Source organism: Periophthalmus magnuspinnatus, chromosome 18, assembly GCF_009829125.3.
Source record: "Periophthalmus magnuspinnatus isolate fPerMag1 chromosome 18, fPerMag1.2.pri, whole genome shotgun sequence".
NCBI classification, from domain to species: Eukaryota; Metazoa; Chordata; class Actinopteri; order Gobiiformes; family Gobiidae; genus Periophthalmus; species Periophthalmus magnuspinnatus.
In genome coordinates this window covers 11,129,662-11,273,840 of record NC_047143.1, presented here as the reverse complement: position 1 = coordinate 11,273,840, position 144,179 = coordinate 11,129,662, and the positions used below count along the sequence as shown (strand labels likewise).

At 38.7% G+C, this 144,179-nt stretch overlaps 2 protein-coding genes across 2 annotated transcripts; both read right to left on the bottom strand.

Moving 5' to 3' along the window:
* Window positions 1-23,034: 23,034 nt before the first annotated feature.
* Window positions 23,035-109,000, bottom strand: efnb3b (ephrin-B3b). The gene is made up of 5 exons (XM_033984008.2): window positions 108,124-109,000; window positions 70,128-70,417; window positions 32,606-32,698; window positions 29,841-29,903; window positions 23,035-27,150 (listed from the first exon to the last, which is right to left on the bottom strand). Exons 1-5 carry the CDS (start codon window positions 108,270-108,272, stop codon window positions 26,732-26,734), a joined length of 1,014 nt encoding a protein of 337 aa, XP_033839899.1. The 5' UTR covers window positions 108,273-109,000; the 3' UTR covers window positions 23,035-26,731.
* Window positions 109,001-122,291: 13,291 nt separating this feature from the next.
* On the bottom strand, window positions 122,292-143,036 carry wrap53 (WD repeat containing, antisense to TP53). Its single transcript, XM_033983943.2, has 11 exons — window positions 142,846-143,036; window positions 142,130-142,484; window positions 139,658-139,817; window positions 138,523-138,618; window positions 138,229-138,337; window positions 136,187-136,275; window positions 131,374-131,597; window positions 130,858-131,069; window positions 129,452-129,555; window positions 127,685-127,828; window positions 122,292-123,327 (listed from the first exon to the last, which is right to left on the bottom strand). Exons 2-11 carry the CDS (start codon window positions 142,347-142,349, stop codon window positions 123,120-123,122), a joined length of 1,566 nt encoding a protein of 521 aa, XP_033839834.1. The 5' UTR covers window positions 142,350-142,484; window positions 142,846-143,036; the 3' UTR covers window positions 122,292-123,119.
* Between the last annotated feature and the right edge of the window lie 1,143 nt (window positions 143,037-144,179).

Genomic DNA, 144,179 nt, shown 5'->3' with positions numbered 1-144,179 from the left:
GAACATTCTACCATGTAGATACATGTAGAACACCCCTACTGCAAAGTATAAATTCAAATTTAGTATTTTATTTTAGTATTTATAGTCCTTTTATACTAGATCTCCTACTCATTCCTGCTTATCTTTTCTCAGCCTATACTTGTCACAGTTATATTTTTTTTTTCATTAGGTCTGCTTACAGTTGTCATGTTGATTAATGTAATGTGTGTTTTACATTAAGGCTCTACCACTAATTGCAATTTTTCTGTTAAATATTGTAAATATTTCGATCATATTTGAAATAAATGTTTAAAAATTAGGATCCTGTTCAGAACACACACTGTGGACAACTCCATGAACATTAAAGGGTGTATACTCATCTGCGTCTGATTCTAAACCGTTTTACTCTACGCAAAACAAGGAGTGTGTCGTTGGCATGCTAATGTTTGCTTTGCTATGACACCAAAACTATGGTCTCTGAAAGTTGTGAAAAACACTTATAAACTCATTGTGGTGAATAATTTTGCTGCAAAGTGAGGATTAACTTTGGACCACTACAAACAGTTTAAAATGAAGTAATTCTGTTATGTTTTAAAGACCAGTGCAGATATATTGTATAAGCAGCTCTCAAGGTCAAATATGCCCATTGTATAATATCTGTATCTAATTATAAAACGTGTTGTTGTCGGAGACTTAGGAAGTGCAAATTAGCATGCTAGTTGTTTTGAGTTTCACTGCAAAAAGTCTGGTCAGATCTCTGAAAGTTGGGAGAAGCACTTATAAACTCATCGAAGTGAATACTTAGGATGCTTGGAATGCGTAAGGTAAGTGAAGAATAACTTTTGACCACTGCAACAGTTTAAAATGAACTAGTTCTGCTTTTCACTTTTTCAGACAGTAAAAATCAGGTACAACACCTTGAAACTTGGATTCTAGCACATGGCGCAAACACTAATCCAAGCTTTCCCTGTGTAAGGAGCCCACATATTTCCATACACAAACCATAATTCAAGTTATAAATGTCAAATCCCATAGCAAATGTCTCTCAAACTATTTAAAACCCCCAATAACACAGAGCCACAGGGAGGGGAGGGGGCTGGTTGACATGCATAGCCCTATGTGTTCGGTCTCCTCTGGCAACGGAAGTGAAGCACCCAAACGGACTGGTGGACAAAACAAACATCCTCAGCTCCCATTAGTCCAACCAGGGCCTGAAATGTGAGCCGCTTTCCCACATCTCAACATGCCTGTGCAGAGATGCTATTACACCCAGGTATATGAGCTTCAATGTAAGAACTGTTAAGACAAAGTAATGGTGAAAAATTGGCACTAGGGCTGCAGGATTTGAGAAAAATATCTATTTGCAATTTTTTCTGACCATCTTCAGAATAATATTACTCATTGAAGCACAAAGTAATAGTCCAAGAAATTAGTCATGTAAGAGTAAAAAAAAACTATTTGGGGAGATTACTACTCAAACAAGTGTATCTTAATGAGTACCTGTCAGGATGTAACATCTGATTTATAATTTGAAGTTAATGTAATTTGAAGGACAAAACATTAAATAATGCACAAAATCTGGCATTTTCAAAGGACAGGCACAAAAATTAGACAAACTCAGCCATATCTGAAGGAGTGGTGCAAGAAATACAAATGTTCAAATAATTTCATATTGTCAACATAAAGTTTTTGTCACTTGTAGACTTACATAAAGTGGGAAGAGTAACCAAAAGTTAGGAAGAGTACTGTTTCTTGAGTAGGAGTAAGCGTATGCCACTAAGAAAACAAGGAAAAGTTTCTTTCAAAAGTTACTCAAGTAAAAGTAAATGTAACTGAGTACTACCCACCTCTGGTTTTAATTATAGGATCCTGTCCTAAATACACATTTTAAGCACGTCCAGAAGAGTTGACAAAAAGACTGAAATCTGACCTGACAAATTAATACAAGAATAACATTTCAGAGCATGTTTGTATAGATCTAAATTACAGGGTTAGCTGTACTAATGCAGAATAAGACAGGAGATGTGGTTGTTTCTGGTACTTCAAAAATGGCAGCCTTTGTGCTTTGCTAATTGTGATTTCATTATGATTCATCTTGCAGTCCTAAACTGTAATGCTCCGTTTTTATTGAGTTTAGTGCTTTGCTCATTGATTCCACAGAAATCTCAGATGTTTTTCAATCCCCTGTGTTCCTTCTTTTTCCCTTATAAGCAGCCACATTTGTTTTGATACGGATGCACCGTGTGTGTAACTAATCCACCTGTCAATCACGGTCATCTGAAAACAGGAGATTCACTGGTGAGCAGACTCACATCTTCATAAAGTATTGAAGAACTGTGTATTCTGGATCACAGACAACTTTTCTGCTGCAACATCACCAATTTTCCCATTGTGAAATTCTTACATTTGACCTCCTATATAAAGTGTTACAGTCTGTAGCCTTATTGTTTTTCAAAAAACAATCCCAACTGAACCTGGGTTGCCAGTGTCTTAACCTGACGATAGAGGACACATAAAAGTTTTTCAGTTCTTAGTATATGGACAGACCATGCCTCATGTGAAAGCTCAGAACATCCAGAATTCACTCACTGAGCTGCAGAGGCTGCACTGATTAATGATTGGCTGCAGGTACTGGGGTTTAAACCAACTGGATTCTCAGAAAGCTCATGCTGTTTGTAATGAAATAATTGTCTTGAGAACCAAAATCCCAACATTCCGAAACTACGTCTTACTTTATTTACAAAGTCTATACCCTACAACCCATGCCCCATCTGCTCCCTTCACCCCCACTGTACAACCTCTATCAGTGGCACCTGTGCACATTCTACCTCCTATTATCGACGTGAGCACAACTTTTACCCTGAATGCACAATTCTCCACGGCCTTTGTCCCGCTGACAGTTTTTGTGTGGGGGACAGAGGACCTAACCCCTGCCCCCCACCGGGCCTCAAAGCACCCCAAAGCACCCACACCCCACTGCCACCCCCTTCCACACATTTAAAAGGCATGAGCCGCCAGTCGCACACCCGAATTCCACAGGGGTCAGGGCGGACGGAGAAGGAGAGAGAATACTGGTCGGAGAGGGGGAGGGTACAGGGCTTCATTCACTTTCACAGCATCCATTCAGCAGAAGGGGAGAGGGGGGGTGTATGGAGGTATTTGGGGAGTGGGGGTCCATGTTGGGTAGCAGAGGCAGAGGTTGTACTGTGCTGGCTGGACTCGTGCTAATCTGCTTGGCTCGGGGCATAAGTTAGTTCAGGATTGACTGAAAGGCGGCCAACTTGGCAATTCTGAGAAATTCTTTGCTAAGCGGTTTTCTTTCTCATTTAGTTGAGTCAAAAATAAGCAGGACAACACAAGAGCTAAATAAGGTCTAACCCAGGACTAAACCAGGTCTAAATCTGTAAACTAGGACAATGCAAACATTGTACATCAATTGGAAGTAATAAAATAAACTCAAAGAAAAAGTAATCTGAATAAAGTACTCTGATTGAGCCACGTCACGGAATGCGTTACAACAGGGGTTCTCAAGCTTTCTGAGTCCCGGGACCCAGGATCAGTATGAAAATATCACAAAGAGTCCCCTATTTAGACTCCAGGATGGCATCACAATAACATTCAGAACCAGTGCCGGCTGATGATGCAAACATTGGGGGGGCTTTCACATGTGTTCCATTATTAGGAAACATAACACTGAGATGACAGTGAAAGGAATTTGTGTCCTCTTTGGACCGACAGAACAAGGTAAAATGTGCCTGTTATCAGTTTGTTTACTTTGGGATTAAGACTCATTAAATGGAGCACTACATTTGAACATAATATCTTCTTTGTTTTGTAGAAAAAAATAACACTTTCTAACAATGTATAGCACAGCAGTATTTGCCAGTAAAAATAGCATGGTAATTTAGGTGCTGATTTTTTCCCTGGATTGTTCATCTGGAGTTTTGGAGGTCTTATAATTGAAGCGTAAGCTTCATGCTTTTGTCTAAACACATTTGTTTTCTTGTAATTCTTATTTCCTGTCCCAGATCATCTTAAAGCCAGGGGAATCAAATAAGTTAGTAAGCAACGGTACAACAGCAATGCTAAACTCGGCTAGCTTCTGCTTCTAACAGTAAAGGTTCATAAAAGGTCTTGTACCCAATCAGATCTCTTCATATACTCATGGACTGTATAAAGAAGTGGACTAAGGGAGTGTGATGTCACAAATAGTGTTTGGCTCCAGCCAAATGACACTCATCAAGGCTAGCAGTCACAGGGGTGAATTTAGAGCGGAGTTCCATATGTGGAATTCCGTCTGCGAGTATAATAGCAACCAAAGAGCCAATCCAGAGCGAGGCTGATGAAGGTAACGCCCCTTCCCACCTGCAACGCTGGTTTAGCACATAGCGGGGGCTTAACAATGCTGTCAGTCAAACCTGTTGCTAATGCCTGATTCATTTGTTATTAATGTTCATATCTTGATTTACTGACAGAATAACAAAATAAAAATACCAGGATCATGTAGAGCGGGTTAATGCAAACATTTTAAAACCAGAATAACAAGGCTCACTTCAGCAGTTACAGCAGAAGCGTGCCCATGATCACTTCCATTTTGGAATGCGGCGACTAGCAGGTTAGCTTGATTCCATTTATATATATAGTCTATGGGCTGTCCCTGTGTCCTATGGAATTTGTGCTTTGTCATGTGACTCTGGAGCTGAGCGCGGGTGTTTACAGTTGGAGCAAGGCTACAGGGTTCGGTGTTGCCCTGTGTTGCAGTAACACATTCACTATGGGTTGTTGATTTGATCACCTCAACTCTAAACTCACATATGCCACTGAAAAGCATTGGATGCACAGATGGGAGGATCTGGCTATGTTTTCTTGTAAGTTATGTTGTTTATAATTGACATGTAATCTATCTCAGATTTTAATGTTATTTTTTTTTTATTTTATTTCCATGATTCACAGGGCGAGCGTCACCCCACCGCCCATTATGGACCAGCCGCTGCTGTTCAGAAGTTTAAACTATAATTATGACAAACGTGGATCGAAGAACACTTTCTCACGGGTGTTGTAATATTTAAGTAATGATCAGTACAATCACAATTTTAAGGGACCCCCAAGACGTGGCTCCAATGAGTGCCATTTCCCAGTGCATTTGACCCCGAAGAATATTGACAGATACAGGACAAGATAGCTTCCTGTGAGTTTGCGACCTCACACCTATGCTAAGTTAAGATGCACAAGTTAAGTCGAGTCTAGAACTGAATCAGAATGAAGCCAGACCTTGTACCACGAGCTCTTCTCCTTCTGTTTGGGGAGGTCTGAGAAGGACCCTCTTGTTTGGAGGAGGTAGAAAGCCTTTAACTCTCTGTCTAAAGCCTTGAAAAGAGCCGTGCATAGCCATGAGGAGGTAGAGATGACAGAGACACAGAGAGAGGGAGCACAGTCCATGCAGAAGAACTCCTATTGGCCTGAAGGAAAAATAAAACCAAAGAAGTAGTTTTTTAAAGGCCCATTAGAAATTATGACTAATGAAGAGGTTGGGATATCTGATCATTTTAAAGGTCCTTGAATGCATTATTCAGCTGTGGTATTTGGGTTTTTCACAATACATCTTTTAAACACCTCCAACTTGGTATTTCACGTTTATGTTGTTTTAAATTATTGTATTTGGAAAACAGGTTCTAAATGTCATCTCTGCTGGTACAATCCTAGCTGTAGGCAATGCAAACTGTTGTTGTGCCTGTAGGCAAAACACTTCAACCACCTTGCCTGTGTGTGAAATGGTGACTGAAGGTGGTCAGAAATGCTTTAGGCACAGATTGGCAGCCACATCTGTAAGCTACGAAGCAATGGTGGCAATACATAGAGGGTGAATGAGTTAGGGAACATAAAGTGTCTTTCATAAGAAATGTATGTAGTCTGTACACAGGTACTACAATCATAACTGAAGCTGGGTTGCCAGTTCCTTAACCTGCAGATAGAGGGCGCATACAGGTTTTTCTCATTCTCAGTATATGGACAGGTCATGCCTCATTTGAAAGCTCAGAACCTCCAGAATTCTCCGAGCTGCAGAGGCTGCACTGGCACTGATTAATGATTGACTGCAGGTGCTGGGGTTTAGGTTGTGACCATTCAGATCAGAAAGAGGCATTTTAGGTTTAAACTAACTGGATTTCAACACTGAAAATGACAACCTAAATGAGAGACTTGATTATGAGAAATCAGCTTTACAGTTGTAAAAGCTATATTTGATGTGAGCATGTTTACCTCATATCTGGGCACACAGATAGGTCATGTTCATAAAATTTAAAATTCAAATCTTGCCTTCCTTTAAAGGTGCATGTAATGCTTCTGTTAGAAGGTCCTCCAACTGCATGTTTTTACGGAAAAGTTATAGCTTTGCCTGAAATGTTCCACAGTATGGCATTACACATATCTATTTATTCAACATTACATGTTTGTACTGCGTCCTTATTTTACCTTCTTGTTTCTATGGAGATTGATAAGTTTGTCTGTGGGACATTCCAGCCAAAGCAATAACATCACCATGGAAACAAGCAGGTGGCAAACTCAAACAGAAAATAAGGAACCTTTAAAGGGCCTATATAATCCTATTTTTAAAAAATCTATATTATAATGTTGTTCCATTCACACATATTCAACACACAAATCCTGCATGTTTAAGCTGAGTTCTTTTCTCAAACGGAAAACACTCTGGTAATTCAGGAAGTGCTCCACTGTGTTTTTAAACTCCATACACCTAGAATCATATCTCCATACATATGGAATCATCTGGGTCATCATCTGGGTCATCATCTGAATCATCTGAACCTATCTCAACTTTGCTCAAAGGTAAAAGGTAACCTTTAACTTGAAAACTCACAAGGTGGAACACAGAATTTTGAGACAGACAGACTAATAATGCAGGATTACTCAAACATGTGTGAATGAAACAAAACACATGTTTTGGGGTATGTTTCTGATAAGGTTGCAGCATTATAACATGACTTAAAGCTCACAAGAATCTATTTTGTGTAATATAGAACTTTTAACCCTTGTGCCTTTTTGAAAATATATATATACTGGAAGACTCATACTGTTCGTGTTTCATGCTTTTGCATAAAGTCAGTTTGTTGCATTGCACTCCATAGACTCCAATTATAAAATGCCTATTTTGACAAGTCCCTTTTATCTAAACCCTAAAAAAGTTGTTGCCTTTTATTTCATGTTTTCTGTTGCGAAGTACATACAATTATGTAAAATTTAAGATTTTTAAGATGTTTTCACTAAATTACAATATTTTCTATTTGCCCTTAAATCCATAGTTATTTTATTGTTATATTGCCATATATTGGCATATATTGTAACTCCATAAAATGAAAAGAAATCCATATCCTTGTTACTGGCTTACCGTTATGAACAATCAGTGGAAAGATTGAGTTTATTGCATTTTTTTAATTTATGTTTTCATTTTTTTAATTATTTTTTTTTATTTTTGGTAGATTGTCAATTTCACGAAAAGGTTTTTGCCTATACTGATTTATCCCATAGACTTCCATTATAAATGCACAGTTTATCTCCATTATAATTTATGGAGAGAAAAACTTTTTTGTTTTTCTTTTAATGCACACTTTCTTATATAGTCTCAAATGAGAGACATGAGCGTTTAGGGACACTCTAAATCTGACCCTAAATGCATGTTTTTTTATGAGCAGCCCATTTTCACATACATTTCCTGTGCCCAATGCATATCTCCACACACCCCCAAACCATGTTATTTGGACTGAACATGCAGGCCACAGGCCAAGCTGTGCATTTGATCACAATTTTAACCTTGTTTCTTAAACTTCGTGTCACGGTGGCCTGAAATCTTATTTTTTTAGAGAATTATGAAAGATCAAATTTGTTCTAATCTTTTTCACAAGGCATGTTTGCTTAGTTCTATTACACAGTGGTGTGTGGTCAGGGCAATCAAGGCAAACAGTGCTTGTCAAATAAAATCTAAAATCATCACGTGTCAAAAGTATGATGAAATAGTTTTGAAGTACATCTGTTTTCCCTTTGCCTCTGCCTGTTTGGTAACTCCTTTAGTACACTCTACTGGTCACTCTACTGGTCACTCTACTGGTCACTCTACTGGTCACTGAGCAGATTGCATCAACCATGGTTCCCAAACACACGTCATTAATTTGTGTTGTTTTGCTCTGCTACTGTGGTCATGCCGCGCCATACGCTCAACATGTGCTTTTACAACCGGAGATGCCAGCAGGTTGTTTTAGAGGCTTGCGCATGCGTACTGAGGACCACAGTAGGCTCAAACCATGGCTCAAACAATGCTGAATAAACCCCATGGAGAAATCTGGAGGAATAGGACATCAGAAGAGATTTCCAGTGACTGCGGATGTTCAGCAGGAGATGATAACCGCAGTGTCAACTTTCAATACAAGAGACTAAAAATAACTTGCTTTCAGCAACAAGTCATTGTTTGTAGCTTCGCATTTGTAATGATTAGATGTTAGAAATACAGGCAGTTATTTAACTAAACATGAGCTAGTTTCAGGGCTAGTTTTTGTGAAATAGAGGATCCGGACGTAGCAGTGGAGGGGGCAGCTAAGAGCAAAAGTGCTAAAGGAATAAAGGGACTATTACACATGTGAGGAGGAAAATGTGGCTGTTCTGGACCTACTCCACTTCAGGGAAATGCAGGACGTTTCTTCAGAAAAGATACATCTGTGAAGTGAGTTTGAGCACGCTGTTCCAACGCGAGTTGTGTTTAAGGGGACATATGTGACACATGAGACTGTATTATACTTGTCTGACCAGTGCACTCTCGCCGTTAGTATCTTCATGAATGCGTATTTTGTGTAGTAAGCGCATTACACATCTGTAGAGCTGTTATATGTCACTCATATGGTTTCTTGATGCCCAATGATTACTATATAGATACCAATAGTACTGAAGCCTCAGCTGCATAAATGAGGTGTAGGATGTCTGTGCCAAGCGCAGTGCATTTTCTTACCGGTAACAGAAGAAAGTGTCTCACAGTCAAAGTGTTGTGCTTAATAATATCCACATTTAGTCACAGTCTGCAGCGTCCATGCGTAAAGTTGAAACCAAACACATAATATGAACCAAACACCGCCAAAAACTCCTCCTCAGTCTTCGTAAAAGTGTAATTCCCAAGTATATGTGGCGTAGTAAATATATCCATGCGGAGTGCGTGTGCGTAAAAATGCAGCCAAATGAGTGCACGTAAAGTGCCATAATCATCCTCCTTCACTCAGAAAACCGCAGAGTGACATCTTAAAGTTATCAAATCAAAAAGCACGTGCTCCGTAGCGCTGTCTTTTTGTTATTAATCGCCATAAGATGAAAAAACAAAAGTGAAACTTAAGCGCGTATATGCCCACATGAGGCTCAGCTGTGCCGGCTCTCGTTCATTTTCGCGTTAGTTTTGAGTTATAACTGAACAGACATCACATAGTCTACGTATTTTTAATTAGGTCATTAGGAATTATAGTCATAACGTCATTAAAAACTTGAATAATATTTTTGCTTAATATTTGCCATTCATTTACTTAAAATATGTTGGAGTAAAAATGAGATGTAGTGCTTCTATTTAATCTTTAAATGGTTCTTTTTAACAATACTTACTTTTATATGTTATTGTGAATGTTAAACGTTGTTCAACGTTTTCAAATTTTAATTATGGGGGGCCTCCATAGTCTCCTCTATTAATGGGACATACTTTAAAACATTTAACACTTTGATATTTGAGGGTTTTTTTTTTTGTCTAAATCTAAAGAAAAAATAAAAATAAAAATAATAGAAAGTCTTACATGGAGTTTTTAGAATGTGTTGAATTTGTTTCCATATTTCCACATTGCTCAACAGTATTTTGTACAGTTGCACACATTGTAAATTGTTTATGTGTAAATAAAGTAAACTGTTTACCGAATACCTTTTCATTGTTCAAATGGCAAATATCCGCTACTAGGCTAATAATAGCCTCATCATAATTACATAGTTATTGAATTTATGATTAAGTATCGTTACAACAACCTCGAAGGATAGTTCAAATTTTCGTTGATTTATTGTCCCAACAAGCCAACAAGGCCCAAGGTTTAAGTATACTATAAACTATATGTAAATCAAATGTATAACCACCATTTTTAATACAAGGAACAAATCTGGACAAAAACAAGGGATGCACAGATACCGATGCTGGTATCAGATATTGGCACTGATCCTCGAAAATTAGATGGATCAGATAACGTTTACAAAATATTGATTCTGTTGATATCTTTGTTGGGCCTATAAATTGATGTATTAAGGCTATTTACTGGTCATAGTTGGTCTAATAATGTTTGAACTGCTATTTATACAAGTTGTTCTATAGTTACTTGAGAGATAAATAAGAGCTGAATAACATGTTTTGTCATGCAACATTTTTTTGTTTTTAGGAAAATAAAGTCTATTTTTAGTCCCTGAACTGATATTGGTTGATATCGGGTATCAGCAGATACTTTGAGCTTTAAGCCATGTTATAATGCTGTCACCTCATCAAAACATACCTGCAGTTATGTTTACTTTGTACTTGTTCAGTAGAGATTGGCAATTCCAGGACTGAAATTATACAAATGATTCTAGTGAAAGTGTATGGAGTTTAAAAACACAGTGGAATACTTCTTGTATTACCACATGACATCACAAGGTGGAACAGAGTGTTTTCTGTTTGAGAGAAGAACTTGTTGAAGGATCCCGGAGGGGTTGCCAAAGGGTGCGTGAACGTGACGTCACACTGTTTAATAGCGCCTAGCTGAGCACGTAAATTTAATTGTTAAATGTATATTCATGTTTGTCATTTTAATGATGTTACTTGCTTTTGATGTTTGACTTGCTTTTGATGATTGTAATGGTGTAGTAGTTGAGTTACATTCAAAAGTAGTCGCTATACATAATTGATTAACAGAATTGATTCTCTGAATATGACTAATAAGTTAATTAACCTGATAAGAATACTTAGCTAATTGTCATATTGTACTTTTAATAATCATATATGCTTATTGTATTATTTTACTATTTTAAGGAATTTGTACTTTTAATTTTACACTTACAGCTTATCTTTGATTAAATGATGCCTTTAGAAATTAACTAAGTAGAGAGGTAGTTGCTAAAGATTTAACTGCATAATATCATTTAAGCATGTTTGCCTTTTTTAACGATTTTGATGGTTTTATATTTTTTCATGTATTAATCCTTTATGTTTGTACTTGTAATGACAAGGAAAGGATTGCAAAACCATTTGATAATTCAGTTAATCTAAGTGGGCTAGCTATATTTCAAATTGAGATTAAGGGTTTACATTGGTTTAAGTTGAATCTTAAAATTGATGTCAGCAGAATTTAAAAGCAAGATCAGCAGAAGTCCAAAGCAAGTTCAACAAAAGTTTGAAGCAAGTTCAGCAGAGTTTAAAGGTCTTCACTGCGGTTTTCATTTCCGTGTTTCAGTCCCTCACATGCAACTGAGGGAGGTACTTGGTGGGCAGGCCACAAAGGATTTGATTGGTTAGGCTAAATTTGCGTAGGTCTTAGGGGAGTCTCTTGTCATGTCTTTATAAAATGATTCTGTAAACTGAGGGTGGTGGCTTTTTTATCTTGATCTCTCCATCATTAACTTTTTGTGAAAGAGAATAATAAATACCCAGAGAGACATTTTTACTGCCTGCATCTCATTTTTGTTCCAGTACTTGTTTTTCTTTACTTAAACTAGGTTCAAAGTTAGTCGTTGATCCGCATTCCAGGCGCCCGGATAGGACCTCACTCTTTCTTACACTTTTCTCGTCTGGTAAAGTGTCCAACCTTGGGAGGTAAAAGGGTTTTGATAAGTTATCAATATGGGTCTACAGGTGTCTCTCCCTCAGGACAGGTCATAAAATTTGCTCTATCACTGCGGGGATTTGACAGAACTCAGCCTAAATAAGCAGGATTTGTGTATTAAACATGAATGAAATAAACAAAAACATAACTACAAGTATGTTTTTGACAAGGAAACAAAATTATAACAGAGATAAGAAAATAGCGTAATATAGGCTTTTTAAATCCATAGTATCGGAATCAGTATTAAAACTGAAAAGGCTGAATTGGTGCATACCTAACCAACCAGACTTAACCAGCATTGAAAATAATCCAGAGCTAACCCAGGACCAAAGCTGATCTAAACCAGGTCTCTCCTCTCAGCTGTCAGAAGCCCAGTGCGTCCCTGCTGTCACCGTCTAGCATAGTTCCTCATCCCAAACTTTTGAAAGGCGAGTTTTACTGAGTGACATTTGAGCTGGTCTCTGGAGCTCGCACAAACTTTTCCTCTTTGGTTATATGAGCCTTTCCTCTCCATCTTTTGATTTCCATGTGACAGCACTCCTATGGGGACCCAACGTGAGCACCTTTCAAAATGGCACCTTAACCTTTCGTCCGTGCCACCCCACTGTGATGGATAAGTTTAATATCGCACGCATGCAGGGACTGGCCTGGGCAAATGTATAGGGCTGTGAATGGTGGTTGATATTGGTCTAAACAAAAAAGTAGGACTGGACAAGGCTGAAACCAAGACAAAACTAGGGCTAGACCATAGCTGATGCAGAACTAAACAAGGACTAAACTGGACTAAAGCAGGACTAAATCAGGAATAAAGTGGACTAAACCAGGACTAAACCAGGACTAAAACAGGGCTAAATTGGACTAGACTGGACCAGGACTAAAAAAAGCCTAAACCAGGGTCAAAGTACAATTGTGCAAGGCTAAAACTACAGGAAAGTATTCAGCTATACTGGCACTGACCAAACGCCAAAACAGGACTGTACAAGGCTGAAACCTGGACCAAACAAGGATTTTATCAGTATGGCAACAGGGCAAAACAACGGACTAAACTGGGACTAAACTGGGACTAAATTGGATATTGAAACTAAATTAAAGCTGAAACCTAGACTAAACTAGGAATTAAAAAATAAATAAAAAAAAATAGGCTAAAAAGGAACTGTGCCACATCCAGAGCAGGACTAAAGCAGGACTGAGGGTGTGTTCACACTTCACCACATCAAAACTGGGACTAAACTAAGACTAAACCTGGAACTTCACCAAGACTAGACCAAGATTAAAACAGAACCAAAGCAAATCTACATCTGGAGTAACTGATACCAAACCAGAATCAAACCTTAAAATATGGCTAAAGCAGGACAGGACAAGGCCAAGAACAGGACAAGAACTTCCTTCAACTAAACCAGGACTACATAATAATAATAATAATAATAATAATAATAATAATAATAATAATAATAATAATAATAATAATAATAATGCCTTACACGTGTAATGCACTTTACAGGCTTGTCAAAGCCTCTCAAAGTACTACACTATAGTCATTATTCATTCAATTCCACACTTGGTAAACTATTATTTTAGCCACAGCTGCCCTGGGGCAGACTGACGGAATCGAGGCTGCCAATCTGCACCATCAGAACTTGGCAGGTCTCGATCCTCCGACCTTCACTTTGGGGGACCAAAGCTCTAATCACTGAGCCACTGTCGCCCAAAAAGTTGTAATTAAACTTGTTGTAAAAGTTCACCATTAATCAAGAATAAACTAAACCAGTGATAAACTATGAGTAAACTAGACTAGAGAAGCAAAAAGCTAGGTCTAAACAACTCTATATAAGAGCATGGACCAAGGACTAACATCACATTGAAATTGGGACTAAACAGAGGTCTAAATTGGAACTAAATCATGACTAAATCTAAACTAAACCAGGACCAAACCAGGACAAGTAAATGGCAGTTAAAATCACTGTATTTCAAAATTCTGGACAGTTGGAAAATTTCCGATAGAATATTTTTGGGACTCATTTTTGAGCAGAGCTAGGGCTGAAGGAGCGGAGCAGCAAACGGGCCGTGAAATCCGCGCTGATGGACTGAAGAGCGACTTAAAGGATCCAAGGGTTCTCCTGGTGGACGGGCTCTCTCACATCCACAGCCGGAGCTCTTTGAACTGGCTGAGCGCTGATTACCGGACCGTCAGCGTGCACAGTGAACAGGTGCAATCCCCCATCACATAAAACAGTTTTGAGTTTAGATTCTGGTGCTCCTCTTTAACCAGAGCAGCAGGCTGACGACATCTGTAGACCCAAAGACAGGCCTCAATCCCAGCTCACTCCACCACCTCACCACTCCCAGCACCACTATAGACTCCTGTAGAGGAACACTGTTTTAAACTGCATACAATACCAGTCAAAAGATTGGACACACCCTCTCAATCAATGTTTTTCTTTACTACTTTCTACATTTTAGAGACATGCGGAAGACATCATATATATATATATATATATATATATATATATATATCACAATCCTTCTTACTTTTTGGGTTTTAAACAGGAGGTGTCCTGGATGACTTACCACAGGGATAACTGGCTTGTTGCTGGGCTTGTTGCTGCCAAGCGTTCATAGCAACATCGCTTTTTGATCCTTCGATGTCGGCTCTTCCTATGATTGTGAATCAGAATTCACCAAGCGTTGGATTGTTCACCCACTAATAGAGAACGTGAGCTGGGCTTAGACCGCCGTGAGACAGGTTAGTTTTACCCTACTGATGATGTGTTGTTGCAATAGTTATCCTGCTCATTACGAGAGGAACTGCAGATTCAGTCATTTACTGCATGTGCTTGCCTGAGGAGCCAATGGGGCGACGCTACCATCTTTGGGATTATGACTGAACGCCTAAGTCAGAATCCCCCCTAAATGTGATGATACTGTACTGTGGATATTTGAGTGGTCAAGGATAGCCGGCCCTGCGCATCACAGGAGACTTCACCATGAAGTTCTTCTCTCAACTGAACTTCATGATGAAGTCTCCTGTAATGATTTTCGTTTCACAGCTGTGCCCTGTCAAGGTCAAGTAGTGCAAAGCAGTGATCAAAGCAAATAAATATTTTTTTTCTAAAACAAGTTTTGGAGTTTTTTGAGTCGATATGCGTCATTCATAGTTTTGATGCCTTCGGTGAGAACCTAGAATTAGCCCTCGGGATAATTCTGGCATATTTACATGCAAATATTTATTAATGTGCATTGTCCCTGAAATAAATAATCATGGGGGAAAAAAAAAAAAAAAACACATCAAAAAGTCCAAAGTTGTAGTGTATGACACCACATTTTACTAGTTAATTTAGTTACTTTTAAGTTTTAAGTAAGTCTTGTAGTGGTCTCAGAGATGTTGATGCTTTTCCTTGAATGTTACCTAGGCCTGCTTCTCTCCATGGAGCTGGATAAGTTTAATTTTGGAACATTCTAGACAAAGCCATAACATCAATCTTCACAAAGACAAGAACATCGAGGATGATCCACCAGGAAAGATACTGTACCTTTAACAATTATATGTCGTAACCAGTAAGATGGAGGGACCAAAATTGCACGACTCACGAAGGTTTAACAGAATTTTATTCACAAAAATGTTCAGAGTTCGAGTTCATAAAGCCACGAGACCGGGAAGCAAAGATAGTTCAAGGGTTAGTGCACTGGTTAACATAGTCCGTGAATCCAAGGGTGCTGGGGAGCGTGGGTGCGGGTCCGTGACCAGGAAGGGTCACGAGTGCAGGGTGAGGATAACTGGAGACCATACCAGGGATGACGAGAAGGTACAGGAGCAGGGTATCCGGAGCTGGTACTCGGGCGGAGATCTGGGGAAAGCGAAAAAATCCCAATGAGGCAAGAAGTTCCCAAAAACCAAGATACAAAGCCAGGCAGTAGTATTCACGTGTGACACGCAGACATTCCGGTGCCGAGTGTCTGGTCCTCGCTCCTCTTATCCACCGCAGGTGGTGTCGATTGCGTTGATGGACTGCAGGTGTGCGCAGGAGGAGCAGGACTCCGCCCAGCTCCGGAGACAGGCAGGTGAGGGAGGGGGGAAAACACAGCACGGGAGGACAGCAAACCGAGATCACGACATTATATTTGCGATTTGGGTGTAAGTCTAGTTTGTCCTAGTTGGGCAGTTGTAGTCCTTAGTTGGACATGGGCATCATCTATTTTACACAATAATTCTGATTTGACAAATTGGTCTTTATTTTCTAAAATAAATGTTTAATGTGTCAGAAAGTCTATCTATGGTCATCTGGACACAGTGCTTGCAATCAAGACATTTCAGCACCCATCCAGAAGCCCTTTTCAGTTTGATGGTACTGGCACTGGGATTCATACTACTTTGAGTTGAAGGAATCCTGTCCCATGTGATTTACTACTTCTGGATAAATGAGGGATTACGCCATCTAAAATCTGTCAGAAAAAAATGTTCCTTGCATTTCAGATGGAAATGTGTCTTGAAGACATGTAGAAGGATTCCTACCTTTTTTCACAAACTGCCACTTGACTGATGTATATGAAAAATATTTACCAGAGGTTCTATCTTTCCAAGTTATGTTTAGAAAAAAAACCCTAAAACTGTTACCACCAAGGTGTTGTGAACAAAGACTCATTTTATAGTAAGTTGAATGGGCTTTTACATTAGAAAGGTTTTTAAATCTCATTTCAAGGATTATCTCTCTATTGATTTCCCTTCTTTTCTCTCTGTTCTTCGCAGGAGAGGTGTCTTTGCATCCCTACGCGTGGCATTAAAATTCAGCTGGTGCATTGAGCTGAGCAGATTAGCAGCAGTAATGATCAGCATGTAATGATAAAGCAGTTCCCCAAACGTCTAAACAGGCTCCAAACCCGACTGGTTAGAAGAGAGCAAACTCATTAGGATTTAGCCACCATTAGATTAGCATGAGTTCTTCTTTGAAGGCAGTGCAGCGTTAGCGTAGCACGGATTAGCGGGCGGAGGAGTCTTCAGGGAGATAATGTGTTGGTAATGGAGGAGATCTCCCTGTGCTGCCATTACACCCAGGTTTGTGCTAAGGCTAAGCTAACAGGTGATATAAGCTTTTCAGTACTGCACAAACTGCTATTACTAAATTAGGCTATTGCTAAACTAGACTAAACCAGGACTAATAAGAATAAATCAGAAGGGCAAATGGCTTTTACTCCACATAGTACATTGTAAAAGCAGTTATTTATGGGGAAAATGAGAATAAATAATAGTATCGGTGTTTTAAAGGCCCTGTATAATGAAGCGCGGGTTGTCCTAGAACCTGCCCCGACCTGCAGTCAATACAGTTTTAGACACATCATAAATACAAAAATTAAGTAAGTTAAGGATCATTGACTACAACTTCAAAGAGCTAGTTCCTCACCTGGATGGTGTTCAAGCTGTTACCATGGGTCTTGTTGCTTTAGTCTCAAACTCTTCTTAAAACTTGTTTCCTGTGAGAGCGTTAGCCATTTCTTTATAGTTGAGAAAAACAGCTGACACTTGCAGCACAAGCGAAGTATCTGATTTTTACTGACTTTACTATCCACAGAAAATAAACAAAGGTCCGGTTTATCTTTAAACAAAATGAACAAAAGCAAGATTACAGAGGACAAGGCAGAATGTCATATTTGTTTTTTATAATGCACAGATTATGTGCTCCACGCATGAAGAAATAAACTAACTCCTTTGGATCATAGGAGAATAACACAGTCACAGACACAACGAGGTGATCATGTCCATCTCAGTCTCTTCCTCTTCCCCAAATGGTAATCCTCATCATCATCATTTTTCCTGTTTAAAATATTAAATAAATGATCTAACACTTTATTTAGCAATACTCTTAATTAGTGTTTATTAACAACAAGTTTTTCTGCTTACACCTTATTAAGCAATAATAACCGTTTTAGGAATAGTAACTGATAGCTAAATAACCACCGACTTTATTGATTGCACTTTAATGCCTTAAATATCCCGAAGAGGCCAATATTTTGTGTGGGCTCACCAGCTGCCTAAAAATATGTGTAAAGCTTCATTTGAGCACTTCAGCGTGAGGCTAATACAAAAATGTGACTACCCTGCTCTCATATCCAGTTTGTCGTAAAACAGGGTTGTGGATGAGTTTGTAGTAGTAGTAAATTAAATGATTTGTGGAAGATCTGTCCTACATTTCCACCCAAAAATATCTCCAGAGGTAATTGGCCATCGATTTCTCAGGATTTTAATGTCATTAAAGCAAAACTATTATGAAAAACTGACTTTTTCAGAGCTTTTAACCACGTTATAGTTGTTTCCCCTTCTCATTTACCCTGTCAAAGTTATGTTTGGAGTGATTTCTGCATATTTGAGCAATCTATAAATGGTTATTTTCAAGACACTATATTGTTGATCAAGTCCCGTTTTCACCGTCCCCAACATACACCTATTTCTCGGTACTTACTGTGTTCTCCAATTTTATTTTATTAATTGGTGATTGACATAGACCAGTGTCGCGTAATCATTTTGGTACAAACAAGGAAAAAAATCTGCTGCTTGCTAGTGTCATGTGCAGTTATCCATCAGAGGTGCCAATTCTTTGTTGTGATGGTGTTTATGGGGTTTTTTTACGCAGAGGTCAGCAGACTTCAATCAATATTGCAATTTAAAATGTATAAATTATAACAAAACGATCTGCGGGTGTCATAGATTCTAACTATTTAGCAGACACAAGCAGTATTTTCCAAATTAATCCAAGCAAGTCAAAAACACTCCAATTTAGATTTATATACACCCAACTTCATGTACGTATTTGATATTATCACATGATTGAAAGGTTAAAAAGGTACATTTTGCATAATACAGACCTATCAAATCAAGTGCCCATCCACAACCACCTTGGCGACAATTGTGCATTCTGTGGGGAAGTGTCTCCAGCCCAGAAGGATGCTGGGTGTTGCTATGGTAACAGGGCACAGAGAGTGGGGAAAAGAGGGGATTCAGGCCTGTCAATATGTTACCAGGCAACAGGCTGCGACGCTGCACTCTCCTCACCTGTGGAAGCTCCGGAGGGAGAAGAACTGGCACATTTTCAGCACAAAGAAACCAAACAGGAGCAGGTTCATTTTAAAGGTGCTGTACCTGATTTTTACTGTCTTAAAAAACGAGAGAAACAGAACTAGCTCATCTTAAACGGCTTGCAATGGTCCAAAGTTATTCTTCACTTACCTTATGCATTCTGAGCATCCTAATTATTCATGGCGATGAGTTTGTAAATCACTTTTCACATGACTCACATGTAGCTACTGTTTGCAGCCTGTCGGTGCTCTTTCATTGGTTGGCTTAGCTTTGACACCCAAGCACCCAGCGGTAAAAAATGTAGATAGATAAAAGCCAAGTTAAAAGCTGTTGCAGTCTTTACTGTCTCCCTCTAAAAGATGTCCTTTGGGAGTCGGTCTGACCAGCAAAAGATAGATGTCGACGCATGTGCAGCAGCTATCTTCGTCAATCATCTATCTAAAGGCTATTTGTATTGTTTTTTGTCAAAGTAACATTTTTGTGGATGAAAACCTAATAAAAACCAAAAAAGTATATTCTGTTACTATGGATTTTTTTTTAGCTGTTAACTGTTTTTATTCCTTTTCAAAAACATATTTGTATCATAATAAACCATATCCTCCAGATCTTAAAGGTGCACTATGTAACTTTTCTTGTTGTCATCTGCTTCCACCAGTTGCGTAAAGTGATCAACTGGTTGATTTCAAATTCTATCTCTCCATCAGATGGGAGCTTACCTGAGATCCTAAATTCATACTCTACAATATTTTACAAAGATGTGAGTTTGGTCACTTACTCTGAATCTCTCTGTTCAGATGGGCATGACTGACAGGTGGAGTAGCCAATCAGTGACACCTATGGTCTGTCTGTATTAAAATAAATATGTCTGCTTATGAGGAAAAGCACAGGGAAGTGAAAAACATTGCATCAATGAGCAAAGCACTAAACTCACTAAATCTGAGGTGAGAGAAATGACATTTTATTGAATACGATGGGTGACCAATGAGCCCCTTCATTTCACATACATCACTGTCATAAACAAATTTGATTGGGCAGGAATATTTGAGACATGATGGAGGAAGTGGCCAGCCAATGTTTTCCCTGAAAACAAAGTATATGATTGATTTTAATATGTGTAATGAAGACAAATATTATAAATAAAATGTATGTATGTTTTAGTTTTGTCATGTATTGTGTCTTGCATTGCCTCATCTCATTTTTTATGTCTCACGCATCATCATTCATATTAATGTTCTTAGTGTTATGTGTAACTGCTAATGCATAACACATAACATGTTTAGAAAGGTAACATGGTGATGTTACCTATTATTGTTTCAAAATGCTATATTTGCCAAAGGCAACATGTTCGTAACATGTTTTACAAGTTTCACTTTTATTTTTGACGCTCTGACTCTCCCCTCCCTTTGCCCTGTACCTTCAGAATAATATCACAACACAATCAGCGTGCACCCCGCTAATGACACTATTGCACATCCTATCAGGTTTGTCAAGTTGCTGTGTACAGATTTGTATCATGTTTTTTGTATATTTATGGAAAATTGTCATATGGGAGCATAGATGATGTAGGCTTGTGGGATGAGCATTGCACAGAATCTTACTGCTAACTGTAAAGAGGGTTTGAATAGGTCATGGGGGAGATTGTTAAATTACTGAAACATGAATGATATCTAAAACTTCTTCAGGCATGTTTTTATGGTGGAAAGCTCAAAAAATAGATTTAGCATAAGACCCTTTCTTTAAGGTCATACGGAGACAGTTGGAGTAGGCTTTTCCTATCTCAGTCACATTACTGGGTCATGTAAAAAGCACATTGAGATAACATGCAAATGCTCTTTTCTTTTTTCATTACAAGCTAGCCATTATCAGAAGTAGACTAGCTTTTTCTGTCCATATGAGGCTTTGTTTCACAATCTACTCTAATCATATAGATATATTCAAATTAGCCTACAACTGAAACTGTTACTAGTTATGGGACTTTTAGCTCTTTTATGGGATCTGGATCTTTTGCCCATTCATTTCAAAGAGCCGTTCAAAAGACTGGCTCTTTTACTATTTATTTATATGACAGAAGCCAATGTGTGAACTCATTTTAACAAGAAACTAGTCACAAAATGGTTCAAACTGAGAGTGGGAGTGTGTTTACCCTTTGAAATTATTCACAATATTAATAAAATGTTGCACTACAATAATAACAATTAAAAAACTAACTATTATTATGATGTTAAATATGTTTTTTGTGGACGAAGCTCCCACTCGTGTCACCTGCTCTGCTTCTGTGCGGATTCTTGTGTTGGTTCAGCATTAATCAGGATGAAAATGCGTAAAAATCAGAAAGAAAAAGATTCAACTTTTTTTTTTAAATTGATTTGAATCCAACTGTTCACGTGAAGGAACCGTTCAAAAGAGCTGACTCGATCACGACCGTCATGTCACTAGCTGTAACAAAAACAAGCTATAGCCCTTATTGCTTGAATACTTTAATGTACTGAAAACACAAAGTCTTCTGTAACGTTGGCAGTGGCATAACATGTAGCATTATAGGTTCTCATAACTCAAAATAAAACGTTTTACTCCTCTTTATATGCCTTTTAAGTATGGTCTAAGCATCTTTTTTTATTTATTTGTCTTAAAGCGATTAGTTTTTGCCAGTCATGTGAAATAACAGCTTAGTACTATATAGTTGTACTGAAACCAAGTTGCTAATGTACACAAATGTCAAACTCCAAAGAATACATTAAACTACTGAACTATCTAACTAACTAACTAACTTAGTACTACTACTATTACCCCAACTTTATCACACTTTAATGTCAAGTGGCTTTTCAGAGATCTACAAAAACATACACATAATTTCATGACAATGGCTTTATTACAGCAAATTATTTTAAAAGCTAGGCTAAATAATGATTAGCATTTTGTATTAATTTGTATTTTGTCTGTAACTTTCCATGTGAAGGTGTGAATAGTGACAGCACACTAAATATTAATTGCAGACTTGTCATAATAACACAAATTCAAACTTGATACTAGCCAAACAAAAAGGCTTTATGCCACAATGATAGACCTAATTAAAAACGCATATTTTAGACAATAGATCATTCAGCATTCAGCAGACCTTATTTGTACGAGCTCATTCTAGGAGTTTAAAGGGCGCTGGACAGTACCTGATTTGTCTCATGAAAAACAGAAGCTCATTTTAAACTGTTTGAATTTGCCAAAGCAATCTAATTATACACCATGATGAGTGTATAAGTGCTTTTCACAACTTTCAGAGATGAGAGCTAACAACAACTAGCATGCTGATTTGCACTTCCTGAATAAGAGGTTGTTAAGTGTGGTGTCACGTTTAAGGCACATCATCTGAGTGAAAACAATGGACATTTTAACAATATCCTTTTTATTTGTCATGGTAAAAAGGAATCACTAACAGGGTTTTCAAGTGTGACAGAAAGTGTACGAGGTTGAGGTAAATACTAAGCTAGCATTAGCACTGTGTGGTAGTTAGTGATATACTTCATTTCATTTTTTTCATGTATTTGTTTCGACCAGATTAATAAACAAATTTATCCAGTACAGTTAATGCACATTTCACTGATTTTTTTCATATATAAGCTCAAAAAGGAGAGGGAAGAATAAAACTTAAATCCCCTATACACTCCGGTAATCCTATGTTATGCTTGATTATTACTACATTAGTTACATATTTTGATACAATTTGTGCTTTTTGACAGGTAATTGTCCTTTTTGATGAAAAACAAAGCTAGATATTAGCTATGAAGTTGCTGGTTGGAACTGGAAGTGACATCATCACTGAACAATTTCATTCAACGATAAAACACCCATTTCTAATTCTAATTTGATGCAAACAGCACGCAGCAGACTTATTTTGACCCTAAGAAGTGCTTTTACAAAATGTCTGTACTGGGGCAAGACACATTTTACTCAAATACATGAGAAAAAATCGGGTACAGGCCCATTAATAAGATCATCTACTGCTATACTGAACTCTTGGGTTGTAAGAATGTCCCCCCCCATCCCACCCTCACCACCCCCACCAACACCCACCTACCTAACCATACCCTCTCCCCAATGAATGAACCACACATACCAGACAGCGGTGCTTAAACATTTTCTCTTTTTTATTCAATCTTTTCTGCTCCAAACCAGGAATGTACCAGTTTGTCCCTCTCTTTTGAGGTGTGTGATGGGACAGGATGGGTGGGGGTTAGGAAAGGGAAGGGGGGATGGGTCACGGGGGAGATTGAGGGGTGAGGGAGGGGGACATGGGGGGTAGAAGAGAGAGAAGACTCACACGAGCCTGTCCCGTATACAAAGTCCGAACAAATCACGCCGCAGCCATCTGGATACACTGCAAAAACCACAAAATCTACACAACTTACATTACTATTTAGAAAATACGTAGGAATTTGAGTAGTTTTTACTAGTTTCATTATATTTGCTTGGACTTAAATAATTTGAGATGATTCATAATTTTATTATTATTATTCAAAAATGATATTTAAATATTCTGGAAATGGTATGGGGCAGCAGTGGTGTGGTGGTTTAAACTTTCACCAAGGTACCAGTTTGTATCCAGCTATTATGTTTCAATACAGGTAAACCACTGTCCACTCAGGAAGGGCATCTGACATAAAAAAAAAAAAGTACGTTTTACTGTAGCAACCACTGACAAAAAAAGAGAACAGCGTAATGACAAAAATCTTATTGCACTCGAAATACAAAATAAACATCAAAAACATATGTGTACTATTGGCAATAAAAATTATGTTAAAACAACTCAATATACAAGGAAACTAGTCAAACTGAGATGAATATTTAGATTTAAGATCTCGTCACTAAGATTTTCATTTTGTGCTTTTTACAGTGCAGGGGCTAGCTGGCTGTTGGCACAAAGAGACACTCACATCGACACGCACGCGCTTCCACCAACCCCCCACTCCAATTCTTTCACTTTTCCAAAAAGACAAAGCAGTTTGAAAAATACAAAAATGTCACAAAAAGGGACAGAGAGAGAGAGAGAGAGAGAGCTACAGACGCCATGAAACCAAAACAAGTCCAAAAGTAGAGGAACATGTTGGAATATCTACAAGAGGTCAAATGACTTGGATTCTTAATTGATCTAGATTTGAGAGCAGTTTTTAGATTTGTTTTTCCACAATGTGGGTTTTGCTTTTTATTTTGTATTACTTTAAAATATTGTAAAGGGTTTCTCATTATGCATTCTTATCTCGTTTAGTTCACCACAGTGGCACACATTTTTAGCAGTTTTTAGATTTTTTTTTAAAAGAGGGTATATTTTACTTCTATGGGGTAGTAACTCCATAGTTAGATGACCATGTTACAAATATTCTTTTGAAAAAGCAAAATTACCTGAATCATCATAATAACAAGTTTTTGTTTCGTTTTTGTTGCGCTGAGTCTGGCTAATGGAACTACTGCATATCGCAGTGAAGTTGTATGAAAAGTTGGAGCATGGATGATGTTGGCTTGTGGGCTGAGCCTTGTACAGGCTTGTCCTGCTAACCATAAGGAGGATTCGAATACTGGTCAGAGAGATCACTAGAAAACTCAAACATACATGGATGACATTTAAAACTTCTTCAGACACGTTTTTGATGAGGGAACATTATAACATGGTAAAAAGCTCCAAAAACTCGAATTTGCATAACACTCCCAAAGTTCTTATTATGAATTCTTACCCTGTTTTGTTAATCTTTTGTCGAGTTTTGTTGAGCAGTTGCCTTATAACTATAATGTTGGTGGTCTGCATTTTGCCATGATATATTTGTGTGATGAGACACTTGATTCATACACAGTTCATCTCGGAGCGGCTCTGCCTACATAAATTGATTACAATCACCATATCTATAGCTCTTTGAGAAGCTTATGGTATTGGTAAAGTGTGTCATAATTTTAAGTAGTCAAGTACAATTTTCTCAATAGGGCTGAATGATTTGGAAAAAAATATCTAATTGCATTTTTTCAGACAGGCAATGCGATTAGATTTGCTTTTTGTTTTATTAATAGGATTCTGTTCAAAGTTCCCATTTTAAACATCCAGAAGAACTCACAAAAAACTGAAATCTGACTAATACAACAATCACATGTTTGTACAGATCTAAAGTACAGTTTTTATGCAGAATAACACAGGATATTTTGTTTGTGGAAGGAATTATGGTACTTAAAAACTGCAGGCTTTACTATTTGCTAGCTGTGTTGATTCAAATTGCGATTTTAGTTAATCTCGCAGCCCTAATTCTCAAAACTGCTAAAATCAAGATTCATATTCTGAATTCAAGCCATTTCTATCCCATGTAGATACTCATGTTTTGTGTTTGTGAGGTGGAGGCAGTGACAAATCATTTGGCTTGGGCCAGGTTAAGTACTTTGAGCAATGTTTAAATAGACAGACTTAACAGCACACAGAAAAATTACAACATGGCCGCCTTACTAAACATCGGTGTCTAAATACAACTCATCTTTCCATGGTACAAAACAGAACATCTTCATGTGTTAAACAGACAAAACAGGTCAAAATGCATTAAGGTAAGATAAGGTCCAGGTGTACACAGACGCACTCACTTAGGCAATTTGGGTAGAAAGACCACTACACGAAAGCAATGTGGAGCCAACACGAACATCGGGGCTGGACCTCTGCAGCAGCGGCCCATCGCCACTCCACGGAACTGACCGGTCTCCAGCTTCTGTGAGTCTGTGAACGGGCGGGCGACCACTCCAAAAGTCTTAGTATATAGGCGCAATCCTTAGTCCTTTTGTGCAATTCCATCACTAGGAACGTATTCGCCTTTTTCAATTTTTTTGCTCACCCGCCAACCATCCAAACACCGTCGACGCTGCTGCGCTTTCTGTTTTGAAAAAAGAAGTTTGCGCACAAATCTTTCGTAGATGAGTTCTACCTCAACACTTTTTCACAAGATCTAAACATCCAAAACTATGGCATAGAACGAGAAGCTATAAAAATATACACAGGGCCAACAGACCCCGGGCTGAGGAGAGCCTTTGTCGGAATGGAACTCAAGTGATGGTCCAACTAATGTACGGAAACACGATTGCTCTATGAAATACACAAAATGGAACAAAACAGGGTAAAAAATGCAACAATAACAAAAATAAAATAAAAAGTTGATATTCATATATATAATCTAAGTGTCAATAGTGATAGAAAATCTCACTCTTCTCATTTATGCTTGCTATTTAGTGTTTTGGTTTTTTTAAGACAATCTAAAGAACACAAGCACTCGCAGCACGCCCACTCGCCCGCAGGTCAGGGGCACCCACAGATCATGACCATTAGACCATAGGCACCCATCAGACCATGGGCACCCAACAACTTCACACACACCCACTTTGCTCACACACTGTAACATGTACATGTCCGCTGGTTGACCAGTCTGTGCCTGTGTCTGCTCAGAGAAACCAAACAGAACAAAATAGAATCCTACGGATGAGTTATTGGTGAGGGCTGGGGTTTGATTGGTCCAGAAGAGCTCCTGGGGGTGGTGCTAGGCAGGTCCTGGTGTAGCCCTGGTGCTCTTCATAAACCAGTGCCAGGGAGAGTCTGTATAAAAGACTGGCCTGGGACTTATCTGGAGGGGGATTTGGGGCAAAGGGGCTGCCCCCTAAAACAGGGCTGCCCTCCAGTCCGCTGCCCGCTGAGTGGAAACCATAGGATCAGGTGTGCAAGAGTCCAGAGGACTCCGGGGAAAGGCAAGTGATGCTTCCATTCTAAATGTGGTAGGTCCACAGGGACCAGCCAGTCCACACAGGGCTGTCCTCATACTTTGTAGTAAATGTTGGCAGGACTCTGAGGAGGCATCTCCTGCACTATGTACACGGGGTGGCCGTAATCCCCGCTCACTTTCTCGTAGTGCGGGCAGTAGGCCGAGTCCGACGTCCGCAGAGGGATGATGATGTCACTGGGCTCGGAGCCGTTGTTGTTGGAGCTGGAGAGGGCGCCGGCTCCACCCCGTTTGGGGCTGGTCAGAGAGGACAGGGACAGAGGTGGGTGGTGTGTGTCCGAGTGCTTAGCATGTCGTCGTCGGTAACACACCACACAGATGACTGCAGTGACCAGCAGGAGGAAGGCCGACCCCCCGGCAGCCCCTGCAATCAGAGCGATGTTAGAGGGCTGCAGAGGCCCATTCCCCCCATCTTCCAAGGTGCCTCTGGACTGAGTGTTGTTCCCTGAGCCACCTGCAACACACAAACATGACAGTGACTACATGTAATCCGACCAGCACACAGCATAACACTGTATCCACCTCTGACACGGCTCTATGGGCCATATCTGAACAACACCAAAGAGCTTTCTGCATGTGCTCTGCCTTCTCCATATCTTATTGAACCTGTAAATAATCCCTGTGTACATCCCCCAGAGGTGTGCATGTATTTGCAGACTGTAGCCTTGACTGATAGAAGATAGTGTGGGCCTGTAGGCTGTCAGACGCTCTCTTCCTGGAGCTTGTCTGCTGATGCTGCGTCTTCCTGTTGTGTGCCCGCTCCCGCTTCAGATCCTCACAGCCGGTGCAGCCGACACCACAGGCAACTGGGGTGGGCTGGGGCCAATGGAGCCGTACAGAGGCAAGTTTGTGTGTGTGGTGTGTGTGTGTGTGCTGGACTGGTTAAGACCGGTAATGCCACTATCTCCAATGCAGCGCTCTGGATTGGTCGATCATTATTCCGGGCACACATCCCCCCTGACCCAGCGCTCTTGCTTCGTGGTTGAGTCAGACTGGAGGTTATTGTAGCCGTAATAACCAGCCTCCGTACCCCCGGTGCAGGTGAGTAAATCGAGCGCGCTTCATATGCCCCCCGTGGTGAGTTGTCCTGTGGCGCGGTTGTGTGGAGCAGAGCACAGCTACAACCCCTCTAATACCCCTCCTCCTGCCCACATGAACTCACCCAGCTCAGTGGAGAGCGTGCCCCATTCAAGTACAGCTTTATTCATTATGATGAGAGAAAGAGAGAGAGATTGGGGCAGGTTGGTTCTCTTAAAGTGTCGAATATTGGGTTATTTTGTGCGCTGTTACATGAACACAGAGGGTATTTTACTTCTATGAGGTATTAACTGCTAAAATATATTTAGATCGCCATGTTACCTTTTAGTATTTTGAAAATGCTATATTCGCCAAAACAACATATTAACATTTTATAAGGTTCACTTTCCTTTTTGACAACTTTGAGTTTAAGGTTTTAATCATAAAAGCAGTGTGCTTTTATGTGATCCTTATAAGTAAATATTAGTAGTATACTGATGGGTCCATGAGCGACAGGGCCAGGTAGTTCTGGTCACTAAACAGTAGACTATAGTTCTAAGTTTTGTCAAATCATGTCACAATATTTAAATGGACTGTATGTAAGATTGTGATTTTAAATTTCATAAACATGACCTAACTGTGTCCCCTTATATGTGGTAAACAAGTTCAATTCAAATATAGCTTTGACTGTTAACAAGTATAATGTTGATTTATTCTTAATTGCAAAAACATTGGACATGATAGGCAAATTCTTTATATTATAATTTGGTGTTTTAGTTCTCAAGATGATTATCTAATCAGAGAGCAGAATAAGCCTCACATGACTCTCTCATTTTGGTTAGCAGTTTCACTGCTGAAATCCATTTGGTTGAAACCTAAAATGCCTGTCTCTGATCTGAATGGTGTCTACCTAAATGTCAGCACCTGCAGCCAATCATTAATCAGTGCTAGTGCAGCCTCTGCAGCTCAGAGAGTGAATTCTGGAGGTTCTGAGCCAACACATCAGGCATGGCTTGTCCATGCACTGAGAATGAGAAAAACTTAAGAAAAAACAAACAAAAAAGTCAGGTGCAGTTGTGATTGTACTTTCTTCTAGAGACTACATACAGTTCCTTTAAAAAATATGCAGTGGATAGTTACTGTCACAGAGAACATGTTAAACATATTATTTGGATATTTCACTGGAGGACACTTTTATTTAATAACACACATTTTTTGTCCCAAAGCCAATGCTAATCTAAATGAAAACTTATAAATAAGTAAGAAAGTAAACTTTTAATCTGACAACCCAATAGTTTTTCATATGTAGATTAGCTTAGTTTGTAGCGCTATTTGAATATTCATCATGCTTCAAATTAACTTAAGCATTAGCATTTATGAAAAACTGTATTTATATCCTGCATGAAGTTTTAATTTTGTTGTCACTGATTATCCATCCGTAACTTGCTGTCAGAAGCCCTATCTTTAAATTTTTCATTTTAAAAGGTTCACAGCGGTCCAGAGTAATTCCTCACTTACCTTATGCATTCAGAGCATCTTAATCATTCAAAACGATGAGTTTATAAGAACTTTTCAAGACTCTCAAAGACAAGTGTGGAGTTTTGCTGGAACGGTAACACTAATAACAACTAGCATGCTAACACGCACTTCCTGATTATCAGACAAAAAAATGCTTTCTAATTAGATGCAGACAGCACACAGAGGACTTATTTTGACCTTAAAAGCTGTATATACAATATTTCTGTACTGGGACAAGACAAATGTTGCTCAAATACATATGCAAAAATCAGGTACAGGGCTTTTCAGACTTCAAAACCAAAACCAAATTCTATGGTGACATTTGAATAGTTACATTGTGTCTGTTGGCCTACATTTCTACCAGCATATATTTGTCCTTATCTGAACTAGTAAAAGTAGGGTACGTACAATCTGATATATTTCTATGTGTACTGTTGTGGAGGCTGTGAGCCCATTCTCTGCCTAAACCATCCATTTGGATTTAAGAGCACATTTAAAAGCACCACAGATGTCGCGCCGCACACCTCCATCTGTCACACAATCGCTCTAAACTTAAGACTCGTTTTTTTCCTGATTTCTCATCCCCCTCTTCTTCATCTCATGCATTACCTGAGTTTCGGTTGTTCGAGCGCGGAGGCGGGTCTTGTTTTTTCGGGGGTAGCCCATATGGACCTATGAAAAAAAAAAATCAAAAAAAAATCAAATGTAAGTGTGGAGCAAGCACTTGCAACTTAAAAAAAGACAAATGAGGTGAAATGCATAGTTTATTGAATTGATAAATGTAAATGCACTTAGACTCTAGCACATACAAAAGATAAGTTATGTGATGAAGGGAGAGAATGGTGGATTTGTATGGGAAAATTATTAGACTAGGAGCAGGTAGAAAGGGTGGAGAGGATGATGGTTCTGCTGCTGTGGTGGGAGGGAGGACGATACAGGGGAGAGAGTGGATTTACATGAATAAGTTAAGACCATGAAACATGATAACATAAAAAAGCATGTGGAGAAAAAAACAAAACATGTGAAGTGTGTCTTAAAATAAATCTGTTATTAATTTTAATATTTGTTATAATGTAACATATATTTTTACAATTCTGTTAATTATCATTTGTTCAAAGAAAATATATCCACATAAAATCGCCAATATTCTATAAATTGAAAAAAAAAACAAAAACACAGTATGCAATGTTTTAGCCACAAAAAAGACTAAAATAAAAGCTAATTTTGTTTGTTTTTATTACATTGAAAACATACTGTGTCCTTACTGTGAGCGGGCTTGCGGGATGGCACCTGCTTACAGGTACCATCTCCAAAAAGTTACATACTGTACCGTTAATGTTTTTTTTTGTTTTTTTTTTTTTGCATAATGTTCAACCATTATGCAAAAAGGCCAATTTCAATCTTCTATTGAATTTTATTTTTGCCCTCTTCTTTTCAAAACCTCATTACGCTTTCCCCTCAAAACCTTATTACCGGCGACCTCTAACAACATTGTTTTTTATTTTATTTCCAATTGTCCAAAATGATGACATTATTTGCGGCGCTTACATGATTAGCCTTAGTGTTGCGTTAGCGGCATTAACAGTTGTGACAGCTCTGTGTTCTCTCTGCTCGGTTTAGCTCAGTGTGTGTGTGCAGAGATGTGTGCGCTGCTCTATCAGACTCGGGATCAGCTGCGGTGCACACTTATTTAGACGACAAACAGGCGGACGTGACCTTTCAACGCAGCTACAGATAACAGACACACAGGCTCACCAGGGAGGCAGCTAGCACGTCACGCAAGCTAGCTCTGTCCATCCTGCCACAACATTAACAACAATGAATCATGATGGTAAGTAAAGACATATCTGGGCCTCATCATATGACAAAAGGAAAAGTGTTTTCAGCTAACCTAGCCTGCTATAGGCTTGTGAGCTAACTCTGTCCATCTTGCCATATCACTGGTCATCCAAGGAATGCAATGATTCATGGAGGTAAGTAAAGACTTATCTGGGCCTCATCATGCGGCAAAAAGAAATGTGTTTTCTGATAGCCTAGCATGCTATAGGCCTATAAGCTAGCTCCATACATCCTACCACAACACTGGTCAGTCAACAGCACAATAAATCATGGGTGTAGGATAAAGCACATCAGGGAGTCATGAGACAAAAAAAAAAGCTTTCCAGCTAGTCTAGCAAGCTATAGGTCTACAACCTAGCACTGTCCTCCTTGCCACAACACCGGTCAACCAAAAACCACAATGAATCATGATGGTAAGTAAAGACTATGTAGGCCTCATTCATGCGACAAAATGAATTGTGGTTTCTGCACACTATAGGCCTACAAGCTAACACTGTCCATCTTGCCACAACATCCAATAAATACACTGAAACATGTACGTAAGTTAGCCATAAGGCATATCTGGGCCTAATGTGAGAAAAAAAATGGTTTCTGCTAGCCTAAAATGCTATAGGCCTACAAGCTTTCTCTGTCCATCCATGCCAATACTGGTCAGTAAAGATACATGCATAGTTCAATAAATCATGGATGTAAAGCATATTTTAGAGCTTCAATGTCACAAAACATTTCAGCTAGCACGGTATGCAAGCCAATGCTGTCCATTCTGCCAACATTAAGGAGCAGACACAAAATAACTTTACAATCATACCATGGAAGTTTTTTTTGCTAGCCTTGTCCATTAGCAAAACAATTATGTTCCACCTATCTGGCGGCATCAGCCTCATCAGCCCCTCTTTCTCCTCCTTTCTCCTCCACCAACACAGAGTCTACGCACCATGAAGGAGGAGACAGATGAATAATTTGAAGACACATGGGACTTTTGTGTGAACATACATGGTGGACATTTGCATAGTTTACTTTTGGACACCCACTTTGAGAACCACCTTCATGCTCCAGAGTTGAAATGTATGTGGACATTTGGACTCAGAAGACTTACTTTGTCCACCATTGAGTACTACTTTTTAGGTCACTTTTCATGACCTGCACTGTACAATGCGTTGATGTATGTGGTGGCGACCAGGCGTCACTCTTTGGGCCTGCCCCAGTAGCCCCTTTTTTTTGTTGTGGAAATTACAGATTTATGTTCGTGTGATTCACTGTTTGTTTGAATGCATACATTTGTTGTACATGATGGGGGTTAATGCCTTAACTTTGAATCTTTGGGATGTATTTCTGAACAACTTGATGCTCTTGAAGTAGTCCTTGGGCCTAAAAGGTTGGTAAACCCTGATGTGGACAGTTGTGTGGTGGACATTTGGAAACGACACAGAGGACTTACTTTGTCCCACTTTGAGGACCACCTCCATGCTCTGTACTGTACATGTGTATGTGTTTGTGGACTTTTGTGTGGTGGACACTGGACACAGAGGACTTACTTTGTCCCACTTTGAGGACCACCTTCATGCCCTGCGTGGCACACACTCCTCCCCTCATGCTGTCCAGGCCCTGGCGTGTCCCATCTGAAGTAGCTGCAAAACAAAGCACATAAATGTTAATCAATATCAAGGGATCTATGTCAAAATGGCATTTGGTGACATTTTGGGCAACATTTTATACACAAAATCATATCTATTCTTTGAACAACTCATTATTCCAGGCACAAGTAATTAAAACAGGTTAAAGCTACTCCAATTGAGTTAATATTTATTTTTATAAATGAAAGGAACTGAATGTTGGTTTGCCTCTATCTGGTTCAAAAAAAGAAAGCACAATCACAACTGAACATGGTTTGCCAGTGCCTTAACCTGCAGATAGAGGGCACATATTTTTCTCATTCTCAGTATATGGACAGGCCATGCCTCATGTAAAAGCTCAGAACCTCCAAAATTCACTCACTGAGCTGCAGAGGCTGCACTAGCACTGATTAATGATTTGGTGCAGGTGTTGGGGTTTACATAGAGAGGCATTTTAGGTTTAAACCAACTGGGTTTCAGCATTGAACCTGGCAACCCAAATGAGAGACTCATGTGAGGCTCATTCTGCTTTCTAATTGGATAATTGTCTTGACAATCCAAACACCAAATTATAACATAAACAATGTTTTTGTAATTAAGCTATATTTGAGCTGAATATATTTATCTCATATCTAGGGATGCAGAATTTAAAATCTTACGTAGAGTTCCTTTAACTCATGTTCACTTTCTTTCTAGGTATACGGTGCGATCAGAGCATATGCATGCATTCGGAGGTGTGGGTGGAGCTTATGTATAAGGTCTAAGGTGGGGGCGGGGCTAACAGTAGTGCATTATGGAGCTGAGCCTTGGTGCTACAGACAGACATCCAGCCTCAGGCCAAACACTCACTCAGAGTCAGAGGCCTGTCCCGGGACACTACCTCATCCCTGTCTAAGTGAGTGTGTGTGTGCGTGTGTGTGCGTGCATGTGTGAGTGATTGTGTTAGATGGAGCAGATATTTATAGAATGAGCTGCAGATCACAACCTTCACCACATGTGGAGCACGGCTGTTTACATTACGTCTTTATCTGATTAAGAAAGCCTTCTTGTCAACTACACAGCAGCCTGAACGAAATAGGGAAAAGCTCTAGTTGCAATGCTCTGACAAGTACAGTGATATGACCTCCTTGTACTGAATAAATATGTTTGTAGAGGACTACATAAAAAGTTTTAGACACGGTGACATTTAGTTATCTGTAGGACACTGTATTACTTAAACATTGTAAGCCTTTGTTATTGGAACTATTCAAAAATTGATTAACTATATTGCATAAGGCACGGACAGTCTCTATATTAGTATTAGTATTAGTATAGTATTTCCAACATTTTAGCATTCATACTTTGAGTATAGTTACAAGAAACATACTTGCAATGAATTTAAATAATTAGATTATTTTGTTTTTTTGAAATGTACATAGTGAGTTGTTAAGTCAAGCGCATCTGAAATAAGTTCTACAACTCAAAATGTGTTTGTTGCCTTGTTATATCATTAAAAACTAGGTCTGAGTACTGTTTAAAGTAACCAGACAGTATCGATACAAAAATGAAGGTACTACTGTTTTAGAGAAAAAAATGGTAAATAGAAATATGTTCCCCTCTGATAACTAGAACTGATGTCTGATGTGTTTTGAGGGGTACTACATAAAGTCACAAAGTAGTATTAACACCAAAGAAAAACTGTTTTTCTTCAAGGAAAATGAACATTGTAATTAGGCCTATCACAACAGCAAATTTTGAAGTGTAATATATTGTTGGAGAATATTTTGATATTAAACGACAATATTAAAATTATACCACTGACAAAACACTAAAGCAGGATTATGCTGAAAAGGTATTCTAAATGTACAGTATATTAAAACAAGCTGCAATAAATAATAATGTTGTTAATAAAACATTGAGTAATAAAACTTATTTATTCAAACTGCTACAGCTCAAATCTTATCATAGAAATATAGCAAAAAGTTAATTTATTGATACTAGTTACTGCAACAGGCCTAAGTATAATTCTGTTTTGTTATTGTAGAAAATGGTAAATACAAGAAAAGGTACTTAAAAAGGATACCAGTTCAAAAAGGGGTGTCTTTCAAATACTGGTACCTCATTTTAAAAATGTGTTTGCAGAATTGCTTATAGGAGTTCCCAAAAACTGCTTAATGTTTCAAAACCTAAAAGTACCTGACGTATAAAATATAACTTTACTACCCCCAACAGAAATCCTCCTCCTTTCCTCTTTCCAAGAATTCCAAAACTTGCTGTGCACAATCTTTTCCGACACGTACAGAATGCCAACCAAAGTCAGTATGGCGAATTGTGTCCGTGTTGACTGACAGCCCCCCCTCTCCCCTATCTCTCCCCTGCCCCCCCCCCCCCCCCCCCCCCCCCCCCCCCCCCCCCCCCCCCCCTTCTCTCAAAGATCTGTGCACACTCCGCGTTAGTATTCCTTGGCCATTCTCCGGTCTCCATCGCGGGGACATGACTTGCATTTAGCGTTGCTCCAAAGTCACTGGGAGAGCTTTTTATTGCAGCCATTTGACGAAGAGGAGAGAGACAGAGAGAGAGAGGGAGAGTGGGGCTGCATGCAGCAAACATCCGCATGCTGACACATTTAGAGGAAAAACATGATGTTTTTGACAAGGTATAACACTGCAATTAGCGCAAAAACACATCAAGAGTATTTGTAGACTATTGTTTCCGTATAAGAAACTTGGTCCTCTGCATTTGACCCATCCTTCAACCAACGACTCAAGATCTTGGTGAGGAGTACCAAAACTGGAAGGCTTTGTCAAGAGATGGGTAGTTCTTGGTTTGCTTTTACTTTTTGAAAATTGTACTTCTCAGAATAGTTTTCACCTTTATTCCTACTTGAGTAATATATTGTTAAGTGTAACAGTACTCTTACTTGAGTAAAACTTTTGGTTACTCTTCTCATTGTGAGTAGGTCTACAAGTGACAAAAGATTTACGCTGACAATATGAAATGATTTGAACATATGTTTCTTGCACCTCTCCTACAGATATGATTTCTTTTTTCTCATTTTTATGTCTAACCTTTGAAAATACCCAGTCAACTTCATTAGGTATTATCCTGTGAAAATTCAGAAGTCATGTTCCAAAAAAAAATAAATTATAAATTATAAAAAATATTTTTACTTAGTTAAGTAGTTTCCCAAATGCTTTTTACCCTTACATTTCTCCTGGACCACTATTTTGTACTTCTACTTGAGTAATATTAGGACAGCCAGATCAAAATCACAATTTGAATGAACGAAATTAGCATATCACAAAGGCTGCAATTTTTTTAGGTACCATCATTTTCTCCACAATTGACAAAATTTCCTGTCTTATTCTGCATGCAAACTTCCAACCCTGTAGTTTAGATCTGTACAAACATGTTATAAAATGTGACTGTCAATTCTTGTAGATGTGTTTAAATGTGAACATTGAACAGAATCATATTATTAAAACATAAATTGTAAATCTAAGCACAATCACAGTGCTTGTCAGAAAAATAATATGATTATATCAACTTGACTGGTTTTGGGATTAACGGGGAGCTCCCACAGGACTCCCAACCTCGCACAGGCAGAGCATGCAAACCCAACTTGACCTGGAAGTCAAACTTTGGACCTTCTTGCTGTGCTACTCTCTACCTTTCACTTTCAACTAATTATCTCTCATCAAACACAATAAATGCGCTCCTCTCCTCCATACATGGTCCATCTCCACCACAACAGTTCCACCATCAGCCTCCTAAGCCTCTCCATCTCCTCCTCTTCACCACCATTTGTGTCGTGGGTTCCTGTTGGGAGATAATATATTTCGTTCTTACCTCCCAGGATCCAAAGTTTGCCCATTCAGTAAGCTATTTTTCATAACTCGTTCAATGTCTGTTTTTGTCCTCTCCTGTCCTCTCCTGTCCTCTCCTGTCTGCCCCTGTCTGCCCCTCTCTGCTCTGCGCCCACATTCTACAGACCCCTCCTACTCCTAAGTGACTACAGTGGAGTCGTAAATCAAACATGGCGTTTTTATGAGTTGCTATGGCGTGTTGATGAAGCCATTATTGCTACTACCACACACACACTCACCCATAGAAGCCAGTGGTATATAAACTACTGAATTTTGTTACTTCAGTAAAAGTAAAGATATAGGAGATTACATGAAAAAATCCAGATAAATACTAAAGTACCTCTTTAAAAATGTAAATTTTTTTGTATATTTAGAAGCTGGCGAAGCGCCTATTAGTATCGTAAGGCCATGCAACCACGAGGTAGGAATGTGCAGGTGCTTTCCGAAAATGTATAGTTTGTTATACAAAACAGGGGAAAAAAAATTTCCCATTGGAATATTATTAAGCTCGAGCCCCTACAGGGTGTAGGGCCTGTTGATTTTGATGAGTGCATAGGTAAAAAATATTTAGTAGTGATTACAGATGAAAGTGTCTTGCTAAAGGACATGACAATGATGTATGAACAGGCTAGAAAGGGATTAGAACAGCAAATCATCTGGTCCTTTGGGTCCTTTCGGTTAGTAAAAAAAATTAAATAAAAATCTATCTAAAAGTAGTTTAAAAAGTGTAGATAGAATGTAGGGCAGAACCATTGCAGATTCATGAAGCCATCAAAATAATGATATTGGAAAAATGGAATGTGCTAAAATAGGTCAGCCACAAAAATATCACAAATGGGGCAATGAAAAAATAAAAGGTTATAAATTGTGTGTTTTCAAATTTTGCATCATTTGGATTTCAGTGAACAGCTGAATTGATTCTAATTATCATTCCCATCAACTCTCAAGCATGGAATTAAACTTGTCTATCTCCATTCTAGACGCGGTCAGGCCAAGTTGCGGGTCATACCTATGGAGAGTTAAGCCCATAGTAAGAATGCAATGCAGTCTAGATTGCACTCCAGATTTTTACTGTCTTAAAACTATGAAAAATAGAACTACTTCATTTGAAACTCTTTGCAGCAGTCCAATAATTATTCACCGTAATGAGTTTATAAGCACTTTTCACAACTCTCGGAGACCAGAGAGGAGTAATACCTGCATGGTAATGCAATAAAATTGCATGCTAACAGTCCACTTCCAGATTATCGATAGACAAGTTGCTTAGTGCATGTGTCTTGTCCCAGTACAGATATATTGTATAGGCAACTCTTGAGGTCCACCGTGTACTGTCTGCATCTAATTATAAATCGTTGTATTGTCTAATAATCTGGAAGGGTACATTAGCATGGTAGTTGTTGATGGATGGAAAGTTGTCATCAGGGTGAATAATTAGGATGCTCAGAATGCACAAGGTAAGTGAGGAATAACTTCGGACCACTGCAACCCATTTAAAAAGAACCAGTTCTGTTTTTCACGAGATAGTAAAAATCAGCTACAGTGCCTTTAAATCCATTCTTCCGCTGCAGGTTATCTTTTGACATACATAAATAAATGCACGTTTCAGATAATTATGATTCTAAAAGCATGGATACGTATGGGAGGGTACGAGTCCAGCGCTCTTCTGCCTCAGCCCTGGAGAAGTGGGTCATCTCAGCCCCTTTCCTCCTCACTGTCTCCCAGAGTTAGTATTCCCCAGCCAGGCCCAGAATAAAGACAGCTCCCCCTAGGTCCGCTGCAGCCTGGATCTGGGTTACTGCCCCTCTGGAAGAATTGATACTTTTGCAGTGACATCACACTGGGGGTTCTACATGTATCTCTATGCTGGAATGTTCAGCAGTTATCAACACTGGGGGTTCTACATGTATCTCTATGCTGGAATGTTCAGCAGTTATCATGGAGACACAATGCATAGATTAACAAACACTGTCAAAAAGTTTTAAAATTGTCTGAAAACTTACAACACTGAATTAAACATCACATTTTCAGAAGCCTGTGATCAATATAAGCGTTCATGGTCCTGTATAGGAGTAAAAGGTGGCTAATGCTAGCAAACTTGTGACTTTAATTTTATGTGAGAGACTTCAGGTCACAAGTCAGCTCACCTGTTGTACTTCCAACTAAGTCAGCTCTTTATGATCAAACTGTGTCAAAAAAAGCCTCAAACAAAGCAGAACCTCTAGTTAGCGTCACACCCCCAGGGAATGTTGATGGCATCAACTGCAAAGTATCAACATGACCGCGGGATATTGTTATTTCGGTGCCACTAAAGTAAAAATGTAAATTCAACCAGGAAAACTATAGTTTGTCTCTGTCCCTACTTCCTACCACCTGTTTGTCGCTGTCAACCAATCACATGCCGTTCAACCAACCTTCTAAAGCCGTTTAGATAGAAACGCTCGCTCCTTGTATGCATACTATAATTTACTACAATATACTGCATGAGCAAAATCATCAGCCTCCTCAGCCTCTCCATCTCATTTTCTTCAGTATCTGAGAATAATGGGATGTATTTTAAATTACATCTGCATAATAAAAGACCATTCAGGGCTCCAGACTGCGACCAAATACTCACATTTTGCCCCTTTTTTGGCATCTCTGCTAGTATTGTTTTCAAGCACTCCCACATGTGCAACCAGATTTTTGGTCTGTACCAATTTACATACGTTAAATAATTTTCTCACTCAGAACTGCTTACTACTTGCATTAAATGTATTATTTTAAGTAATTTATATGAGTTGCACCATTCTCGCTCCCCTTGTCTCGACTTCGCCTCCCCTACGCTGCCACAGTTGAGTGGAGGCTGAGTGGAGGCTGAGCTCAGGCGGCTCAGGCTGGGTCTGTGTGGGGTCTGTGTGCCTACAGCGGTGCTCAGTGCCGACTGTGACCCGGGGGCATCTCTAGTATCTGTCCTGGACTCATCTGAGGCTTAAATTCAACCACGTTTTTGCTCAAATAAAAAAAAGCGACACCGTAGCATTGCACCATTTTGCTCGCTTCCTCCGTGATTTTTTTAAATGCTTAAGTTTTATAACGTGCTCAAAGAGTAACTTTAGTAAAACAAATGTGCACAGTAACCTATCCTAACTCAATCTAGTGCAGTTTAGTTTCAGTGATAAAAGTTAGAGTTAGCATAAGGCATTGACTGCATGTTGACAGCTGTACTGAGACGATATGTATATGTGTGTGGGTGTGTGTGTGTGTGTGTGTGTGTGTGTATGTATGTATATATATATATATATATATATATATATATATATATATATATATATATATATATATATATATATATATATAGAGAGAGAGAGAGAGAGAGAGAGAGAGAGAGAGAGAGAGAGAAAGAGAAAGAGAGAGAGAAAGAGAGAGAGATTATATTTATAAAAGTTAAAGTCCATATGAATAATGAGAGGTGGCACTGAGAGATATTTAGGCAATTGTTATTCAAGTCTATAGGAGATTTACATTTACTCAGTATATAATTTATTTTCAAGCCACATCTGTTTTGCAGATTATTTACTTCTTGCTTCCTCCTCATAAATTAATCTATCTGCATTAAACATCTATTAGCTGATTACATTACAATTAAACATTCATAAAGCATATAAATTAGAGCTATAAAATTAACTAAAAAGAAATTCTATCTAATTTATATCATCTGCCACAAAATTTTCTGGTTGTGCTGCTAAAAGATTTCAGTCAGGGGCTACAAAGCTCCTAGAAAAGAATGTTAGTCTGGAGCCCTGCCATTGTAGGACTGCAATCCACATTATATTATATATACACCTGTATTGCAGAACAATATTGTATTTATTTATTTGATTTATTTTTTATAAGAAAATGTGTATCTAACAATGTATTAATTTCAAATAATAATAATAACAATAACAACCACAACAATACTACTACAACTACTACTACTACTACTACTACTAATAATAATAATAAAATTAAACTGGCTAATATGGTAAAAGGGCGAATGCGTACTGACTGTGCCACTGTTGGCATTAAAGAAACAGTTGACACCATCAGGTCAAGTTACAGGTCAGATGTGTGGAGAGGCGACCCCGCCCACAGTAAGACAGCATGCTTTTTGATGTATTTTGGAGCAATAAAAACACCTGTAATTGAATACATGCAAGATAGATAAGTTTAGTGACATACTGTGAAACATTCCAGACAAAGTAATAGCATCTTCACCAAGACAAGCAGGTAGCAAACCCTCCACAATAAAGTTACATAGTGCCCCTTTAACCAAACTTTAAACCATTATTTGGAACATTTCACAAGGTAATTTTGTTTTTAATTTTATTTAAATTCATCATGTAAAAGGAAGTTGAAACAAATGACTGCATGTCAAAGGGTAAGTGTGAACAAGTGTCTAGTAATTTAGCATTAGCTATAACCGATAATAAAAGTTGCTAATATGCATATAGCCACACTGTTGCATTTAATTTGTATACATGTAGGTTAATGCATTGCTCACATGTTATGTGGTCTCTACAAATAGTTTGGTAAGATATTATAAACATGAACACAGACGTACTTCATAAAGGACAAATAGTTTACTAAGAATGACTCAGGCTTACTAACTATTTAAAGGCCCTGTACTCATTGTTTCCCATGTATTTGAGCAAAATAGGTCTTGCTCCAGTACAAATATATTGTATTGACCTTATTCTGGAAATTGCCGTGGGTGTGCCATCATCATTGGAATTGTATTATTTTGCACTGGGCTGCAGATCTTGTCAGCAAATAAGTTTTATATGACTACAAAGCCGTTTTAAAGCCTCCCAGAGAATCAGTGCATTGTTGACTTGTTTTTGCAAATGAATATTGAACATTCTACACAAATTAACTTACTTTATATCAGATTTTAGCAGCAAAACTTTTCTCAAATTCTCCATTGAAATAAATGGGATTCCTGCTTAACTGGAAGTGTCGCCACAAAGAAAGCGCAGTGTGGTAGCATTTAGTGCCAATAGTGGGCGGGGTGGAATATGGTCAATAAGCAGCTCTAGGGGTAAAAATAAGTCCATAGTGTACTGTCTCCATCTAATTATAAAGCATTATATGGAAGTACGTGTTTACACACTAGTTGTGTGGCTGCTCTGGCCTCTAAAGTTGTGTAAACTAATCTCAGGTGAATAATTAGGAGGCTATGAATGCATAAGATAAGTGAGGAATAACTTTGGACCACACCAAATTGGTTAAAATGAACAAGTTGTGTTTCACATTTTTAAGACAGTAGAAACTGGCTGTCCTGTCTGTCCCTCTTCCCACTTATTCAGAGAATGTCCCACTTAGTCATTGATTCCACAGGAACTATAAAAAAATGAGATTTCATGAATGCTATACCAATATTTCTTCGTACCAATATTTCTTTTTACACTTGATAAAAACTGATAAAATCATATAGTGTTAATGTAGGTGTTAAACTTCCCTCAACATGTCTCTCTCTCTACAATTTTAAACACACAATAACCCAAATTAGCGAAATTCAAATTGCAGCACCTAAATTTAAACTCCTGCATTGACATGCATTTTTGGAAATCCAACCCAAAATTAAAATCTAGTCCAGAAAAGTGTCCTGATTTGTCCTGAACTAGTTTGTTGTCATCTTGATGGAGCGCAGTCTCCACTTTGGGGCACTGCCTACGAAGGACACGCGGTCAAAATGCAGGACTCTCCCATTCCAGGCTGTCTATGTAGGTTAAATGAGAGATTTGGGTGAGAGAGAGAGAGACAGAGAGGGAAAGAGTTGTGGAGAGGAGAGATAGAGAAAAAGTTTGTGGAATATAGTCAAGGGCAAAAGTCTTGGAAACTCAGGGACGGAGAGAAAAGTGGGTTAGAAAGAGAGTGAGAGGGAGGGAGGGACAGATGAGAGGACAGGTGGAGGAGTAGAAGTAAGATTTACAGTGGTGCTATTTGCGTACCTTAAACAATGAAATGTGTAAATATCCAAATCCATCAGTTCATAACTTAAACTCCTAAAGGCTTTAATGGATTTTATGGATTACTATGGATTATTAAAGAGGGGGTATTATGCAAAATCAAGCTTTCCATGTTCCCTCATCAAAAACATGCCTGAAGACGTTTTAGATGTCATCCATGCATGTTTGAGTAATTTTACGATCTCTCCAGGGCCCTATTCAAACCCTCCTTACAATTTGCTATAGGATTCTGTCTAGTGATCAGCCCACAAGTCTACGTCACCCATGCACAAACTTGACAGTTCTCCATAAATATACAAAAGCAGAATACAAAACAGTACACTACAACTACATAAACCTGAGACGATGTGAAGTAGTTTCATTAGCAGGAGGCACACTGACTGTGTTACACTCTGAAGAGGGAGTGAATTAATGTCAGGAGCAAAGAGAAGAGGGACTCAGAGCATCCAAAACAAAGAACAAACTTATAAAACATGTTAATAAGTTGTTTTTGGTGAATATAACATTTTCAAAACAATAAAAGGTAACATAGTGATCTAAATATGTTATGTGTTAGCAGTTGATACCCCATACAAATGTAATACCTCCTCTTTAAGGGGCACTATCAATTCAATTCAATTTCAATTCATTTATTTTTGTAACGCCCAAAATCACAACAACAGTTGTCTCGAAGGGCGTTCATGTTTTGGTTGATGGGGGAAACCGGAGTACCCGGAGGAAACCCATCCAGACACGGGGAGAAACATGAAAAACTCCACACAGAAAGGCCTGGTGACCCGGGGATCGAACCAACCTTCTTGCTGTGAGACATGAGTGATGGCACTCAGTCACCGTGCCGCCAAGACACTATGCCTCTATGGAAATTTTCCACAGTATGGCTTTAAACTTAATTGCATGTATTCTATTGCTTGAAAAACATGTATTCTTACTGTGAGTTGGGTCACAGCTGCTCAAATGAGGCTAAAAACAGATGATCAGAAAGAGACTGGCGAAGATCAATGAACTGTAAAAACATAAAGGACTTCCTGGATTTCCACCTGATGATGTCACAAGGTGTAACAGTGCATTTTGAGTTCTGAAAAAAGAGACAAACTAAATATGCAGGATTACTAAAGCATATGCGACCGAAAACACAAGGCAGGCTATGTTTTGGACAACATTATACCATAATTAAAATTTAAAAAAAGAAATTCACCAAAACATAGTTCAAGTTTAAAGCAAAAGTGCAGCTTTATGCCTGTTTCCAAAAATCTCCCAAACCCATCGTTAAATTTGTTACACAAGCTTAGTGCAATTGGATTTAGCGCCTGGCAAAGCAACCCCATAATTGTACAAAAACAAGCACATGTGACCTCAATATTCTGGTTTTGATGGAAAATTTGAGGTACACACTCAAACAGGGTGATTTACACAGACATAAGCCTTTTATGGAGTAACTGGATGCAGAGGTGAGTAGTTTTGTACTTCTTGAAGTAGTTTTCTCCCAACATATTTTTACTTTAGTAAATGAACTGTTGTAACATGTGCTCTTAACATTAAAAAAAAAAAAAAAAAAAAAAAAGAGTATGCCTATCAAAACTGAACCTGTGTTGCCAGTGTGGTATCCTGCAGATAGAGGACACATACAAGTTTTTCTCATTCTCAGTATATGGACAGGGCACACCTCATGTGGAAGCTCAGAACCTCCAGAATTCACCCACTGAGCACTGATTAATGATTGGTGGCAGGTGCTGGGGTTTAGGTAGAGACCGTTCAGATCAAAGAGAGGCATTTTAAGTTTAAATCAACTGGATTTCAGAATTGAAACTGGCAACTCAAATGAGAGACTAATGTGAGGCTCATGCTGCTTTTTAATTGGATAATCATCTTGAGAACTAAAACATCAAATTATAACATAACAGCTTGGTCATCATGTCCAGTGTTTTTGTAATTGTAAATAAATCAATATTACAGTTAAAAGCTATGTTTGATTTGAACATGTGTACCCCCGTCGCTGGAGATGTGTCGTCGTAGTACCTTTTCTAAAATTGTGAGAATGCAGGCTATATACAGTTCAACATGAACTGAATTTTTGGATATATGTATTAGTAGTTCCTCACCCATACAGAAACACTGCCTCGTGACTTCAGTCTGAAATCAGAATCAATAATGTCTAGCACTGTTATGGAATTTATAAGTACAAAGCAGAATTCCATGGCATTTTTCCTCTGGTCGGTTCTTGGATGTCCCGGAATGCACCGTAAGCCTCTTCATCGTCTGCACGGAGCTAGGGGCCTATCGGAAACCCTTCATCACGCACAGATACACAAGTACAATCTATCGCACCCCCTCCTCCCTCCTCTGGCCCCCCGGAGCGCTCCCTGTACATGTCAGCCTCCATTACTTCCGCCAGATGCCCTCCCTGTCCCGTTCCATATATGCAGGCGCTGCGGGAAAACTGAGGAATGGCAAAGATGCAGCACTGTTACTCTGGGACAGTGTTAAATGTGAGTGTTGTTTTGAAAGATGGTAGAAAGAAATTTGTGAAATGCATAATTCACTTTGGTCCTCATTGTGGAATAAATTATGCACTTGACCCTCTTTATTAGTATTTAATTAGTGTAGGTAGGAATTTTAGATTGATTTCACAGACCTCACTTTTGTGTCCCTGGGTATGAAGAACATAAGTTGAAATATAAATAATGTAACATGTTGAGTTATTTAAAATATTTTTAAAGGTCAAGGTTTACGTTTGAGGTTTTGGGTTTCAAGACAATTGTCCAGTAATTAAAAAAATAACAATAAATAATAATAATAATAATAATAATAATAATAATAATAATAATAATAATAATAATAATAATAAAGTTTTCATGAAGGTTGTAAAAATATGATTTATATTTGGATGAACATAGAACAGACTGGCAGCACATACCCAGAGGCATTCTAGTCACAGTGATAGGAGGAGTGCTTCAGACTCACTGACAGGTGTCTGTGGTGCAGCGGAGCAGATGTTTCTGCTAATATTGACAAATTATATTTCTTAGTTTATTTTTCTTTCACAACTAAATGTTTTCTGCACATTGATAGTTATCTGTCATTGCTTACAATGTATTTTCAGCAGACATAGACACCTGGTGTGATGAGAGACAGATGGTCTTGGTCATCTATCTCCTGCACAACCCTAAAGTAAGGTACCCTATGTTAATCTCTCGACAGGGAAAATTCATCCTCTGCATTTGACCACCCTTCAATGCCTGTCAGGAGCAGTGGGCACTGCAGTGCTGTGCAGAGGACCCATCTGGGTTGCCATCATACTGGCTCTATGTCTGCAGTTGAGCCGCACTGTCTGATCCCATAGTGGGGTCAGACACTGACAGAATCTATATGAGGTCGACCAATAGTTCTATTTCATGACCTCCCCAAACTGCCGCTAACAGCAGGGCTGTTACTAATGCCCCCACCTCACATAAAGACACTGACAAAATTAATCAAATTTTTTCATATTTTTTTCTCAATAATCAGATAATATTTTTGCAATCCATCAGACATGTGCTGAAATGTTTTTGTAAATGTTTTAGTTAGCATTCTAGTATCTTTAATCACAAAAGTGCAGACATGCAGACATATAATGCAAGTTTTGATTATTTAACCAGGCTATAGAGTACTGTTATAGTGTTTCCCTCACTGTTAACATACTCAGAGTTGTATTTTGACTGATTAAGGCATGTTTACAGTATTGAACAGGGTGTCAACCGAGCTGTTGAGCTGTTTTAGATCAATATTCTGGTTAACAGTTAAACACAAAAAAATGCCCCAAAAGCACAATGTGTCTTTTTTTTTCTTTTTCTTTTTTTCTTGTAGACAATAGATTGCCTGCGTAGTTTCATCTGATATTAACTGCAATTACTTTATGAACAGATGTAGAACAAGCCTTTATCTGGACTTTTCTCTCATTCTAAGCCCTCTTTTTCACATATCTCTTTGTGTCTGTGCCGTCAGCAGTATCACTCTTTCTCCCTCTCCCTCTCCCCCCTCTCTCTCCCATTCTCTCGCTCTCCCTCACTCTCACTTTTTCACTCATTCTAAGCCTTTTTTCATGTCTCACTTTTTCCCCCTCTGTACCTACCTTTCTCTCTTTTCCTCTGTCTTTCTCTTTCTCTTTATCCCTCTCTCTCCCCCACTTACTCACTCGTTCACTTTTTCTCTCATTTTAAACCCTCTTTTTTCCTATATCTCCATCTCTTTGTGTCTATGCCATCAGCAGTACAACTCTCTCCACTCTCTCTCTTCCCTCCCCCCTCTCTATTCAACTCTCCCTCTATCCCTCTCTCTATTTCTTACTCTGTCCCTCTATCCCCGTCTCTCTTTCTCTCTCCCTCTCTGCTCTTTTTCAGGGTCAAGAGCAAACGCACCATTCAGGATTTCACATGCGCTCCCCCAGGCTCAAAGCACAGCGCAGCATTCTGGACTAGTCTGACAAATACAGCCAGATTTTGTGCATATATTGTTGATAATAGTTGAAGGCAGTATGATGTCATGTATTATATCAAGTGGCATTTTAGAGAAGATTTACAAAATCCAAACTAAACTAAACTAGGATTAGACAAGGAGTAAACCAGGACTACATAAAGTCTAAAAAGCAACTAGACCGAGAATAAAGGTTCAAACTAGGTCCAGGACTACATAAGATATAAGATCTAATCAGGAATAATACCGGGACAAAACCTGATCTAAAAACAGGTCCTAAAAAGGAGTAGGTCCGATCAGAGACTACACCAGGACTAAACCAGATCTAAACTAGGTCTAATCCAGAATTTCATATGGTCTAAACTGGGATCAGTACTAAACCAGGTCTAAACCAAGTGCAAAGGACTACACATGGTCTAATCAGGCACTAACAGGACTAAACCAGGTCTAAACTAGGTCCAAAAAAGACTACATATGGTCAACTACTACATTATTACTAGATCAGGTCTAAATCGGGTCCAAAAGACTACATAAGGTTTAACATATCAAGACTAAACCAGGCCTAAACCAGAATGCCACCTTAAACTTGCCACCATTTTGAGAACCATAGGTCTAAACTATGTAATGGTGCAGTTGGGCTGCCAGTTCTAAAACCCATCCAAGGGAATACTGTTGTTGTGCTCATTGGCAAGACACTTCACCTACAGCAATAAAGGAGCATTCTGAAAATCGCTAACCTATCCACACACAATTAGCACACCTAGCTTTAGTTTCTAGTTCCCATTCCACCATACAAATGTAAATCCCCTGCTAGCACGCCTTAGCATTAGCCTCTGTGTAGCGCATATCCTCTTAGCTAGCCCTGCCAGCTCTCCCCCTTCACCCCATTTTGGAGCCAGGAGCGGCCGAATTAGTCCCGTGTTTTGGTTCATTATCCTGCCGGGAACAGCTCACTTTTGGCTCTGTACTGACGAGTTCCTTTTGTTAGCATGCGACTTGTGGGCGAGCACGCACACAGCCGACAAAAGGGGGGCAGTAATGAGGCCGGGGCAGGTCTCCGTGGCGGTGGGTGTGTGTGCATATGAGTGTGTGTATGTGTAGGGGATTAGCGGCCTGTGCACAAGACCCCAGCTCTGCCTGAATTAATTACTCTCATTAGGGTCTTAATTGCATATATTAGGGCTGTGGTTGGAAGGCGGCGTGGGTAGTAATGAGTCGCGTTTACTTGGGGAGGAAATGTACATTTAAAGGTCTTGTAATATGCATTATTCAGGGTTTTTGAAGTACTTTTTGACATTTTAGCCCTGGCATTTAACGCTTTATAATAACTACATTAAATTAAAGAGAGGGTATTATGCTAAATCTTTTTTTTAAGCTTTCTATCGTGTTCTAATGTCCCCTCATCAAAACCATGCCTGAAGAGGACAATTCTCCAAAAATATACAAAAACATGATACAAAACTGTACACAGCAACTTGACAAACCTGATGCGATGTGCAGTAGTTTCATTAGGAGGATGCATGCTGAGTGCGTTGTGATAGTGTTGCGAAGGGGGAGTGGCTTAACACTGAGAGCAGGGGGAGGGGAGTCCCAGGCCGTCAAAAACGAAAGTGAAACTTGTAAAACATGTTTTCGGCAAATATAGCATTTTCAAAACAACAATAGGTAACATGGTGATGTAAACATATTATGTGTCTTGTCCCAGAACAGATAAATTGTATAAGCAACTGTTGAGGTCAAAATAATAACTGCTGTGTACTGTCTGCATCTAGTTATAATGCTTTACTCTCCTAAAATCAAGTGCGCTGTTAGCATGCTAGTAGTGACAGCAAAAGTGGTCCAAGTAATTTTCCTTATGAATGAATTAAGCTTTAACTCAGTATTGTGAAGGTGTATGGAGTTTAAAAACTCAAAGGACTGCCTGGAATAGCACCTAATGATATCACAAAGTGGAACAGAGCATTTTGAACTGAGAAAGACTTACTTATTTGTGATTGAACCAACTAACAGCTATTGTTTTTAGTCTCATTTAAGTTGATTCACACCTCACTGTTGGTAGCAGATGTTAAGCAGTACTATACTTTAACTTTACTACTTTACCTTTACAGGCAATTAGTAAGAAGTATGGAGCCCTTTCAAAAGCCTCGCCCTGCCTGAATTAATTACTCTCATTAGGGTGTTAATTGCATATTTTCAAGCATTGTTTGTTGGGGCTGGGACTGTGGCAGCTAAAGATGACAAAAGAACAAAGACAAGCCCCTGAGCACACGCAATGGAAATTTTCAAACAAATATTACAATTAGATTTAGATTTATTTCCAATTTCAAAAACATCCATGAGTATTTCTAACATTAGAGAGTTATGAACTGTTAAAATAATCTTAGAATCCCATGTGTTTCCTAACATGTTTGTAGAGGTCTAAACAGCAGGGTTAGCAGCTTTTACACAGACTAAGATCCCATGAAGACACTGGGAGGGCATCTGACACAAAGAGACATTGTAGAACATGTTTGTAGAGCAATCCAAGAATGCCAAGTAAGGTGTTGTCTAAATGAATGGTTAATCTTCCTATACTATGCAAAATTGACTCTTGTGAGCTTTTAGCAATGTTAAAATGCTGTTACCTCAAAAACATACCTGGTGTTTTGTTTCATTCACACGTTTGAGTAACTCTTTTATTAGTTTGTCTACATCTCCAAAGCTCAAAATGCTGTTACACCCTGTGATGTCATGAAGCAGGAGTTTTCAAGTTAACAGCTTCCCTTTACCTTCTGTTTAGTAGAGACTGGCAATTCCAGGGCTGAAATTATTCAAATGATTCTAGTAAAGTGTGTAGAGTTTAAAAACACAGTGGAGCACTTCCAGTATTACTGCATGACATCACAAGGTGAAACAGAGTGTTTTCTGTTTGAGAGAATAATGAAACAAAACACAACTCCAAGAATGTTTTTGATGAGGAAACAACCAACAATGTAATATAGATCAGACTTTTTTACCTGCCTTGGGACAACAGATTTTGCTATCTTGCTAACTCTAGCATATTTATGTTAAAGCTGCTTGCTGAGACAGTGGTTAATATGCACTCAAAAAAAATAAATAAATAAATAAATACATGAAAAATTTAACAACTTTACATCAGGAAACTTTAAATTCATATACCAGTGTCTTATGCAAAGATGATTATTGATGTTACAGCACTCAACAACCATATCGCATATTGCAGTGCTTTGTTATATATCGTACAGTCCTAGTAAATACCTTTAACTATTCCTTCCACACAAACTCTATTTAATATACAATTTTAATTAATTATCAAACCGTATCTCACATACGCACATGCTCTACCCAGCGAGTGTGCCCCCGCTCCCCTCTACTCTTTATCCCTACGGCCTCATCAATATATAATAGCGCAGATGTGAGGGTCTAATATGAACCATAAGCCTCCCACAGGGACGACCGCCGAGCCTTACCCAGAGGCCTGCAGCGGGGCCTGGGGAGAACTCACAGACACGCCTGGTTTGAACAGAGCTTTGTCATATTGGATTGGTTTAAAGGGAGGGAGTGGTGGTCTGCTATACTGTGAGGAGAGGTGGAAAACAGATCCAGATGGACACTATAGGCAGCACAGGTTAAATCAATGAATCGATGAGAGTAATTAGGTGTGACAGTGTAATCGGAAGAGTTTTAAGCAGATAAGGGTGAGGCAAAATGTTGGTTTTAAATGGAACCAATAATGGAAGATAGTAGAGCAGTGTTTTTAAGTCGTGGAATAAAAAAATAAAAAAAATAATAATAAATATAAAAAATGCAATTCTATAATTATTGTAAAATATTCTCAAAATAATTATAGAAAGTTTTAGATATCGACAGGTAAACTATTGGATTTAAATGTAAATTGTAATACAAAAATGATCAATTTCATGAAGCAAAAATAAATGAAAAATGTATATATATGATTTTCTTTTTATTCTATATGCCTGTTGATTAAAAAAAATTTAAATAAAAAATTATATTAAAATTAACATTTTGACGTTCTTAGTTTCCGAAAGAACATATTTTAAACGCAATTCTTACCTAATTTTCTTGACTTTGATAGTATGCCCTTTTGGTAGTAAAATGGTTATGGAGTTTAATTTCAATAAATATTTTAGTTAGTGATTCAAAGATTCAAAATAAATTCAGTTTTCAGTTAAATTTCAAATACATAATTAACATTTGAGAGAGGATTAAAATATGTACTTGCTAAACTCAACTTTTTTTTGGAAACCACTGACCTAAATAAATGCAAACTGCTCATTACAACCATTCAAATTGAGATTTCAATTATAATGAATTTGGCTGCCCGCCTCTTTTGTACCATTCTCGCGCACACACACATTCTGGGATTTCATTCTTTTGGGGACATTCCATTAACTTCCATTAATTTCCTGGAGACTGATCCTAACTTTAATTGGCCCATATTATGCAATTTTCTGATCTATGTTATAATGTTGTTTCCTCATCACAAACATATCTGGAGTTGTGTTTTGTTTATCTTTTTGTTTAACACACAAACCCTGCATATTTAGACTGAGTTCTTTCAAATGGAAAACACTCTGTTCCACCTTGTGATGTCATGTGGTGATACAGGAAGTGCTTCATTGTGGTTTTAAGTTCCATACACCTTCACTAGAATTCACTAGATTTCAGTCCTGGAACTGCCAATCAAAAGGTAAATGCTGCAAATTGAAAAACATTGCTTCATGAAACAGACCATTATAAGATTTGGAAATTAGACAGCCCAATAATGCAGGATTACTCATACATGTGAAACAAAACACAACTCTGGGTATGATTTTGAGGAGATACCTACATTATAACATGGCTTACAGCTCACAAGAAATAATTTTACTTGCCTAACTTTAACCTACACCATCACCTTAACTTATTATAACCTATGTCTGGACTTTAAAACATCTTCTAAAAATAAAAGATTTATGTCATGGGGACCAGATCTTTGTTCCCATAAGACAAACAGGACCATGGTGTGAGTGTTTGTACAGATTTTAGTCTCCACAATGTGAGAAATACCCGTCCACAGACACATATAGCTCTGTGGGCATGACCTCGCATGCCCCTCGCCCTGTCACTTCCTCTCTCTCTCGTATGAATCGCCCAAATTTCCCCTCTGTCACTTCGCATCAGCTCTCTGCCTCCGCACCGCCAGACTGTCCCAAACACACATGGCCGCCAACTCATATTAGAAAGGGCATATATGTCAAAAATAATATCACAAATAACTAACATGGCTATTGTGACAAGCACGACAAGCTAACATGCACAATTTTGGCCGCAAGATTTGTCACAGTCAAATTGAATTGCAATGTTAATGGTTGTAATTAGCAGCCAGCAAATTATGCAATTATTTAGCAACGAATACAATGTGCTATGTAAATAACCATCGGGCAGCTAGTTGCTAACCCTGTAGTTTAGACCTCTACAAAAAAGGTTTTGAAGCGTATGGGATACTTGGATTAGGCCAAATTTAAAGTCTAAATGAGTTTGCTGCTTGTTATCTGCATCTAATTAGAAAGCGTTTTATTCTCTGAGAATCAGGAAGTGCGCTGTTAGCATGCTAGCTGTTGTTAGCTTTAGTGTCATGGCAAAATTCTGCTCTGGTCTCTGAGAGTTGTGAAAAGCACTTACAAGTTCATTACAGTGAATCATTTGGATGCTCAGAATGCTCACAGTGAGGAATAACTTTAAGACCACTGCAAACCATTCAAAATGAACTAGCTCTGTTTTTCAATTCTAAGCGAGTAAAGATCAGGTACAGCTCCTCCAACAAGTTTTCAAAATGAGTGAGAATGTAAAATTGACTGATCTAAACTGTTTTATTATTGTCAAATTGTATTCTGCAAAATCAATTTTTCCAAGCTTTTAACCATCTTATAGTTGTTTCCCCTTCTCATTTACCCTCTCAAAGTTGTATTTGGAGTGATTTGTGCATGTTTGAGCAATCTTGAACTGCTTATTTTCAAGACGCCATACTGCCAATTCAATCCTGGTTTTCACTGCAGGCATATCCCCATTGCTCTGTGCTTACTTTGTTTTCCAATTTTATTTTGTTAATTGGTGATACACATAGGATTTGACAAGGTCACATAATCATTTTAGTACAAATGAAATATAAAATCTTTAATGAAGTTGTTTTCAATAAATATTGCGAATTACAATGCCGAAAATATAAATAATTGATCCGCGGGTGTCATAGATACAAAAGATTGTCAACAGACAAAAGCACAATATGTCTTTTTTAACTCAAGTAACTACTTTCTGTTCCCTATGGTTCAAAGTATGTTGTGTGAGTTATTGCAGTAGAAAGTTTTGATGACTCACAGTGCACCTGACCAAAGACAGGTGTCAGATTTCCTCAAAGAATGTGCTCAGAATGCAGGCACTAGTACAAGGTGTTTTTCAAGGCTAGATCTAAAAGGAAAATGTAATAAAAAAGTAATAAGAACTATGAGTAGGTCTTATGCATACTTTTTTACTTTTAATTTAAGGTACGGTAGGCAACTATGTGGAGGTAGCACTTTACCTGCACGTTTACGTGGAAATAGAACATTAAAGCCATACTTCGGAACATTCTCCATGGAGATAAGTTAAATGCCATAGTTTGGAAGATTATAGCCAAAGGAACAAAAAATAACAACATTTCCACGGAAACAAGCAGGAGGCAGCCTTTCTCCAGGCCAAATTAGAGTCAGGTTTGTGGAAATGCAAGCTCGCTCACGGACACAAGTTTTATTGCATTCTTCAGTGCTATAAACAGAACCAAAAATGCTTTTATTTTAGTAGGCTAAGAAGTTACATATGGTGGCTTTAAGTACATTTTCCACCACTGGTGATAGCCAATGATATTATTGAGAGACTTTTGACAATACAATATTACTATATTTTGGTTACCGTTACATCATTTATAGCGCATACACACTGATCTACGTGCATGTCCCCCATACGCACACATGGAGCAAGTGCATGTGCATGCCCCCCATACACACACGGGACAAGCGCACATGCGCTGTCCTCATGTATGCACACACATTGTTTTAGCAGCATGTTGTTTCTGCTCAGTCCATTTGTCAGAACCTCCCCCCTTCTCTCCTTTCTCCCCTCCTCTCTCTCTTCCATTTCTCTTTCCTCCTCCTCGTTCTCTTTCCTTCTCTCTCTCTCTCTTTCTTTCTCTCTTTTCTCCCCCAGGACTCCAGTTTATGTCCTCTTAACCCTGATAAATAAAACAGGTAGGGCTGTGCATTATTGAACGCTGGGATGATACCGTGGACTTGCTCTGAGCTGTCAGCACTGAACCAAGTCTGGACCAAGTCTGGACCAAGTAATGTATTTCATAATATTTTTTGAAAAAGAAAATGTCAAGAGAAGTTGATCAAATCAGTGAATTAAAGGCATTGTACCCGATTTTTACTGTTTTAAAAATATGTACTTACACATTCTTGGACTACTACTTAATACTTCTGCTTTATACTATTTGGTAGCCTACTCTTTAAAAATCTTTGGCTACTCTACCCATTTCTACCCCATTTTTAAGGCGAGATGTTGACATGATAATAACAACTTGCATGCTAACAGTGCACTTCCTCCTTCACGGAGGACAAAAAGGCTGTACAATTGGATACAGACAGTGGGAGCTGACAAATTTTGACCTTACGAGCTGCTTATACAATATATCAGTACTGGGACAAGACAGATTTTACTGTTTTACATGAAAAAATGTGTACTGGCCCTTTAGCCACTTGACGTGGGCGGGCCGTCGGAACGTCTCTATGTTACAACTTTACAAACGCCTCTATGTTACAACTTTACAGCAATGTAGGTGTATTTCTGCGTCACCCACACAATCTACACATCAAATGAAAGCTACCGCTCTCATCTTTCTGATTATGCAAACCATTTTCACCTGCAATCACCAGAGTGCAGACAGGAAAGCTGTATTTACAGAAAAGTGTAAGTGTGAGCGCTCTGGTTCTGTCAAACATCAACATATTCACACAAAGTTAGTCTCATTCATTCTGTAAAGGTCCAGAGAATGTAATCCAGTCAAGAAATTATGTCCACAAAGGAAGTTAGATCCTCCATGTCCAATCTGCTGCAGGAAAGTGAAATCTGCTCCGTCACTTTTTTAGCATAATAAACTTCTGACAGCGACAACGACTTTGTTCCTCAGTGCAAAACAAACTTGTTAGCTTGTGATTGACACCAAAGCTGTGGGTTACTGGAGCCTTGGACAATGAATGAGTGCTACAGATGACTGAAAATGTGTGCCCCACTCTCCCCTTTGTAGAATCAAGCTGTTACATTACACACGTTTAGCGATGTTTTCCTCTTACAGCCAGTGAACAGCGGAACACGCTGATGCATGACATGCAGTGGTTTTGGTCATTGGTGGAACAGCATCCCTACAATTATCAGGGAGAGCTCCACATACAGCTCCTTTAAGTCTCAATTTAAATGTTGGCTTTTAACAAATCAGACCTGTCACACACACACCAAGTGCCTTGCCTAAGAAGACAATGACAGAAGTTGGTCTGAGCGGGACTCGATCCTCCAACCTTTGGGTTGGGGGACCAAAGCTGTGTGTGTTTGTTCACTGTTTGTAGTGTGTGGTTTGTAAATATATATTTATTTTGACCCATACGACTTGTTTTGACTATATTTTATATACAAATATACATTTTATATTGTGTTTTGATATGATATATAAATGTACAGTAACAGAGCAGCTGGGTGTGCAGATACAGATTCCTCTCAGTGTGAGTTTTCAGTAGAGTCTCATTGATGTCTGTGGATTGAAACATTCAAAAGTTATTGCAGTTCACGTTCTCCAAATGTCTCCATTTGGATAGGTTTGGGGAGGCCTGGACTTACTGATGATAAAATGAATGTAAAACTCTCATTTTTCTAGGTATTGACCTCAAATTTGAAATGTAAGTGGTCAACAATCTTGTCAGCTGAGATATAGTGTATTTTTGTCCCCAGCTACCTACTGCAGCTTTCTACACCTTCCTTTTCACAAAATTGTTTTGGCGAGGATGAGAATTTTTTATTTTTTTTTAATGTGTGTTCCAAAGTGTATACATGCTTAGCAGACAAACTTACAGTGATTCTGACACCCGTGGGTAAAACTATAGGGTGTTACCTTTACAAAGACCCCAAACTTGTGCATTTACTACTGAGGGTTCAATAATGGTGATCATTTTAATTTGGAAAGGTCAGAACAAAGGCAATTTCACCAAAATCACCCGGAATGCTTAGAGGTTTTAAGACTAAATGTTGAAATGTTTGTGTAAAAACACTAAACAAAAATGAACAGGAGAGATTCCAATTAAATTAGCTTTTTCTGTTTGTTTGTTTGTTTGTTTGTTTGTTTGTTTGTTTGATTGTGAAGCCACCATGGTAGTAACCTATAAGACAGATGTTATAGCCCTAGTGTCACTGTAATATTAATAAGGTGAGATTGACTGGGAAGAGGAGGGGCTCTCAACCAAAACAGATGCGGAAATTGCTATCAAAATCAAGCAATAAATTATTTAGCAAAACATATGTGGACCATGTGTACAGTCCTCAGTTATATTTACTCGAGTAACGTTGCAAATTAAATAATTAAATTTGTACTTCTCATTTGACAGTGTAACAGTACTCTTATTTGAGTAAAGCTTTAGTTACTCTTCCCACTATGAGTAAGTGACAAAAGCTTTATGCTGACAATATGAAATGATTTGAACATCTGTGTTTCTTGCACATATCCTTTAGATATGATTTAGTTTGACAAAATTTTGCATCTATCCTTTGAAAATACCAGATTTTGTGCATTATTTAATTAATTTTTATAATAAATTATTATTAATAATAATATTAATATTATTTAATTAGATTAACTTCAAAGTATAAATCTGACTTTATTTGAGTATTAGCTTTCCCAAATACTTTTTTGTAGTAATTGTAGTTTGCTGAGATAGTACCTGCACTATTTATCATAGTTTTACATCAGTTTAGTGGCAGTTTTGCGGGAAAAAAAAAAAAAAAAAAAAAGGAAAAGTACAAAAATACAGGGAGTAGCGCTGAGTTCTAAAACAAAAACTTACACACAAGGAAGGTATTGTTCTGTTTAAACCTTCATTTAACAAAATAAACATGGTGTCATTTATTTTTATCAGGCTAATCATAATTATTGTTCTATTTAGGCAAATTTTGGCACTGGTTAACATTATGGTTGCTAGGTAACTGTTCTGAAACTACCTCATCTTATCATATCTGCTGCTTGCATTTCAAAATTGAAAAAACTAGCAAAAACAAGGCCAGATGTTTAATAAAATCTTAAAATATAATAATAATAATAATAATAATAATAATAATAATAATAATAATAATAATAATAATAATAATAATAACTACTATATTTTAGTGAAATGAGCAGTCTAACCTATGCACTTTAAAACCTTGCTACAATCTAATCTAGTGAACAATACTTTTGCTCAGTACAAGTGAGAGGCAGTTACAAGCTTCAGATAAATTTTGTTAACTAAATCTGCATTCACTAAAATAATTCTTGGACTAAACAAAGACAAAGACCGAAACTAAATTAATTTGTCGTCAAAACCGAACAGATTTCTGGAGAAGGCTTCACCAGGCGGTGGAACATTTGGAGAGTGCAGACCGCTCTCGGCTCCTCTATTATTCATATCAGAGGAGCCTGTTTATTCCAGCTATTGTGCAGTGGAGGCACCGGCTCTCCATTGCGCCCCGGGGGTCCTGGTTCTTAAAGGCACCACGGGGAGTCCCACTGACAAACATGTCCAGCCTGTGTGGCACGTACATGAGTTATGGAAGTTCTATTGTGACAAAGAACCAAGACAAAGCCACCCATCTACCAATCCCACTCCTTCTGACAATGTAATTCATTTATTTTCTTTTGAATGAATTTCAGTTTTAATGTTTCGCCTCAACGACCAACACTAATTCACAAACCACATAAATATAAGGAACGTGAGTGGAGTGTCTTTCTCAAAGACGCAACATGGTTGAAGCTGGGATCAAACTTCAAGTATTTAATGTTTTAGAACTTAAAATAATGGTTATGTTTAAGAAACACCAGATGCACTCCTCACACTAAGTTAGCACACCATCTACTGACAGTTCTGTATCTGATTGTATTTTGTATTTGGGCATAATTTGACTTGCCCCAGTACAGATATACTGTATAAGAAACTCTTGAGGTCAAAATCAGTCCATTGTGTGCTGTCTGCATCTTATTATAAAGTGTTTTATTGTGAGAGAATGAAGAAGTGCTCATTGTTGTTTGCTTTACTATCGCGGTGAATAATTAGGATACTCTCAATGCATAAGGTAAGTGAAGAATAGGGATGGAACGATATTAAAATTTATACTCATGATTATTGTGACTAAAACAATCAGGATTAACGATGTTATCACGATAATTATTAAACCAAAGCAGTATAATGTCCTCATATGTGGACACCAGGACCTTGTGGAGAAAAAATTTGTATTGTGGCCTAGACCAGTGGTCCCCAACCTTTTTATCACCGCGGACCGGCCAACGCTTGAAAATATTACCGTGGTCCGGGTCATTTCGGTGAAATTGCCTTTGTTCTGACCTCTCCAAATTAAAATAATAACCACTATTGAACCCTCAGTAGTAAATGCACAAGTTTGGGGTCTTTGTAAAGGTAACACCCTATAGTTTTACCCACAGGCATCAGAATCACTTTAAGTTTGTCTGCTGAGCATTTATACACTTTGGGGCGCAGATTGGCATTAGCTAATGCAAATGATTATGCATGATACACATTTGACCCACAATTAAGTCAATAGCAGAATAAACCACGCTTACCGATCAGGAACAGCATCCAGTCCATCAGCACATCAGGTCCTCTGCTCCTGAGTCCATCATGAGATCTTCACTCGGTTCCACAAACCGCTCCGGGCCCGAGATGCCTCTAGTTTAACTTGTACAAACATCCACAGTGTCCTCGGTCGCGTACTTTCTTTGTTTTGTCCGTTTCGTCATGTTTAAAACGCAAAAGTGCTGCAAAAACAGTGCGTAAAATTACGCAATTACGCACGAGGGCCGTTGGAATGCTAAGTGGTTGAGTTGTCGGCGCTCAAGTGACGGAAATGTAACCAAGAGAATCCGGTCATTTTTCAAAATAAAAGATTTTTTCAAAATAAACGATTGTTCAGACTCAGATAATAAATACAACGGAAATAGTTAATTATTTCTTGGACGGCCGGTGGCCCGGTACCAATTGATCCACGGACCGGTACTGGTCCATGGCCCGGTGGTTGGGGACCACTGGTCTAGACAACCTAAAATGTGTTGTCCTAGGAGATTATAGGTATTCAGATTAATTCATGGTGGTTGTAAAACCATTTTGCGCCAGTGCTAGCAAGATGTGAAAAATGCTGTTCAGCTAGCGCCAACCTAAAGAAACAAACAATCTAGGATGATTGTCTCGTTAATGTGCGTGTAAGTTGCCTGTGTTTGCCCTCGGACCTGCAACTTTTTTTTCAACAGGCTCTGCAGATTGGTGGCTCATCTTGTTGGTTTTGTTTTTCAAATTCATAATAATTCCACACATCGGACTTCACCTTCTTGAATGGACATTATAAATGTGCGCCGTCACTGGAATCCAGATCCACTAGGTGCCTACTAGCCATGACGGTGACTGACCATGGTGAAGATCCCCAATTCAGAACAGGCAAAGAAGCTAAAAAAGTGTCACTACTATGATAGAGAGCCCCCTTGTGGGCAAACACCAGAACTAACATCTAAACGTTGTATTGAAACCAGAAACATGAGGCAGTCTGGTGCCATAAAGGCAATTATAATCTTGTGCGATGATCACGGTTATTAAAAAATGCCATGAACGATTAATTGCGGACCTTTTTCATCATGATTAGCGATATAATGGTATATCATCCCATCCCTTGTGAGGAATAACTTTGGACCGTTCAAGTTAACTAGTTTTGATTTTCACATTTTAAGAATTTTATGGCAGAGTCTAGGAACGATTTATGGACTAAAACCTGTGAAGGATTTCTACCTATGACACAACAATCTTCAGTCACTATTGCATGTAGCTTTTCTTTGCAGTAGCAGGGCATTTCTTTTGTAGTATTAAACCTATATTATTACATTTGAGCTGTAGTTGGTTGAATATTTACCATCTATGATACATAATAGATACTAGAACTAATTACGGCTAATTAAGTCTTTAATTGTGCTATTTATTCATTTTTACAGTATGGTTAAAAAGTCACTAGGTTTATTATATCAGTGGTGTAAAGTCTTTAAAGGTCCTACATTATGCAAAGCAATGTTATAATGCTGTTACCTCTCAAAAACATACTTGGAATTGTGTTTTTGTTTTCTTCACACATGAGTAATCCTGCATTATTAGTTTGCCTACATCTCCAAAGCTCAAAATCCTCTGTTCCACCTTGTGATTCACCTTTAGTTAAGTACAGATTAAAATTACAGGGCTGAAATTATCCAGATGATTCTAGAGAATGTGTATGCAGTGGAGCACTTCCTGTTTTACCACATGACATCACATGGTGGTTTTCTGTTTGAGAGAAGAACTCAACCTAAATACTAAATATGCAGAGTTAGTGCGTTAAACATATGTGAATGAAACAAAACACAACTACAGGTATGTTTTAAATGAGGGAATAACATTATACCATTGATCAGAAAATAGTGTAATATGGGTTTAAATCTGTCATATTTACAGTGTTCATTAATATGAATTGTTCTTCTAAATAAATGCATAAATGAATAGTATTTTCAATACAATCCTTTAACATGATAATTTTCTGTAGCATTATATCTCAATTTAAAAATGTGTTATCGTAATAGGCCTCTTTCTCTTTCTCTTGTGCCTGTCTGGGTGTGTTTCCTGTGCTCCTCATCACCCTCTATCTCTGATTCTTCACACCTACTCCACCTTGCTGTGATTGGGGCTCTTCGTGTCTCTCATACCCCCTTCAGGACAGTCCCTCAGGAGAGACTGATAAAAGCATGTTTAAGACTGACAAAAGGGTTCTGTGCCTAAAACAACACCACGGGGCAGCAGACTAAACTGGAAGCCGGTGGTTTGCTTCTGAATACTGGCAATGCATAGGGCAAAACTGCAAACTTGGTATATTACAGTGTTTAATCAGGGTTTTTTGTAGTAGAGACAGCCAAAGAGACATGCAACATATAGCTATTTCTTTAGAATTAATCAAGAATAATTTTCATAGTGGCATAGCTATCAGATTTTCATTCATGTGTTTTTAAAATGGCTATGCATATATATGATCCGGAGAGTGAATTCTTTTTTTTTTTGAAACATCAAAGCTTGTGGGCGGGGATAGGGGATATGGGGTGTCCACTTTAAATTATTGTCTATTTCATCACCTCCATACTTCAGAACATTTTCCATGGACATAGGTACGTTTTATGCCATACTATGGAAGATTGTAGCCAAAAGAACATTTCCATGGAAACAAGCATGAGGAAGCCCTCCTTCAGGTCAAGAGTCAGGTTTGTGGAGATGCAAGCTCAGTAAGGACACATGTTTTGCAGTGCAATAAACATATCCACTATGAAAGAACAAAACATGCTTTTAATTTATTCAGTTTTGTTGGCTAAAAGGTTACTTTAGGTAGCTTTAATGCAAAAAAAAAAAAAAAAAAAAAAAAGTATTGTAAAACATAACCTTTATCAATCAAAGAACATTTGTACATATATATATACTATATTTGTACATATATATATATATATATATATATATATATATATATATATATATATATATATATATATATATATATATATATATATATATATATAAGTGAATACAAAGAAAATGATTTTCATGTTTATGTTGGTGTTGACATCTTTATGTATGAAAACATATTCAAAATGAGCTAACCTAACCCTTTAAACTGTCTGCTCTGGCCAGTCCGCAGACAGTGGCCTCTCTGTGTGTGGTCATTAGGAGTACCCACACTGACCACGGCCGCCCTCAAAGCCTTCATTTACAGAGGCCAGGGAGGGGCCAGCTAGTGGGTACTCATACAAGCCCCAAATGTGTGCACCCAAAACCAACTTCACCCAAACACACAACCCTGCATTGGGAAGTACATTTACTCAATTAGATTTATTTGAGTAACTTTTTAAAGAAATTGTACTTTTTCAAGTACATTTCTAGCAGCATATTTTTACTCCTTCTTGAGTAATATTTAGTTTGCTATAACAGAGGACCGCCTAGTGCCATGTGAGGAAAACTGAAGAGAGCTTTTGTGCTGGATGCTGATGGTCTTATTCAACTTTTTATTGTGTCTTTTATTAGACATTCTCAGGGCCAACTCTGACAGGTGACTCAGGTAACAGTTCATCAAGGTTTAATCTTTGCCTTACTGTGCCTATTATGTTCTACTTACAGGCCTATATACTTTTCTGTTGTCAGTGTGTTAAGTTTTTTTTTTTTTCTAATGGTTTTCCTTAATGGTTAATATTAATGGTATAGATATTGGTGTTTTATTTGAAATTTAAAGTTTAATTGGAGGGGGTACAGTATGGCTAGTGTTTATAACATCTTAGTAGGTTGAATTGATGGAAATCACACTTAAAAACGATATTAGGTTGGGTCTTTTTCTTACTTTGTTGAAACTTCTGTAGATCTGTTTATTTTGTGTGAATGTGTAGCTGGGGTATTTCATTTGTCCACTTTTCAGAGAATGGTGATTACAGCTTTTCATCATGACAACAGTTACTAATAAACGCAGAGGTGTCACTCTAGTTAGTGTAGAATGTGAGGATATGGGTCATCATAATAAATGGCCTAAGTTGTTTGCTCATTTGAAATCATTATTTTCTGATGTATCTCTATTGTAAGATACTCATATTAAACTGTCTTATCGGGCATATTTAAAGTGCAGTTGGGTAGGGTAAATATTTCATTCAACTTCAAACAAAGCACGTGGAGTAGCCATCCTTATAACAAAGAACATACTTATGATCATATAAACACCATCGGTGACGTAAATGGCTGGTTTTTGATGGTAAAAATGGTAGGTTGTACTCTACTTAACATTTATGGTCTTAATGCTGATGATACATATTACGAGATCTTACGAGTACAACTACTGATTATTTCTGAGGATTGTAATGTTGTTATAGATTAGCATTTATACAGATCCTCGAGGAAACAATCTGCACCATCAAATGTTACAGCAACTTTGGATAGTCTTATTTCTTCAACCAATTTAGTGAACACCTGGCACTTAAAAGAGAGTATTATTTTTTCTCCAAATTACATTATTTATTTATTTTTATTTGATTCTAAAGTTGTACCAAATGTGACTGACATGAAATATCACAACACTGTGATTTCAGATTATGCCCCTACTAGTATAGTTAATGATGCTGATTTCCGCAAAATATTAATCAGTAACAATACTTCAGACCCACCAGACTCCATTTTGTGGGAAACTTTTAAGGTGGTTATGAGAGGACATCATATCATCATATTATATGAAGCATCACACAGGAAGTTGAAAAACTTGCGATGGAGAGAAACTGATGATAAGCTGTCATAATTGGAAACACTTTATCGCTAGAACAGTAATAATCACACTCTACAGGAAATTCTCAATATTAAATATGAATCCAATACTATTTTAACAAAAGTAGTAAGTGACCAAATGTCTTGGCTCCATTTCCTAAAACAATAAATAAATGCTTTACTGATTTTTAAAAGGAGTTACTGTATATAAGTCTAAGGCAAGAGGTGATGTGGGTTCTTGGTTTGATGATGTCCCTATTCAAAGACTGGATGATGTATCATGTGAATCTTAGAATTTGCCAATGACCTTAAACGAGGTGATAGATTCAATTAAATCATTTGCTAATGGAGAGACACCCAGCCAGGATCGCTTTGGTGCAGAATATGGAATCTCCCCACTCCTGCTCAGAATGCTGTCTCACTTCATTGAAGCAAAAACGCTTCCTTTTATACAATGTAATGTGTCTGTTTAAAGTTCTGGAGAGGTTTGGTCTGAGTGATCCCTTAGTTTCTTGGGTACGTTTGGCATACAGTATCTAAAACCTGCTGCTTTAGTAGTTACTACTCAGGACAGGTCGCATCCCATTCAACCTGAAAGAGGCATTGATCAGGGGTGTCCACTTTCAGCATTGTTACGTGTGCTAGCCATCGATGCTGCAATCAGCATTAGAGTAAGTCGATCATAAGATATCACTATACAATGATGACATTGCCATTTTGGTGTCACATTGAGCTATCCATCCCTCATTTACTGGACTTAATAAATGTTTTTGGCACTGTCAAGATACACTATAAATTGAGAGTAGAGCGATCTTATGATACTTACAACTGATTTAGATCCTGCGTTTGTAGCCTCAACTCAGTTTGAAATATCTATAGGAAATACCTGGGCACTAAAACCCAAACTCTCTTTTTAAATGTAATTACACTGAGAGATTAAATGCTCTAAAACAAAATATAGAAAAATGAAGAACATTGCCTCTGTGACTGATCGGCCAGGTGAATACAATTAAAATAGTCTCTCTGCTAAGAGTTCTCTGTTTATTTCAGAATATTACAGTATACATCCCAAAGTCTTACTTTAAACTGATTGAACTGATTCTGCTTACCCTTAGCCTCTGCTTACCCTTTAGTTGGGGTTATAAGGCCCACAGGATTTCAAAACAACATCCCCAAAAGCCAAAGGAATGTGGTGGTCTTGGCCTACCTTGTTCTTTACACCATTATTGGGCTGCCAATGTGAGAGTAATTCTCTCTTGGTTGACAACTGAACATTGTTTAGTTTCAAAAACATGTCTAAATTCTTTTTTCATCACCTAGGACAGTGTCCTCTCAAACAGGAGAGCATTTTATTCAGAAAATTTGGTCAAAGCTCCGAAAGTTTTGTGAACTTCCAAACACATCGGTAAATGCTCTGATATGGCATAACCGTGCTTTCCCACCCTCATTCACAGATGTAGTGTTTAGGCAAAAGAGTCGCAAGGGTGTGAAATCCATAAAAGATTTGTAGATTAACAAACAATTCTGTTAATTTCATCAATTACAAACAAAGTATACATTGACTAAAACAATCATTTTTAATATTCTTACAGCTAAGGAATTATGTTAGACAAAACATTCCAGCCTTCCTGTGGAAAATGGTCTGTTTAAGATTTTATTGAGCCCCCAGAGACTAAGGGTAGAATTTCATCATTAGTAGTAGTAGTAGTTTTTTACATAATATTGCTCAACCTGTAATGACGATTAAAAAGTGAGAAAAGGATCTTAATATTACAATCAAAGATGATGAGAGTTTAGTGATCTTCATTACTGTTTTATTAATGCTATACTTCAGCTAATAGAATTTAAAGTCATACACATTATTCAAAAGTTAAATCATTTCCATACTCTAGAAAGCATGGCTCATAATGGCACTATAGTAGTGACTTATGGCATGGTGATAGGTAAAAAAAAATGCATTTTGAAATTGTGGAAATCTGACTCTCCACCTCAGTTTGAATCCTGGCTCAGGGAATTAATAGGAGTGCTGCACATTGAGAGATTGAGTGTCGGGCATTCTTCAGAAATTTCATAATGTATGGAAACCCATTCAGGAGCATTTGAACCTGCAGTGGACCCCTGAAAAAAAGTATTGCATTGTAATAACATGTAATTATGTTCTTCGTGTAAACCTTTTTGTACCATTATTATGTGTGCTTTTTATTACTTATGTTTTTTGGGTTTTTTGTTATGCAAGTCATGTGGATTTTTAAAAAATATATATTTATTTTTATTTATTTATATTTACTTTTAATCATATGTATGTTAGATGATGCTTACAGTGAATTATAATGGTTATTTGTCCACAACCAAGCATGTCCTTATTACTGTTGTTTTGTTGTATAATGCTTAAATTGAAAAAGTCAATAAATAAAGTTTAGGGAAAAAAGCACATGTAGAGAGTGTGGCACAGCATGGCACAGAAAAACAACTCAAGTTAAGGCCACATAGACAACCGCAGTTGATGCAATTTGCTCTGTGACCAGTAGGGTGTACTAAAGGAGACTGTGACTTCAAACATGTTTTAAACAGGCAGAAGTGAAGGGAAAACAGGATTATTTGGACATAATTCAAAACAATTTATTTATACTTTTGACACACAATGATTTGATTATGTTATTGGACAAACACTGCTTGCCCTGATTGAACTGACCACACACCTCTGAGTAAAAGTTTTGGTTACTCTTCCCACTGTTAGTAAGTTTACAAGTGACAAAAGCTTCATGTTGATAATATGAAATGATTAGTGTTTCTTACACCGCTTCTTCAGATATCATTTTGTTTATATCATTTTGGTGTCTATCCTTTGAAAATACTAGTTTTTGTGTATTTAATGTTTTGTTCTTCAAATTATATTTACAAAATTTCTTTTGCTTCCCAACAGTTACTCTTTAAATTTGTCTTGAGTAGTAGTGTTCCCAATAGGCCTACTTTTTAACTCTTAGTAATTTCTTGAACCATTACTTTGTACTTACACTTGAATAGTATTATTTTGAAGTAACGTTACTCTTACTTGAGTACAATTTTGGCTACTCTACCCACCTTCTGGTTCTGAATGAAAACATGTCCAAATGAGTCTGACCCATTCACTCAGCGCAATGTCAGGTTTACAATTTTAATTCCTGCAGACGTGGCATACGTAGAAGTAATTCCATAACTGTTACCTACCAACCATAATGTTAAAGCACCTATAGCTGATTTTGAAAGATAAGTCAGTAACATTTTTTTGTTTGAACTTTTTGCCCTGTCTACTCAGTTCTTTCTGTCTTTCTGTCATGACACAGAAACAACTATCTGGCATAGTGTCAAGTAGTTGTTCCCTTATAGTTCTCCAAACTTTGTTACTATTTAAATTTGTGTCACTCTTCAAAAATGCATCATGACAGAGAATCAAGTGTAACAATGAACAACAGCTAAAATAAATTATTACACCATATTGTTAAAAGACCTGTACCTGATTTGAATGTATCCTTGTCAAGATAAATGCTCATTACATCATGTATTGTATAAGCTAAATAAGGACAGAAATTTAGACTAAAACAACTACAGACAGGGTAACCTTTTGTTATCTAATGATGGCAGAAAGAACTAAGTGGGCGGAGCTAAGGTTTCAAACTAAAATATGTCCCGATTCATGGTTTGAAATCAGATAAAGGCCCTTTAACAAGAACCAAAACGTATCTAAATTGCACAATAGTAATAATTAGGTAAAAATAAATGATAACACCTTTATTTTGTTAAATGAAGGTTTAAATTGCCCACCCAACACTAGCTTCACCCAAACCCTGACCCTGCGTTGTGAGTGAAAACATGACCAAATGAGCGTGACCCATCCTCTCAGCACGCACAGAGCAGAGGGAAGCTCAGAGCTATATGTGATATAAGCAAGAAATGTGATTACAGTACAGCTGGGGAAACAAAGAGTGCTCAGAATTAGAAGCATTTTACACATGCAACAATGCAGCCAATCTGGAAAGGATTAGTGTTTTAGGTGCATTCTGTGTGCACAAGAAAGTGAAAGAACTTGTGTCATTGGTGAGTTACCAACATCTTAGCTAAACATATTTATGCAGCATCCTGTTATATGGAAGATTTTGTGGATTTTTTCCATTCAAAAGATATATTATTTAGTTTTAATATTTTCATCGCTCTGGCAACAAACCTATTTTCTATCATTCTGAAACCCATAGATAAGCAATATAAGCAGTATATGAGTTGCACTATATGGACATGATCATGATGTAGTGATGCAGTGATCAATTAATGGGTATAAAATTTTCTTTTTAATTGTTAATTCTTATTGTAACAAATGTTGACACTTGAAGCCCATGGACATATAGGCCTCAACTGCACATTGATCCACACATTCAATATCTACGAATAGATAGATAGGATGGTCAATATTTTAAAACAGTTTTAGTCTACCATGTCAATACTTGAACTGTGTTATATGATGCTTCAAAAGGATCATGACATAGGGAGAATGCTAACTTAAAAATCAACTATAGGTACTCCTGACCATAAACTACACTCACCATCTAGCAAGAGTTCCCATACATTTCAGATCAACTGTTAGATCAGTGCCCTGTCTCCACGGGGGTCCCGGCCCCCGCTTTGGGAACTGATGATCTAGAGAACAAGGGATGGGCAACTTATCTGTATATCAAAATGGTGAAATGGGAGGGATTCCCAGATATTGGTATTGAGCCAATATTGAAAATATTTGTCACCAATTTGTAACCCGCCTGGTTAGAGCCAAATAATATTTAAATAGTTTTAAAATGAGTATTTTTTACATTTATTTGGAGTTTCAATATAAGTGGTTTTATTTTGAAAGTCGGAAGTTTTATTTTGACGAAACCGGAAGTGGTATGAGCGCACGCAGGTAGCTTGACTGTGCTCCTTACGCGCAGAGCACGGCCTCTCCCTCACATGTTGCTGGAAAAAATAGAGAAAAGGTATGAAACCAGAAGTTTTGTGTTTTGAAAGTGACAAATGTTAAAGTGTTTGTTTTAATGTGATTAAAGCTCCTGTTGGAGGTGGCAGAACCATTGCTGAGTTACTTTAAAATTGGTGAATCATCCGAGTTGGTCGTCTTGGTAAGCTAGCAAGCACATGTTCACATTGACTGTATTAAGAAGCTCCTTGCGAACACGCTAGCTCATTATTTTGAGTATTTTGTACATTTTAAGTTCATTTTATAAAGAAATATATTGTTAAAAGGAATTGAAGATAAAAATTGTCATTTTAAGTTAATTAAGTATCTAAAATATGTATAACCAGCAAAGCTGTGATTTTTTTGTTATATTTCATTTAATTTATCTAAAACCTTGTGTTAAAAAGAGTTGATACATAGAAAATATAAATATGCATTATACTGTACAAGTTAATGTGTTTTCCATAAATAAGTAAACGCATTGGTAAAATGTGATTATATTGTGAAATTCCATTGAAATTACTCTGGTTAAAATGATATATTTTAACAATATAAGACATTTATTTGAATATGAGACCGTTAATTGGAAAGTAATTGTAGTTACCTACATGTTAACTACATTAAGTTATTTTTCCATTTGATAGGATAAATTTATGTTGTACAACACTACCTATGTTGATATCTTATGTGAATTTGATATGAACCTATTTGCAATTGCACACATTGAGAATTGGATTGTAAAACCTGTTTTACTAATACAGGTCAGGTTTTTGTACTTCACTGGAAAAGTGATGTTCCGACGTTGATGAAATCCGTTTTGATGGCGAGCCTCCCAATCGAATCGTGGGCCCTATCATCCCATACAACGGATCCTGTGGTAGGATTTGTGTCAGTCCCACTGACCAATACCAACGAGCCTACTCCGGACACATTCCATGACTGACTATCCCCTGACTTATTGACTTGAACATTGATCTACGTTGCAAAGAAACATTTCGGAAATGAACAATTCCCATGGGACACTTTTATTTTAGTTTTTGGGCCAAATGTGTAAATGTATTTGAAATTGTATTATGCACTTCTTTAATGTTTTCTATAACTAAAAGTTCACATTTAATTACATTTAGTGAGTCCGTTGTTGTTGCTATATCTCAGCTCCTACGAACCTAGAGGTCCAGATGTGTACATACCCTGAAGTGGGTTACAAATTATTTTTCTGCACTGTGTCTGTGTGTGCCCATGTGTCACCAAGTGTCAGTCTCCCAAATTGTTCACAGTGCATCAGAATGCACACTGATGCACTCTGAATAGAGTCCTGAGGAACAATGGAAACGGAGAAGTGCTATATGGCTGTATATTGCACAATCGTGCAATGGATATATATATATAAAAATATACATACACACACACACACACACACACACGCTATGGATATGCTGTGGATTTAAAAATATTGGATATTTCCAATTTGAAATATTGGAAAATAACATTATCAGCCGCAACAGCAAAAAAAAAAAAAAAGGATCTTTGTGGCCCCTCAGACCCCGGACTCACCGATGATGTAGTAGTCGTGCATGCTCTTGAACTCGTGGCCCCACAGATTGGGGGAGAACTCCTGAAATTTGATGGTGAATCGGCGCTCGCGGGTGGGTTCGTCACACGTCAGCACGATGTTTGGGGTCCCGGTCACTTCACAGCGGTCCGCCTGGTCCCGGGATGCCACCAAGTACAGCTTGTAGAACTCGTACTCTGGGGTGGATCGTGCAGTGTCCAGGGGAGGGCAGATCAGGTCTAGTCTGTCCCCGATCTGAGGGTACAGCACGTAGCCTTTGTCGTCACGGAACCTGGAAGAGAGGAAATGAGCGATGTGAGGAGCTTTGGAGGAGGTAGGAAAATGGATTCAGAGCAAGAATAGATGGTGACTAGTATAAGGATGGGTGATATAGGAAAACAATGAACATGAATGAGCATTTCCTAATCCTCCAACTTGGTACTCCTGCTAATGAACTTGACTAGTGTATGGACAATAAAATTTATTTACTTTTTCAATAGCTGTGTCCCAAAAATCTAATCAAATATTGCTACAGGCAAAGTTACAAGTCAGATCTGTGGAGAAATCCAGTTATTATAAAAATGCATCCATCCATGTTTTGGTTCTGAAGCAAATAATCCAATCAGAGTGCAGAGGACATAATGCTTTTGTGTGATGGTGGTGGTCGTCTACGTGTGGTGTCTGACAACTTATAACATGCTAACAGCCTAATCCTCCAGCTATAATCCAGACCATTAGCCTAGATCTGCACAAGAATCCTCCTGAGCGGTTCTTCACACACTCCAACAGCACTGAACAAAGATAGAATGAGCCACCACACACCACATTAAAACATATTTTTGTAAAACTGTTTTTAACTGTCTTAAAAATGTGAAAAACAGAACTACTTCATTTTAAATGGTTTAAAGTGGTCCAAACGTATTCCTCACTTACCTTATGCATTCCGAGCATCCTAATGATTTACCGTGATGAGTTTATAAGCACTTTTCACAACTTTAAGAGACAAGTGTGGCAATGTTTTGTCATGACACTTAGGCAAACAACAACTAACAAGCTAAAATGCACTTCCTGGACAATAAAATGCTTTTTAATTAGACGCAGACAGTACACAGCAGACTTGTTTTGACCTCACAAGCTGCTTATACTATATATCTGTACTACGGAAACACATTTACCACACACATACATTGCTATAGGTTACAGTTACAGGTCAGATCTGTAGAAAGGCTCACAGTAAGAAAGCATGGCATTTTTTCAAGAAATAAAACACCTGTAATTGGATAAATGTAATTAATGGCAAAGTGTTGCAGACAAAGCAGTAACACCTCCATGGAGACAAGCAGTTGCTGGACCCTCCAATAGAAAAGTTCCGTAGTGCACCTTTACATAACTTTCGACACATCTCAACAGCAAACCGTCATCTTTTATATTTGGACTCTCGCAATCTCCTGTTCTTTTCTCATGTCAGTGAGCTGCAGGTGCCTTGCTCACCGGACTAAAAATATGCCAGTCTAAATAACCACTCCAGCACTTTGAGATAAGGCTAAACCTCGTCAGGCCACTATTATTAGTCAAAGGAGTGTTTTCAGATAACTGCAGATAGGCTACACCCGAGGCAAGTTGGACCATGCACGGAATGCTTTTGTATATGGTTACTGAAACGTTTAATTTGTGAATATGTATTATAAGAATTCAAGCATTCAATTTTCTTTCTGTTCTGAAATGTCCCTGTGAGTGACATTTCAGAACCGAAAGAATCTCCATGGGGTATTATTCTGTGTAAAAGCTGCTGCCCCTGTAGTATGGACCTCTACAAACATGTTCTGAAATGCATGGGATTTTTTTTTAAATTAGTTTAGCTGTTCAGATTTCAGTCTTCTCTCAATCTCTTTAAAATGTTTAGAATGAACTTAAAACTATATCTGCTATTTGTATAGAAAACAGAAGTGTCAGGTCAACATTTGGGTTCAGTATGGTAGGCGGGTACTTGTGACTACTTTATCAGTTCTACTTCGGCTAAGACCGAGGTACTTAGCTTCACTCAACACTCACTTTCACCACTCCTGATAACTGCATTTGAACTGTTCTACCATACGAAACATTTGTTATTAATATCACGGAAACTATATAACATTTTTACTGTTCAAAAATGTGAAAAACAGGACTAGTTCAATTTAAACAGTTTGCAGCGGCTCAAATTATGCCTCAATTACCTTATGCATTCCAAGCATCCTAGTTATTCACCACAATGAGTTTGCAAGAGCACAGTAACAAGCATGCTAACATCATACTTGCATTATTTTCTGATTCATGGACAATAAAAACTATTTTGACCTCAAGAGCTGGTTATACAATATATCTGTCCTGAGACAACACAAACACGAGGTATTAACTGCTAACACTTAACATATTTAGATAACCATGGTAACTTTATTGTTTTGAAAATGCTATATTCACCAAAAACAATGTATTAACATAAGTTTCACTTTTGTTTTTGAAGCTTTGAGTCTCCCCTCCCTTTCCCCTCTGTGCTAAGTCACCCCCCTTCGGAGCACTAACACAACACAATCAGTGTGCATCCCGCTAATGAAACTACTGCACATCACATCAGGTTTGTGAAGCTGCTGTCTATAGTTTTGTGCACAGCAACTTCACAAACCTGATGCATTTCTGAATTTGTATATTTGTATGATTGTATGATGTGGTGCTCTCACAAACCAGACATCATTCCATCAGACCCCAATCAGCCGTACAGCTCAAAGCCACTAACTCTCTGAACAGGAATTGAGGCCTTAGACATCATTTATCTCCTATTTATAACTCCATCCTCAGACCTAAATCAAAACAAGGAAAACAATAGTGGTAGCCAGTATGCTAATAGATGTGAGAGCAGCCATTAGGGGCCTGAACCATTATGCAAAATATGAATCATGCACAGTTGGCACTTAGTCCAGTTCAACAGACCTAGCTAACAAACAGAAATGGTATAGCAGATAGGTGTGTTAGTTTCAGTATAGTTAGCGCCTCCCTTCAGATAGATATAAGGCAGTGTCCGCCAGTAATTTGACCACAACTGACCAAACCTTATCAGAACTAAAGAAATGGCTTGGATGACCAGCAAAACATCCCCACTCAAAAACATTTTTTGTCCAGTTGAAAGAACAGAATTTTTCTTTTACTATGAAAAATGCTAGAAAGCTCAAAAAAATAGATTTGTATAATACACCCTCTTTAACCACTATTACGATATCAGAACTTTTGAGATGTGTTTTCACAACAAGATGCCATATTTAGTCACACATCTCTCCAAATCCACACAGCGTTCCACACACAGCCGGTGCGATGGTTCTATTCCTCCGTGTTTAATTATTCTGTGTAATAAGCCAACACGCTGTTTGCACACCGGCACGCTCTTGTTCCAGCAGCCTCAGCTCGCATTGGGTATGTGGGCGTTGCCAGGGGAACGCTGGGTCTGTACAAATACCACTACCTCCACCAAAGTTTGCTAGAATCCAGCCACCCACATCCCAAAACATGGCTCCCCTTCTCCTTCCATCCGCACTCCATCATCTCTCCTCTTTCTCCTTCTCCCTCCCTCCTTCCTTCACCCTTTCCTCCTCCTCCTCTCCAGCCTCCATCCCCATCCTCCCTCCGTCACATCTCCCCCTCCTCCCTTTCTCCTTTCTCCCTCCACCACCTCTCTTCTCCCTTCACTACTTTTCCCCTCCTCCCTCTCATCTCCACCCTCTCTCCCCTCCTCCCTCTACCCATTTTACCTCTTCCCTCCTTCTTCCACTCTCTCCCCTCCTGAACTAATGTTGTCAAAAGTATCGTAAATCAGATACTAATCAATACTGACACCTATCGATACTAGACATTAATTTGAAGTATCGATACTTAAAAAGCCACATTCAAAGGACAGAGCTGTAACAGAATAAGTATAAGGACCGCCAAAGGACTAGTATAGAGTTTGAAATTTTAGGATCATGACAACATTAACGTCCACCTTTCTCTCTCCTCTCTCTCTCGCTCCCCTCCTCCACCTTCTCTCCCTTTATGTCCTCTCCCCCTTTTTCACCCTCTCTCCCTTTCCTTCACCTCCCCTTCTCCACCCTCTCTCCCCTCCTCCCTCTCCCTCCCCTCCTCCACCCATCAGCTCCGGTGTGGATGGGGGAGAGAGAGAGAAAAACACCAGACACCTTTGACTCTCCATGACGCATTGTGAGGGGTGCCCTGAGTCACAGATGAGCTGCAATGCAGAATGGAGCACTCAACAAAGGAAAGAGGGAGAGAGAAAGAGGAAAAGGGAGATGGAGGAGAAACAAGGTAAGAGGAGAGAAAGAGGGGAGGGATAGGGGGAAACAAAGGTGAGAATGACAAAGACGGGGTAGAGAGGAGGATAGCAAGAGAGAGAATGAGGGATGGGAGAGGAAGAATAGAGAGGGGGTGAGAAAGACAGGAGGTGAAGAGGAGTATAGAGGGGAGGGATAGGAGAGCCCGGGACAGAAAGAGGGATAGAGAGTGAGAGCAAGGGATGGGATGAAGCGTGAGCGAGGAAAGAGGGAGAAAGGGGAGGGATAGAGAAAGTGTGAAATGGAGAGGGAGAGAGGAGAAGAGAGGTACAGAAAGAGAAGGAGGGTGAGAAAGGTAAATCAGAGAGGTAATTAGATAGATAAGAAAGAGTGGCTGAAGGGAGAGATGAAGAGAGGCGGTGGTGAGAGCGGAGAAATGGAGAGAGGAGAGAGGGAGACAGGGAGATAAGAAAGAGTGGATGAGGAGAGAGAGGTAAAAGAGAGTTGAAGGGTGAGAGAAGGGAAGCATAAAGCAAGAGAGAGGGTTGATGGGAGGACAGAGGGACAGGGGGAGGGAGAGAAAGAGGACAGAGAGAAGGGGGGGTCTAAACAAATGCCACGGGCAGGTGCAGAGCTGCTGAGACACTGGTGAAAATAAAGTGGAGAGTCAGAGGCTGTATGTGGTCATAACAAAGGGAGAGTCTGATACAGAGAGGGAGGGAAAAAAGGGGGAGTGAGAGGGGGTTAACACGCAGAGAGAGAGACAGAGGGAGAGAGCCTCACACACACAGAAAGAGAGGGAGGGAGAATCTAACACAGAGAGGGGGGAGAGGTGTGTAGAGCTGGAGGACACATGGAGGTGTTTACTACAGAGCGTCCTCACACAGGGGTGCAGAGTCTGGAGGTGCAATAGAGTCATAAGCCTTGTTTCACATTAGCTTAAGGAGGAGCTACACAACCTAAAGAAACAAGAGAGAACACAGACTCCAAAAAGCAATTATATAAACGTAAAATGATGATCTCTCACCAATGTTGATCTTGTGATAAACCGGTGTATTTCCAGTGATGTGACTTATATGTTGACATATTAGCAGAACAAATCTAGCACATTAGCTGTTTTCTGTTTCAGCTGTTTCCTGTTTATTGATGTTTATCTATTTCCAGTGCATAATACATCTAAACTGAGCCAAACCCAATGCATTACATAAAGAGAGATTAAACAGTGGCGCAGAGAAGTGAAATGCAGAATAAGCTGACGCTAAACGGGAAGTAGTTTGTGTTTTGCTTGCCTATCTCACAATGACACAAACTTAGAATTACTAAATGTCATTTTATGGATCGCTGAGATCAGTTTTATGATTAAGAATATAACTCAGGTAACCGATTGCTTGGCAGGCCGCCAATTGTCAACCACTGAAAGTGGTCCATAAACATCATCTACATTTAGTGCAGACTAACACGACTAACACTAACGACTTGCTTCAGAGATACACACTTCACTCACTCAAACATCAGAACAATACAGGTGGGTGAAGGGTCTGGCTCAATGGCACAACCACCATTATAGGGATCAGAAGTTCCAGCTGATCAACACTAACATCCGAGTAAAGCCCAGATACTGCCTTTGTCCATCTCCTCTTCCTCCTCCTCCACTGCCCTGGACAATAGTGCTTTTGTGTGGTCACACTCTGAAAGCACCAGGCCAGGGGGTCGGAGGGGCTTAGAGGGAGGAGTGACCCTAGGGTGGGCAATGTCAGAGCACAACACATAATTTACTCAGTGAGAGCTGTGGGCTTCCATGACCCCTACACCGCCTTAAGTGTCCCTCCTCCCTGACCCCTAACCCCTAGTTTCACCCCCCTTTCCCTACAGGTGGGGAGCCAAAGATTTTACTAAAGTTAAAAGTACCATTAATTTAAAATAATATTACTGAAGTAGAACTCCAAGAAATTACTTTAAAGTAGTAATTAAGTGTTTTCAAATGGTTTGCAGTAGTCCAAGGTTATTCCTCACTCCCCTTACACATTCCAAACATCCTAATTATTCACCACGATGAGTTTATAAATGCTTTTCACAACTCTCAGGCCAGAGCAGAGTTTTGGCCTCATTGTAAAGCTATCAACAACTAGCATGCTAACTGCGAGAAAAAACAACAAAAAGTTGACATATCTCAAAGGCGCAAGAAACGCAGATGTTCTAATCATTTCATGTTGCCACCATAAAGCTTTTTTCATTTGCAGACTTACTCATACTGGAAAGAGTAACCAAAATGTTTACTCAAGTACGAGTACTGTTACACTGTACAACATATTACTTGAGTAAGAGTAAAAGTATGGTCCTCTGGTCATTCCCCTCATGCCCCCTCCCCCCAGAGTAATAATAACAACACAACAAAGTACTTGGCCCACAAAGCAATGATACGGTTGCAGATTAGCTTCCTGCTGCTGGATGCTCCTTTAACCTCTGGCCTTATAAGCTAATGATACACAAATGCATATTGGTACTTCACAGCAGTAACGATTACCATGGTTTTACAATATTAAAAGTCTCACATTAAAGCCACAGCATGTAACTTTTAAGCTAAAAAATGAATAAAATAAAAGTATGTTTTGTCATTTTGGCTGTTTTTATTGCACTGGAAAAAAAAGCTGTGAGCTTGCATCTCCACTAACCTGACTCTTACTTGACCTGGAAGAGGCCTCTCACTTTTTTCCATGGAAATGCTCTTCCTTTGGCAATAATATTCCACGCTATAGCACAGTATTAAATGTATCTATCTCCATGGAGAATATCCTGAAATTTGGTTTTAACTTTCTACTTCCAAGATGGGAGGGACACATAAGGAAGTAGAAGCATTCAAGGGCATTTGGCATATTAGGATATAGGATGAGGGGAAGGAGGGGTTACAGGAGGATGGGAGGGCATCTGACACACATGGAAATAGTAGGAGTATGAGATGGCATCTAATATACAGGGATATAAGAGAATGGGCAGCCATCTGACACACATGGATATAAGAGGAAGGGAGGACATTTGACACATGGGGAAGGAGTAGGAGGATGGGAGGGCATCTGGTACACAGGTATATAAGAGGACAGGGCGGTATCTAACACTCAGGGATATAGGACAATGATAGGTGTGCATCTGACATGCAGGGATATATGGGGATGGGAGGGCATCAGACACACGGGGAAGAAGAAAGAGAATGGGAGATCACCTGACACACCTTTTCCATGATACACTATTACTCCATGAATAGACATCATAACTTGCTTACAGTATTTTTTAACTAAAGTCGCAATTCAGACATTTTTGGTCAATATGTCTGCCTGTGTTACCATAGAAACACCCCGCCTTTTCCTCGTATATAGAACACAGATCTTCAGCTCAAACTCTTGCAGAAAACAAAGTATCCAGGTCAAAACATCTCCCCTCCTCTCCATCTGTGACTTTTCTTCTCAGTACTCAGCCCTATATTAACTTTTGCTCAATTATCGCTCCTATAAATATTCATTTTAAACACAGAATATGTATATACGTTTGTCAAAATTAAGAGAAATATTTATTATTAGTTGTAGTTCAGTTTTAATATAGTTAAGAAGTAAGGCTGGTGGACTGTTAGCATGCTAGTTAGGAAAGTGAGAAAAAACCTTGGCCAGCAGATTTTAAAAGAGGCTGTTTGTAGCTTTTTGCTTGATGTTGAATAAAATATATGCTTTTATCTACTAAAAGTTGTCTCATTATTCCACCAGCTTGTATCCATGGTGACCTTGCTTTGTCTCAAATGTTCTGTAGTATGGCATTTATCACGTTTTTACTGCTAAAAATAAATACCTTAAAAAAATGCATTTTTAATGTGAGTGAGACCTGATTTGTAACTTGGCCCAGAGTTGCCACCTTCTTGTCTTCATGGATACAAGTTTAATGACATACTGTGGAACATTCTAGGCAATGTATGAATATCTCCTTGGGGACAAGCAATAGCGCTAGGCTAGGACAGTTAAATAGAGAAGTTTTAAGACAGACTCAAAACTGAAGAATATATTATCTCTGTTTACAGCCATGCGTATACACCCTGCTTTTGTCTCCATGGAGATAGACAAGTTTAACAAGTTACTGAGATTCTAGGCAAAGTTACTACAGGAAAGTTACATAGTACAACTTTGAGACAGATTCAAAACTAAAAAGTACAATTCTTTGTGTATTTAGTATGGATCCTGCTTCTGGTCTCCATGGAGATACAAGTTTAATACCATATTTTGGAACATTTTAGGCGAAGTTAGATCCAGAAGGTTACGCAGTGCGGCTTTAAGACTTAAGACTCAAAACCGAAGAGTACATTATCTGGTTTTCAGCCCTTCGTATGCGCCCTGCTTCTTGTCATTTGTCTGAACAACCACAAAAATGAAAATTGAAAACAGATTTTTTTCCCTCTCACTCTCTCGGATAGGGTTCGCCGCAGTCGCACAGTGATTGGGCAGATTTATACGCCAGAAGCCCTTCCTGTCATAAGAGAGAAATGTTAGCAAAGTGTCAGGCCTAAGGGCACGATGACAGTACAAACTTCAAGCAAGTTTTGAACTGATTTGAACAGATTGGCGCATTATCTGCTGTACCACTGCATCTAGAGATTAATTAGATGTTAACATGTTACAACTTTCAAATACATTTACATGATGTATGGCCTTTAAAAACGTGAGGAGCACAACTGTATTACTGGATGTGATACCATTCTGAGATTTTTCTGATTATCATTGTGGTATCAGAATCAGTCAATCCCTTAATATCAAAATAAAAATTTTAGTATTGTGACATCACTAACTGGTAGTAGTAGCTTTAAGTGCATATGACAGGACTTTTTAATGATTATTAAGAATAGTCGACTGAGATTATTACAATTAATCCTAGCAGCCCTAGTACCATACTGTGGCACATTGCAGGCAAAGCAATGACATTTTCAAGAGACAAGCAGGTGACGAACCTCCACTAAAAAAGTTACACACTTCATCTTTAAAAGTAATATCAACTCATGATGGACATTTTAAAGAAGACATATTATGACACCTGCTTACCACAGATTAAAATTAGAACAAAGTACGAATAGAGCAGTGGGCATGTACCGGTCGATGGCAACAGAAGTCGATCGTCAGAATGGTATCTTGAAAATAACCGTTTAAAGATTGCTCAAATATGCACAAACCACTCCAAATACAACTTCCTGTGAGTAATTGGTGAGGGCAAACAACTATAACATCGTTAAAAGCTCTATAAAGTCAACTTTGAATAATATGGCCGCTTTAAAATTTACATTACAGAACCTTGCTAACTTCTTTCAATACAGTAAAACTATACACTAACACACAGCAGTACAACATCCAAAGCCATTTCTTGTGAGAAATAGGAGAAAGTGGAACTCGCAGTATTTCCATAAAGGCCCCAGGGCGCAGTTGCTGGAGTGGGCCTACACGCGGAGCTGCGCATGGGGCCCCACATGTTTAATCCAGCGTTTGAAATGGGACCTGCCTGCTCTCCCTGGCTCTGCCCACAGGCCCATCATACTTGGGCTGCAGTCGAACGCATCTGCAAGCCATTTGGGGTTCAACTTTTCTCCTCTCCAAGTCTGCTACCCCTCTATCATACCCCCTATGTACCCCTCCTCAGTCAGGCTGGAGATGGGTGCATAAGGAAAGAATTGGGCCTGGAAAATGAACCAACACAGTGGTAGTTGTAGGGTTGAAAATCAGACACTAATCGATACTAAAACTAGTATTGAAACTAGATACTATATATATATTTTTAATATATTTATAATATATTTTATTCTTTTTCAACTGTATAGGAAGCATAAACAAAGCATTTAATTTATGTCTTAAATTAAGATAGGGGTGAGGTTTTCTTCTTCCCACTCCTTTTCGACCTTATATAAGGATTCATTTGTGAAATGTGTTTTAAGTGTATCCGATACATGTGCTCAAAATAAATTAAATAAATAAAATTAAAAAATAAATACAAAAATAAATAATAAATCTCTAGCATAGACTGATGTTTTGTTTTTGGTCAATCTGCACTTTAATATGAAGAGAAAGCACAAAATGTGTTTACACAAATCTCTTATAGGTTTGTGGTAAAAAATGACTTGGGGAGAGATTGTATTGACTTTAAACAAAGACTTAATTTGGGAAAAATAATTCAAATCGGGCCAACATATCAGCCCAAAAACATCAGCATAACTTGATATCGGCATCAGCCATGAAAAAACCCACATTGGTCAATCTCTATTTACAGGACAGAAATTAACCTTATTAACCAAATTAATTAATGACAGGACTTACCAGGGCTGAAAGATTAATCAAAATCAAATCAAAATCTCAGTTTCAATGAGCAAATCACAAAGGCTGCAAGTTCTAAATTACCATCATTTAAAAATATAAAACTGCTAACCCTGTTAGATCTGTACAAACATGTTCTGAAATGTGATTCTTGTATTAGTTTGTCAGGTCATATTTCAGTCTTTTTTTCAGTATTTTTTGTCAGTTCTTCTGGACGCATTTAAAATGTGAACTTTGAACAGAATTTTATCATTTAAAAAATACATTGCAAATCTAAATACAATTGCAATGCTTCTCTCAAAGATTAGATACCTTTCAGCCTTATAAGATTTACTACAAGATTTCACACAAAAAAATCTGTTAACATGATTATATTTATGATTAGTAAAAATCTTGCCTAGCTTTATAGTTTTACTTCCTGTTTGCACATGGGCAGCAGAGGTGACATATGTAGATGTAATTCCACAACTCTTACCTGGCAAATGTAAGGTTAACAATGGTCAAAACTCTAAATTACACAAGAGTAATAGTTTGACCAACAAATGTTCCTTGTGTTCCTTGTTTCTGCATTTTGGATTAAATGTTCTGTATTGATGACAAAGATGGGTTGTTCCACAGTGTAGGGCCCTATTTAGCATTCATACAGGTGTTTTTATTGGTCAAAAATACCTTCAAAAAACAGACATTCTTAAAGTGGTGGGTTCACCTATGCACAGATCTCACCTGTAACTTGGCCTGGTGGTACCAATTGCTTGTTGGCATCTTTCAAGCTCAAAATGTTCTGTTCCACCTGGTGATGTCATGGAGTAGTAGCTACCTTTTGCCTTTGGTTCAGTAGAGTTCAGTGCAATCCCAGAGCTGTAATTATCCAAATGATTCTAGTGAAGATGTATGGCATTTAAAAACACAGTGGAGCACTTCCTGTATTATCACATGACATCACAAGGTTGAGGACTTGAGGCCTAGAATACGTAAGGTTTGTGAGTTAAACATGTGTGAGTGAAACAAAACAGAACTCCAGGTATGTTTGTGACAAGGAACAACAGGAATTGTAATATAGGCCATTTAATGCCATACTGTGGGGACATTTGTGGGAAAAAAAATAACATCTTCATGGCGATAAGCAGATAGCAAAACTTTCAACCAAAAAACAAGTTACGCATTGCACCTATGTTTGCTCTGGTTCAATTTCAGTTACTGTGAATGTAAAACTCAAGACTGATTCTACTATTTGAAACACTAACTTCACAATACGCAGAAATCTTTAATTGTTTCACTGAGGACATTCTTCGCCTGCTTAAAAGTCACCAAACACTACTGCCACAAGACTTCAACACAACAAAATATTTTCAAAGAGCGTTTTAAGTCGCTACCGTTACCTGTGGGGCTAGCGGAAGACATTGCACGGTGAATGAATATACCCAACCTCTCTCTTCTCTTCCTCTTTCTCTACTTTCATCCCAACCCCTTTGTCCTTGGCCGTGGCTCCCTGCACACCTGGCTCTCCATCCCTCCATCGTCTCCTCCACCTCTGCTCTCTTTTTCTCTCTTTCTCTCTGGGAATAGTGTTTGAAGCGGCCATGTTTGTCTCACGGGTCGGATGATTGACAGTTGTGCGAGAGGCAGGCGGCTCTCCGGTGACAGATAAGGACTTTGGCTCTCTATTACTCACTCCATAGCACACACATGCATGCCGGGTTTGTGCGGGTTGTGAAGACGTTTCCATAGAATTGTATTGATTTACTGGAGGCTAACGCTAACTTGAAATAGCTTCTAACAATCTCTCATCATTAGCTTAATTACTTGAAAGTGTAGTTTGATTGATTCATGCATGTTTGAGTTAGGGCTGTCAAAAGTATTAAAAATCAGATACTAATTGATTATAAAACTAGTACTGAAACTAGATAATCATTTGGGCAAGCATTGATATTAAAAAAAGTCACATTCACAGGACAGAATTGAACTTTCCAGAATAGCTTTAGAATAAACTTGAGCTGAACAAGTATAAGACCATACAGACTAGTATACACCTATGGAACACTGTGGAACCTACCAGGACAACTGAGGGATTACACAGATATAAGGCCACATGGTACTTCAAACTGTTAAAAATGAACTAGTTAATGTTTTTTGAAAACAGTAACAATCAGGTACAGCATCTTTTAAACCGTTTTAGGTCAACATGCAGATAAACAAAAAGTAAATCTAGAATGTCTTCTTTGACAACACTTGCTACTACCTTACCTGTAGCACTAACATTAGACTGGCTGTGAGTCTCAAAACAAACTTGGAGTCCCCACATGGCTTGGTAAATATGTTCACACACATATTCTATTATAAATATTATAAATAAAGAAAAAGCTTGAATAGTGGTATAAATAGGGAGAGCCACAGTTGGGAATTTTGAGTGTGTTGGTGGGAGTCAACCTCTGTGCCGGAGTGTAAGAGCGGCTTGTCAAATATACACCAGGAAAGTCATTATGCTAATGCTAACACTCTAAATATGGGAAGTGTAAATTTGAAATGAAGGATTGTTGAAGATCTTGTACCTGCTTTCTGTCACCTGTCTGTCATTGTGAGCCAATCAGGTGTCCTTAAAAGTGGACTATGTATCTTTTCTAATGTAGTGTACAGCTAGGGATGCGACGAATATACGATAATAGTCATTAATCACGATAAAAAAGGTCAGCAATTAATCGTTCGTTGGCATTTTTTTTATAATCGCGATCATCGCGCACGATTATAATCGCCTTTACGGCACCACACTGCCTCATGTTTTCAGTTCCAATACAATGTTTAGATGTTAGTTCTGGTGTTTGCCTACTCTGACATAGCAATGACACTTGTAGCTTCTGTGCTTATCTCTGTCTGAACTATATTCTGTCAGATATCAACAATAAACAAAGTCTGATCCGTAACACTCCACAAGAACGTGCCAGTGCGCACCTCACCCATGCGCACAGATGAGACGCTAATGTGTGCACATCTTAGATTTTTACCTACAATAATGCAAACTGCAGAATAAAACAACACCTTTTAAACAATAGACAAATTAAGTCTAATTCATACAGCTGAAAACAAATGTGCCAGAGCGCATGGTCCGAATGCGCACTATGTGCACAGAAGCAATGATAACGATTATACACGGTATATTTTACCTACAATTAAGTCAATAGCAAGAATAAACCACGCTTACCGAAAAAATTAGTGTTCGTCGACGGGCACTTGCGTCACTTCCGGTGCAACAAGGACTGGTCTATTTCGACAGCATGGCATTGATGAGTACACATTTTCTTTCGGGTACGTCTGTTTACGGAAAACCATGGCATGTGATACATCCTGTCCCGCTGCTCATTGGCTGTAAGGGGCAAACGTCACTAAATGTGTGTCATGTAATTGGTTGATTCTACAAGGGGAAGAGTGGGGCGTAAACTTTCAGTCATCTGTAGCACTGATTCGCTGTCTGCGGCCTCAGTAACCTACAACCCCCACCTTATTGGCCAATACTGGTGTCAATCACAAGCTGACACGTGTGTTTAGCACTGGGGAACAAAGTTGGTGCTGTCAGAAGTTTAGTATGCCTGAAATCGACAAAAGAAAGGCAAAGAAGTGACGCAGCAGATTTCATATTTGGAGTACTTTCCTGCAGCAGATTGGACATGGAGGATCTTATTTTGTGGACATAATTTCTTGACTGGATTATATTCTCTGGACCTTTACGGAACAAATGAGACCAACTTTGTGTGAATATGCTGATGTTTGACAGAACCAGAGCGCTCAATGGTAAGTGAAGTCCAGATTCACACTTTGTGACTTTTCTGTAAAAACGTCTTTCCTGTCAGCACTGTGGTGATTGCAGGTGAAAATGGTTTGCACATCCAGAAAGACAAACGCTGCCGCTTTCATTTGATGTGTAGATTGTTTGTGTGGGTGACGCAGAAGTGTATGTACATTGCTGTAAAGTTGTAAAGTAGGCCTGGGCCGTCGGAACGTTAACAGGTTAATAATTATCGCGATAATATCGTTAATCGTGATCATTTTGGCCACGATAATCGTGAGTCTAAAATTTAATATCGTCCTATCCCTATGTACAGCACCCGATTGTCTCCATGGAGATGTTAGTGTTGCCCAAAATGTTCCAGAGTATCACTTTGAACTAGGGATGGGACGATATACGATAATATCGTTAATCGCGATAAATAAGGTCCGCAATTAATCGTTCGTGGCATTTTTTAATAATCGCGATCATTGCGCACGATTATAATCGCCTTTACGGCATCACACAGCCTCATGTTTCCAGTTCCAATACAACGTTTATATGTTAGTTCTGGTGTTTGCCCACTCTGACATAGCAATGACACTTGTAGCTTCTGTGCTTATGGCTGTTTGAACTATATTCTGTCAGATATCAACAATAAACAAAGTCTGATCCGTAACTCTCCACAGGAACGTACCAGTGCGCGCCTCACCCGTGCGCACAGATGAGACGCTAATGTGTGCACATCTTAGATTTTTACCTACAATAATGCAAACTGCAGAATAAAACAACACCTTTTAAACAATAGACAAATTAAGTCTAATTCATACAGCTGAACACAAATGTGCCAGAGCGCATGGTCCGAATGCGCACTGTGTGCACAGGAGCAAAACTAACGATTATACACGGTATATTTTACGTACAATTAAGTCAATAGCAGAATAAACCACGCTTACCGATCGAGAACAGCATCCAATCCATCAAAAAATAAGGTCCTTTACTCCTGAGTCCACTGTGGGATCTTTAATCTTTGCCATGAACCGCTCTAGGTCCGAGATGCCTCTAGTTTAACTTGTACAAACATCCACAGTGTCCTCGATCACGTCCTCCCTTTGGTTTGTCTTTTTCGTCGTGTTTAAAACGCAAAACAACAGTGCGTAAAATGTGCCATTATGCACACATTTCTGCATCCACTCGTTTCCCAATTCACCAAAGTGCCTTAATTTAAAAAAATTAAGTCTTCGTCGACGGGCACTTGCGTCACTTCCGGCGCAACAAGGACCGGTCCATTTCTCCAGCATGGCATTGAGGAGTACACATTTTCTTCCGGGTACGTCTGTTTACGGAAAACCATGGCATGTGATACGTCATCCTGTCCCGCTGCTCATTGGCTGTGTGCGGGCTCAGTAACCCACAACCCCCACCTTATTGGCCAACATTGGTGTCAATCACAAGCTAATACGTGTGTTTAGCACTGGGGAACGAAGTTGGCGCTGTCAGAAGTTTATTATGCCTGAAATCGACTAAAGAAAGGCAAAGAAGTGACGGAGCAGATTTCATATTTGGAGTACTTTCCTGCAGCAGATTGGACATAATTTCTTGACTGGAATATATTCTCTGGACCTTTACGGAACAAATGAGACCAACTTTGTGTAAATATGTTGATGTTTGACAGAACCAGAGCGCTCAATGGTAAGTGAAGTCCAGATTCACACTTTGTGACTTTTCTATAAAAACGTCTTTCCTGTCAGCACTGTGGTGATTGCAGGTGAAAATGGTTTGCATATCCAGAAAGACGAGCGCCGCAGCTTTCATTTGATGTGTAGATTGTTTGTGCGGGTGACGCAGAAGTGTATGTACATTGCTGTAAAGTTGTAAAGTAGGCCCGGGCCGTCGGAACGTTAACAGGTTAATAATTATCGCGATAATATCGTTAATCGCGATTATTTTGGCCACGATAATCGTGAGTCTAAAATTTAATATCGTCCCATCCCTACTTTGAACTTTTATTTTATATTTATTGCTGAAAAGATGGTTGAAAAACATCAACTTGCATAACGAATCGCGAAAGATACGTTTAATGCCATACTGTGGAATATTCCAGGACAAGGAATTATGGATTTAGACGACTAAACAGGCATGACATTTTTGTTGAGGGAACTGGACTAAAACAAAAAAAAAATTACTCAATCTTGACTAACAAGGGGCTTTAACAAATTTTCTTCGTGTAATAAAGTGTCTTGCCACAGTACAGATATATTTCTCTTAAAGTAAAATTAGAGAGCTGAGCTGTCTGCATTTAATCATTTTTTTATTTTTTATTTTATCATCCGCGAACCAGGAAGTGAGGCTGTTGTGCTGTTAGCATGCTAGTTTCTGCTAGCATTACCACTACAGCAAAACTCCACACTAGCCTCAGAAAGTGGAAACGCACTTATAAACTCACTGTCGTGACAAATCTGGATGCTAGAAATGTGTTCACAAACTGAGGAACAGAGACAGAATAAAGAAGTGGACTAAGGCAGTGTGACATAACATTTAGCTTCAGACAAATTAAGCTCATCAAGCTGAATTCCACATTTGGAATGCCGAACACGAGTATCATTGGTTGCTAGCAGAGCGGTGGCAGCTTAACTATGTCCATTTATATATACAGTCTACGGTCAGGTGTGGAATAAGTTTCTCGGAAGACATTTTAAAAATCAGGTTCAGCGCCTGAATACTGTTCACCACCACCAGTGCCTATGCCCCAGGAGGAGTTTATTCGTTCAATAAACCTCACTTGTCTGCCATTTTGAATCGCTCCTGGATGAAACGTCTGGGATGCACGGATGGTGCAGGCTGTTTATGTTCTTGGCAGAGGTGCAAACTGCCGATGAGTGACAGCGAGGAGGTGAGAGCGAGAAGAGGAGGAGGTGAGACGAGGAAGAGGAGGTGAAGACGGAGAGGCGTGCAAGCAGGTGCGACGCGGAGGAAAACATGGAGGTGTCTAGAGAGAGAGGGAGGGAGGAGAATGACAGCTATAGGAGGGGTATGGGATGGATGGAAAAGTGGAGAACATGAAGCCTAGCAACAATAAGGTTACAGGTTTTAATCCCCTGAAATCATGGTCATTCATGACTTTATCAGTTTGGGTGAACAGTTTTGGTAGAGCAATAATATTGGGGGAAAAAAAATAGCCTCAAGATTATTTGCACATTTTTAGCACGCACACTTTCAGCATCATAGGTGCAGATAGAGAACTAGTTATTCCTCGCTTACCTTATGCGTTCCAATCGTTCTAATTAGTCACTGCAATTCACAACTTTTAGAGACAAAAACGGTGTTTCCCATGATAAAGTTACTAACAGTTAGCATGCTAGCAGTGCAATAAATGATTATTCGAGTTTAAAATGCTCTTATGTCTTATTTTAACCTCAGCAGCTGTTCATACATCTGTACTGGGCTGAAATTTGAACAAATACATGGAGAAAAAAATCGAATTTTAAATCTTTAAATTTGAGAGAAAACTGAACAATTAACTTTTAAACTAATACAAGAATCCCATGCAATTCTTAACAAGTTCATAGAAAAATAACTGGCTTCGTTTTATACATTTATGGTTTAGACTTCAGGAACTTTTCAGAATTCTAGAGCAGGTCTTTTCCATTTTAATGTCTCCCTTTTAATGTTTATGATCTAAACTACAGGGTTAGCATCTTTTACATAGCATAAGACCCCATTTAGATACAAGGACATTATATGTCCTACATACCTGCAGCCTTTTTGCTTTGCTAACTGTGGCTATCCTGAATGGGTTAAATGCAGCTGGCACATTTTTCTACAGGGACAATAAACTCTACCTTAACCCTAACATCATTCTCCGTCAGCTGAACACAAATACTTTACACTGACCAAACAGGACAGGGGTCAGAGGTCGTGGCTGAGTGCTGAGGCTGCACACAGTCAGACAAAGCAGATTAACACTCGGGCGCAGTGCTGGTATGTGCCCCCACCCTACCCACCGCTCACGACCCCGCTAACCCCCATTGGCTTGGACAGGATCAGTTGTCGCAGGTTGCACCAATGAGAGGTCGGGGTCAAACCGTTCCAGATGATGATGTCACTGCTACGAATTCACAACCAAAACAAAAGAGTTATCAGAAAAAACGTAGGCGCTCTCCACACAATAAACATGATATAACTTGACTGGGGATTAAACGGTAAGACTTTGAATATTGTTTTTTGCCAACTGTCACGCAGGGCAGTCAGCACAGATATCGGAGCAGTTGTTTAATCTACCAAATGGTTTTTCCATGGCTGACTAGTTAATCTAAAAAAAACTGAAAGCTCAAAATCACCTAAAAATGGATTTAATACTGATCATTTGGGCAGTTACAGTTGGGGCGTTCTGGGTAGTTCTGAAATATTGAATTTAAAAGTTTTGACCACAAACACAATGGACAGAAAAAAGGGAATATAAACCTAATGCCAAAAAGGGACAACATTTTGATAAATGTGTACAGAAGATATTCAGGAACAAGAATGAATCTAAATTTCGCTAAAAAACGATAGAACCTTGGAATTCTAAGCAAGCTATTTGCTCACATTAGCAACCAGAACCAACGTGGCATCAGGAAGCTTTTTTGTCATGCATCTGGCAAAAACGATACAGAGGAGTTATTTTATCATTCTCTTATTTTTGTGATATCATTGGTATCATAAGTTAAAGCTATCCATTGCCTTACAAATGAGGTATAAGGTTCCTTCAGTAAAAGCCTTCAGTAAAAAAAGTCTGTATTATAGGTATTGTTGGGTTTCAGATGATACCACGACATTCAATAGAGGCAAATAATAATTATTACAGATGGAACATCTGAAATTTGTCAGTTTGGTTTGTAATACAGTGAGTTTGTTGTACTTTTACCTTTTCAATATTTTCAAAATATAGTAGAGTCTGAAAAACACCAACAGGGATGGGCTGGGTCTAAAGTTCCAGTAATAAGAATGTTTTGGTACTACTGCTACTGCAAAAGAATTGGAACCAAAAACTGGCACAGAAAGAATATGTTTTCTTTAAATTTTACTTTTGATGCCAAGTATGTCCTGGGAGAGCACTACAGAAAGTTACTAGGCAGTGTCGCTATAAAAATAAACTACAAGAAACAACTTCTTATCTCCAAAGAAAAGCTACTTAGTTTATTTATGAAGGTTACAGTTGTGTTTTGCAATTCTAGATGATGATTAATACAAGAATAGGTACCAGAAAAAGTAGTTTAACCCTTTAAGGACTGAGCACATTATAGACCAGTATAGCTCGTCTAGACTTTTATTCTTTTTTAGCCATAAAAATCATGTTAAATGAAGTATCAGAATGTACTGCATATTTTCACACAACTACCTCTATTTTACATATCCATCCGTATTTTTCCTTTGACGCATCGAATACTAACTGGGAAAATCCCTGCAGCACCTGCGCTCTGATTCGTCATCTTCGAGGGACAACATAAGCAGATTACCGTAATGACAGTAAAATATTTAAAGAGCCCCATGCCTCTGCTTCAAGATGCCGTTTGAATTTACATGATAGCGGAGTTACGGTAATGGAAAGTCCGCAACCCTGCTCTATTAGAGACAATAGCATCCGACACTATAGGGTTAAAAATCGGTACCAAAAATCATTGTTCAAATACAAGTACCTGAAAAAAATGTGACAGGTGCCCAGCCCTAGTGTCACCTGAGTGTATTGTCTGGGGCCCTCAGTGTGCCTGGATTGGCCCCTGTCTCACTGCAGTCTGTGATTACTTTCGAGTGGAGCTCCACCTCAGCCCTGCACACCCGCCATACTGCACAGTGTACTGGCATTAATCACAGTGTCTCTGATTATCTATGCACCCAGCTGGCTAATTAGCACATGGTCTCAAGCAGAACTAATGCACCGTGCTAGCTCTCCGCCCACACAGGCCACACTTAGGATGTACACACTCCCGTTAGCTCCTAGCATCACCTGGAGTTAGCCGCTCACTTCTGTTCAGGCCCAAGAGTTAGCTTTTGGAGAGAAATTTGCAGCCGATATAGCATGGCACTTGGGGTGGTCATTACAGCTATATTACATTGAGTACCAGTGACAGTGTATCAATCATCGGAGAAGGGTGGATTTTCCATGTTTACTCTCAGCAGGTAAAACATCCATCAAGATCAGGGCTACCTTGTCACACACAGAATTCTAAATTAGCCTAATCCGGGTGGAGATTGTGTTTACCAAAAAAAAAAAAAAAACATGTTTACAAAGTAAGACTCTTCAGGAGAACTAAGGGACAGAATGGAACTTTCTGGAGGTGGCACATCACCTTCATGATTCCTTGGAAATAAAAGGTTAAAACCACACTTCCGAACATTCTCCAGAGAGATAGATAAGTTTTATGCCATTATGTGGAATATTATAAGCATAGGAACAACATTTCCATGGAAACAAGCAGGAAGAGACCCTCCTCCAGGCCAAATAAAGAGTCAGGTTTGTGGAGATGCAAGCGCATTCACAGTATATTTTTGCAGTGGAATTTACAAAGATTAATTAATTTTAGTCTATTTTTTGGCTAAAAGTTAACATTTGAAAATTGCACCTACTCAAACTTTGGTGTGTTTGGATTGTTCCATGGCTGTTTATTTTCATTGTTGTTTAGTCAAATGCACCGTTATGGACATTTTGCTAGCTTATAACAAAAACGGCAGATTTTGACAATATTATTCAATTTGTATCATTTGGTCCCGCATGTCTCTAGAGTGGCAATAACCAAAACAATATAAAACAGTACACAAAAGGGCAGTGGAACAATCCTTTTAACTGCTAGGTCATGCTAATTCAAGCTCACTTAGCATCTTAAAATATCCATTGCTTTACTATTAGGCTAACGGAAGTCCAATATTAGGTTAAGTGAGTGGCTTAAAGCTAAACCAATCATAGAGAAAAAAAAAAGATCATCTTGTATCTGAAAGCTGTGGTACCTGACTTTATTGATGTGGCGTTCATCACCGAACCAGCTCTTTTAAATGGTTGCTTAATGTAAACAATTTAAACCATTTTTTTTTCTTTGCACTGATTAACATGGGTTTACGTTTAACCAACACATTGCCATCAGTCTTTTCTTTTTGCGTAATTTCAAATGGTAGACACACCTTTCAACCATGTTATAATGTTGTTCCCTCATCAAAAACATGCCTGAAGAGGTTTTAGATGTCATCCATGCATATTTGAGTATTTTAGCGATCTCTCCTGGACCCTATTCGAACCCTCCTTCCATTAGCTGTAAAATTCTGTGCAATGCTCAGCCCACAAGCCTACATCATCCATGCTCCAACATGTCAATTCTCCATAAACATACAAAAATATGATACAAAATTGTATATAGCAACTTGACAAACCTGATGCGGTGTGTAGTAGTTTCATTAGCAGAGTTCATGCTGATTGTGATGATTGTGTGATAGCGCTCTAAAGGGGGAGTGGCTTAAAGGGAGGGCAAGTTTAGCGTCAAAAACGAAAGTGAAACTTAAAAAAACATGTTAATACATTTTTTTTGCAGAATATAGCATATTCAAAACAATAAAAGGTAATATAGTGATCTAACTGTGTTATGTGTTAGCAGTTAATAAATCATAGAAGTAAAATACCCCCTCTTTAATGAAATCTTAGTCTTGGTCATTTCTATCTGTGATTAGTTTATAGATACAAATGTGTTATCACCTTGGCTTCTAAAAATAAATATAAAAAGAGCCTTTTTAATGACTTTTGAAACGAACAGATCCAAAAGATTAAAAAGTGCCAGAACTCCCATCACTTCCTGGCTTGTAAATGACCAGTTACAAATCTGCAAAAAAAGTGCCTGATACATTGCTAAAATACATTTTGGGAAAAAAGCAATATTTGTCAAAGAGCTACAACCAAGTTATACAGATTTAAAAACCTACTTCCCCTACTTTCATAGTTGGAAAATAAGATAAGCCTAATGCAAAATAAAGCCGTGTATATATACATCAAGATAATTAAAAACTAAATGATTTCCCCCCACCTACATCTAACTTCATCTACAACAAATTATCATCAACTTCTAGCTGTAATTAAAAATGTCTACCCCACATCACTTCCCAAGCCCCTATGCTACGCTAATGCCACGCTATTCTGCAGCACGAGCTAGCATGGAGCAATTATCATTCATGTACATGCTAATTTACACAAGTCTCTGGCTAATGATGTGTTTTAGCTTTAATTAGCCTCAGGATTATACAGCCAGAGCCAATCGTCGGTACAATACGAGGCCGCAAATGAGAGCGTCCATAATGTCAGCGGAGACAACAATGTGCGAGGAGGTCAGAGCAAACATCCAGACAGACAATGTATAGTGGAGCTAAATGTGATTAGAAAGGAAATTGAGAAATTATTTGAGAAAGTGACGTTTCTAAAATAAGGGTAGCTAAAAATGGAAATGTTCTATCTGTTAGGCCTGTAGGGTTGCAAGATTAATGCAATGCAATTAGCTAATTGTAAGTCTGCAATTTTTTAAGCATCACAATTTCCTCAGCAAACAACAAAATACCCCATCTTATTCTGCATAAAAACTGATAACCCTGTAGTTTAAAAAACTTTAACTTTCCAGCCCTTAAAGAAGACATTGCACTTGTGTGTGCTATATAGTAATAGTAATCTATGACACCTGTGGATCATTATGTTATAATTTGGACATTTAAAATTGCAATATTCATGTAAATTAATTAATAAAAGAAGCAAGTCCGCTGACTTCGAAAACTGCAGTGCTCAATGGGAGCTGACATCACTGTAAACGTCACTACAACAAAGAGCCCTGTAGCTGTCGGCACCTTTGATGGATAGCTGCACATCACGCTATTGAGTGGTGTGTTGTTGTTTTTTTTATTTGTACCAAAATGACTACGCAACATTGTCAAATGATGTCTTGAAAATAAGCAATTACATTGCTTATTGCTCAAACATGCGTAAAATCACTCTAAATATAACTTCAAGTGAGTAAATAGTGAGAGGAAACAACTATAACATAGCTAAAAGTGCTGAAAAGTTGTTTTTGCATAAAAGGTTAACTTTAAGTTCTGTATGTCTAGTAGTAGCCCTGTTTTTATGCAGTATATTCTGGGGACAAACAAAATAATGGGTTTAACTCTTGCCTTATACATTAGTAGAATTCATAACTCCACAACTAGAACAACCCAGGTAAGTATCCAGCTGTATCCCCAGCTGTTAGGGACACACCAGACGGACTGCATCCAGATGAGAGCACAGGGAGCAGATGGGAACACAGCCTCGCTCCGGACTCTTATGTCCCATAAAAAACACATGTCCTGGAACGCTCAGTCCAACCGCAGAATTACTAACGGGTCAACTACCAAGACTCCTCCCTGCTACTGTGTCAGCCAATCACAGCCTGTTGCCTTTACCTCTCGACGAATCACGTCTCAAGACCTTCATATAAATATTCTCAGCTCTCTGTCCATTTACACTCCTGCAGTAGAAACACCAGCCTCCTCAGCCTCTCCATCTCCTCTTCTTTTTGATCACCAAAAATATATATAAAAATTAGGGATGGTGCGAAATGCAGGGTTTTATTTCAGTCGATCTGATATATTTCAGTCGATATAGTCATAGTAGTCTTTCTATTGTGGCCAATACAGTAAGTTTGCTGATGTCAATATATATTTTAAAGGCACACTGCGTAACTTTTCTTGTGAATATGTTCCTTGCTTGTTTCCGTGGCAATGTTAATGCTTAATGTACAATGTTCAACAGTGTTGCACTAAAGTAGCTATCTTTATTGACATGAACCGACCAGGTTACAGGACATATCTGTGGAGAGGTGATGCCTAACAGTCGGAATGCATGTTTTTCTGAGGTATTTTAGAAACATCTGTAATAGAATAAATGCAAGATAGATCAACTTAATGCCATATAGTGAAACATTCCAGGCAAAGCAATAATACCTCCAGAAAATTAACATACTGTGCCTTTAGCAAAAGACGGTTTAAATCTGTCAACTAGACAAATAATTTTACAACGATTTGTCCAGTTGACAGATTTAAACTTTGTCTTTTGCTATGAATCAGACCTGGACGACAGATGGATTGCACAGACATAATGTGCCTTTAACATCTACATCAACTTTGACTTTTCACTTTTGAAAAAAGATTTTTTTTTTTTTATTTAGACAAAAGCAACACCATGTACATAGGTGGCACGTCACCATGACACGATTCCATAGAAATAGAAATTTAAAACCATACTTCAGAACATTCTCCATGGAGATACATGAATTTTATGCAAGCAAGATGTGATAAAATATCCAAAATAAAAAACTAAACAAAACATGCTTTTAATTTAGTAGTGTTGTCACAATATAAAAAATTCAGACTCAATTTCAATACTAAAGAACAGGCTCGATATCAATTTTGATACCCAAATGATCATTTTAAAAGGTCTTTTTTTTAGAAAATATTGTCATTTTCAACACAAAATAGAAGTATTTCTTTATTTTACCATGTTCTGATAAAACTCAAGATGAAACTGTTCAGGAACAGCCACGTTTTATCCAGTTATGTGATTTTTTTATGTCGATCTTGCTTAAATGAGTATCTAGTTTTGATACTAGTTTTAGTATAGATTAGTGATATTTTTGACAGCCCTATAATTTTATCTATTTTTTGGCAAAGAAGCTACACATTGGGTCTTTAAAGAGACACATCATTCTAAAGGGCAAACTGGGAATGACACATGGTTGCACAGAGGCTGACAACTTAAGTGGAATTCAACATCTTTAAAAAAATATATAATAGGACTTTTTACTGACGAAACTTCACCAAAAATTTCTACCAGATTTGACAACTCTACATTACATGCACATTACAATGTCAACTACAGGATTACCACAGGCAGCACACCGCGCTCCGGATGGAAAATCTGCAGGAGGGATGCGCAAGCATAGAAAAGAAAAGATAAAAACTCTTTCCCAATGCCACGGCAACGAAAGAGTTAACGCCGCTCGCTAGTCTGTCGGATTATCTCTCCTTCTCCCTCCTCCAATCTCTCCATTGTTTGCCCCGTGATGGAAGCCCGTGTGTAGGGGGTACCTCTCTTTCGCCGGCTAAATTAATAATACCCAAGCTCTCCAGATCCCCCCTTGAGTTGCTTTATCTCTTCATTCAAACCAGCCCTCCTCCTCTTCCTTTTCGTCGCTACCATCTCCCTCCTCCTTTCGTCTTCCATATCTTGCAGGATTCCTCGGTTCCATTATTCCTTTGGATGTACTTTGGTGGTACGGGAACAATGTTATGCCGGAAATTAAAGGGATCGAGAAGTTGGAGGTGCGATGAAACGAAACAGCAGAGTGAGAAGGTTGATGAGAAGATCTGGAGGTGGTACCAGGCAGCAAAGTTCTTTTTGACGTTCCTGATGCGTTTGTAGATTTGACACTAGAACTGGATGTGCAAGAATCTTTGAAAATATAACCTGTTTTGTAGTAACAGGGAAAACAAATCATGAATGCTTCCAACAAAAGTCGAAATTTGAGGAAATATTTAAGCAAATTTTCTCTGACAAATTTTTAAATCAAGACTGAGTTTGCAGTGCATATTTTAATGGAATCCAGGAGCATTAATATTTGAGGGAAGACTGAAATATGAAGTGATAAACTTGTACAAGAATTCCATTTCAGAACTTGTTTGTAGAGGTCTAAACTACGGGATTAGCAGTTTTTACACAGAATAAGACCCCATGGAGACATACGGACGGCATCTGACACACAAGGACATTTCAAAACATGTTTGTAGAGGTATAATGTATAAAGCATTACAAAAAAACATTTTATTCTGTCTACAACATTTTTTTGTGAATACATTTTGCTGGTTTATAGAATTACATTTTGAGGGACTGACTGAGGGATTAAAAAGAAACAGATGATAAAGGCCTATTCTGTAGACTAATTTATTAACTTTGACTATTAAAACTTTGACTGACCTGGGCATCAGGTCAGTCAAAATTTAGGGATAGGGAAAACCCTCCAGTTGAGGTGGTCTTGACCAAGTCTAGATCAAGATCTGAACATGGGTCCCACTGCCCCTGAAAAGGTGACCCAGCGGCATTGAAGGACGGGTCAAATGCAGGGGCCAAATTTTCCTACAAGGACAATAAAGTGTTAAACCTTAACCTTGACAATGCTGCAGTGATAATTTTATAGGTGTATGTCTCAGCATGGCTTCTGTAGTCTGTTGCATAAATATTGATATTGCAATAATGTTTAATGCAATGTTTACAGAATCTTTGAAAATGATGCTGTAGAATTGTCTGATTTTAGTAGTTTATTTATTTAGCCTTGTTATGGTCTTGGTTTAGTCTTGTTTTTTGTTGTGACACAGAAAAATGTATTCATTTGCACTTGATTTTACTTATAAAAACAGTACCAGTCAAAGGTTTGGACACACTTTTCCATTTATGTTTCTTTACTTCCATGATTATTTACATTATAGATTGTCACTGAAGGCATCAAAACTATGAATGACACATATGGGATGTAGCAAACAAAAAATGAACTTAGAATAACTCAAAACTTGCTTGAGATTTTAGACCCTTTGGTTTGATCACTCCTTTGCACTCTGATTTCTTGATCCTGACACTTGTGAAGTGAAAACCATTTCAGGAGGCTTTATCATGAAGCTCATCGAGAGAAGGCCAAGAGTTTGCAGCACTGTAAACAATGCAAAGGGTGGCCGCTCACACTGAATATTTAATGAAAAAAAGTTATGTGAGTCACTTTTTTTGCCGCATAATTCCATTCTTCTTGCTTCATAAATTGGACTTCTTCCATATATATCTAAAATGTAGAAAGTAGTAAACAAAGAAAATAAGACATCAAATTAGTAGGTGTGTCAAAACTTTTGACTGGCAGTGTATATGTTGGAATGTTGTATCGTAATAATGTTGTTCACATAATATCGGATATGTACCCCCCCTTCATATCATGTAGCCATACTGTGGAACATTCCAGGTAAAGCAATAACATTTCGGACACGGCAGGTGGACTCCATTACCAGAAAAGTTACATAGTGCAACTTTGACAACACTGCAATGCAAAAAGTTGTTCATTAAAATATGCTCCTGACAGATATATATATATATATATATATATATATATATATATATATATATATATATATATATATATATATATATATATATATATATATATATATATATATAATTTATTTATTTATTTATTTTTTCAAACAACAATATTATCATAAGTGGGATTATAAAAATGTAGTTTCAGTAACATCTTATTTTGACAACATATTGAAAGTTGGAAGTAACTCTTAAAAATTTCAAACTAAACTTAAAGAGGCTGTACTTGAATTTTGCTCATGTAGTTGAGCTTTTTTTTTTTTTTTACCCCAATACTGGCTGCATCTAAGTATAAAGCGTTTAATGTCTGACAAGCAAGAGTGCGTGTTAGCATGCTAGTTGTTGTCAGTTGATGTTAACATGCTAGTTGATGCCAAACCCCTGCCCTGGTCTCTTTAAAGTTGTGAAAAGTGCTTATAAACTCATTGTCGTAAATAATTAGGATTCTCTGATGCTCTGGATGCATAAGGTGAGGGAGAAAGAACTTTGGACCACTGTAAACTAGTTCCGTTTTTCATGTTTTTAAGTGTATATCAGCTACTTTATTTATGAATTTATTTTGCTGTGTGCTCTCAAAAAGTGGTCAAAAGTGTTCCAAATTGCCAATCAGAAGGCAACTTGTGACACAGTGTGAAAATCAGTGGGAGTGGTAATCCGCGCACAGTCATCTTTTGTGGAGTGATTGACAGCTCATCACTCCACTCCACATTAGAGCCTCCAGCCTGGGGGGGATTATCTCTAACATTGACCCCACCCCCCTTCACATACCAACGCCCACAAAAAAAAACCCTGGCGCAGGGTCATCTCATACGGGGCCACTTTCTGTTTCCCTGTCCGCCTACAGAAAGCATTAAACCCACGCAGTCATGTAAACGCACCCACTCAAAACAAGCCCGCAGACAACCACAAAAACATGACACTACACAGGGGGAGGGGGCCGGTGCATGGGGTTCAGTTTGACACCTGTGGAAATTAAGTGGAAGTACATAGACGCTATTCACAAGAGCTGAAAGGGTCACTTCAATAGCATGGGGTGCAATAGTAGGTGATGTATTGGGGTTTTAAATCGCATATGACTACACTTCAACAAAACTTAGTTAGCAATATTATGTTTAAAGGTCCTATATTCCAGTATACACCAGTGGCAAATCTCAAGTACTATGTGACATCACACAGGACTTGCCCTGATTACAGCCAGTTGCTTCTGATTACAAACACCTGGTTGCAGGGACAGACTTTGAAGTATGGACCAATCACACTGTTATTTATATCCCCTAGACCCAGCCCTCCTCCTCTCTCACACTCCTTAGTTCTCCAGGTACTAGTTTAGCAGCTTTATTAGAAATGTGGTTGTGGGAGAACTTTAGGTGTTCTTTAGTACATAAAGATTTTGCAAGACAAAAAAAAATCTTCCTAGTTTTCTCCAGTTTGATTTTTTTTGATGAAGTTAATTATTTCACTTCCTGCTTTGGACATGGGCCAGCAGACATGAAATGTTATCTAGCAACCAAAATGTAAACAAGGGTCAAAGCTCATCTAATTTACAGAATAGTTATGATTTGATGAATAAATATAAATGAACACACATGGCCCACCTTTATTTTGTTAAATGATAGCTTAAACTCTCTATGATAAATATTTACCACAGTATTATCAAGTGTTGTTTACAGCTCTTCGGGTTTACAATAGATAAAAAAACTTGTATTATTAGATGCAGACATCACACAGTGGTTGTGCTGCTTTAATGCAGACCAATTTTAGTTTTGAAATAAACAGAAAATTGCTCAGTGTAAAATCAGAGATAGAAAATGCACATTAAAATAGCAAAATACATTAAAAAAAAATTTGTTTTATAGTAAAATTACTATACATAAGTAGGCTGGCTAACAATTAGGGTTACACAATTAATTGTTATCAAATCTAAATCACCATTTTGAGTTGGCTTAATTATCAAATAGCAAAGGCTGCAATTATTTAGATAACAGAATGTCCTCTGCAAGAAACAAAATGTCCTGTATTTTATAGACCTCAACAAATATGTTCTGAAATGCATGGGATCATTGTATTAGTTTGTCTTCTCTTTAAATGTTACCACTTCTGGAGTTGTTTACAATGTGCTCCCTGAACAAGAGTTGTCAAAAGTATCTAAAATCAGATACAAAAATCTACTACCGAAACTAGATTTTCAATTGAGCAAGGATCAATACTAAAAAAGTCACATTCACAGAACAGAAATCAACCTTTTTAGAACAGCTTTAGTATGATTTTGAGCTGTATGACATCAAGTATAAGACCGCGTAGACTAGTCTACGCTCATGAACCACAACTGACTATTCAAACATGACTTAAGCAGTGGTGTAAATAACCCTTCACAACACTGTCTACACCCCTATGTCTCCTTTGGACGGGGCCAGAAACAATGGACATGCCACACACAGAGTCCACAGTGGGGCCTTATCACAGGGGCCTCCACACAGGGGCCCTTACACAGCGCAGTTATCAGGGTCCGGAACAGCAAACACATAGCACACACTCCAAACATGTGCACAGCCATTCGTCAAAGCAGCGGCCATTGTCCCCATACAGGCACTAAATGTGAGCACAAAGAAGCCCCATCTGCCATGTCCTCCTGTCCTCCTGTCCATATATGTTCAACTGTCCCTGTCCTACCTTTTGGAATACAATACAATGGTGCAAGCTTGGAAAATCCAGAATGCTATGTCTCTGTATTTTCCTCCATTGCATCTTGAGCCAGAACCAAACATGTTCATTCAATTAGATTTGTTTATTTCAGTGATGCATGTCACCCATCAAACATACCTCACCTCAGATGAATAAAGTTTAGTTCTTTGCTCACTGATTCTGCAGAAATTTCGAGATGTTTTTCAGGTCCTGGTGAATTGTTTTTTCCTTTTATTTATTTATTTCTTTTTTTTTTTTTTTTTTTTTGAGTAGCCATATTTATTTTGATACAGACAGACCATGCATGTCCCTGATTGGCTAATCCACCTGTCAATCACACCCTTCTGAACTCTGGGAGATTTACCAGTGATCAGATTCACATCTTCATAAAGTATTGGAGAAGAGTGTCTTCTAGATCCCAGGCAAGGTACAAACAATATTTGGGGATGAAGAATGTATCATTGCTAATAGGGCTGCACAACAGTTCTTTAGATAATAGATTCTAGAATTGCCCCTACAAAGAACAAAATCTTCACAAAAAAATCACACATGCCATCTGAACTGTTGAAATGCATTGTGGAAACGTCTTGAACATTAATGCAGCATATTTGAGTGGAAAAGTTGAGCAATCTGAGCTTTCAGCATGTGTCCCTGTATTTGCAGGTTAAGGCTGATGTTTGTTGATTTTTAATGAAGAAACAGAAAAACTTATGAAAACAAGGGACGAATGGAAACTAGATCCAAACTAGAACCATAACCAGAACTACAACAGTATGATACCAGGATTAGAACAGGACCAAACCAGGACTAAAACAGGACGATACCAGGATTAGAACAGGACCAAACCAGAACAGAAATATCATCATCAAAACCATATCAAATATTTTTCTATGGTTGATAAAATGGGATTTTGTAAACCAAATGGCAATTCTAAACTATTGTGTTATTGCAGATGAATTGAATACGAGAATGCCGTAAATAAAGGAATGATACAACAGCAACTTGCTCAGCGACTACGCTGCAAAAATACCTCCTCCACCGCGTTATGGTGGCACGACCAAAACTCGAGAAGTCGGAGATTCCGTGAAATGCTGGGAGCTCTTTGTTCACACGAAGAGAAGGGGAGGAGATGGGGGGGGTATAAGGTGCGGGGAGGGGGGAGGCCCACATGGAAACCCTAGCCCGGGACTTGGAGCAATTCCAGGGCTGGGAGCAGTAACATTGTTCGGAGCATGCATTAGCGAGTAAATACAAGAGCACTAATGTGAGCGGCAGACATGCAGAGAGAGAAAGGAAGAAGGAGAGAAAGGAAAGAAGGAAGGAAAAGAGGTCGAGAGATAGAGATGGAGAGAAATAAAGAGAGCGGGAAAGAAAGAGAGAGATGAGGAATGAGAAAGACAGAGAGAGAGAGAAGGGGGTGGTGAGAAGGAGCAAGAAAGAGAGAGAGAAAGAGGGAGGAGAGGGAGAAAGAGAGAGAGACCAAGAAAAGGGAGAAAATAAAAACAAAGAGGAGAGGGAAAAGAGAAGCAGGGAGGGGGAAGGGAGAGAAGGAGAGAAAGGGAAGTAGACAGGGAGAGAGAAGAGAAGGGGGGGAATGCATGGAAAAGGGGGGAGAGAGAGAGAAGAGAGAGATATGGGTAAAGGGACAGAGTTTACTTGTTCTTCCTGTGTAGGTGTGTTAATGCCAGGTAGCCTACTCAATTTTCACTCAACCTAAAACATGCAACATATACCAACCCTCCAGCTAGGTACTCTTACTGCCCAGGGAAGTCGGACAGAGATCTAGAGTGCTAGCCCTGCATGTAAACCTATGTTCCAGCTTGTCTGCACGTCAGCTATTGAAAAAAAAAAAAAAAAAAAAACGTGAGCTAATGGTAAATACAGATGGAACTTGACTTTCAACTAACAGCTTTTATATATAGGCTAGAACTGCAACAAGTAGCCTAATTGTTCTCATACTTCAAAAGTTAACGTTTAAAAGTTTAATAACCATATTTCTTCATTTAAAGTTATCAACAGAAAATATTCCAACATTGGGGCAATCATTTGTTCAATAGTTTTAGCTAAGGCTGTATCATACTTCTGCATCAAATCAACACAGTATTTTGTACCTAAGAAGCTAATCAAAAAGTTTTGGGTATGTCTTAAAGGGAGAAGTCTGGTAACGAAAAAAGTTAAGAACATTAAAACTCATATTTGTTACTCTATCTAGGTAATGATTAATACCCAAAAAAGTACTGTAGAGTTACTTGTAGCCTACTAAATAACATGTAGGTTATCAAGTAGGCTACTGATGCATACATGGGAAAAAAGGTCCCAGCAATAATGATGTACCTGACAGCAAATCAGAAAGCTAGAAAAGATAATTTACCTTTCTAATTCTAGTTCCTAATTACTGCCAGAAGGATGTTTTCAATGGACCCAAAATGGATTGAAACCTGGTTAAGTCCTGGTTTAGTCAGTGAATTACAGCTGCCAAACTACGCTCTTGGGCTTAAAAAGTCCTTGCTTAGTCCTGGTTTAGTTCTTTAGCCTTGGTTTCATCTGTCTAGTTTAGTCCTAGTTACACACAACTACTCCCAAACTACGCTTACCCATATCAACAACATTAACAAACCCCATATCTCCAAGCAAGACGAACACGGAGGCAAGCTAGCTATTTCCACAATAAACACTTTACAATCCGGCTACACCCTTGAGATATTGTCAGAACATTTGGCCGGACAATTATACAACTGGCTTGCCATAAAATCATAAAAAATTCTCAAATAATTCCAGTTTCTCTGATCCAGGGACGGTTGTGTGGGAGCGGACAGTTAGCCAAAACATTGTCTGACCCACTAGCATCTCGCGGCACATGATTTCAAGGGATTTTTGGCCTAGTTAGCTCTGCCTTTTATACACTGCCAATTAGCTGGCGATTAATGAATAATTGAGTAAAAGGAAAACGCGGGATTAAATTTTAACGAGGATCTTAGAAGGAGTTGTTGAACAAGTCATCAAGTACTGGTTGGAATTAGCTTTGGTTTTGGTTTAGTCTTGGTTTTAGGTATAGTTTAGAGCCAGTTTGTTGTAGTCCTGGTTTAGACCTGGTTTAGTAATAGTTGAGTCCAATTTAAGACTTTTTGTCCTGGTTAAGCATTGGTTTGGTACTGTTTAAGATTTGGTATACACCTGGTCGAGATTTGGTATATAGCTAAGGAAGTTCAGATGATGCCTAAATAAGTCCTGGCTTAGTTCTGCTTGGGATTACATTTAGTTTTGGTTTAGTCCTGATTTTTCGTATCGTTTAGAGTCATTTTGTTGTAGTCCTTGTTTAGATTTGGTTTAGTAATGGTTTAGTCAAACTTTAGTTCTGGGTTTGTCCCGGTTAAGAATGGTTTTGTGGTGGTTTGGTCCTGTTTAAGTTTTGGTATAGACCTGCTTTAGTCCTTCTTGGTTTATCGCGTGTCTGTTGTTGGCTACAGTCCTAGTTTAAACCTGGTTTAATCAAGATTTAGTCCAAAATTAGATCTGGTTTTAGAATTGGTTGATGTGGGTTCAAGGATGGCTTAGATTAGACCTGCTTTAGTTCTGGTTTAGTCCGGTTTTAAGGTGCAATATGTAACTTTACAATTGTATTTATGACTCTTAATTGAGAAGTTATTGCTTTGCCTGGAATGTTCCACAGTATGGCATTTAACTTTAAACATTAAATTTACTTCCATGAAAACAATAGGTGAAACCACCAGGCCCAGCTACAGGTTAGATCTGTGAAGAGGCCAACCCACTTCCAGACAGAATGCAGTAATTATTTATATAGGCTATTTATTTTTTGAAATCATTTAAAAGACATGCAAGATAGATTTTTAATGCTATGCTGTGGAACAGCCAAAAAAGACAAAGCAATAACAGCTTCAGTCGGGATGTGTCAAAATATCATTATACCAGTTTGGTGATACAGTATTGATATCGTGGGCTGTATTATTTTTGTATATTTTACAAAACAGTGCTACAATTTTGTTGCATGTTTAGAGAAAGCACATTATATATTTGTATATAAATATAAAATGTGTATATTTCAGTGTGCACATGTAGTGGTTTAGCCAAGAAATATTGTTACTGTTACCGACAATACTGTAAAAATGTATTTGGCGTAATCCTATTGTATCGTGAGCCACGTACTGTGAAGGATCCTGTGATTCCCAGTCCTAATCTTCCTTCAATGGAAACGTTAAGTAGTGCACCTTTAAATCCTACAGGTATAATTTTTTGCAGTGTAGAAGGTGAATTAATTATTTCAATGTTTATTTTTTCACTGGTGCTGTCTGTTCCGTGTTCAAATCCCTATCAGATGACTAACCTTCTTCATGTGTGACAGAGAGAGAGATTACACATACACTAACATTACATGGAATCCATAGCCAGAGGTCATACTGAGACGTTTACTGCCCATATGCTGCTGCCTTCAGGGACCTGTAGGAGCGTATGGAACTGAGCCAAGCCAACTGACCACACACACACAAGAGAGGATCCTGAATGCATCACAATTTAAACAGAAGAAGCTGCTGTCTTAAATATAGGCTATTAAAGGTGCACAGGGTCTGCTTCCTGCTCCATGGAGATGTTAATGTTCTGCCAAAATGTTCCACAGTAAATGTATCTACCTATTTAATTACAAGTGTTTGTGATGAAATATCTTGAAAATACACTCTGAGAGTAACCTGTAACCTGGCTCTGTCTAATGCCGTACTGCAGAACATTCTCTATATTTGACCCTTAAGTGTACTTACAATACAAGAAAAGTACTAGTAAATTACATAATTGTATAAAAAGGATAAATAATTCACAATTAACTTCCAAAACTCCACCCAACTAACTCCATGCTGCTTTCTGATTTTCTCTATATAAAACCTTTTCCAATTAAATAATTAGTTGGCTGAAGCAAATTTTGTAAAAGGCCTATTTACCTTATTCCAGAAGTTAGCGTGGGTGCCATCATTGTCATTCAGATTGTATTATTTTGCATAAGGCTGCAGATAAGTTCTATATGGACTACAGAGCCATTTTAAAGCCTCACAGAGAATCGGTGCATTGTTTGACATGTTGGCGCGCGTGGACATAGAATATTTTACACAAATCTTCCTACCGTATATCACATTTTAGCTCTGAAATTTTCAAATTCCCCAATGAAATGAATGGAATTTTAGCTTAACCAGAAGTGCCACCACAAAAAAGTGCGGTTTAGTTGCATTTAGAAGCAAAAGTGGGCGGGGAAGAATAAGGTCAATAGCGCAACTCCATGGAGATAGCAAATGGCAGCAAGATTACAGAATGTGGTGATGGAGCAAGTATTCCTCCAACTATAATACGGTATTTTTATAAAGAAATATTAAAAAGGAAATTCATAAATGTTTTCGATAACAATTTATTTTAGTAACAAGGTCCACTATTCCACTATGTTTATCCAACCACACCACAACATCTATAATAGGGTTGTCAAAGATATCAAAAATCAGACACCAATTAATACTAAAACTAGTATTAAACTAGATACTCATTTGAGCAAGTATTAATACTACGAAAGTCATTCACAGGACAGAAATGAACCTTTCCTGAATAGCTTTAGGGCAATTTTTAGCTCAATCAGAACAAATATAAGACCACATAGAGTAGTATACACCCCCGGACCACTATGGAACCTACCTGGTCGACAGAGAGATTACACAGCTATAAGACCACCTGGTATTACAATGAAAGTACCACGATTTAATGTTGACAATCACATTCTGTTGGCTAAAGAAAGAGTGTTTATTATCACTGTAGAATCGGAATCAGTATTGAGTATCGATTCTATTTGTTAGTATAGAAATCATGTTTGAATATATTTTAGTATCATGACAACAATAAAATGTATGCATTTGACCAATCCCTATCTCTGTTTAACACTAGCATATGGGAGGAGGGGTGTTAACATAAACAAAAACATTTCTATCATTCATAATATTCATTTCATTGTAGATTTGTAAGGCCTATATAGCCTGTTACAATTCTCAAGCTACAGCTTTTAGTGCAATAAGATTTCAAATTCCATGACAATAAAAAAATAAAGGCTTATGTTAGATACAATATTGTTAAAGGTGCACTATTTAACTCAGGTTAGGGATCTGCAATCTGCCTGTCTCGATGGAGATATCATTGCTTTGCCTGAACTGTTCCACATTATGGCATTAAGTGTATTTATCAAGCATTTCATTACAGAGTTTTTATGGATCAAAAACACGCATTCTTACTGTGAGTTGTGCTCGCTTCTTCACAGATCTGACTTGTAACTTGCCCTGATATTGTCACTCGCTTGTCTCTATTGAAATAGTTGAATGCCATACTGTGGAACATTCTTGGCAAAGCAATATCATCTCAGTGGACACAAGCAAGTGGCGTACCCTCAGCCACAAAAGTTGCATAGTGCACCTTTAATGGTTGTATCCCTATAGTCATCTGTATTCAATATTTATGAGCCATTTTAAACACAATAACAATAATAATATTTTTGGCATATGTTTTCAGATTATAAACTACTTGTTGGGGTTGTCAGGTGTCTACAGTTAGAATAGACAATAGTGGAAGGTTTTACACAAATGTCCCATGTCCTACATAAGGAATAAGTAGGCTAGTAGTAGTAATATAGTAGGACAGTAATCGATAAAAATAAAATAAAAAAATCACATAAAAATCACATAACTGGATAAAACTGGACCTTTCCTGATCAGTTTTATATTGACTTTGCCAGAACTAATGTATGAGCAGGTGGCATAATAAACACATACTGGGCATATTATTGTGTGTTGAAAATTACAATATTCTCTAAAAAAGAACAGAAAAAAGATTTTCTAAAAGAGAGAAAAATGTGGTATCTTGACAACAGCACTACACTATAACAGTGTTACTAAGTAAGTAAGCCTAGGCCTACAACACGTTTAATGCATTGCATGACGCGAAATGTAGGCTACTGAATTTCCAGAGATTTGTGTCACGTAGCCTAGTTAAATGTAGCATAAATTGTGTGAGGAAAAAAAGATCTTGTCCCAGTTTTGTAACTCTTCTATGCCAACAAATAAATGTTTTTGTTTTTTGTTTGTTTGTTTTTTTTAATGTTTTTTGTTTTTTCTTTTTTTAATCACCGTGCGTAAAATGATTGGACACGTTTGGACTGGTTAGATTAGGTTATGTTTAGACCATAGTTTCAGGAAATTATTTACAAAATAATATTTATGAATTATTAGCTATAAGATTTTTATGGCAATAGAGCTAGAGTAGCAAGTAAAAATAGCAACTGAAATAAAAGGACAAATTGTTGATTTTGTTCACAATTTAAAAAGGGAAGAAAAATAAATTACAGACTGCACGAAAATATTATTTCAATCAAAGTCGGCCTGAGATCAAATCATAAAATAATAATTACCAGAAACTATTCAAATTCAAATTTTATATTCAATTCATTTCTTTGTGTTTTCGATTAAGCCTACTTTTAGTGTTCTGAAAATGAGGCTATGAGATGGAGGATTATCCAAGCTTCCGTGCACAGTTCGACTCAAACAAGTGGAGGAAAAAAAACATGAGATTACAACACCCCTCTTCGCATTTTAACCATTATTTCCCAACTATAACCAATATTTACATCTATGAATTCATGCGTAATTCTAGCTTCATAAAACCTAAGTTGGAAGTTAGTTTAGCCCGCATGTTTTGTGTGGATCGCCGTGACAAACCCGTGTGTGCGTAGCTTACCTTTCGTTGTTGGAGTTCCAGTAGATCGGTTCCATGCTGCTGGCCGTCGTCCCCACTAAATCCAGCAAGAAAACCAAAAGGATGACCGCTCCATTAGCGCTCCCACGCCTCGCCATCTCAACCCCGTCACCCATAAAGTGCAACTCCATCTGACCGCAGGCACCCCGAAGCCTCTGGGCGCTTATTACGCACAGTAGTAGCGAGCTATAGTCCAAAATCTCCCCCGTAGTAACTCGTTTGGATCCGAATGAAAGCGCTGGGTGGCACGGCTAGATCATCCCTGTATTGGTAGCGTTCCCACATTAATTTCTCATCAACTCCAACGGGGCTCCAAATCAAATTTACGCGAGCTATTTGTGCTCAGGCTGCGCCCGATTCGACCCCGTAGCCAACAATGTTCCGTTGTTCTGGCGGTTCGGTTTCTTTCCCATTACCTGGCCCGTTTTATCACAGGTTTAAACCGAGCATCTCTCGCTTCCAAAACTGTCCGACAAGTGCGTTATAACGTGCTTACTCGTGTCCACGGCTTCATCCTAAGACAACGAACGAACGACTTGGGGAGTACAATCCTAGAGTGGGTAACACGAGCAAAAAAAGGTTGTAAATCCGTACGCAAAAAATGCAACTAGAAATCCCAACATTTGCAAGTACAATCCAATGCAAGGTTCCAGTGATTACGGTAGCATCCACGACGTCGCCGAACAAAGAGCGTGTACGCGACTTTGGGGGGAACGCACGTCGGTCTTCTCTGGTTCGTTCCCGGTGCAGCGCTTCATCAGTGGTGGTGGTGGCTCTCTCTCCTCACCATCTCGCCGCTCTCTGACTGACGGAGGAGGCGGAGGGAAAGCGGGGATGAATGGTGAAAAAGCTCCCGTCCGTCCTCGCAGCGCTCGCTCGACGCTCGTCTTGGGGGCGGTGCGTGCGAGCGGAGGCCATTTTACGACCCCCGCCTCCCCTTCCCTATCTCTCCACTCTCCACCACGCCGCTGCGACCCCGGGGGCTTCACTTCACAGTTCAGGAGCAATAAATAAATAAGTAAAAAATTATGGCGTTATATTTTTTTTTATTTTTATTTTTTGTAATTCTCACCGGATTTTTTGTTCGTTCACCACTGCAAATATAATGGATGAAAACATGCCAAACTTTCTAAAAAAATAATAATAATACATTTAAATAAATACATAAATGTAATAAACAAATAAATAAATAAATAAATAAATAAATAAATAAATAAATAAATAAAGGAACAATCCTAAAACAATTAAACTAATCAAACTGCTAACTGTAAAATAATTTTGCCATCAGAAGCTATCGCCTCACTGAAGTAAGCCCCGTAAGTGTTAGGCATACTTGTTTCACCTATACATCTTTAGATTGTTATATTATTATTTATTTGTTTATTTATTTAGTCTATATTTGTCTATTTTGTATGTCTTAACGTTTTGACAATATGACTGTTTCTTTGCTTGTAATAAAATGTTTACTTCTTAAAAAAAAAAAAAAAAGATCAGAGCGCCCTGTTGCTCATTTTAAAAGGGTAAAAAAAACAAAAACAATAATAATAATAATGATGATGATGATGATGATGATGATGATGATGATGATTATTATTATTATTGTTATTGTTATTATTATTATTATTATTATTATTATTATTATTATTATTATTATTATTATTATTATTATTATTATTATTATTATTATTTAAAAAAATTGGATTCTTTCTGTGCAGCGTTGGTTCTTTGTCCGGGCGAGGAGGAGGGAAACAGGTGGAGTAACAGCGCGCTCAGTGGACGATGTGGGGAACGGCGAGTAGCGCGGAGGAGTGCGCATGCGTAAAAGGGTTAGCGCTGGGTCAGTGGAGATGTGCTGCTCCAGACGACCGAAGGCTATGATTCCATAAGAGCAGCAGGTAGAGTGACAAAGACTAAACCAGGACTAAATCTAAACTGAACAAGTAATAAACCAGGATTAAACCCAGGACTAAACAGCAACTAAAGTTAGTAAACCAGGACTAAATCACGAATAAACTAGGACTAAGTCAGGACTAAACCAAGACTGAAAGATAACTAAATCAGGGGTAAACCAGGACTAAGTAAAAGTACATCAGGACTAAACCAGTTCACCCCTTACATTTTAGTATCTTTATAATCTCACTTAAATTAGATGGAAATAGACCAGTGTTTCTTAAATGTTAACTTAATTCCATTAATGTGATTTGAACATATACACATGAAAGCTGAAAAATTTCTAATGTGCTGAATTATTAGATGAGGTGTTCATTTGGAAATCATCGCAATTTCATTAAAGAGGTATTTTATTTTTATGAATAACTGCTAACACATAGCACATTTAGACGACTATGTTATCTTTCATTGTTTTCAAAATGCTATATTAGCCTTGACATGTTTTATAAGTTTCACTTTGATTTTTGACACTCTGAGTCTCCCCTCCGTGCTACGTCATTTGTCCTTCAGAGCGCTATCACAACACAATCAGTGTGCATTACACTAATAAAACTATGAGAGCATGGATGACGTAGGCTTGTGGGCTGAACATTGCACAGAATCTTATAGTTAACACTAAGGAGGGTTTGAATAAGGCCCATCAGAAACATGACTCTTCTGTTATACCTCTTCAGGAATGTTTTTGATGAAGGGACATTGTAGAAAGCATTATAGGACTTTATAGAAAGCTCCAAAATGTCAAATTTGTATAATACCCACTTTTTTAACAAAAAGTTTACATATTAAGTGTTTTTGAAAGCAGCTGAAGCAGGGCTGTGTGTGTCACTGCCCCTCTGAGTCACACTACAGGTGATGTGGACACTACAATGTTATATACAATTTCAGTAATAATATTTAATTTTATCAAGTAAATTGTAAATATAGAGATGTATCCCTATCAAGCATGGTACAGTCACAACTAGACCAGGATGTAACCAGTATTAAACTAGGAGTAAAACAAGACTAAACCAAGTCTAAAGGACTAAATCATGACTGAATTAAACCAGGACTAAAATAGTAGTAAACCTGGACTAACCAAGAACTAAACCAGGAATGAACAAAAAGTAAACCAGGACTAAATCAGGGCTATGTCAATATGGAGGTTGGGCGTACAAACCAGATTTAAACCACAACTAATCCACTGATTTATATTCAGCATACAAATTTTAAGTAACTGGATTTAGGTGTCAGTAGCTCAGTTGGTAGAGAGTTCATCATCTGATCTAAAGGTAAGTTGTTCAAATCACACCCCCAGCATAAACATTGTTGGTAGAATGTCAGATCCAAAAACCCACATGTTGGTGGTACAATTCCAGCACCCACAGATTAATACTGTTGTTGTTTCCTTTATCAAGACACTTAATCCATCTCACTCAGATCGTTTTCATACAATGGTGTGGGAATAGGTGAGTGGTTTCTTGATGTAAAATACTTTCATTTACCATTAAAAATGTATTTGCAGAATTGAGTTAAATATTCAATAAATGTTCTATGTCGAAACATATTGATAAATCTTTTGGTAAACTGTAAAATAATGTCAATTTTTTAAATAAACCGGGATTATGCTGTTTATATATGCTATGTCCCGCAGTGAAGGACTATGGGCCTACAGTCATACAGCCTTACAGAGTTCTACAGCAACTCACCCTTATATAATACATAACCTTAAGTCATTCATGCTATCAGTATCCTATCTCACCTCCCTAGAGTTTATTATTCTGTATTTTTGTTTAGTAAATGTGTACATGCAACATATGTACACATTTACTCAATAAAAATGTATGGTGCAGTCACAGCAATCAAGACAAGCAGCGTTTGTCCAATGAAATTTAAAATCATCTTGTATCAAAAACATAATTAAGTACCGGTATGGTATGAAATATATCCAAATAATCCCATTTTCCCTTCACTTCTGCCTGTTTGAAGCACGCTTGCAGTCACAGTACACCCTACTGGTCACTGAGTAAACTGCATTAAGCGCAGTTCCAAACATCTTACTAACTCGTGTTTTTGTCCTGAGTGAGGTCTCACTTTCTAAATGTGCTAGCCGGTTGTTTTAGATGCTTGCAGATGCGTACTGAGGACACAACACAAGTGTCTAAAAAAACCTCACTTTTCACTTCACGTTTCCAGTGATTAGATGTTAGTGATACATGCAGTCATTTAATCAGGCAGCACGCTAGTTTTAGGACTACTTTGTGTGAAATGGAGGATCTGGACATAGGAATAGAGTAACAGTTGTTGGGGCATCTAGGAGCCCATCTGGTGTGTGTGTGTGTGTGTGTGTGTGTATATGAAGCAACAGAAGTAAAGAAATAATAGGACTAAGGAAATCTGTTGCATCTGTGAGAGGTAAGTGTCAGCAGGCTGTTCTATTGCAGGGCTGTGCTTAAGGTGACACATGATGCTATATTATAAGTGCTCCTGTCTGACCAGTGCCCCCGTCTGACCAGTGCACTGTTGCTGTTAGTATGTCTTCATCATGAATCTGTAGTAGGCGCATTACATATCTGTAGAGCTGTTATATGTCACTCATATGGTTTCTAAATGCCCCATAATAATTAAATAGCTAACAATAGTACTGAAGGCTCAGCTGCATAAATGAGATGTAGGAGTAGGGCAAATCTGTGAAGAAACAAATGGCTCACTGATTAGCCTTGTTTGTACAAACAGGGTATCAAATACAGATCAAAATGTGAATAAACTATAGGTTCAGACTTCTCTAATTTGACTCCAATTGGCTCAGTATATGTGCATGTAATGTCAGTAAAAATAAATATACTAATTTACAATATAGTTTGTATAAAAGGTGGAGTTATTAAATTGTTATGGACTAAATATTGATGTCAACCCCAAGTCTGTCTACCCAGAAAAGTATTTGCACACTACTGACATATATATTGGTATGTTGGTATATACAGTGGTGAAATGTAACAAAGTAAAAGTAGCAAAGTACTATACTTAAGTACAAATTCTAGGTATCTGTACTTTACTTTACATTTTAAAGTGGACACCTTTGACTCTTACATCACTACATTTAAGAGTAGGTATCTGTAATTTCTAGTCTACGACAATTTTGAACAGGACTGAAAAGCAAAAGTGTTTTGTTTTTATTTATATATTTTGAGACCTCCTGAAAAGACTGAGGGTTTATTTTTAACTCGTTCATAAACCAGTTCATGGTTTCTGTTCAAGAAAATTCAGCACAAATCTTGATCAATAACAGTTCATTTGAAGTTTTAGTACGTCTGAAAATCTTCCTTACTCCAATATCTAATGGCAAGCAGCACACTGCTCGAAAAAACCAAAAACACCTGTTATCACCAAATCATAATTGTTGGTTATTTTTACACCACATTTGTAACAACTAACAGTAAATGTAATAACATGGGAATAAGGAATGCTGAGTTATATAGTCAACAGTATGTAACTTTCTGAAGGTGGCAGTTTACCAGCCTGGTGGAAATAGAAAGTTAAAACCATACTTCAGAACAGTTCAAAGATGATGTTTTTCCTACAATATATGATTAAGTGATAAAAATAAAAACACAAGAGTAAACTCAAACTTAAAGGTGCGGTATGTCACTTTTCATGTGAAGGATCATCTACCCACTTGTCTCCATGAAGTTAATAATTGCACTTTCTTGAACGTTCCACAGTATGCATTGAACATATCTATTTATATTTACTCACCTACAGGTGTTTTTAGTGCTTAAAAATAGCTTGAACAACAAGCATTTTACTATGAGCAGTCTCGCCTCTCTATAAATTTCACCTGTAACTTGACCTGGTGGTGTCACCTGCTTGTCTCTATGGAGATAGATAAGTTTTGAGCTGTACGTGGAACATTCAAAGCAATAACATCTCCATGAAGACAAGTAGGTAGTGAACCTTCCAACAGAAACGTTATATAGTGCACCTTTTAAAAATCTATTATAAAACTGTATAAGGTCCTGTTCATTCATGGTGTGTGTGAATTCTTTGCTTTGTGCTAAGTCATTTTAAACTGACTATGAAGTCATAGGGGCCCGAGAGCAGGGGCCTTCACTTAACACGCGAGACAAAAATGGGACTGCACTCCCCTCATGTGGCCAATCTGAGCACAGTAGCCAGAGCACTCAGTAGCGTTAAAACCGCAGTTGGCACGTACTATACGTCAAATGCTTCTTACATATCACTTTTCCAGAGTTTGCCACCTGCTTAACTCCATGGAGATTTTGTTGCTTTGCCTGAAATATTTCACAGTAATAAATCAGTTAACTTATTTATCCTTATGGAAACAAGCTGTGCCCACATGATTAATTACAGGTCAGATCTGTGGAGAGGTTGATCCCAATTGCACAGTTCATGTTTTTCAAAGCAATGTACCTTTAATGTCACAAAATAATATAATATAAGAGCAAGATCATAAATAACATTTGGAGATTTTAACCATAATCTTAATATTTCCCAATCATAAATATACCCAGGAATTGCATTGCTTCAATCAAAGTCATCCTGGTTGTGTAACACTCACATTCTAGAGCTCACAACAGTCCCACCTTGTGATGTCATCCGTGTTTTAAAGTCCTCCCACCATCATTTGATTCATTCCGATAATGGATTGATGATTAGGATGATGAAATTCAACCTAAGAACTGTATGTTAGATGCAGAAATTAGTAGCAATAGGTTTCAAGTATTAAATAAAAATCAGTGGAACAAATTATACTTCAGGGAGTACTTTTGTCATAACTACTTATTATCCCTACATTTACTTGAGTAACATCTTAATGAAATCGTATTCATCATTATGAATTTTACCCTATCAGTGGATATGAGGACCCATTTATTTATATCATTTGGTGTTTTGACGATTATCCAATCAAAAAGCAGTTGGTTTAAACCTAAAATGCCTCCCTCTGACTGAGGTAGGTAGGTCACTACCTAAACCCCAGCACTGCAGCCAACCATTAATCAGTGCTAGTGCAGCCTTTGCAGCTCAGTGAGTGAATTCTGGAGGTTTTACATGAGGCATGGCCTGTCCATACACTGAAAATGAGAAAAACTTGTATCTGCAGGTTAAGGCAATTTCAACCCATGCTCACTTAATGAATGAAAGAAAAACTCACAATGGTCACAGCAGGAATGACTTGAATCTGGCAAAAGTAAAGTAAAGTAAAAATGCTATGAAATTTAACCAATGAAAATCAGACATTGTTTTTCAATCATGCTTCAACAGGATTATTTAAAAAAATAAACTCATGAAACAGGCCTGGACAAAAATGATGGTACCCCTAAAAAAGAATGAAAATAATGTGACCAAAGACATATGTTAATCAAAATCCAAAGTGTGTCCACTAATTAGCATCACAGGTGTCTACAATCTTGTAATCAGTCAGTGGGAGTTGTCTCAGGAGATTAGAAAGAAAATTATGGACAAGCATGTTAAAGGTAAAGGCTGTAAGACCATCTCCAAGCAGCTTGATGTTCCGGTGCCTACAGTTGCACATATTATTCCGAAATTTAACATCCATGGGACTGTAGCCAACCTCCCTGGACATGGCTGCAGGAGAAAAATTGATGACAAATCAAAGAGACGAATAATATGAATGGTAACAAAGAAGACCAGAAAAACTTCTAAAGAGATTAAAGGTGAACTTCAAGCACAAGGAACATCAGTGTCAGATCTGTCATTGTTGAGCCAAAGTGGACTTAATGGGAGATGACCGAGGAGGACACCATTGTTGAAAACTAATCATAAAAAAGCCAGATTGGAAATTGCTGAACTACATGTTGACAAGCCACAAAGCTTCTGGGAGAATGCCCTATGGACAAATGAGACAAAAATGGAACTTTTTGCCAAGGCACATCAGGTCTGTGTTCACAGATGGAAAAATTAAGCATATCAAGAAAAGAACACTGTCCCTACTGTGAAACATAGAAGAGGCTCTGTTATGTTCTGGGGCTGCTTTGCTCTGGCACAGGGTGTCTTGAATCTGTGCAGGGTACAGTGAAATCTCAAGACTATCAAGGGACTCTAGAGAGAAATGTACTGGCCAGTGTCAGAAAGCTTGGTCTCAGTCGCAGGTCATGGGTCTTGCAACAGGACAATGACTCAAAACACCCAATAATGGCTAAGAGGAAAACATTGGACTATTCTTAAGTGGCCTTCTATGAGCCCTGACCTAAATCCTATTGAGCATCTTTGGAAGGAGCTGAAACATGCCGTCTGTAAAAGGCACCTTTCAAACCTGAGACAACTGGAGCAGTTTGCTCATGAGGAGTGGGCAAAAATACCTGCTGAGAGGTGCAGAAGTCTCATTGACAGTTACCGGAATGGTTTGATTTCAGTGATTGCCTCAAAAGGTTGTGTAACAAAAATATTAAGTTAAGGGTACCATCATTTTTGTCCAGGCCTGTTTCATGAGGTTTTTGTTTTTTTTTTTTGTTTTTTTTTTAATAATTCTGTTGAAGCACGGTTGAAAAGCAATGTCTGACTTTCACTGGTTAAATTTCATATATTTTTTATTTATTATTACTTTTGTCGGAATCAAGTAATTTCTGTGAGAATTCTGAGTTTTTCTTTCATTAACTGACAGGTACCAACAATTTTGTCCACGTGTGTAAATCAGTACAGGTACAAGCTACACACAGTTACTTAGTAGTTCCTCTACATACTTTTTTTTCCTCTTACTTTAAAATAATAATACTCAGAAGAAGTAGAAAGTAACAGTACTCTTACTTGTGTAGAATTTATAGTTACTCTACTGACCTCTGCTTCCGGCTCCCCATAGACCTAGCCATTGTTTCATATAAAAGAGCGCACACACAAACAGACGGTTGTTAAAGCACACATCTCAGCTTCATTTATTTTCATACAGTTACATAGGAAACACTTTAAACATAAAGAGTTCATTTGTGCAACAGCCACTGGGAGAGCAAGTCCTTCCTTTGCCCATATTTGGCCCACTGTGAAAACTGTCCATAAGCTATCTCAAGTATCTTGGCCACTCAACACTAACTATTATTCCTGCTCTGGAAGTGGTTGGACCAGAGACAAAGGTATGTCTACTGTTACATCAGAAACACAGAAGAATACAAAAATATATACTTTTGGCTGTGCAGCTCCACACATAGGAACATACACATAGACTGTTGACAGAAGAGCAGGGCCACACAATTTATGGCAAAAATCTAAGAATTTTATCAATTTCAATTGTTTGGTTGGTGTTCAAAATGTTCCACAATTTGATGTTGTGATTTCATATGGAAGGCAGGGGCCGATATAAGACTATGAAAGATTCACTTTTGAAATTTTCATAAAATGATTTGATGTAATGATTTACCTGGTGTTGATGTGATATATAATAAATTGTCTGGTGCTGCAGACTTATTACACTGCAAACCAAATTAAAGCATTTAAAAGCCTGGAGGCATACAACTATTTTGTATCTGGTTGGGTTAACTCATTTTAGCTCATTAGTGTGAGCATATTAATAATGCTATTGCTAACACTAGCACCAAATTAACTACCAGTATTTTTTTTTTATATGTGGTTAGATCTTCTTGGCAAAGTTTTGCATTCATAAACAATCACAGCCTCAAAACTAAAGTCTTACAGGGCAGTCAAGAAAGACCTTCCAAGTCCATATGCTAGCCTGAGACACAAAAGCTATCTACAGCAGCAATAAGGTTGTAAGGGAAGAAGCAACATTGAACCCTAACAAATAAAAGTAAGTGCCAAATGGTTAAGTTTCAACTTAAAAAGAAAACATGCACTAGAATAATAATTGTATTGTTAAAGTTTACTCTTATACCTTCCAGATAGGGCTGTAAATTTGAGTCAACAGCTCGAAAACAATATAAGAAACTTCAATGCATTTCCCTGTACAGATAGTGGACTGTGTTTGGTGGCCATACATGGAAGCCTCACAAGATGTCGTTTCATGTGACTCACGGAACCAGGGTTTGCCATATAAAGGTAAGAATTAATTCCAGTGAGAGCTTGACCACTATGCTCTTTTAGACTTGTAACACCCCATTGATTGTTACAATATCATTTTGTCTTCAGCATTCCAGTTCTGGGGAGTCTCAGTATCATTTTGTGGAGCATTCTTGCTTTGACATGAGTTTTAACCAGAAAAGTCAGTCATCTGGGTGTGTTCTGTAAGGTTTCAAACAGTATTCATCTGGACCATGTCTTAAAGCTATGACTAGGCCTGTTGTGTGATAATTACTATATCGACTTATCAATCAGTATATGAATGCTGGAACAATATATTTACTGGGAAATCTTTAGTTAAGATTTAAGCCATAAAAGGTTGAATTAATAACTTCTTAACTTCTATAACTGATTACAGATGCAAATAAAGTACTTGTGAGCTGCTATTAATTTATTGCAGCTCATAATGTAACAATATTGTAGATTCAGAGTAGATTTTGTGGTTTAAATCTGCTCTTGGGTTATTTAGTCAGTGGAATAAATTGATGAATATTTTCTTAGTGTGGAACACACCAGTTTGAATGAGAGTCTACTCTGACTAAATTTATGAAACCCAATCTTCTACAAAACTATTACAATGCAAAGTTTTGGAGTCATTCTCTTATCCCTCAGTGTCCTCAGCCTGGCCTCTGTCTCATTAAAGTTGGAGATGCTGTGCAACTGGACAGGAACTGTCCTTACTATTATCAGGTCCAGGCAACATGTCTCCTTTTGCCTCTGTCTGCACAGGTGAGCCTGGGTCTCTGTGTGTCGTTTTCTCTATTGTCATCAGCATGCACAGTCCTCACTGTATATTTAGCCACAGGTGAAAGAAAAGACCCTCACCAGAGCGATGGGGCTGTGTCTGCTTGAAACACACCAACATGGAAATAAGTTTGGCGATCAGCTGATGGCCTCTCATGTAGTGCGCCTTTGGGATGAATGAGGTGTGGGGTATGTGAACAAGGGAGACCTAAAAGAGAAATAAACAGAACTAAATCTAGTGTGCACTGGGGTCGCTCTACAGAGCGTAGTAACAAGTGTTTCTCCCTCCTTTACCTAAGATTGTATATGCATTTTTAGGCGTATTATTACATTTAAAATATCACATGCAAATGTTAAGTATAGTTCATGTATAAATGTTGCAAAATGAATGATGTTTTTAATTTGTTTTTTATTTACATTCATTGAAATGAATAATTATAATCCATGACTAGAGATACAAAAACAGATTAAACAATACCAATTACAGTATTTTAAAACAGATTACCAAGTGCACATGATGACAAAGAAACTTTTTTTTAATCAAAACTGGTGAAGTCCTAAGCAACAGTGCAAACTAAAAAAAAAAAAAAAAAAAGCATTTTAAACAAAATGGGCATTCCCTGAACCTCACATTACCCCAAAGGGTCAATAGACTCTAAGAGGCTGTATAGTACACGATAAATTATGGTACTTTTATCAACCAATGCTAGTGAGCCAGTGAATCAATGCCATACCATGCATTGCCTAACTTGCCTGCCACAATGAGTTCTAAAATTTGAGAGGGCCCTAAGAGGCAACTACTGTTGTGATTTGGGGCTTTACAAAAATAAATTGAATTGAAATTAATAATTACTTATTATATTCAATTTCAGTTAAATAAACACAGCAGAAAAACTTTGCACAAGGTTCACCCTTACCTATTTTAATATAATTTTGTCACGTTCGGTGGGCCGAATTAATAAACCCAAAGGGCCGCGTGTGGCCCCCAGGCCGTATATTGCCCATGTCCAGCCTAATTAAATCTGATATCTTCTCCTAAATAAGCCTGTTACCCCTTCTACGAACCCTTGCAAATAGCAGAATGAAAAACTGTAGTACTTAAATTGGATCTGTAATAGAAGTTATTAATTCAATCTTTTATGCCTTAAAGCATATCATATAGCCAAAATATAACCAAAAAGTTCCCAGTAGCGCAAAGAAAATGCACACCCGATAACTAATGAGCCCAAAAATATATTGTTCCAGCTTTATTGTAGTACTTATGACAGGCCTATCCAGTGTCGTAAAGTCCACCATGGACAGCTCCGTCTAACATTCTTCATCTAATATTTTGAAGGATGAAACAAAGACATATTTATCATAGACAATTAATAATTGTGATTATTGATTCATTCTTTTAAATTGTAATAATATAACAAAGAAACAGTGTCTTCTTTAGCTTTGAAACGTTCCTCTTCAGGGTTTTAAAGCCTTCGTTGCAACGATCATCCTCAAAGTTGGCTACAGCTGTGTCCTCCTCAGCTGCTGTGCAGTAGTGGTACTCCTGTGTCTTGGCCCTTTCCTCCTGCTGGTGTAATGCACGTTCACATTCCCCCTTTGATACCCCTACCAAACAGTAGTGGCCCGGTCTTGGGGATTAACGTCAGCCGTTGCACTAGGATAACGTAAAATAAAAAAAATAAGGTATAAAACGCCAAATTACAAAAGAAAGATAACAAAATGAGTACAACATAAACATTTTGCATGAAAAATAAGTTAGGACCTATAATAGAGTTTACCTGTCATTTATAAAGCTTGTGTTTCTAAATAATTGTCCAATATAGTCCTTACCTCTTAGTAGTCGCTCCAAACTCTAGCATTGTTCGTTTCTGTGCACCCGTTTTTAGCCGGAAATGGACGATCCACTTGTGTCACCTTTTTTCTGTAGTTTTTTAAAAATCAACTTCCTTGAGACACACCACTTTCAGAACACGTTTACTGAAACTGCCCTAAACAAGAGACAAACACAGACTTCACGGAATTTAGGCATTTTGGTGTCGATTCAACAGAGGTAAACCGGGTTCTGTATGTCTGCGTTTACTTCCTGACCGCCATCCGCGTTCAGAATCTGAAACCCAGCAATAAGCAGCTCTTCAGGTCAGAGTAAGTCCGCTGTGTACTGTCTTTTATTGTTAAAGAATCAGGAAGTGTGCTTATAAACTCATCACTGTGAATAATTAGGATGGTCAGAATGCATAAGGTAAGTGAGGAGTAACTTTGAACCACTGCAAACCATTAAAAACATGAAAAACAGAACTAGTTCACTTTAAAGGCAGTAAATCAGGTACAACACCTCCAAGTCCTTTCAACTAACAATTGTGCCTGTAATTTGAAATACTAAATAACTTAAATGGGGGAAAAAAAATCACTTAAGTTAAATTCAGACTGGCACAGAGTTTGTTGTCTTTGTTATTGACAGTTTCATGTGGATAGGCCTAGTAATTACAGATATAAACCATAAACCAGGTGAGATTTAGAAAGAAAATTCTACCGTAGAATTTTGACCTGTGCTTCAGCTCAATTTTAAACTACTACTATAGGCAATTTAGCATGTTGTGATGTCAAATGAACCCAACTCATCTCTGGAAAAACCCAACTGCTCTTTTGACTGCTGTGATAGTATATTAGATTGATATTAGGGGTGTGAATCTTTAAGTCCCTGGCGATTCGAATCAATTTCAATTACTGGGTTCCTAGTTCAATTAAAAAAGGCCCAGTTAACTCCATACTGCAGTGATTAAACTTAAACACATAGGCCTATTTGTCAAATATAAAAATTATAAATATTTTCTAATAGCCTACATTTTACAGACCATGAACAGGGTTCTGACTCTTAAACTCAAATTGTAGCTGTAGTTGGCACATTAGCTTTCTTTTGGTACTAACAACAACACGACAACGCAAACCACAGAGCTAAAGTGATTCAAAGTATCGCTGGTGTCCTGTTCATCTCTGCTTTGACTCAGTGCAGCCTCCTGCCTTGTGTGTATGTGTGTTGTGTGCTGCGTGCATGTAAGTGCTGCCCAGAGCAGTAGAGTTCAGTGGCAAACAATGACTTCAAAACCACAAGAACAAGTGTTTTAATGAAGCTGTGGCACAACACGTCTTTTTAAATGTATTTAATACAACGCACAGGCTTATTCTAATTTTACTGACGAAAAGACAGGCGCATTAACTGCACTGAGGTAATGTCAGGCGAATTTAAAGTTATTAACATAATTTAATTTTTGAGAATTTGGACTCAATCCAGACTCTTAAGACTAGAATCACAATACTTTTAAGAATCAATTTTTTTCAACACCCCTAATTGATATCCAATAATCCCACAGTGCAAAGTGTGGAGACACTTTCAAGAAGAAAAACTACTTTACAGGACACTGGGTCTTTTTTTCCCCCTCAATTTTCTACATATTGGTCTGATTTTCTAGAAATCAGGTACATTATTTTTCACAATCTCCAGTTTGTGTGGTACCCTGTTAGTCACATCTTCATAAAGTATTTGGAGTAATGCGTATTTTTGGCTGGTGAGACAATATAAAAGCTGCTATCCCTGTAGTTTAGACCTCTACAAACATGTTCAGAAATGTCCCTGTGTGCCAGATGCCCTCTCTGTGTCTCCAATGGGGTCTTATTCTGCGTAAAAGCTGCTAACCCTGTAGTTAAGACCTATACAAACATATTCTGAAAATTGATATTAGTTTGGCAGTGTTCTCTCAAATAAAAAAGCTCCTGAATGCATTTAAAATGTACACTGTAAACGTATTCATGAATAAAAACTAGGGATGAGCCCATACCAATGTTTGGCCTGGTGTTGTGGTCGATAATTGATATTTGACTATAACCGATTATTAGGTTTTAAAATTCATAAGGCCCAAAAATGTCTCTTAACTTGAAATAAAGATTACATATTAACTGTTCCCCTTTGTAAAAATAATACAATGTATTTAACTGGAATATAGAAAATTGTGTTAGATGTTTATGTTGAATTACAGTATCGGATATTGATATAGACAGATACTGAAACCGATACATGGCCCATATCTGATAAAAAATTATTTCAAACGTAAATAAAATTACAAACAGAATCACAATTTGACTTTGCCCCAGATAGTGAGGCCCTACTGAGTATCACAAAGCAAAGCAAAGGGCACTTGTCCAGAGCAGGCACGATAGGCAGCTCCACTACAGTAACACACACACAGTTCTAGTATCCACATCGTTGTTCAGGCTGTCTCAGGGCCCGGGCTCCTGGTGCTGGAGCCCTCGGCCGCAGTCCCCGAGGGTCTGGACCACCACACACACACACAGTTCTCCTGCCTGCGCTCCGGATGCCCTCCCACATCTGTGTCTGAGTCGCACTCACTGTCGCTGGGCCAAGAGAACTGGCGCTGGCCACTGGAGGTCGCCAGCAGGGGCAGGAACGGGTGAACACTGCAGAGAGAATGGTGAGTAAATGGACGTTAAACTGCACTGTATAAACAAAGGGTAGAGACTAGTAATTTTAGCACCGATCAACGTCCAACAAAAATACTAAAATTTCAAACTCAATTTTGATAGGATTTGCTAAGAATAGACTTCAATACCAAATCTAATAGCACGAAGATGAAAAAACGACAATAGAATGTCACTTACAACATTAAATCATTGTTTCCTTATATTACCATGCCTTATATCTCCGTAATCCCGCATTCATACAGGTAGGTTCCATAGGTCCATGGGCGTATTCTAGTCTATGTCATCTTATACTTGTTCTGCTAAAGCTCAACATCATTCTAAAGCTATTCAGGAAAGGTTCATTTCTGTCCTGTGAATCAGACTTTAGTATCGCTAACTGCTTAATGAGTATCTAGTTTTGATACTCATTTTAGTATTGATAAGCATTTGATTTTGGATACATCAAACCTCGGATTCAGGAGGAGCAGTGTGGTTTTCATCCTGGTCGCAGAACACTGGACCAGTTCTATAGTCTCCATCAGGTGGTTGAGGGTTCATGGAAATTTGCCCAACCTGTCCACAACCAACCTGCTTTGTGGAACTGGGGAAGGCATTCAACCTTGTCGCTCGTTGTGCCCTTTGGGGTTCTCTGGAAGTATAGGGTCCAGGGCCCTTTGCTAAGAACTGTCCAACCCCTGTATGACCAGAATAGGAGCTGTTTTCACATTGCTGGAAGTAAATCAGACCATGTTGGACTCCACCTGGACTCCACCGGGGCTGTCATGTCACTGGTTCTGCTCATTGTTTTTATGAACAGACTTTCTAGGCAGCCAGGGGCCGAAGGGGGTCCGGTTCGGGAACCACAGGATCTCATCTCTGCTGTCTGCAGATGATGTTGTCCTGATGGCTTCATCAAGCCGGAACCTGCAGCAGGCACTAGGGTTTGCAGCAGTAGTAGAGGAGTTCAAGTATCTCGGGGTCTTGTTCACGAGTCAAGGAAGGATGGAGTGTGAGATTGACGGGTGGATTGGTGCAGTGTCTGCAGTGATGAGGTTGCTGTATCGGACTGCTGGGGTAAAGAAGGAGCTGAGTCGAAAGGCAAAGCTTTTGATTTATCTTAATCTACGTTCCTACACTCACCTATGGTCATGAGCTTTGGGTAATGACCAAAAGGACAAGACTGCGGATACAAGTGGATAAGTTTCTTTTGCAGGGTGGTTGGGCACTCCTTTAGAGAGGGGGCGAGGAGTTCGGTCACACAGGAGGAGCTCAAAGTAGAGCTACTGCCCCTCCACGTCAAGAGAAGCCAGCTGAGGTGGCTCAGGCATCTGTTCAGGATGCCTCCTGAGCGTCTCTCTAGGGAGGTGTTCTGGGCATGTCCCACCAGGAGGAGGCTGAGGGGAAGACCCAGCATACGCTGGAGGGACCATGTCTTTTGCCTTGGGGTTCCACCAAAGGAGCTGGAGGACATGTCTGGGGTGAGGGAAGTCTGGGAGTCCCTCCTTAGACTGCTGCCCCTGCAACCTGGCCCCGGATAAGTGGAAGGAAATTGATGGATGGATGATTTTAGATACTTCTGACAACCCTAATGTACAGTCAAAACTTGAAGACAAGATACTACAGGCAATTAATTGATTTCATTTTTAGATTTTGGGTCAGTTGTTCCTATATCTCTCTCCAAATGAAATGCTGTGTCAAAGCATAGCATAATACCTATGCTATGTTATGTTATGCTATGGTACTTCCATCCATCCATTTTCTTCCACTTATCTGGGGCCGGGTCGCGGGGGCAGCAGTCTAAGCAGGGACTCCCAGACTTCCCTCACTCCGGACATGTCCTCCAGCTCCTCTGGTGGGACCCCAAGGCGTTCCCAGGCCAGCCGAGAGACATAGTCCCTCCAGCGTGTCCTGGGTCTTCCCCGGGCCTCCTCCCGGTGGGACATGCCCAGAACACCTCCCTAGGGAGGCGTCCAAGAGGCATCACCTCAACTGGTTCCTCTCGATGTGTAGGAGCAGCGGCTCTACTCCGAGGTCCTCCCGTGTGACCGAGCTCCTCACCCTATCCCTAAGGGTGCGCCCGGCCACCCTATGGAGGAAACCCATTTCAGCCGCTTGTATCCACGATCTTGTCCTTTCGGTCATTACCCAGAGCTCATGACCATAGTTGAGGGTAGGAACGTAGATTGACCGGTAAATCGAGAGCTTTGCCTTTAGACTAAGCTCCTTCTTTACCACAATGGACCAATACAGCGACCGCATCACTGCAGACGCCGCACCGATCCGCCTGTCAATCTCACGCTCCATCCTTCCCTCACTCGTGAACAAGACCCCGAGATACCCCGAGGCAGAGACTCACCACCCACCCGGAGAGGGCAAACCACCTTTTTCCGGTCGAGAACCATGGCCTCAGATTTGGAGGAGCTGATTCTCATCCCAGCCGCTTCACACTCGGCTGCAAACCGCCCCAGTGCCTGCTGCAGGTCCTGGCTCAAAGAAGCCATCAGGACAACATCATCTGCAAACAGCAGAGATGAGATCCTGTGGTTCCCAAACCAGACCACCTCCGGCCCCTGGCTGTGCCTAGAAATTCTGTCCATAAATATAATGAACAGAAACGGTGACAAAGGGCAGCCCTGGCAGAGTCCAACATGCACCGGGAACAGGTCTGACTTACTGCCGGCACTGCGAACACTGCTCCTGCTCCGGTCATATAGGGACCTGACAGCCCTTAGCAAAGAGCCCCGGACCCCATACTCCCAGAGCACCCCCCAAAGGACCTTACCGGGAAGGCTGAGGAGTGTGATTCCCCTATAATTGGAACACACCCTCCGGTCCCCTATGCTATGGACATTGAGATGGACAAGTACCATGCTATGGTACTTGTCCATCTCAATAGACACAAGCAGGTGATGGCATAAAACTAAGTTACAGACCAGATCTGGGGTCTCATTCATAAGTACATAACTTAATTCATATTTTTTCTTTATTTCTATAATTATTTATATTGTCGATTCTCCCTGAAGGCATCAAAATATGAATGGACAATTTAGTTAACAAAAAAGCCCAAAAACAACACAAAATAAGTAACTCTTTTCGATTTTTTTTTTTTTTTTTTTAAATAACCACCCTTTGCTTTGTACACTGTTTTGCACTCTTGGCATTTCTTGACCCTGAAGCAGCACACCTGTAAAGTGAAAACCATTTCAGGAAACTCTACCATGAAGCTCATTGAGAAAAGGCCAAAGGTTTGCCGCACTGTCACCAAAGCAAAGGGTGGCTACTTTGAAGATTCAAATATAAAATATAAAATATTTGGTAGAATAATTTAACATTTCATTCTTTGCTACATAATTCCATATAATGTGTATTATATAATTGATGTCTTTAGTATGTATCTAAAATGTAGAAAGTAGTAAACAAAGAAAAAAAAAACACTGAATGAGAGGGTGTGTTCAACTTTACACTGGTAGCATATGTGGTTCCAAAACCCTGAACTTTGCATGTGTGGGTTTTCAGATATGAGCTCAAAGAGGAGACATTCTCACTTTAGTCTTTAAGTCTGAGGGAGTTTGTGATTTGTCCATGTGCACTTTTAGTCAGAATTTCACATTGGGTTTTATATGATTAATGAGACCCCCAATCTGTTCTGAGTAAGAATGCCTGTTTTTCAAGGGCATTATTTCTGAGCATAAAAAAACATGTCATTGGCAAAAAAGTATATCTTGCTTTTATTCATAGTATGGAACATTCCAGGCAAAGCAAAAATATCACCAAGGACACAAGCAAGTGGCAAACACTCACCAGAAAAATTTCATAGTGCACTTTTCACCTATAAATTGTGTATGGTTTTCATGATTTTAAAATTTTATTATATATAACTTATAGTTTCACACCAATCAAGAAGCAGTTTATGAAGAAAATTACAGGAAGTACATATTTCTAAAACACACTGACGACATCACACTAGGGAGAATTCTATCCTGAAAGTTTAGCCAATTACACTCAAAGATTTTTTATGATACTTTAGACAAATAAAAATGTAAGAAAACACCATAATTTTGTTGAAATAACAGTAGTCCAATCAAAGATATTTTTCAGTGGCATCTACCAAAATACTTGTATATCCAGAATTCTTCTATATATATTTTTTGTCTAATATGACAACAAAAAGACCTAAGATCTGTACCTCTGGCTCAAACAGTTATTCGGGTTTATGTCCCCGAATTCATTTTGGAATATTTCCACACCACATATTTATGTGAGTAAAGAACAGTTAGGTAATTATCCAAATCTACCTTTTTTATCATACCCTCTGCAGTGCCTCGCCTGTTAAAGTAGATGAATGGCAGTGTACCTGACTCCATTGGTGCAGTCCCAGTGGGCCTGGAAGGTGAGGTGGGGAGGCTGCAGTTGCTCTGTATCCCCACAGGGGGTACAGTGAGTGTCCCACACAGACACCAGGCCTTCAGTGTCCCCACTCAGCAAGTACTGGCCTGAACTGAGCAGGAGCAGGCAGGAGCAGGCAGGAGCAGGCAGGAGCAGGCAGGAGCAGGCAGGAGCAGGCAGGAGCAGAGAGAAGGAGAGAATGGAAGGACAAAAAGTTACATTCAACAGCTCCCCAGTCACTGTAAATGAACTTAAGTGAAATATATTTTTTCACTCCTTTCAAATCCATGAAATAGTGGGATTTTTGTTGCACTGCTGCTTTTGTAATACTTACTATTCTAACCCAGTTTTTTTCCCCATTGAGAGAAGAGGATAATCTCTTCATAATAAACTGTTGTAAAGCCATTCTTTGACAGTCCATCATCCGGTTTAACGTGTGGATCTTCTGGTATAAGATAATTTATATAACAAACATTTAGTGAGAAGTGAGGACGAGATTGATACGTATGCCACTCTGAATTGAGTTCTACACATTTATCAATCTGAAATGGCTCTTGCTGAAAATGATCGTTACACCCAGCTGAGAGAAAATCTTCCCTGACCGTAAATGCACAAAGAGGTTCCCTCTGACTGTCTTAAAGAAATTAGTCAGTATTTTTCGGCAAAATAGATAAAAGTACGTCTGCCGCCATGTTTGTTTTGGTTTGTTTGAGCACTTTGCGTTTGGCTTGGCAGATATCAAGAGAATTCATCTGGCTGTGCAAGCACAGACTGTATAAAGAAGTGGACTTATGGAATGTGACCCACACATGGCTCCAGTCAAATGAAGCTCATCAAGGCTAGCAGTTATAGGAGTGAATTTGGAGCAGAGTTTCATATTTGGAATTCCAACTGTGAGTATTTTAGCAACCAAATAGCCAATCCAAAGCAAAGCTGTTGAAGTCAACACCCCCACCTGCACAGCTGGTTTCCGGGGGATGGTACTTAGCAACGCTGTCAATCAAACCTGTTGCTAACGCTAGTGGGAGTGACTTCGGGGAAAGAAGTTGCCTGATTTATCTGTTATTAATGTTCATATCTTGATTTACAGAAAATACGGAAATAAAAACACCATGATAATGTAGAGCAGGTTAATACAAACATTTTAAGGCCAAAATGATGAGCCTGATAGCAGCAGTTGCAGATAGAGGGGCTACAGTTTTTTAATAGAAAGTGAATTGGAGTTTATGGTGTCAAAAGCACGCCAATGCTCACTTAATATTTGGAAAGCAGTGGCTAGCAGATTAGCCATGTCCATTGATATATACAGTCTATGTGTGCAATGTTACAGTCCATGACAACAGAGCCAGACAGTTGCACCCAACATCTCCTTGTTTATACAGGCCAAACACTGTGTTACATAGTACACACAGCAAAAAGTGCCTCTATTATTTTCTATGAGTGTGCACACACCAGTCTCCCTACTCCATGCCACGATTGGAACATATTCAATGTGGCCTTGGCACTGTGGCTGGAAACACAAGAGGCTTTTTGCACTTGTGCGGTGAGTACAGATCTGTGTGACAGACAGAAGCACTATTTTACACTTTGAGGAGAGGCACTAGAGCTGCAGTGGAGGCCAACAAACCCTCTCCTCCTCTCCTGCTCCTCTCTGTGCCTCTTACTAAACTCACTCTAACCTGCTCAAACCAGCACAATGACAAAGCTTCAGAAAACATGTGTTCTTAGTTCTTACGGGTCCAGGTCATAGTAGATGCGCTGGTTGGTGGCCACGTTCCGCTGTAAAGAAAAAAGCACTTTGCCTGGCTCCCTCAGGTCCCAGCACAGGATCTCTGGGTCCTGGTGACACACACGTTTGGAAAGTTAGTGAGAAACTAAACTTTCATATAGTGTTTTCCACTGATACATGCTTTATACAAGTTTGGAAGATAAGCACCTCTACAGCAGATGGGAACAAGGCTGCAGTTGTAGGTGACATCACCAAAGTTACACAGAGCAAATACAGTTTTTAAGTTGTGTAAAAATGACAACTATGGAACAGAACAGATAAATTCACATCTGGTGCGTGTAAAAATAGTGAAAAGTAAGACTAACTCCATTTAAATATGTCCATTTTCTTCCTCTAATTTTCATATATATTCTGAACAATAACACTGACAAATACTTAGTCCTTAACAATGCACATACATGGACTCTACCACTAGGTGCTGCTACCTGCTCTTCTGCAAGTAATAATAAGGAGGTACTGAACCTGTCACAATTTTCCTAAAAAAAAAAAAACATTCCAAAAGGTACTATTGACATAAGACTGTCACCAGATATTGGCAATAGCCTGTCGAATTCATGCATATAAAAGTAATCAACCTGTAGATGTCTATAAATTATGTTATATGCAATAATAATAATAATAATAATAATAATAATAATAATAATAATAGTAATAATAACAACAACAACAACTTCTAGGAAATTAGCCCTAGTGCTACCATGTGGTACAATACATCACTCCTGTTTAAGTTGAAGTATATTGTACACTGTATGTCTCTGAAAGTTGTGAAAGAATTAGGATTCTCAAAATGCGTAAGGCAAGTGAGTAATAAGTTGGGACCACAGCAAGATGTATAGAATGATGTAAGAATAGTAGTTTTTCACATTTTTTAAAGAGGGGGTGTTTTACTTCTATGGTTTATTAACTGCTAAAACAAAGCATTTAGATCACCATGTCATCTATGCTATAATTGCCAAAAAACAATTGTATTAACTTGTTTTATAAGTTTCAGTTTCATTTTTGATTCTCAGTCTCCCCTCCCTCTGCTCTCCAAGATAAGTGTCTCCTCCTTCCTTTGCTACTGTAGCACAGTCAGTGTGCACCTCACTAACGAAACTACTGCATACCCCATCAGGCTTGTCAAATTACCGTGTAGAGTTTTGTACCATGATTTTCTATATTTATGGAGAATTGTCTTGAGGAAGCAAATAACAATTTTCTATAATATCACCTCTTTAAAGACAGTACAGTGCATTTAAATACAAATACAAAACAAAAAATAAAACACATACACAGCAAATTGAAAATATCATTTTTGAGAAAATGAATAGTGAGTCCGAAACCATTTACAGCTGCTCTAAACATACACTGACCTTCCGTCCTCCGGTGTACAGGTAGTTCCCATCGGGGGAGAAGAGGAGGTGGGTGAGCCCCCCGCGGTGTCGTGTGGGCAGCAGTGCCACAGGGGCCCCATCCTGACAACAGTACACAGCCAGGCCCCTGGAGTAAGAGCCACAGGCATACAGGTCCCGAGTGGGGCTGAACGCCAGGCACGAAATGATCCCACCAACACCTTGCTTCTTCACTGCAACCACAGACACAAGGGATTTTTGTAATGAAACACATCACCGCTACAGAGTATGCTGGTCACACAACTGGACAGCACAGTATAACCTATCTAAGAATAGGTATTACATAAAACAATATTTTGATCTCAAATGTGCAACTATGGAATTGTAATCATTAAGTCAATGATTAATTAATTAATGCATCCAAGTATTATTTTTTTTTTTCAGTGACATGAAAATACACATATTTTCTTGTGTAACTAAAACCACATCATGCTCTGTCTGAGATGTGCTTGTGAATGTCTGAGCCCACGTTCTGACCTATAGTGGGCCTCTCCTCACAGTCCCTCCCAGGCCTCTCAGTGTGGAAGACCCGGACCATCTTGTCGAAGCCACAGTAGAGTTGAGTCCCGTCCGGGCTGAAGCACAAGGAGTGGGCCGCTGTCAGCTCATCCAGGTGATTGTAAGGACGGAAACTGGCCCGCACCTCCCCATAGAAGGCATCCCACACATGCACCGGGTTATCACGGCTGCTGCTGGCAAGGCTGCACAAAGCACAAACAGCACAAAGGAACATTCCTACATTTCTGATTGATACAATTTTTTTGAAAGGGACATATTATGCAAAATATTCTTTTACAAACTTTTAGTCAATATTTGAGTTATATTTTGATTGACTCTAGAGTGTTTAAGTGTTGTCTCACATTTAAGGCTTGAGTGCCGAGAAATCATCCGTTCTCACATAACCCCTATCGTTGCCCATTTCCACTATGCCAACTTGCTTTTATTAAAAAAATCTAAAAAAAAAGAAAAAAAAAGCAAATTTTCAGTTAAATACTGAATTAAAAATACTTAATTAAAAAATGTACAATAATAATCTATGTATGCTATATTACTAATTACAAGAAAGAAGGTCTCCTTAAGGTCTATACTTCTACACACACATATACAGTGAGGCAAATGAGTATTGGAACACCCTGTGATTTTGCAAGTACTCCCACTTGAAATCATGAAGAGGTCTGAAATTTTCCAGATTTTTTTTTGATTATGTCTCTCACTGTGGACATGCACCTAGCATGTCCACTGTGAGAGACATAATCTAAAAAAAATCACATTGTATGATTTAAAAAAAAAACTTTATTTGTATGTTACGGCTTGAAATAAGTATTTGAACATCTGAGAAAATCAATGTTAATATTTGGTACAGTAGCCTTTGTTTACAGAGGTGTGTGCAGACCTGGTGTAGTTTTTCACCAGGTCTGCACACACTGCAGGAGGGATTTTGGTCCACTCCACCACACAGATATTCTCTAGATCAGTCTAGATCAGCCATGAGAAACAATACCCACCATGGAAACAGCGGTTAGAGGCAAAAATCAAGGAGAGAAGTGAGCCAACTGTCAGAGGCCCAGAGAGGTGCGATGAAAAAACCCAAGAGGTACAAGCCAGATGCCCATACCTGAAGCACTGCCAAACAGAGGCTCCAAGCCTTGGCCAGCCACCTAAAGAGGTACACACGAGATAACGAAGCCAGACGAATAAACCATCTGTTCACAACACAACCGGTGAAAGTGTATGGGGTACAGGGTAATAACACCAGAGCAGACCCACCAAGGCTGGAAACTGAACAGTACTGGAAAGACATATGGGAAAAGAAGACATCACATAAAAGCGATGCAGTGGCTGGTGGCTCTGAGAGAAGACCACAGCAAAGTTCCTGAACAGAATCCAGTCACCATCACAGTGGCAGACATCCAGGAAAGAGTCGCAGGCATGAAAAACTGGACTGCACCAGGCCCTGACATGATCCACGCCTACTGGCTAAAGGAGCTCACTGCTCTCCATGAGCGTCTGGAAGCACAAATGAACCAGCTGCTAATGGATGGGACTCACCCTGAATGGCTAAACCAGGGGTGCTCAGACTTATTCAGTATGTGAGCTACTTTTAAAATGATTGTGTCTGAAAGATCTACCACCTAATAAAAAAATGTTAAACATATTATTTATTTGTAAATGTATTATGAATTCTTACATGTATAGTGCATTTTCATGTACCTTGCACAATGTCATGAGATAATACTGCACAACACCATTGAACTTCCTACATGTTCATAATTACTTGAATGATGATTACTGCTCTGATGACTTGCACTGAATGGAATCAGTGAGGGATGCAATAGTTCAGGCAGTAGCTTCTGACAGCCAGCAGTAAGATTGCATTTTTCGTTTGAAAGCGATAACAGAGCTAATCAATGTTGATTACAGTTTTGTAATTTTTTTATAGCTATAAAAATCATGTTAAACGAAGTATCAGAATTTACTGCATTTTTTCACACAACTACTTCTATTTACACATCCATCCGTATTTTTTTTCTTTTACGCATCGAATAAATGACTGGGAAAATCCCCGGCAGCACCCGCGCTCTCATTCGTCACCTTCGAGGGACAACAGAGGCAGATTACCGTAATGATGGTAAATATTTAGATAGCCCCATGTCTCCGCTTTGAGATGCCATTTGAATTTACATGAGAGCACGACTAGTTGCGGAGTTATGCTGCTGGAAAGTCCGCAACAGCGCTCTATCGGCGACGACAGGATCCGACGCTATAGGGTTAAACTAACTCGCGCTTGTTTATGTGTGTGCAGCGCCCATGATGTGACCTAGGGTCAGGTGTAATCTGACTGGTTGTCCTGTATATTAGTCATGTGACTGGATGGATGACGGGACGTGATCTACCCAAAATGCTTTCGCGATCGACTGGTAGATCGCGATCGATGTAATGAACACCCCTGGGCTAAACGAAGGGCGTACAATCCTGATCAAGAAGGATCCCTCAAAGGGTACAGCCCCATCCAACTATCAGCCAATAACCTGTCTCTCCACAATGTGGAAGCTCATGTCAGGCATCATCGCAGCTAAGATAAGGGTGCACATGGATCAATACATGAGCACAGCACAGAAGGGCATTGGCAAAGATACCAGGGGAGCAAAACACCAGCTCCTGGTAGACGGAACAATCTCCCGAGACTGCAGAACCCGTAAGACCAACCTGTGCACTGCATGATTACAAGAAAGCCTACGACTCAATGCCACACGGATCACTGAATGCCTGGAGCTTTACATCATCAACAGGACTATAAGAGCCTTCATTGCAAACTCGATGAGGCTGTGGAAAACCACCCTTGAGGCCAATGGCAAGCCACTTGCACAAGTGCCAATCAAATGTGACATTATACCAAGGAGACGCACTGTCCCTACTACTGTCTGCATAGGTCTGCAGCCCTCAGCCAAATCATCAGCAGCACTGGCTATGGATACTGACTCAGGAATGGGGCTACCATTCAGTCCTTCCTCTACATGGATGACATCAAGCTGTACGTGAAGAATAAGCAAGACATCGACTCACTGATCCACAACACCAGGATCTACAGCTCAGACATGCTCAGCTCATGTCATTCAGGCTTGAGATAGTGTAGTCGGATGATGACAAAGAGAGGGAAGGTAGTCCACACAGAAGGGGTCTCCTCCCAGAAGGAACAATAGAAGACATTGAGGATTGAGGACAGTTACACGTACCTTCGTATCCCAGAGGCAAATGCAACCTTGAAGAGGAAACAAGGTCAAATACCTCAGACGAGTAGGGCAAGTCCTAAGGAGTCAGCTCAATGGCAAGAACAAGACTCAGGCAATAAATAGTTACAACCTGCCAGTAATCAGATACCCAGCAGGAATCATAAGCTGGCCGAAGGAGGAGATACAGACCACAGATGTTAAGACCCGAGAGCTCCTGACCATGCACGGCGGGTTACATCCCAAATCCAGCACCCTGAGACTGTACACGAGCCGTAAAGAAGGAGGCCGAGGACTAGTGAGTGTGAGAGGCACAATCCAGGATGAAACATCCAAGATCCATAAGTACATCAAGGACAAGGCCCCGAGCTGAGCAAATGTGTCACATAGTGGAGTGCAGAGGAAGAGCTGCTGGAGGAACCATCATGAGAGGACAAGCCCCTGCATGGGATGTACCACTGGAACATAACTGAAGTGGCTGATATCAAGAAATCCTACCAATGGCTTTAGAAAGCTGGACTAAAGGACAGCACAGAGGCACTCACCCCAATTGCACAGGAGCAGGCCTTGAGCACCCAAGCGATAGAGGCCCAGATCTACCACACCAGACAAGACCCAAGGTGTAGGCTGCTCAAAGAGACCCCTGAGACAATCCAGCAGACAACTGCAGGGTGTAAGCTGCTGGCAGGGAAAGCATACATGGAGCGGCATAATGTACAGAAACATCTGTGCAGAGTACGGACTGGAAACCCCAAGATCAAGGTGGAAAACACCTCCAAAAGGTAGTGAAGAATGATTGAGCCAAGATCCTGTGGGACTTCCTAATACAGACTTACAGAATGGTGATGGTGAACCTGGATACTGTGGTGGTGCATAAACAACAGAGCAAGCCGCTGTGGTGAACACTGGCAGTACCAAGTGATGGGAACATGAACAACAAAAAGGAACATGAGAAATTAGAGAAATACCAGGGGCTCAGAGAAGAGCTGGAGAAGCCTTGGAAGGTCAAGATATCAGTGGTGCCCGTGGTCATCGGAGCACTCGGGGCAGTGACCCCCAAACTGGAGGAGTGGCTGCAGCAGATCCCAGGAAAAACATCAGACATCTCAGTCCAGAAAGTGCAGTACTAGGAACAGCAAAGATGCTGCGCAGAACCCTCAAGCTCACAGGCCTCTGGTACAGGTCCCGAGCATGGAAAGGAGGAGATGAGACCACCTGCGGAGGGTGAGGGGGAGATATATATATATATACACACACACACACACACACACACACACACACACACAATTACATATATATATACATACACACACACAATTTATGTAGATGCTGTTTGAGAGTACTTTGAGGGAGGTAGAAGTATTTTTAATCCCCTATACCCCTTTTTTGGTGTAGTTCTTTGTGTCACCAGGTGGAGATAAAATCTCACGTTAATAAAAATGCACACTAAATCATACCAAAATTGTGGTCTAGTTAAATTTAACTATGTAGGCCAGAAAATGAAATGTAAAATGTGCCCAACTCTAAATGCCATGCATGTGTTTTGGCCTGGTATGACTCACAAGCACGTGTCTGGGTCCAGAGAGCTCATGTGGGGGTACCAGCAGTAGTCATAGATGGTGTCTCCCTCAGCCATCCGCAGCACTGGGCTCTGCAAACACACAAACACACTCAGGTGTGACAGCGGCACTGGATGACTTTTTATTTTTTTAAGAGGTAAGGGATAAAACCTGGAAAAACACTTGTGTGGCATTGCTTTTAGACATAAAAGCAAGACCCTCCACAATTGTAATTGGAACGCATCCTCCGGTCCCCCTTCTTATACAGAATGACCACCACCCTGGTCTGCCAATCCAGTGGCACTGTCCCCGACCGCCAAGCGATGTTGCAGAGACGTGTCAGCCAAGACAGCCCCACAACATCCAGAGACTTGAGGTACTCAGCACCACCCCCAGAGCCTTCCCACCGAGGAAATTGCCTCAGTGACTTCAGCCAGGGTGATGGACGAGTCCACCTCCAGGTCTCCAGTCTCTGCTTCCTCCTCGGAAGACGTGACGGTGGGATTGAGGAGATCCTCAAAGTATTCCTTCCTACTCTGCACTGCTGTTTGGCCCGTAGGCCAACACAACAGTGAGAGACCTGTCCCCGACCCGGAGGCGCACGGACGCAACCCTGTCGTTCACGGCGGTGAACTCCAACACATGGCGGCTGAGCGGCGGCAAGCTGGTGTGAGCAAGCCCACACCAGCTTGCCGCCGCTCCCCGCAGGCAATGCCAGAGAAATGGAGAGTCCCAGCCCCTCTCAAGGAGTTGGGTTTCAGAACTCAAGCTGTGCGTGGAGGTGAGGCAGACTATATCTAGCCGGTAACGCTCAACCTCCCACGTTGAACGTTACTGGGCGTTACAACAATTCTCCATAAATATACAAAAACATACAAAATTGTACACAACAACTGGACAAACCTGATGCAATGTGCAGTACTTTCATTAGCAGAATGCACATTGATTGTGCTGATAGTGCCCTGAAGGAGTGAATTAACATAGAGAGCAAAGGGAGGAGAGGAGCAAGAGTGTCAAAAATGAAAGTGATACGTTGTTTTCCAATCCAGCCGAATTTCCAATGCACACACACATCTAATGTCATTGAGAAATATAGCAACCAAGACAAAGCAACCCCATCCCCTGCCCTCAGAGCTACACTGGCCATCTGAAGCATCAGGAGTTTGTCACTGTCAAACCTGTGTGCAATACCATGCACAGTCCTGATGTCATCCCTCAGTCGCCCACTCTTATTCAGCTTTCCTGGTATACATACACAAGGGCACACACAGTCTATTTCTTATGTGACACAGGTCACAGGTGTGTGAGGTCCGTGGTGCTAAGGAGCTACTTCAACCCACCACTCCACTCAGAACGTGACTCTGTGCTCTGAGCATTCAGGGGCCTTCACAACAAGCACACTATGAGAGTTCAAACAGGGTGCCCTGTTGAACTTATTTGATTTTATGTAGTAAATAATACCATTTTTTAATGTTTATTTAAATGTATTTAATTTCTACCAATCATCATAATTAAAAACCAACAACATCTAATTGCAATTAAAAACAGTCTTATTGAAGAGTATAACAAACTCTTATAGAGCGTTAGAGTCTGTAACAAATACATTTCCATAAAAACAGGCCAGCAACAATACCACCAAACATTATTAGCACAAAAAATCTATTTTGAAATCCCCCAGATATATCCAAATTATACACAAATATTAAGTTGCTAAGCTTAGCCTAGGCCTTTTGATTATGTCGAACTGACAGCTTTTTTAATCGAAAAGTCGGATAGCGGTGATCGTGCAGGGGGCCATCCCAGACCAAAAAGTCCCGGGACAATTTCTTCTCCAAGTCCAGCCTGCCTACCCCAATCATCTAGTCTATAATGCATTATATATATAAGCAAATTGTAAATACTGTTATAGCTTTCCATCACTGTTTCTCTCCCTCCCTTTCTCAAAAAAGTTAATGATATTTCAAAGAAATAACTTGATAAATAAATATAGATAATAAAATAAAATGGCCTCTTTGTGTAGACTCCCTGAGCACCCTGACTCTTACCATCTCTGGGATAAGCTCCCAGCTGGAGGTGTACAGCTCCGGGGGCAGGTTGAACACACGCAGTACATTGTCTGCACTGTTGGTCAGGAGACATGAGCCATCTGGGGCCCTAGAGAGGAAAAACATACTCTGTGAATTTGCTGACCGGAATACTCACTGTTGATTTGTAATTTACCCACTTAGCCATAACAACATTGTTTAATATGATCCACAACATATTTAACTGTCAAGATTTGACGTTTTAAAGACTAGGATATTTTGGACCACAAAATGTATGTAGAACTGTAAGAATACCATTTGCAGCCTTTCAGGTAATTCTCAGGGAAAGAGGAGAACTCTGCCCAGGAGCCAGTCAGCATCTGAGGATTCTGGGAGAAATCCAAGTCAACACTGCAAACCAAAAGAAACAATTATATGTCTTACACACAAGACCTGAGATACTAGCTGCAGTTATAAACTCACCAAAATCTGCAAATTATTATTTCTTATCTACTTATTATTTAAAATTTAACGGACATGTAAAGTACACAATTTGATGTAAGCAATAAGAGGAACCATGACAAAAAAAGGTCAGATGACTTTGCTGTTTACAAAACAAAACCTGATAATAATGTAACCACAGCCAAAATCTGCCCATTATCTGATTTCAGGATTTATCAGATTATTGAAACATCATGTACACGTTCCATCTGATGTGAGTAATCTGGTTTATTTCTGATTCTCCACACCTGTGCAGGTTTAGACAAGACAAAATATGCAATCTGATGACCATATTTCTTGTGTGCATGTTAACATGCCACAATAATCAAATCTAATTATTGGGTTATGACATTTTTAATGGACATATAAATGTACCCATTGGTATTAAATGACCCTCACAGCTATGATTTTAGCCCAATTTAAATGGACTAAAACCAAGGATGTTACAGGATATTTTGGCAAATTTACCGCCTGATGTGCCTCTCCCAAGGTTGGAGACATGGCCTGCTCACAAATAACTAGTTGTTACAATGTGTGTGATGATATAGTTAACATAATACGACTAGCAACAGAAGTCTTTTGAATGTACTTATGAAAGACAAGACAATTTAAAGAGGGGGTATTTTACTTCTACGGGGTAACTGCACATGACATATTTAGATAACATGTTTTCCTTTATTGTTTTGAAAGGGCTATATTCGCCAAAAAACAACAACAACGTATTAACATGTTTTATAATCAAACATGCATGGATAATATCTAAAGCCTTTTCAGGCTTTTTTGATGAGGAAACATTATTAAAAAAATACAGAAAAAAAATAGATTTGCACCCTGTCTTTTTTACTACCAAGACAAGCCCTCCTGAATAATGCTCTATTATGAACCTTTACAAATTTTAGCCAAGCATTAAAGTATTAAAGTATACAAGTGTATGAAGTTAGGGTCTTACTGCTGTGGAACTCCGGTCCTGTCATCTGACCCCTCAGGATCCTGCTCTTTAGAGCTCTCCTCCTCTGGCACATGCCCTTGCTCTGGAGCTCCATTATGATGCTCCACCTCTTCTTCACCTTTGACCTCCACATTTCCTGCACTGTCAGACTTTGCTGCTCCTAAAACAAACAGTAATGATAAATGTATCATATCTGTGCTTGAATTCCACTGTTAACTGATAAAGTGAGTTGCTAAAGTAAGTAATACATGTATTCCAAACACACTAATAACTTGTTTGTATAAGATATGTCGACTAGTCGAAGGGAAAGTATAGTTTGGGATTCATTCCATCAATTCTTCCACAGAGAAAAGGTTAACTTATATCACATTAGACAAAAACTGCATCCTCTCAAGCATCAATCATTTAATCTAACAATTTCTCAGCCTGGTTGTAAAAGTGTCTGGGAGGGGGGTAAATGAAATTTACCCCCCTCCCAGACTTATTATCTGACAGACTTATTATCTGACAGTATCTGTCTTTCAGCCTCATGTTTGTTAGACACAGAGTTTCACATCTTGTTTCTGTCTTAAAGTATATATAACAGGTTTTCAGATTTTTCTATATTCTATTTGGTTGGGTGCAAAAGTACCTGTAGTAAATATTTATTATAGTTTCAGTTAAGTGGCAGTTTGTGGAATAAAATGTAAAGAAAACTATAAAAATACAGGAAGTAATAGAGAGTTCTAAAAAGGAATACCACCACCTATGTCATTAACACAAACAAATCCAACCAAAATGCAAAGACATTTTATTAATTTATAAATTAAAATGTGGCCTTTACTATGGATCAGACAACTGAGGGATTACACAGATATGCATGAAGGCATTTTTTGACAGTTTAAACGTCATGAATCATCATTTATTTTTATTAGTCTGCTACCACTGTTGTGTAATTTAGACATGTTTTGGCTCTTGTTTACATTATGGTTGCTAGGTGACAGGTCCTCTACACCTATCTGCTGGCCATGCCTAACCAGGAAGTAAAATTATAAATAAAAAACTAAAGAAAATTAACTAGACAAATTATTTAGTAAACCTTAAATATATTTATGTTAACTGTTTTAGTGAAATTAACCTAACCTGTTATATGCACTTTAAATTATATTCTGCAGTAATGCAGAAGAAAATTATAAGAAGTAAATAGTAGCAGTTTTGGGAGTAAAGCCGTTAAACTATAACGGCGTTACTAACTGCGTTACTTTTTCAGTAACGGAGTAATGTAACTAATTACTTTTCCTTGCGTCGTAACGCCGTTACCGTTACTGACAATAAAATGTAGCGCGTTACTTTTAATTGAGTTCACACTGCTCTTCATCAGAGTCTCTCAGCCGAGGAGCTGCTGTTGTGTTTCTTTGGTGAAAGAGGAGGCTGGGGTGAGATAAAAGGCTCGTTTGAGATGAGGCGGGCGCAGATACGACACCGTCAATCGGTGCACGGTGCATGCCGGTTAGTTTTGTGTCCAAGATGCCACCGACTTGCTCTGACGTATGCGCCGGTAACGGGAACTTTTTGAGCGAGGCGAGCGCAGCAGCTCTCCACCGACTGCGGCTGCCTGCATGGACTACAAACGCGTAATGCATGATGGGAAATGATGTCCTGTCCACACGTGCGTTCACAGCAGATTAGGTCCGAGTTGTGTTTTGATCAGAAACATGACTGTGTTCTCTCCAAAGAGGAACAGGCTCAGATCAGAGGTGATTAATATTTGAATACTGGACAGAGAATTACAGTGTGTGGCCAGAGAAGGTTAAAGATTTTGTCTTATTTTACATGATTTACATTTGAATGCCTTAGTTTTGCAAAACATGGTAATGAATCTTTTCAGTATTTTACTGAAAGCACTTTATTGTTATTGTTTATTTTAATGAAGAAAATACTTGAAGTTCAGTTGTCTGAAATTGTGTGACATGTTGATTTATTTGCACTTCAAATGAAATGTTTTATATTTTTTTAATTTTTTATACATTCTATAATTTACTTGAAAACAAATGCAATATAATTGCAATCTGTTAAAGTGAAATAAATGTTAAAGGTTCACATCTGTTGTGTTTTTATTGTTTTAACATAATAAGTAACGTGGAGTAAAGTAACGCAGAGTAGTTACTTTGCCTAGTAACTAGTTACTTCTCCCAAAAAGTAACTGAGTTACTAACTCAGTTACTTTTTGGGAGAAGTAACTTGTAACTATAACTAATTACATTTTTGAAGTAACTTGCCCAACACTAAATAGTAGTACCAAGATATCAGAATATAAGAACCTGAAAGATTTGAATATGAAGAGAGTGCACTTGAGGTGGATGGCTAAACATGACAGTGTGCTAAAACTTAGAAGTATGTTGACTTGTTATTAATTTAGTAGTTTTACAAATAAGAGATAGATCGTAAAGATGTCACATCCAATCTAATAACAACACTACGTATAATACATACCCAGTTGTGTCAAAGTCTGCACATCATCTTCAACTGGCACCTCGTTCTCTTGGCTCTCCTGCTCACCTTCTCCCAGGTCCAGCCGTGCTTTCTTGGGTGCACATGGCTCCTCATCTGCAGCCAAGGGAAGCAGCAGTGACGGCGGCTCGCTCTCTGCCTCCGCCCTAGCCTCCACATCTCCACCGCCTCCTGGGCTTTCTTCTCCGCCGGGTTCATCCATCGCTTCTCTAGCACCGGGAGTAGGGGGAAGGAGACCGGTCAGACGCGCGGGGGGTCCGGCGGGCTACTGCTGGGCTTGAGTCTAGAGTGAGGCTGCAAGAGGCGCCCGGAGGAAGAGGACATCACAGCACAGTGCCTGGTGGAATAATAAAAATAATAAAAACGATGCATTTTTCTATATATACTACAAATAGTTCTATTGTTTCAGTTTATCCTAAAAAAATATCTCAAAAGCTAAAATGGCGACAGCGTGCTGCTGCAAAGACACCTGTTCACCAAAAAGCCCCAAACTTTTCCTCGTAACGTTGCATAAAATACTAATAAAACTACTCTGATGTTAAATCTATGCTTTAGTTTATCGTCTGCACCGGTGTCACGATTATACAACTAAAATTAGGCCGAGCTCTTGTTTCTATTCCATGCACGATAGTACACACACAACTCACTACTCCATGTTTGTTAGCATTAGCCACATTAGCACACAGATGCCAAGGTACCTCTTTTAGCGGGACTTGGTTGGCTTTGTACGGCCGATGACGCTTCTCCTCACACGTTATTCTCTTTTGTAAGGTAATGGTTGAATGAAGGTGTGCATGTATGATTCGATAAACGTATATGTGGAAAGTTTCCGAAGCTCGTCACAAGTTGTAAACACTCCCCCGCTCTGCCATGTGTCTGGAGATAACGCGAGACTAGCTGTAAAACAAATCCATTTGTTTGGACATATCGCGAGAGTAGTGCAGAGATTGAATAAAGTAGCCAAAAATACTGAGAACTTTTTCTTCAAAATAAAAGTATGAAGTGATCCTGGAAATTACTTAACTAAAAGGTAATTGTCATATTAACTATTAGTTCTATATGATCTCTCTGACAATAGACTGTACTGTAAATATATAGTACAGTGCATAAAGTCTGTGCTCCTGACCGCCAGAGAACGGTGTTGAAAGAGCTGAATGTTCTCTTCACACATGCTCAGTTTGAGCAGTAATACAAAATGAGTAAGCCCCATGGTAAATCCCGGCTACTAAATATGGCCGATCATTCATGTAATTTGGCATGGATCTATAATAAGAACCAATAAGATCTTATCAGTTCTCATTATAGATCCATGTTATCGTAAGATAAAGAAAGCACAACAAATTTTAAATATGTGATTACAGTGTATGACATTCAATGCTTAGTAGAGTTCTACTGACAAAAGCCGAACGCACCTCCAGACTTGTGTATCCTGCATTCTCTCTGTACGTTAAAGATTCTTATGTACATCCAAGGACATAAACAGATTAACTACAAGTTTAGTATGGAAACATTGTAGTGTAATTGTCCAACCCTAATATAGAGGAGGAACTGAAATGCTGGGCTTCACAAATTTGAATGACACATTTCAAGTGAAATGGTTTTAAGAATATGTCAAGAAACCAGATTTGTTATGGTATTTTATACCTATAATATTTTCAATAAACTAGGTGGACTACAGTTTTTCTTAAAATGCAATTACAACATTACAAAACTGCAAAATTAAATTATCAGATTACTACAAGCAAGCATTAACTGCATGGAAATTATGTCACACCCACAACTTTTCACCCCATGAAAATATCATTTGGAATAATCATTGTATTGTCGAAACAAATCAATCATTAATGCCACTATCCTGGATCCAAAAAGGAATTATATACATAAAAGACCTGGTGGATGAAAGTGGTGAAAGATTAAAATATAAACTGAAAAACAACTTTCACTCATAAAGAATACAAATCTATTATACAAATGTTTCCAGTTGGTCTTCTGAATTTAAAACAATAATCTCTTTATAAATAGTATACATTTT

Excerpts from the sequence above, each read along its gene's own strand:
- efnb3b (XM_033984008.2), bottom strand. The coding sequence starts at position 108,272 with ATGGAGTTGCACTTTATGGGTGACGGGGTTGAGATGGCGAGGCGTGGG. Across the intron at positions 29,904-32,605 it reads GGTCCTCAAAGTGGGACAAA|GTCCATATGGGCTACCCCCG; the intron begins GTAAGTCCTCTG and ends TTTTTTTCATAG. Across the intron at positions 27,151-29,840 it reads CTCGAACAACCGAAACTCAG|GTGGCTCAGGGAACAACACT; the intron begins GTAATGCATGAG and ends TGTGTGTTGCAG.
- wrap53 (XM_033983943.2), bottom strand. The coding sequence starts at position 142,349 with ATGGATGAACCCGGCGGAGAAGAAAGCCCAGGAGGCGGTGGAGATGTG. Across the intron at positions 131,598-136,186 it reads CTGGACCCAGACACGTGCTT|CCTTGCCAGCAGCAGCCGTG; the intron begins GTGAGTCATACC and ends TGCTTTGTGCAG. Across the intron at positions 127,829-129,451 it reads ATCTACTATGACCTGGACCC|TTCAGGCCAGTACTTGCTGA; the intron begins GTAAGAACTAAG and ends GCTCCTGCTCAG.